The 144179-nt window shown below is 42.1% G+C and overlaps 7 protein-coding genes across 9 annotated transcripts in view; 4 read left to right on the forward strand and 3 right to left on the reverse strand.

Moving 5' to 3' along the window:
* Positions 1-24645: 24645 nt before the first annotated feature.
* On the forward strand, positions 24646-34117 carry popdc3 (popeye domain cAMP effector 3). Its single transcript, XM_003454868.5, has 3 exons — positions 24646-25252; positions 29070-29178; positions 32595-34117. Exons 1-3 carry the CDS (start codon positions 24747-24749, stop codon positions 32871-32873), a joined length of 894 nt encoding a protein of 297 aa, XP_003454916.1. The 5' UTR covers positions 24646-24746; the 3' UTR covers positions 32874-34117.
* A 126-nt stretch (positions 34118-34243) lies between these two features.
* popdc1 (popeye domain cAMP effector 1) lies at positions 34244-47468 on the forward strand. Its single transcript, XM_003454853.5, has 8 exons — positions 34244-34401; positions 38087-38338; positions 39395-39519; positions 40599-40786; positions 40938-41046; positions 42117-42284; positions 42419-42560; positions 44661-47468. The coding sequence occupies exons 2-8, from the start codon at positions 38110-38112 to the stop codon at positions 44783-44785; spliced, it is 1086 nt and encodes a 361-aa protein (XP_003454901.1). The 5' UTR covers positions 34244-34401; positions 38087-38109; the 3' UTR covers positions 44786-47468.
* An 8057-nt stretch (positions 47469-55525) lies between these two features.
* On the reverse strand, positions 55526-74890 carry cnot10 (CCR4-NOT transcription complex, subunit 10). The gene is made up of 19 exons (XM_019364712.2): positions 74645-74890; positions 68666-68757; positions 67897-68058; positions 67666-67816; positions 65178-65317; positions 64342-64410; positions 64160-64243; positions 63852-63969; positions 63579-63689; positions 60749-60996; positions 59859-59980; positions 59321-59500; positions 57426-57506; positions 57214-57327; positions 56905-57035; positions 56792-56824; positions 56533-56660; positions 56047-56122; positions 55526-55849 (listed from the first exon to the last, which is right to left on the reverse strand). Exons 1-19 carry the CDS (start codon positions 74658-74660, stop codon positions 55707-55709), a joined length of 2199 nt encoding a protein of 732 aa, XP_019220257.1. The 5' UTR covers positions 74661-74890; the 3' UTR covers positions 55526-55706.
* A 4448-nt stretch (positions 74891-79338) lies between these two features.
* On the forward strand, positions 79339-85134 carry calhm6 (calcium homeostasis modulator family member 6). Its single transcript, XM_003454866.5, has 2 exons — positions 79339-79939; positions 84274-85134. The coding sequence occupies exons 1-2, from the start codon at positions 79394-79396 to the stop codon at positions 84706-84708; spliced, it is 981 nt and encodes a 326-aa protein (XP_003454914.1). The 5' UTR covers positions 79339-79393; the 3' UTR covers positions 84709-85134.
* Positions 85135-95370: 10236 nt separating this feature from the next.
* Positions 95371-99791, forward strand: LOC100712575 (calcium homeostasis modulator protein 5). Its single transcript, XM_003454865.5, has 2 exons — positions 95371-96168; positions 96952-99791. Exons 1-2 carry the CDS (start codon positions 95626-95628, stop codon positions 97342-97344), a joined length of 936 nt encoding a protein of 311 aa, XP_003454913.1. The 5' UTR covers positions 95371-95625; the 3' UTR covers positions 97345-99791.
* Positions 99792-117679: 17888 nt separating this feature from the next.
* tcaim (T cell activation inhibitor, mitochondrial) lies at positions 117680-132004 on the reverse strand. 3 transcript variants are annotated; one of them, XM_005459388.4, is made up of 11 exons: positions 131846-132004; positions 131366-131535; positions 128827-128939; positions 128344-128494; positions 128000-128255; positions 127417-127539; positions 127179-127276; positions 120270-120361; positions 119955-120187; positions 119747-119878; positions 117680-118294 (listed from the first exon to the last, which is right to left on the reverse strand). In XM_005459388.4, exons 3-11 carry the CDS (start codon positions 128869-128871, stop codon positions 118069-118071), a joined length of 1356 nt encoding a protein of 451 aa, XP_005459445.1. In that variant the 5' UTR covers positions 128872-128939; positions 131366-131535; positions 131846-132004; the 3' UTR covers positions 117680-118068. The 3 variants fall into 3 exon arrangements, with proteins under 3 accessions (XP_005459445.1, XP_005459444.1, XP_025767349.1); XM_005459387.4 differs by having other exon boundaries at positions 128807-128939; XM_025911564.1 differs by lacking the exon at positions 131846-132004 and having other exon boundaries at positions 128807-128939; positions 131366-131821.
* A 4652-nt stretch (positions 132005-136656) lies between these two features.
* The window catches only part of LOC100708931 (glycerol-3-phosphate dehydrogenase 1 like), a 19881-nt gene continuing 12358 nt past the window's right edge, over positions 136657-144179 (reverse strand). The window contains exon 8 of the mRNA XM_003454852.5: positions 136657-137620. Coding sequence (XP_003454900.1) covers positions 137524-137620 — 97 coding nt within the window. The 3' untranslated portion in view covers positions 136657-137523. The remainder of the gene's footprint in view (positions 137621-144179) is intronic.

A 144179-nucleotide genomic window follows, 5' to 3' on the forward strand; every position in this document is an offset into this window, starting at 1 on the left:
ACGGGCAGCAGAAAGGATCATCGGTGCCCCCCTGCCCTCCATCCAGGATCTGTACCTCTCAAGAACCAGGAAACGGGCAGGGAAAATCATCACAGACCCCTCACACCCTGGACACAGACTTTTTGACCTGCTGCCCTCTGGCAGACGGTACAGAAGCCTGCAGACCAGGACCACCCGACATAGGAACAGTTTCTTTCCCCTCGCCATCTCCCTCCTAAACAGTTGACCTGTCACACTGCTCCCCACTGCCAGACTGCAACTGCACCTTATGTACATTCTGTAGTATTCATTCCACCTCATTTCATTTCTGTATTTTATGTACATAAGTTTAGTTATTTATAGTTGGTTTACACAGCTTTGTGTATGTATGTGTATGCATGTGTAATGTATATATAGACGTGTGTGTGTGTGTGTGTGTGTGTGTGTGTGTTTTAAATTGCTGTGCTTGATAGCCTCCATCTACCGGAACCAAATTCCTTGTATTTGTCTGCACATATACTTGGCCAATAAACACGATTCTGATTCTGATGTACTGTGTCCACCGAAAAACTGTTTAAACACCATGAAACAGTTTCACCCTATTAACAGCAAAGACCTGGAGGACATCTTAGGTCAACTGAACTCCTCCTCTTGCTGTTTAGATGTCCTGCCAACAAGTTTTTTCAAAAAGGTCTCAAAGACTTTGGAGTCAGACCTGTTACAGATCGTCAACCTTTCTTTAATGTCAGGTGAGTTTCCTGAACCACTAAAAACTGCTGTAATTAAACCTATACTGAAAAAGGACAATCTTGACAAGACACAAATGAACAACTACAGGCCGATCTCAAATCTCCCATTTTTAAGTAAGATCATTGAAAAAGCAGTTTCGCAACAGCTCAATTACTTCTTAAAACAGAATAACTGCTATGATGCCTTCCAGTCAGGTTTTAGACAGAACCACAGCACTGAAACCGCTCTGACCAAAGTGTTTAATGACATATGACTGAACACAGACAGTGGAAAAATGTCAGTCTTAGTCTTTGGTGCCAAAGAAAAACGATTACAGGTCACCAGAGAACTTCAATCTATACACCTAAAAACCACAAACCAGGCAAGAAATTTGGGTGTAATGATGGATGCAGACCTAAACTTAGAAAAACACATTAAGACATTAACAAAATCAGCTTATTATCACCTCAAGAATATATTCAAGGATAAAAGATCTGATGTCTCAACAGGACCTGGAAAAACTAGTCCATGCATTCATCTTTAGTAGGCTTGATTACTGTAACAGCATCTTTACAGGTCTACCTAAAAAATCAGTCAGACAACTACAGCTCATTCAGAACTCTGCTGCTCGAGTCCTCACTAAGACCAAAAACGTGGACCACATCCGTCCAGCTCTGAGGTCTTTACACTGGCTGCCTGTCCATCAGAGGATAGACTTTAAAGTTCTGATGCTGGTCTATAAAGCTCTGAATGGTTTAGGACCAAAATACATCAGTGACCTCCTGACCCCGTATGAACCTTCCAGATCCCTCAGGTCATCTGGATCCGGTCTTTTATCAGTTCCCAGAGTCAGAACCAGACACGGAGAAGCTGCATTCAGCTTTTATGCTCCTTATATCTGGAACAAACTCCCAGAAAGCCTCAGATCAGCTGAAACACTCTGTGAAAGATCTGCATTTTTATAACTGATAATGACCATTTCTGGAGAAATAATTAATAATGGCCACTGTTACTTTTTCTTAATAAATGCACACTTTATAAATAATCAAAACGCTCTGTGTATGAGCTCCATGTTTCAGTGTTCTCATCAAATGGGCCAATGCTACCTATTATCGTCGTCATTTCCTTTTCAACTAAATGATCAGACCTCGAACATGTAATACAGCTTCCTTTTATACTTGCCCTCCTGCACCGGGTAGCCTCCTTTTTCCAAAGCAACGGTGGATTACAAATTTCTGTCATCTTGGATTGCTATGTAGAGGAAGTTTTGGGAACTTTGTAAGGGGTTCTACCACCTCAAACAGGATTTCATCTTGCTTGAGGTCCTAACAGACATCTTTAACTCTTCCCTCACCCAGGCAGCTGTCCCCACCTGTATGAAGACTGCCACCATCATCCCCAAGAGTTCTACTGTGACAGGTCTAAATGACTATTGGCCAGTAGCCCTCATGCCGATCATCATGAAATGCTTTGAGAGGCTGATTATGGCCCACATCAAAGCCACCATCAGTGTCACTTCAGACCCACACCAGTACGCCTACCGGAAGAATCGATCCACAGAAGATGCCATCTCTTCTGTGGTTCACACCACCCTCACCCATCTGGAGCAGAAGAATTCCTACGTCCGTTTGCTCTTCGTGGACTTCAATACAATTATCCCGCAGACACTTGTTGACAAATTACTGACCCTGGGACTGAGCTCCTCTCTTTGTAACTGGGTCCTGGACTTCCTGACCAACAGACTGCAGTCTGTGAGATCCACAATGTCTTCTCATCTTCCAGAGTCCTCAGCACTAGCTCCCCTCAGGGCTGTGTGCTAAGTCCCCTCCTGTTCACGCTGCTTACATATGACTGCTCACCAAACCATCCAGGCTGACATATTGTAAAGTTTGCAGATGACACAGCTGTGGTTGGTTGCATCACAAACAACAATGAGACCGGCTACAGGAAGGAGGTGGAACACTTGGAGGACTGGTGCAGGCAAAACAATCTCTCCTTAAATGAGAAGAAGACTAAGGAGATGATTGTGGACTTCAGGAGAGGAAGACACACACACACCCCTGCATGTTGGAGGATCTGCAGTCGAAGTAGTACACAGCTACAGGTACCTGGGTACGTACCTGGATAGCAACCTCACCTGGAAAAACAACACTTCCAGCCTGATCAGGAAGGCTCACCAGAGGCTCTACTTCCTGAGGAAGTTGAAGCACGCGGAAATGGAGAGCTCAGTCCTCATCTCCTTCTACAGATGTGCGGTGGAGAGTGTTCTGTGCTCTGGCATCAACGTGTAGCACGGAAACTGCACTGAGGCAGAGAGGAAAGCTATACAGAGGGTGGTGAAGGCTGAGAGTTGTCGGAGGCAGCCTCCCACCAGTCACAGACATATACACCTCCAGATGCAGGAAGAGGGCCACCTGTATCATGAAGGACCCCACTCACCCAGCACACCTTCTCTTTGTCCCGCTCCCCTCAGGCAGGAGGCTGAGGAGCATTAAATGCAAAACGACCAGGCTGAGAAACAGCTTCATTCCGGAAGCTGTGAGACTTCTCAGTGCATAATGGACAAGAACTACTATTGTAGCACCTTAACCACTACTGACCGCTTGGCCAGCCTTCAATAACCTGTTGGGGCACTGTGTGTCAGGATGCGTTCAAAACCTGTTTCGGTGTGTAGTGTCTGTGCCGCACTCAGTGGTGATGTGGGGTTGTCCAACGCTGACTCTGGGGAGGAGGAGACAGCAGGGCCTTCTCGTGAGGCCCTGCCCCCTCCAGTTATTCACGTCATTGGAGATTTCCCACTAGAGAAGTCGCATGATTAAATTCAGTTCAAATCACAATTGAATCACAACAACAGTCGCCTCAAGCACTTTGGCAACAGTGGGAAGGAAAATCTCCCTTTTGACAGGAAACAGGAAACAAAACAAAGGTTCAGGTGAGCAGCCACGTCGCCAGGGGCGGCACCAGAACTGATCTGGAGGTCGGCTGTGAGGCCAGTGGCACCAGCGATGCTTCAGTGTGGACCAGCGGAGTCGATGGGACACCTCAGCCAGCTTGGCATGTAGCCAGCCACAGCGTAACTTCACTTAGACACAGCAGGTGTGGAAACCTCTGGCAGAAGCTGCGCGGAGCTTGCTGCAGGCTCTGGATGCTGCAGCTTTAACTCAGGTTGAGGACTGGGCCGTCTATCCCCTGGAACAGGTACAGGTGGTGGAACTGGCCAAACCCCAGCCGTCCCTAAACGAGGAACACGTATGGGTGCAGGGACAGGTTCGGTCCTGGCCGCCCTCACCTGAGGAGCAGTGACAGGTGCAGGAGCTAGCTAGACACCAGCCACTACCACCCAAGGAACAGGTCTCAGCTGCCCTCGCCCTGGGAGCAGGCACAAGAGCAGGTGACAGCTTGACAGTAGCTGGACCAACCCAAAGAACTGGAACGGGTCCAGGGAAAGACAGGATCCGAGCGGCCTTGGAGCAGAAACAGGAGCAGGGACCAGCTGGGCTCTAGCCACCCTCACCAGGGAAACTGGAACGGGTGTAGGGGAAGGCAGGGTCCATGCCGGCCTGTGAGCAGGAACAGGCTGAGACACAGGTGCTGACATGGAAAGAGGATGAGACAAATGATCAGAGTAGGAGTGTAAATGTCCTTAATGGGAGCCTGAGATGGCGGAACAGTTCTTATGGATGTAGGTTGGTAAGGACCAATCTTCTGATAGCCCAACATAGGTTTACAATAAACAGTCTTAGATTTTGCTGGGCTTTTGCTGTTGTGCTGAACAGGAGTCCTCGGGTTATGAGAAGGAAGAAAAAAATCTGTCTCACTCACCACCGGGCATTGCTCCGGTGGAGAAGAAGCCTGGTGGTGAGACCCTTGACTCCTCTTGGCGGAGACAGCAGACACACTGGATGACTGAGCCTCCAAAGAGCCAAGATGGAAGGTGGAGCTGCTGAGCCAGCGTCGAGGCGGAAGAGCAGGTGGACAAGCCAGGAGCGGAAAGACCAGAGAGTGAGCAGCTGAAGATCGGCGAGCTACGCCCACTCTTCGCTGCGCAGGGTTGCACGCAGTTGGAGCAGCCGGTAAAGGAGCAAGTCGCTTTCGAGGACCCCCCAGAGCAAGAAGAGTCCCTTTGAAGAAGTGCTCATACTCAGGGATGACTGCATCAGCTTCCTCTCCAGTAAAAAATGCAGCTAGTTTTTCAGCGTCACTCTGAGACAGGATGTTTCTAATTTTAGAGATGTTGCGCAAATGGAAGAAAGCAGTCTTACATATTTGTTTAATATGTGCGTTGAAGGACATGTCCAAGTCAAAAATGACTCCAAGGTTCCTCACAGTGTTACTGGAGGCCAAGGTAATGCCATCCAGAGTAAGAATCTGCTTAGATACCACATTTCTAAGATTTTCAGAAATACAATAACCTCAGTTTGATCTGAATTAAGAAGCAGAAAGTTAGCGGCCATCCAGGTCTTTATGTCTTTAAGACATTCCTGCAGTTTAACTAATTGGTGAGTGTTACCTGGCTTCATGGATAGATAGAGCTGCGTGTCATCTGCATAGCAGTGAAAATGTATGCTATGTCTTCTAATGATGCTGCCTAAGGGACGCATGTATAATGTAAACAGAATTGGTCCTAGCACTGAACCCTGTGGAACACCATAATTGACCTTAGTGTGTGAAGAGGACTCTCCATTTACATGTACAAATTGGAGTCTATTAGATAGATATGATACAAACCACTGCAGTGCAGTACCTGTAATACCTACAGCATGTTCTAATCGCTCTAATAGGATATTATGATCAACAGTATCAAACGCAGCACTGAGGTCTAGCAGGACAAGCACAGAGATGAGTCCACTGTCAGAGGCCATAAGAAGATCATTTGTAACCTTCACTAAAGCTGTTTCTGTGCTGTGATGAGCTCTGAAACCTGACTGAAACTCTTCAAATAAGCCATTCCTCTGCAGATGATCTGTTAGCTGTTTGACAACTACTCTTTCAAGGATGTTTGATATGAAAGGAAGGTTGGAGATTGGCCTATAATTAGCTAAGACTGCTGGGTCTAGAGATGCTTTTTGAGTAAAGGTTTAACTACAGCCAGCTTGAAGGCCTGTGGTACATAGCTGATTATTAGAGATAGGTTGATCATATTTAAGATTGAAGCATTAATTAATGGCAGGACTTCTTTGAGCAGTTTTGTAGGAATGGGGTCTAAAAGACACGTTTAATTAATTATTGAAGTTAACTCAGAAAGATCAATTGGAGAAAAAGAGTCTAACTTAACATCGATGGTACTGAAAGTAGCTGTAGATAATATTACATCTGTGGGATGATTATTGGTAATTTTTTCTCTAATGATAAGAATTTTATTTGTGAAGAAGTTCATGAAGTCATTACTAGTTAACGTTAAAGGGATGGTTGGCTCAGTAGAGCTCTGACTGTTTGTCAGCCTGGCTACAGTGCTGAAGAGAAACCTGGGGTTGTTCTTATTTTCTTCAATCAGTGACGAATAGTAAGATGTTCTGGCTTTGCGGAGGGCTTTCTTATAAAGCAGCAAACTATTTCTCCAGGCTAAATGATGATCCTCTAAATTTGTGACACGCCATTTCCTCTCCAGCTTACGAGTTATCTGCTTTAGGCTACGTGTTTGAGAATTATACCACGGAGTCAGGTACTTCTGATTTGAGGCCTTAGTTTTCACAGGAGCTACAGTATCCAGAGTCGTACGTAGTGAGGAGGTAAAATTATCAACAAGATAATCGACCTCTGTTGGAGTAGCGTTCAGGTAGCTGCTCTGCTCTATGTTGGTACAGGGCATTGAAGATGATAACAGTGGGTGGATTATATTCTTAAACTTAGTTACAGCGCTTTCAGAAAGACATCTACTGTGATAAAGTCTACTCTCCACTGCTGTGTAATCAATTATTGTAAATGTAAATGTTATCAGGAAATGATCAGACAGCAGAGGGTTTTCAGGAAACACTGTTAAATGTTCAATTTCTATGCCATATGTTAAAACAAGATCTAGAGTGTGATTAAAGTGGTGGGTGGGTTCTTTACATTTTGAGAGAAGCCAATTGAGTCTAATAACAGATTAAATGCCATGTTGAGGCTGTCATTTTTAGCGTCTACATGGATGTTAAAATCACCCACAATAATTATTTTATCTGAGCTGAGCACTAAATCAGATAAAAAGTCTGAGAAATCAGAGAGAAACTCTGTGTAAGGCCCAGGTGGACGATAGATGATAACAAGTAAGACTGGTTTCTGAGTTTTACAGCTGGGGTGGACGAGGCTAAGCATCAGGCTTTCAAATGAATTAAAAGTCTGTCTTGGTCTTTGGTTGATTAATAGGCTGGTGTGAAAAATTGCTGCCAGGTTTTTTGAAATGAGCGGAAGAAGTGTATAAATTGGAAATCGTTTTTTTGGACATGTCCATCCTGGTCCGAGTTTATTTTTAACATTAATTGCAATGTATGCTCAGAATTTGATACACTCCTTGTTAGAAGGATATGAGCACTAACCCCACAGTGTGAAGGGTAAACTAAGAGGCATAGAGTTGAGTGTTGAAGGTAAATTGCTCCACACTTACAGAACACTGCTTCAGATAGATAGAGGCTGCCTTGGCTTTGTGTGAGGGTATAACATGGTGTTCCAGTCAAAAATAATTGAAACTTGTGATTTTTCAGTTAAACTGGAAATAACATAGCTGGTAACAGCTGTAACGTAGGAAGGAGTTTTCTCACACATGAGAAGATCCCTGACTTGAGGTCAAAGACAGTTGCCATGTGGAAGGACTACGAGGAGAAAAAATCAGGGAGCATTGAGTCTAAAACAGGGAATCTCCACATCAACAGCCAATCACAAATGTTTCCTGTTTTCATGTGTCTAATATATGCTTTGAATTATGAATTGTACTTCACTTCTCTGTGAGCAGACGGCCTGACATAGAGAAGACCAACAGCTGTGCAAGCTGAATCTTTAACTGCCTGATGATAAAACAGTGTGAACTGCTAGATTGTCTCCTGAACTTCTCTCGGTAAAAAAGAACACCACAAGTCTGACATTGTTTTAGCAAAGTTACACACTGATTCAATAGTAATTTTAGCAGTGTTGGGACTAACGCGTTATTAAGTAACGCGTTACAGTAACTACGTTATTATTGTGGTAACGAGCACGGTAACTAGTTATTATGCCAAAACCAGGAACGCGTTACTCGTTACTGGGATTTAGATAGGCTCGTTACTCGTTACTTCGTGTGGTGGATATCGCGGCGCTTCCACAGATTCAGTAACATTAGCAAGTGGTGGAGGCCAGCAGGTGGATGAAGGAAAAGGGAGGCAAGAGGAGAGACTCGAAGCGGCCGCCGGTCCGCGTGTCAGGTGAACTGAACTTCAGGTAAGAAGTTATGACCTGCAGTCTATCAGTCAGATATAAACCAAGTTTAGGTGGAGTTTATTTTCGGTATGCTGACTTTTTCGTACTGCGTGCTAGCTAGCATGACGGAGTTTCTATACAGCTGTGTGGGTGCTATGTTACTGATGTTGAACTTTATTTTGTTCATACGGTTAATTATTAGAGTTGCCAACCGTCCCCTAAAAAACAGAATCGTCTGGTATTCAGAGAAAATATTACGCGTTTCGTACTGAGGTGAAAAGGAACAGTTTGTCCCGGACTTCAGCTACAATGAAAAAGACACAAAGCTGGAGCTGCACAGCTGCCTCTTCTTCTCTCATTCTCTCCTCTCCTGTTTCTACTTCAATCACGAAACTGATCAATGATCAGCTGATCGGCTTTTCTCTCTTGTTTATTTATCGCCCACTTTGCGCCAGAAAGAGGAAACCAGCGGATGTCGCGTTAAACAACAGCAGCACGTTTAAGCTTGATCAGCTGTTGTTAGAATTTATTTAATATTAATTTCTAGTATCAGCTGATGTTTGCTGGAGCCACAGCTGTAAAGCTGCTGGTCATGATATCGGTTTGGATATCTGGTGAGAGGGAAACATGCAGATGAAACCAGGAGATGTCCTTACTGAATCATCAGAGCTGAACAGGTGATGGAGAAACAGGTTTACCTTTTAGGTGACATGAATGAGTTGAAGGGAAGTTATGAACTGTTTCTGAGAGACAAATAACACCAGGATCCTTTTCTAAGTAGCTGACAGCTGGTAACTGTGCAGGGGCGGGTCTAGCAAAGTGATGCCAGGGGGCCAGGTAGGGCATTAACAGGGAAAGGGGGGGACAAGGAAATACTTTTCTTTATTATTCTCATTTAAAATGTCTCGCTTTAAAAAAAAATAATTATCTGAGTCTTACAACAAACAATTGATAGATTGATACATATATACCATCAGAACAGTGTACATCACTGTCACAACAGTGTTTATTTTCTTTCAAAGGCTTTATGATTTTTCCTATAATGGTGGGCCGGTCTCTAGTCAAAATGCCTGGGACGATTTTTTTGTCCCAGTCCAGCTCTGTATGCAGCTCATCTGCAGTCTGGTGTTACCTACATCTTCCTATTCAGAAGGCAGAATTTCCAAGTTCTGAGTACAATCAAAAGCACCACGACTGCAGTTTTTGTGTTGGATGTAAAAAGCAGGCTAGAATCATGGCGGCGGTCAACGACGGTCCAGGCGTGGGATTTCTCTCGTGGAAATGTGCGCATTATTTTTTCCTTTCTATTGGTAGGTGGCACAGTGCACTTGTGGCAAGTAAGCAAGCTAGAAGACTGGCAGTCTTGCTGGGTATCCAGTTATGGAAGCAACACATTAACAAGAGAATTCTGAGTAAAACCAAAGTTACTTTCCCTAGTAACTAGTTACTTTGAAAGTAACGAGTAACTTGAAGTAACTGAGTTACTTTTTTAGAGAAGTAACTAGTAATGTAACTAAGTTACTAATTTAAAGAAACTTACCCAACACTGAATTTTAGTTACCTCCAATTGATGTAACTTGTGTCATTAAAATTATAATTTTAATGAATTTATGTTTACCCTTAGCCAGCAGTTTTACATTGTCCTCAGCTGGCTGCTCTGGCACCTGGAAGGCAAACACACAGTAAGTGAATACTGCAACTACAATTGTAAATATAGTGAATGAAGTGTCACACCTTGGTGCTTATTCAATGCCTCGGTTTGACGAGCTCCTGGATTGGCTAGACACTGCTCACCTTTTCTCCAAACTGGATTTAACCAAGGACTACTACTACTACTACTACTACTACTACTTCAGATTGTCTCCAGAGTCTTATTGACTAATTGACTAATTAGGTGGATCTTGGGATTGGCTGGTTACTTCTTCTGGTTCATGCCTGGTTTTGCCGACCTGACCAGCCCCTTGACTGACCAAAAAAGTGCCTAGACCTGGTTCAGTGGATGGCATTTGTGCAAGAGTATAATATAATATGTATTTTTATTTTCTAAACAAAATGCAACAATGAAGTCTGAGCAAATCACAGTTTACAACTGCAAACCACTGGGGAGAGCTCCTAGACCACATACTATGGTGACTGTCATCTGTGACAACCTGAGACCTTCTGGAATGGAGCAATGCAAGTGCTACCCTGCCCAATGTGTTCTACTATGCATGGCTAAAAATAAAATAGTACTGGCCATAACATGGAGGCTCATGTTCAGAAAGAGATTAATTGCGCCACTCTGGGGATTGTGTTTGGGGGGAAGGTGGTGTTCGACTGGACACATCTGCTCCTCGACAGTAGCAATCACACAAACTTCTTTCTGCACACACACTAACAATAATTCTGTCCCTTTGTCATGTATGGCTATCTGAGCTCTCAGACTGATAACTGCTTTCCTATTCATGGACAGTCACCCACACATACACAGACTGTCCAGGCCTTAAAAATAGCTGGTGTTAGCTGTCTGGTGATATGTATGGAGATAAATACCAGCAAATGAGCCTCATGTGTGTTACCAAATATGTACGCAGACACACGCAGTACGTCCCAAAGACATAAACTCTCTAATCCTCCATAAATAGGTCACAAACTGGCACCTCATTTCTCTTCACTCCTCAGTGTCCTTCTCTGCTGTCCCAGATAGAGCAGCCACAATCACTTTCTCCCATCCAGCAAATGGTCCAGCTCACCTTGACCAGACAGAGAGGACATCTATGCTGCTCCACAAAAATCTCTCACAGCTCTATGTAGCTAATATTAAAGACAAATCATTTTGGTTGAAGTGAGCAAAATGATTTGCAAAAATGTAATTATCCTGTCTCTCTCTCACAACAGCATTCAGCTTGACAACTATGTTCACCCAGCCACTGTATGTTTCATTTTATTTGTGTTTATTTATGGGGGGGGGGGGGTTTCACTGCACTTCATGGCATTTACTATTTCACACTTTGTGTTTTATTGTTCTGTCAGGTCACACAGACAAAATGTTAGAAATATGTTCATTTGACTGTCAAAATAAAAAGGTTGATATTTATTAACAAAACGAGATCCTGATATCATAGAGTTCAATTAAATAGGTCAAATCTATCAGTATATTCAGTTCTAGTGTACTTAGAATAAGATTTTATTTTCTTCCTTTTTTACATTTTCTTTGGAATAAGACACTATTTAAAGCTGTGCTGTTGGTACAGTTCACCAACACATAAACACAATTAGTCAGCTAATGTGACCTCACTTTGTTCCTGAGGATAAGAATTACATGTATATTTACATATTGTATATTTCCTGGTGGGTGATGGGCTCCGCCAGGTCTGCCCTTTGACACCAATTCTGTTCATAATTTTTATGGACAGGATTTCTAGGCGCAGCCAAGTGGCAGAAGGCTTTCACTTGGATGGTGTCAGGATCTCATCTCTGCTTTTTGCGGATGATGTGGTTCCTTTGGCTTCATCGGGTGATGGCCTCCAGCTCACCTTGGAACGGTTCGCAGCCGAGTCTGAAGCGGTGGGAATGAGAATCAGCACCTCCAAATCTGAGGCCATGGTCCTCAGCCAAAAATGGGTGGAGTGCCCACTCCAGGTCAGGGACGAGACCCTGCCCCAAGTGGAGGAGTTTAAGTATCTCGGGGACTTGTTCACGAGTGACGGGAGAAGGGAGCGGGAGATCGACAGATGGATTGGTGCACCGGTCTGTGCCGGTCTGTTGTCGATCTACATCCCTACGCTCACCTATGGCACGAGCTGTGGGTAGTGACCGAAAGAACGAGATCACAGATACAAGCGCCAGAAATCATCTTCCTCCAAAGGGTGGATGGCCTCTCCCTTAGAGATAGAATGAGAAGTTCGGCCATCCATGAAAGGCTCAGAGTAGAGCCGCTGCTCCTCCACATTGAAAGGAGTCATTTGAGGTGGTTCGGGCATCTGACAAGGATGCCTCCTGTGCACCTCCTGGGTGAGGTTTTCCTCTGGGGCAGACCCAGGAGACGCTGGAGAGATTCTCTCTCTCGCCTGGCCTGGGAACGCCTTGGTGTTCCCCCGGATAAGCTGGAGGAGGTGGCTGGGAAGAGGGAGGTCTGGGCTTCTCTGCTTAGGCTGCTGCCCCCGCGACCTGGCCCCCGATAAGCGGGAGAAAATGGATGGATGGATTTGTAGCCGCTAAACTGGTGACCTAAATCTTCGCCACCACGTCTATATACATACAAGCATAAGGGGAGAGAGTGAATCAGCGCTCGGAGTACGGACACTGGGCCGGCTTTAAACACACCATTTATTTTTTAGAAGAAGAACAGCCAGAATCACAAGTAGGAGTTAAAATCCCCACTATACAATAAAAAATAAATGTTCACAACCCGCTAAAAGTCCTGCCGGCAGAGATTAAAATACAATTAAAAAAATCAAAGCTAAATGGATGTCCTTTTTATAGGATAAAACGTCCCCCCCCCAGAGTCCTCTATTTCCAGTGTCCAACCACACACACTCGGGCAAATGTTCCTTAGCTGAAAGAGACAGAAGGGGAGCTCCTCTTCCGGGATGGGGAAATCTCGCCAGCAGAAGGCCAGGGAGGAGGCTCCCATCCCCACCTGGCCGCGCATGGCCGTGCAGTCCAGCCGCTCTCCGCGTCCACACACGGCTTCCCTCATAGCCCGGCCCTGATACAGGCAGAGGCGTCCCCTCTGCCTTCTGTGAATTTCACACATCGCCTCCCGCTGTTACTATTCTGTCCGTCGGAACTGGATCGCCGGAAGTCTCGCGACGCCTCACAGGCAGGCCAGTCCTTCTATACATGTGCTCGTCTGCACCCCACGTTCGGTTTCCTGTTCTTCGCTGTTCATGTGTCTCTCTCCCGTCTTTGCGCTCACCATCTCCCTTAAGTCCGTTTGGCGGCCAATAGGTCACCTCGGGGGCACGCCCCCACCTCACAGGTGCACGCAATTATCTGTCCAATCCACAGTGGAATAAAAAAAGAATGCTATACAGCGACACATAACACAGTATAAATATGGGGATAAAATCATGCAATAAGAACATCAATAAACAATCATGCAATAGCACTATAACAATAAAACATGCAAATAAAATCACTATGTAGCAATACACAGTCTGATTCAAAACAAAATATAAAAACACAATTTTCCACTGTGTGACAGATTTACTAAGCAAAATTCTGAAAACAAAAATATTTATACAAAATTAAAGCATTACATTTATTGAAAGTAACATTTCCACACTATTTCCATTCATATCACCATGCCAACCAGAATGCTGTTCTCTGATTTGTCTCAAACAGATTTGTTTGAGTCCTTCTTTATATTTTCTTGTAGTTCCCACGGGCTCCTTAAGTTGACTCTTTATTTTTCTTCTACAACCAGATCAAGCTGGAGTGGACATAACTCACATACTTCTCCATGTGCCAGTTGTAATGATAGTTGCTATTGAGGAAACTACCCACAGGGTAGATTAACTTAACTTCCGGTTGCGCCGTAAGATGGCTGCACCGACGTGAGCTCCCAGTCATCTCAGCAAAAATGTTATTATTTATTTTGTACTGCTTTCTATTTCTGTGCGCACAGCGCGATCATACACTCGGTATGACAGACAAACGCTTCTGGAGCTACGTTTGTCAGCCAGTTCGGACTTTACAGCGGGTTTCAACTCCGTGGACGCTCTGCTGCCTGGGATCCTTTGTTTACTTGCGCGACGTTGAGGGAAAACAAAGAGGGGGAAACGCGCCGGAGTTTTGTGCCGAACGCGACAGAGAAACAGCAAGCCACCTCTCCCCAGCATCCTGCTCGCGAATCTCCAGTCTCTGGACAACAAACTTGACGAGCTGCGTGCACGGATTAAACACCAACAAGACATCAGGAACTGCTGCGTTCTGGCCTTCACAGAGACATGGCTGGAGCCCAGCGTCCCCGACTGCGCCATCACGCCGGATGGATTCACTGTTTACCGGGGAGACCGAACGAAGGACTCAGGCAAGAAAAGGGGAGGAGGGGTGTGCTTTATGGTTAACTCTTTGTGGGCTAGAGATGTGTGTATCTTAAAAACTTACTGCTCTCAGAGCCTCGAGCTACTGACCATTAAAGTCAGGCCTTTTTACCTCCCGAGGGAGTTCAGCTCAGTTCTCCTCTCAGCTGTTTACATTCCCCCACACGCTGATAAAGCTACGGCTATGGACGAACTGTATGACATCATTACTGGACTTGAGAACAAAAATCCAGAAGCTGTCTTTATTGTGCTGGGAGACTTCAACAGAGCCAATATGAAGAAGGTTCTCCCCAAATACTATCAGCACATCTCCTTCCCCACAAGAGGTGATCAAACATTGGACCATTGTTACACTCCATTCAAAGAGTGCTACAAACCCCTCCCCCGCCCAGCTTTTGGTAAGGCAGACCATTGTTCCATACTACTGCTGCCTGCATACAGACAAAGACTGAAACAGGTAAAACCAGTTTCCAGGGTTATTTACAAATGGGACAGTGAGGCTGAGGAGGTCCTGCAGGACTGCTTTGAGACAATTGACTGGCAGATATTTGTGGATGCAGCTGATGGCAACATCAATGGACTCACAGACTCTGTCATTGGATATATTGGAAAGTGCATGGATGATACCATCACAAAAACCACTGTCTGCATATATCCAAATCAGAAACCCTGGGTAAATAAAGACGTTCGGGCCAAGCTAAAAGTACGGGCCTCTGCCTTCAACTCCGGGGATGCTGATGCATATAACGCAGCCAGGTATGACCTCCGAAAGTCCATAAAAAAGGCCAGAAAGGACTACAGGGACAAAATGGAGTCCAGCTACTACAGCTTTGACACCAGGCGACTGTGGAATGGACTGCGCTGCATCACTGACTACAAGAAGGTCAACACAGTCAGTGTTCAGCCCACTGCATCTCTCGCAGACGAGCTTAACAACTTCTATGCTTGTTTTGACGCAGACAACAGAGAGCAGATCCTCTACCTTCAGGAGGACAGTGAGGCTGCAACTTTAACTCTGAAAACAGAAGCTGTGAGATGGACCTTTAAAAAGGTCAATCCTCACAAAGCTCCAGGACCGGACGGCATCCCAGGCCGGCTACTCAGAGTGTGTGCAGACGAGCTGGCAGAGGTGTTCACCAACATCTTCAACCTCTCCCTGAGGCAGTCAGTGGTCCCCACGTCCCTCAAAGCATCCACCATCATTCCCGTTCCCAAAAAATCAGTGGTCTCCTGTTCTTCATCGACTACAGCTCGGCATTTAACACCATCATCCCCTCAAAACTTGCCACGAAGCTCGTCGACCTTGGGCTGGGAACACCGATCTGCAGATGGATTCTAAACTTCCTCACAAACAGGCCCCAGGTGGTGAGAGTTGGTAAGCACACCTCCTCATCACTCATCCTAAACACAGGTACGCCACAGGGTTGTGTGCTTAGCCCCCTCCTATATTCACTGTTCACACACGATTGTGTTGCTAAACATGAGTCCAACATCATCATCAAGTTTGCGGATGACACAACCATCATAGGCCTCATCACAGACAATGATGAGACGACCTACAGAGAGGAGGTGATGGCGCTGTACGAGTGGTGTCTGGAAAATAACCTGACTCTCAACATCAGCAAAACCAGAGAAATGATAGTGGACTACTGGAAAAGACCAGCCAGGGAACACCAGCCCATCCACATCAATGGTGTCAAGGTTGAAAGGGTCAGCAGCTTCAAATTCCTTGGAGTCAACATCACCGAGGACTTCTCCTGGACCCTTCACACAGACACTGCAATCAGGAAAGCTCGCCAGCGGCTTTACTTCCTGAGGAGGCTGAGGAAGTTTGGCATGAACGCCAACATCACCTCAAATTTCTACAGGTGTGCAATCGAGAGCTTGCTGACGAGCTGCATTACAGTTTGGTACGGAAGCTGCTCTGCCAGCAGCCGTAAATCACTACAGAGGGTGGTGAAGGCAGCAGAGCACATCACTGGCATGAGGCTTCCTGCCATTCAGGACATTTATCACCAGCGATGCCTCCGTAAAGCACACAGCATCATCAAGGACCACAGCCACCCAGCACATCAGCTCTTCTCCTTGTTACCATCTGGCAGACGTTACAGGAGTCTGTCTGCTCGCACTACAAGACTTAAAAACAGTTTTTACCACCAAGCCATATGACACCTCAACCACAACACTTAAACACACAACACAGGACTCAGAAGCTACCCTGCAGCTTCACAAGTACTCTGATTAATCTGCACTGGTCACTCCACTTTATTGTTATTGATATTTATATTTAAAAGTGCAATACTGTAATTTTCTGCTGCTCATTCCTGTGCAATATCCCATCTGCCCCCCCCCCCCCCCGTCATATTTCTTCTCAAGATTTTCTTATTTAATCACTAGTGTACATATATTTATATTTATAGATACATATATATTTAGTCATCTTTACTCTTTACTATTTTTCTATTTATTTTTTTATTATTTTATTTTATTATATTTTCTTCTACTGTACCATGCTGCTGAGTGACTGCTGCTCGTCAAACACATTTCATTACAATGTTGACTCTGTGCTAACTTGCATATGACAAATAAAACTGAAAACTGAACTAAACTGAACTGAACTGAAAACAGGGGGCGCTCTAGAATCAATAAGATATATAGAATAGAAGAAGAAAGTGATCGCAAGAAAACAATAAACAGCTAGCTGAAGCTAGCACAAGGAGCAATTCTTGATGTTTTATTCATAGAGGAATAAGAACATTACACCAGTCTGGAGAACTGAGGAACGTATTATTGACATAGACGGTCAGGTACTCAGCTCAAACTAAGAATGAATCTTTGCTCCAAAACACAAATTCTGAATTGACCTCATTTGTACAGAAATCTGGACGTGACATATGTCATTATTTTCTTAGCTTATGTAATAGCTTTATTACACTGAACCTACTGGGAAACAGTGCAGTTCAAAGTGAAAAATGTTGAGATAGTCCTACCACAGCCCCGGAGAAGCGGAAGAAGATGGTGTGGCATAAATGACGGACCTTCCACATTTTTACGCTTTTAAACACTTTTCTTCCAGTTGTTGCAACTTTACACTCCTGGCTGCAGCTTTTCAGCCACCAGCCGCGCACATCAACAACAACACTTCAGGACCGGCTCACTCTGATATGCAGGGGAGGCGTGATGAGCTCAGGTGTGTCCGCATCCCCCGCAGCCGTGCCGCCGACCACGCCCTGCTACAGATGGATGGATGCATTGATCGTTTTAATGACTATAGTGTAATTAAAAAGTTAGGAAACGCACAGCCAAGCCAAAAGGGCCTATGACTACTCAAGAGCCCCACAGCCAACACTGATGTCTGGTCTGCCACAGAGCACACATGGACCTACCAAGCCAACCTCGTGCAGTGACCAAGGGGGCACAGACCATTTCCACACAATCAGGGACTCAACCAGAAAATGGACAACACTGGAGCCCCCAGGCCCCATATCCCAAGACTGCAGGGCAGCACCCTACCCAGCCCACTACCACCAACAACTGTGGCAGACACACAGATTCTCCATAACAGCAGCTGCAGCCCTCCAGCCCCCAGGAAGCTGCCAGACACCTACAGCCACCTGCAAGGGACACAGGAAGACGAAACTACAGCCGACCGCCCCCTACTAAGTAATGGAATTGATCCAGAGAAACCAGAGAGAAACAAATTCATCTAACTTTTTTTTGAGAAAGCAGACTTTCTCACCAAACATATGTGATCTAGAAGTAAATTTCTATATTGACTAATCAATTGTTTATTGATTTCCAATTCATGAAGATAGTTTTCTTAGCAATGCATAAGGTTGTAAGGATTATATGTGATGTATTTACTTCTATACTTAATTCACTTAGGTCACCTAAGATGCTCAGCTTGAGTGAGGTTGGTATATGGCAACTAGACCACACGCATAGATCCTCTGCTAGAACCTCTGAGCAGGCATGCAAGACTACATTGCATGAATATAATTCTCAGCTGAGTTACCTGTGCAGTGGGCCTTTTGATTCTCTAAGGCCCACTTCAAATATCCTTTGTCCTGTATACTGTGTTCTATTATAAGGTGTAAGTTGGGGCTGTTTAAGCATATTTGTGTTGAGTAGTTTTCATCTGGATTGATGGAAGATCTAGCTCCCACTTTGTGGTTTGGATGGGAATTGAATCATTCACTTTTAACAATAATTTATACATTTTTTAATAACAATTTGGTGCTACAGAAGTTCTGTTACCATGGTAATTCTGTTACCATGGTAATTCTGTTACCATGTAGGTATTTCTAAGTTCAGCTGATTGGGATTAAATCATTCCTGTATGATGGATTTCAGTTGCTGATATTCAAAAAAATAACTATTGCTAATTCCATATTGTGATACGAGTTCCTGAAATGAAATAAAGTTTCATTTATGAATGACATGTTTGTAAAATTAAGTATTTTTTAAATATTTCTTACACATATATGGATTGTTCCAAATGGTTTTACACGAGGAAAAACAAGATTTGGTTATTTTTTTAAAATTCCAGCAGGATGTCAGAGAAGTGTTTAAGGCTTTTAAATCAATTATGGGATTTTTACTTTTCCACAGGGCTTGTTCTAGAGTCACCCATGGAATGTGTAATGAGCTGGATTTTAAAACATAGAATAATCTTTTGGATAAGAAGTAGTGATGAAAGATTAGTAGTTCTAGACCGCCATTATGTTTGGGCTTTTTTAAGTTTTCAAAGTTTGTTTGTGATGCTTATTTTTCCATAAAAACTCGAGATGTTTGAGTTTTATTAGGGGTCAGTGAAAACAAGCTGGATCGGAGTGTAGGATCTGTATCTGGCCTAAAAGCAGACTAATGATGGCAGAGTTACAGCCTTATTCCAAAATGAATTAAATAAAATTTCACATCAAATTTCTACATCTTAATGACAAAGTGAAAAAGTTTGCTTCAAATTATTGGAAATGTGTTAAAAAATAGCAAAAAGAAAAATATTACATGAACATAAGTATTTGGTGGTTGCAGACTTCTATTTACAGATGACTGAGGCCACTCTGCTCACTGTGAACTTCAGTGCTGTAAGAAATCTTTCTTTACCCTTTCCTCACTTGACACTCTGATACAGTCCTGTCAGGGAGGTCAGACAGTTCTTTGGACTTCATGGCCTGGTCAAATACTTGACTGTGCATACTGTGTATGCAAAGAAAAATCATTAAGCCACACTGACTATGGCCAGGGTCATAACAAACCACAGTTTGTCCATAACCATTACCACGTTTGAGCATAAGGGTAAGCTAACGGCCATGTGGTCCCAGGATATATGGCCTTTTCCTTCTGTTGTCTTCTTTTTCTTATAATCTGTTGGGCTTTTTAAACCTTTTTTTCCCCTGAGCCACAGTGAGTGTCTCAGGGAAAATGATATTCAGCACTTTAAAGCCTAAATGTTGCTTTTTATTTATTTCTATTATAAATACATATCACCCCTGTGCAAAGCTGCACCTTTACTGGCTTCTTTGTTGGAACTCAGACACTATTATTCCATTTTCTGTACTTAGACTTTCTCCTTATTTTGTGCCTTAGAGGTGTAGGCTTTTCTCCCACAATATCATCTCTACTTTCAAGATTAGGCTTCAAACTTTCCTTTTTGCTAAAGCATATAGTTAGGGCTGGACCAGGTGACCCTGAATCCTCCCTTAGTTATGCTGCAATAGGTGTAGGCTGCTGGGGGATTCCCATGATGCACTGGGTGTTTCTTCTTCCAATCTCTGGGCCTTTCTCAATATGCGTACTTGTGCGTACTTGCGTTCTCGTGTACTCGTGATACGTCATCAGTCGGAGACCAAGTACTGTTCCAATTCGAAGTACGCATCAAACCGAGAACGCGAAAAAGTCCCGGATGTGTTCTCGCTCCGCCCGTTTTATCGAGCATGCATCGGTGGTGACTTGTGTGGACTTGGTACAGCTAAATATCCCAGAATGCATTTCGTCCGAAACTCAGACAAAGGCCATTTCTCAATTCTCAAGTACGCGAGTACGTACTCGCGTTCTCGGCGAGCGAGTACGTACTCACGTACTTGAGAATTGAGAAACGGCATCTGTCTCTCTTCCACAGCATGTCTTTATCCTGTCTTCCTTCTCTCACCCCAACCAATCACAGCAGATGGCCCCGCCCCTCCCTGAGCCTGGTTCTGCCGGAGGTTTCTTCCTGTTAAAAGGGAGTTTTTCCTTCCCACTGTCGCCAAAGTGCTTGCTCATAGGGGGTCATATGATTGTTGGGGTTTTCTCTGTATCTATTATTGTAGGGTCTACCTTACAATATAAAGCGCCTCGAGGCGACTGTTGTTGTGATTTGGTGCTGTATAAATAAAACTGAATTGAATTGAATTGAACTGAATTGACATTGTCAGACCAGAAGTGACCATATTTGGAGGGTTAGAGGGTGGAGTATTCGCCAGCAAGTTTAGGAAGAAGTATTCATATTCAAACTAGTAAAACATTATAATTTTACCCTTCGAAACTGGAGTACCTCTTGCCCTGTGGTAGCTGGGATAAGCAAGATGGCATGACTCTTAATCATGTCATTTTTAATAATCAGCTCTGCACAGGAGCTCAAGAAGAGTCCATCCTGTTGCTCTTGGAGTCTAAAATGACAGTGACGGCAACGTTAGTGACTGAGCAGACCTATTGAGACAGCGGAGAAGGAACAGTCAGTACAGAGCCTCCTAAAGGTCGGATTTCATTAGGGAAAAGGATCAAAAACTTTTTCTTTAAGGCTGTTTCACTTTTCTTCAAATACTGAAGAAACTTAACATCAACCCCCCCCCAACCGGTCGCAGCAGATGGCCGCCCCTTCCTGAGCCTGGTTCTGTCACAGGTTTCTTCCTGTTGAGTTTTTTAAACCCAATTATTTGTGTCAGTTTGCTGTAAGACAAAGTAGGACTCGAGTGCAGAACTCCTTCAAAACAGTGAATTTAATTTACACCGATAAGTGATAACAGCAGTCTCCAAAAATGTAAATCTACAGTAATGATGAATCCTGATCCCAGATGCCAGAGATTCTCCTTCCAGAGGCTGTGCTGCACTTCAGCTCACTTGGTATTTACAATTGCTCAACACATTCACCTCTGATCCACAGATACCTGCTATTTCTTCTGTACAGAAGAAATTGTTTGATAACAAGTTTCATAACACGTAGCAAAAGGAATCTCAGTCACCAGAGACTGTGACTGTAGTCATTCAACAATCTGATCAGCCACTCTTGAGTAGTGGCTCTTAACAGGGTCATCACAGGTAGGCTTGTGATTTCCAGCAGGTGTGCGGAGCAGAAAGGTGGGAAAATTCCACTGAGTCCTGCTGCTGCACAAAAACCAGCACACTCAGAAACAAACATACACACATATTAACACATGAAACAGAGGACTGAGGAAAAGAGTATGAGTAGGCAAGAGAGGCAGAAACTGACAGATCAGGACAGCAAGGACGGCGGGACGATGACAATTTGTCCTTAAAAACTTAATTGCGAAAAAAGAAATTCAAGTTGGTCTTCACTCTGTGTAGTTTATCAATTGAGATTTCAGCAGTGACTCTTTTTAAAGTTTATTTCTGAGAAAAACAGGACAGCATCTTAAAAAAAGATACATCCAGGAAAAGGACATAAACGACTTACAAACACAGACAGGAAAACAAACACTGAAACAAAGGGACAGAGGAGAGAGCGTAGTGCATAAATCCAGAATTGAATTCAAAATCCTGCTCCTCACATACAAGGTCTTAAATAATCAGGCCCCATCTTATCTTAATGACCTTGTAGTCATTACAGGGGGCAAGCATTTCTAATGAGAACTGGGTAGAAGAGGTTATAATTTAGATTTGTCTGGTTCTGAATCACAGCCCAGACCTTTGATAGGTATTATTCTTGTTTGGCTTCAGGGAAGAGGTGGAGCAGCAGGTTCAGGGTGTGACATCAGGAGAGGCTGGTTGTTCCAGCCGGCGAGCATCATCTATTTCAGCAGCCACCGGGGCAGGGGGAGGGAAGCAGCCAATCAGAGCAGCTGACAGAAGCAGAGTTGAAAGGGAGAAAAGTGCACAATAAAAACAAAAGTTCTGCAAGCAGCCATTTCTGGGTCGTGCCGGGTCCTGTTACAGTTTGTTGATGCAAAGACACAGAAAATGCTTACAGTTAGATTTTCTCCTCTCTCCACATGCACTGTTCTATCAAATTATGCTAAACTTAATATCTTTATTTAGCACTGGTAGAATTTGGCTTTTTAAAAACATCTTGATTGTGCCTGGGTTAAAGAAATAATCATAATGCAGTCGTTATCCTCACATGTATCCTATGGACTGAAGAACTGTAAATCTGTAAAACTGTAAAATAAATAAATAAATAAAAATGAATGAATGAAGAAAATTGAAGCAAAAGAAAATAAAAATGATAATTAAATGTCAGATTGATTAAATCTAACCTCATTCAATTAAAAAAATCAAATTATCTTATTACTTATTAATCTAAATAAGACAAATTATTCTAACTGTACTTGAATATTTATTGTATTAATCAGACCTCGAGAACAAATCTTATGATAACAGTAACCTAAGTATCTCTGCAGTGAGTCTCTGACACTCTGTCCTGACACGAGTCATGGACGATGGTGACATGTTGATAATTAACAGCAGGGCTGTGGTGTGATGGTACAGCTGGCTTTATTAGCTTTCACTGCGTCAGCTGGACACTGGATCATTAATCTCATTAATCACTTCTGCCTGCTAACCTTTCTCCTGCTTCTCTCTCTGTTTAACCCCAACTACACTGTGCAACAGCATTTTCAAAGAGTTCTTTTAATAGCTTAATCAAGCTATCAGAGGTGACGTCACTGTTCCCTTAAATTTTCTGTTTTTGTGTCAAAAAGGTTTGTTTTTCATTGTTTGTCATACCCATGGACCGCTCTGATCCCTCCTGTTGAAGATAGAGCGATTAAAGACAGGTCTGCACCTGTGAGTGAGCAGAGCCATCAGACTGGAGGGGACACCTGAGAGAAGGAGGAGGTGCAGGCAGAGTAATCTTTCCTGTGTCTTCTGCAGAATGATGCCATGTGGTAAATGGACTAGTTCTTATAAAGTGCCTTGCTGCTCTACTCCAGCACTCTGAGCACTCTATACAGCCTGTGTGTGTTTGTAATGTTTTATATCTAACATTCACACTCAGGTGAACACATCAGAAACAGCTCAGAGGTCAGAGGTCAGAGGTCAGGATCTTGCCCCTTCTAAAGTCCACTCTCTATACAGAGAAGCTTCCTGGTGCAAAACACTGTCTTCCGTTCTTATTTAATTCAGTTATCATAAGTAAAACTGCTTGTTTTTAATTACTATTAATATTATAATAATTATTATTGTTAGTATTTCTGTAAAACCTCTTAGTTGTAAAATGTATTAAATGTCTTGTTGGTGTCAGTCAGATCAGATTAACAGATTCATGAAGCTGTTTGAATAATTTACAAACCCCAGTTTTTAAGCAGTTTTATCTCCTCAGTGTCACGTCACAGCCTTGGTGTGTGTCTGCGTGTGTGTTCTGTTTGTTATTTCAAAGTGATGCCTCAGGTGTCAAGCAGTGATTAAAGGTGTTTTTTCTTAGTTTTTCCTTGTTAATAACTGTTTTCATGCTTTGATTTTTGTCAGTGAATGTAGGTTTGTAATTAAAATTGAATTCTTATCACCTACTTTTTTTTACCCTCTGTTCAGTGATATTTTTTCTACACTTAATTAGATTATCTACAAAATAATTCAATAAGGAGAGATTGTGTGGAAACACTGAACATGATTTATTAAAGACAAAAATAAAGTAAGCCATCTGGCAATTAACTTTAATGATCCATCATAGAAGAAAGAATCCCAGCAGTGAAAGGAGTTAGGAGACTGAGGAGGAGGTGGGTTGCATGACACAGTGTCTGAAAGACACAAACTAGCAGCGGAAGAGCGAGGAAGCCTTCAAATGGGTTTCTAAAGACTGTCCTAATTGCACTAATGTATAAGCTTAATTTTCTATATCATCAGAATATATCTGTATTACAGCTTTTTGTGTGTGACTTTGCATTAAAACTGGGATGTGTATGTGATTGTTGACATTCCAGACTCACAAAAACTAAAATAAACTAAAACTATCTTTTGAAAAATAGCTAAAACAGGACTGAACCAGCCCTGGAAACCTGTTTTAACATAAAAACAGCAAACACATAACCTATAATTAGGTGTGTGGTGTGTATCATCTCAAAAATGTAATGGCAGAGTTTATTCTGCATTACGGGCTGTAACACTGTATAATAATAATTTACAAATAAACAGGATAATCAAACAAAATCACAAAGCAACTGTTATCTACAGTAAGTACCAACTGGTCTTTATCCTTTAATAATGTGACACGAGCTTTGTCCGCACCTGGACTCGAACCCGCGCTCTGACGGTTCCGTAAAAACTCCGTCTTTTTTCATTGGATATAACGCTGCGATTTGATTGGCTGTTTCTGCGTTCCACCTATAAGTGATGGGCCGAGGTGTCAGCGTTTTTCTGCCCGCTCTGGTGACACGGAGCGAGGCTGGCTGTGGTGAATGTGCTGCTGGTTGATTCGCTTTATACATTATGGAGCCGCCCGACTTCGAAACCATGAATTTCACGGTGGCGCCGGAGGTGCCTGCCTACCCGGTGTGCAAAGAGTGGAAAGAGGGTGCGGAAGGATCGGTGTTCCATCTCGCCAACATCTTTCTGTTCCTTGGGTTCATGGGGGGCAGTGGCTTTTACGGACACTTCTACCTGTTCACCTTTCTCACTCTGGGCTTCTTCTGCTCCACTCTCTGGTCGTGGTCGGACTCCTGCACCACGGACTCTTTTCTGTGGAGTTTCGTGATCTTCGCGGTGTGTCTGGTACAAGTCCTGCATATGTCATACAGGCTGAGGAGCTTTTCGTTTGACAAGGACTTCCAGGAGCTGTATAGCTGCATGTTTAAAAGACTCGGAGTATCATTGTCCCATTTTGGGAAGATAGTGGCCTGCTGTGACGGGGAAGTGCAAACTTTAGAGAAGGACCACTGCTTCGCCGTAGAAGGAAAAACCGCTATTGACAAGCTGTCAGTGCTGCTCGCCGGAAGGTGATTGCACACACACGCTTGAACAGCTCAGTGTCAAACATGGTACACCCCAACATAGAGTTAAACACAGACATGTCCTTATTGATATTAAAACAAAGGGTGTGTTTTCTAGATACTCTTTGTCATGTAAAAGTCTTACTGACAGACTCCAAATGTTTAACTGGGTCAGGGTTAACTGGGATCAAGATTGGCTCATGAGCTAAAAGGCTTCATTTTTGTAATCTGTATTTCTAGTTCACTCTTTACCTGAGGAATCTTTGCAGCTTTGACCACAACGTTTTGTTTGTTTGTTTGTTTGGCCAGGCTTTAACCACAACAGCTCCATGTGTCTAAATTAGTGCAAGTAAAATGAGCACATGGTAAATTAGTATAGCTTTCAAGAGCCTAGATTTAAACATGCTTTTCATAGCCACATGTCCGTGGGGAGTAAAGGCTGAAAAGATTATACACAAATGGAGAAAACATGGAACAGTGATTAACCTTCCCAGGAGGGACCAGCTTTCCCAAAATTACTCGAGGAGCATGTTGAAGACTCATCCAGGAGGTCACAGAAGAACCCAGAACAGCATTAAAGAACCACAGGCTTCACATTTCTCAGTTAATGATTTAGAGACTGGGCAAAAATGGGATCCATGGGAGAGTTCACCAAAAGAAAACCATTGCTGACCGAAAAGAACACAAAGGCTTGTCTCACATTTGCCAAAACAAACATCTTGATGACCCCCAAGACATCTGTGAAAGTATTCTGTGGACTGATTCAACTATTTGGTGTGTTTGAGTACCGTTACATCTGCCGTAAAACTAACACAGCTTTTCAGAAGAGGAACAGTCCTCAGTTACTGAATGGTTTGAAGTGATGCAAATTATATAATGTGGGCTTTGTAGTTACCAGATCTTAAACTAAAAAAACACCATTATGAAATTAACCAACAGTAAAATATGGTGGTGGCAGTGTGATGATCTGGGGCTGTTTTGCTGCCTCAGGACCTGGAAGACTTGGAACCATGAATTTTTCTGTCTGCCAAAATATCCCGAAGGAGAATGTCCGGTTTGTGATCTCAAGCTGAAGCACACTTGGGTTCTGCAGCAGGAAAATGATCCAAAACACAACAGCAAGTCCACCTCTGGCTTAAGAAAAAGAAGATGAAGACTTTGGAGTGGACTAGTCAAAGTCCTGACCTGTTATTAATCTCTGTCTCTCTTCCACAACATGTCTTTATCCTGTCTTCCTTCTCTCACCCCAACCAATCACAGCAGATGGCCCCGCCCCTCCCTGAGCCTGGTTCTGCCGGAGGTTTCTTCCTGTTAAAAGGGAGTTTTTCCTTCCCACTGTCGCCAAAGTGCTTGCTCAATAGGGGGTCATATGATTGTTGGGTTTTTCTCTGTATCTATTATTGTAGGGTCTACCTTACAGTATAAAGCGCCTTGAGGTGACTGTTGTTGTGATTTGGCGCTATATAAATAGAACTGAAATTGAATCTGAGATACTGTGACATTTAAAAGGCCTTTTATGCTTGAAAAGCCTCCAGTAAAAGACTCATTGCCAGTTATCGCCAACGCTTGAGAGCAGTTGTTGCTGCTAAGGGTGGCCCAACCAGTTTTTAGATTTGTGAGTACTTTTTCACACAGAGCCAAACATACAAAAAATAGGAAATCAGGAAGGGGGCTGTATGCTCCAGGTCACTATTATTTTAAGCTGCCTGCATGCAAGTGACTTCTTATCTATATATGCCGCAGGGAATTTGTGAGTTTATAGCGCGGTGTAATAGTCAAAATGTTGATTTTGAGTTATTCACAAAACGTGTCGGTGGGGGGGAAAAAGGAAAGGAAAAATCTAATCTGTCGTGAAAATTGTTAAGAAATAGAATAAGAGATATATATATATATATATATATATATATATATATATATATATATATATATATATATATATATATATAGAATGTGTATATGAATATGAGCCGGAGCTAAAAATTGACTGTTGCCCGTTTCCTTTTCTCGCTGAAAGCAGACGCGGTTTATTGGGATATTTTAATGATTTTACAGCTCAGTGCGCCACTCTGCAGCAGGTACACCACCTGTCAAAACTGGGGCACCAAAGCCTCATTTAGTCGTGGTCACGTGATCTGGGTGTTTTTAACCACGTTTCAGAGCCGTGTTTTGAAACATCTGCACTCGGGAAGCTCGACACAGTGTCGAAATGTCGGTTTTGAACTTCCCATCCTTACCAGAAGGTCAAACTGTGATTTCACTTTTTTTTTCTGCTGCTCAACCCAAAGATGCATTTTCATTACAAATATGGCATAATTTAAGGGGAAATAAAGAGTATAAGATGTATTACTGAGAAGCATTATTACAACAAAGAAATACCAAATACAAATTTCCTTACGTTTTGTGCTAAGTTTAGAAATCGGAGAGGGAAAAGGTCAATTCAGAACTTGCTGGGGAATTATCAGAATTTTACATTTTCTTTCTTTTATTTATGAAAAACAGGATAACAAGTGAACAAGACATCTCCACAATAAGGACATAAGAGCAAAACAGCACAGACAGCAGGACAATCATCGGACCAGGGGGAAATAGGAATGGGTGTAAGGTGGAAAATGTCTAAGGAATTTTAATCTTTAGTGTCAAAATAAAGGAAAGAACAATATAAATGCTAGTTGTTACAATAATTGAACACACATCTGTTGGAGCCCAGTTTGTGTGCTCCGATTGCCACAAGGAACCACTGTTGCTTTCACCTTCTACCTCTTCTCTAGCTCCTCTCTCAGCCTTGCTATTTCTCCAGCTTCTCATCTTTTTTCTTCTTGATGCCACTATCACTTGATATAGCTACATCACTTCCTGTTCATCTGTCTGTATCTGGAAGTCCCACAGGATCTTCGCTTGGTCATTCTCAACCACCGTAGGGGCCGTACCCCATTTTGACCTTGGAATTTCCATGCTATACTTGGCACAGATATTTTTATATAATATACCAACCACTTGGTTATGGTGTACTCAGAGCTTGTTTCTGTGCTGCCATAATTAGTGCCGCTGTGCTGTCTTTCAGTCCAGCTTTGCCGTGCAGGGCCTGTCCTTCCATCATAGTTCCTCTTCTTTCTGTTGTCTTAGGTATTCACTAAACATACCATCAATTGTGGCCAGGCTATTACCCCAGCAGGGTATCTGATGCCCAGCAGGGCATAGGTGTTGATTGCTTGGATCAACGCCCATGCCCAGCTGACTCCTCTGGACTTGCCTTACTCTCTGCAGGTATTTGGTGGTTGCAGCTTTCGTAGTCCATGGTCCCATTTGCCTGTAGGATTCTGAGGTATTTGTAGCTGTCCTCCAATGTGGTCCTCTGGTTGTGCATTTAACTCAGTTCTTACTACCTTCCCTCTTTGTTACCATTTGACTACACTTTTCTAGTCTGAATGACATTCCCATGTTCTTGGCTTCAATAACAGTGGTGTGGATCAGTGAATTGATATCTTGTTTACTCCTGGCATACAGCTTGATGTCATCCATGTAGAGGAGGTGGCAAACGATTGGTCCATAGTTGTACCATTTTCATTGAAATTTCATAGCAAGTATTCCAAAAAAAAATGTCTATTTCTGATATTAAAATTTCCTAGGGGCATGTGGTTGCCTGAGCACCCTGTGTGATTAAAATTACACTCATGAAAAAAACATGTTGCACACTTGTGTAGTAGTACAACACTACCATTACAAAATGTTTTAGGTTGTTTTAGTTAATAATTCTTAACTTTATCTTTAGTGTCTGCTGTTGTGAACTTCTATTAAAATCAAGTCTTGTTCCATTGTCCAACAGAATCCGTGTGACAGTTAATGGAGAGTTTCTGCATTACATCTACCCTTTCCAGTTTCTGGATTCACCAGAATGGGACTCTCTGCAACCATCGGAGGAGGGCGTATTCCAGGTTCATTTTGTTGTAATCCAACACATTAAATACTGTGTGTGTGTCTGTGTGTGTGTCTGTGATGCACAAATCACATGTCCATGAATACATAAGGAAGATGGCTCCAACTGGCGTATCGCTACATCGATCACTACGGCCGTCTTCTTCTGTTTGTCTACCACCACTATGTCCGGTTGGTTAGCCACCACCATTTTGTCCGTCTGCATCTGGAAGTCCCACAGGATCTTAGCTCGGTCATTCTCCACCACCCTTGGGGGCGTCTCCCATTTTGACCTCGGGACTTCCAGGTCATACTCGGCACAGATGTTTCTGTATACTATGCCGGCCACTTGGTTATAGCTAGGGGTGGGTTTAAAAAATTGATTTTCTGATTAAAATGGATTTTAGCTTTAATAAAGTGATATCGATTCATTAAATCCTGAATCAATTTTTAAATATAAATGCATTTTACCAGAAATGCCAGAATCTCACAAAACTATTTTAACAACCACCAAACAGCTAAAACAGCAAATGAGAGCAGGCAAACGGATTCTGCAATAAGATGTAAACACAAAGCGTGTGTGGGTCACCCCACCTACACAGACACACCGTCGGGGCTGAAAGCCGACAGCTCACAGATTCTGGTGCTGCAGGTTTCGTCACTCTGACCAAAATTCACTGAACCAGCAGCAAAAGAAAAACCAAACTATGCTTAACAAACAAATATCTTCATTAATGTACTCTGACTTTGGCTGTTTTGCTTCCACATCGATTAAAATCACACTTCATGCACAGCTCTCTCTCTCTGTGTCCCATCTCAAATCTGTTTTCTGCATTATTTGCTTGCTTATTATGCAGCAGTCTACGTACAGTGCTGTCAGCCACTGTTTTTTTTTTTTTTTTTTTTTTTTAAAATGACCTCTGACAAGAAAGCCTCATTTCTGCTGTTCAATACAGAAGAAATGTTAACTTTTTAAAATGATGCCAAATTGCATAACGCTTGGCTGTGTCTCTAATAAAGCTTCTTTTATCTACTGCAGAATATTTTTAAGGTTATCTGCTATAAAAAGCCAGGCCGGGAAATTCTCCTTCACGTTTTTCTGTGTTTTATTCTCAGTTACTTTGACACTAAGGCACCTCTGATGAAGTCTCACCAGTGTCAGCTTTGTTTTTATACGTAGATATAAAAATATGCACATGTACTGATAAATGATAAAAGAATTATGTTTCTGACTGCCTGAGTAAAAATTGAATCGAATCAAATTGGGACCTTGTGAATCGGAGTCAAATTCATCCATCCATCTTCTTCGGCTTATCCGGCTCCAGCAGCAGCCTAAGCAGAGAAGCCCAGACCTCCCTGTCCCCAGCCACCTCCTGAGAGATATAATCTCTCCAGCGTGTCCTGGGTCTGCCCCGGGCCTTCTCCGGGCCGCCATCCCTCCCAGATGGCTGAACTCCTCACACTAGCTCTCTAAGGGAGAGGCCAGCCACTCTTCGGAGGAAGCTCATTTCTGCCGGTCACTACCCACAGCTCGTGACCATAGGTGAGGGTAGGGGCATAGATCGACCGGTAAATTGAGAGCTTCGCTTTTACGCTCAACTCTCTTCACCACGACGGACCGGTACAGCGTCTGCATCACTGCAGCCACTGCACCATCTGTCGATCTCCGGCTCCCTTTTCTCATCACTCGTGAACACGACCCTGAGATACTTAAACTCTTCCACTTGGGGCAGGAACTCGTCCCTGACTGGGAGTGGGCACTCCACCCTTTTCCAGCAGAGGACCATGGCCTCAGATTTAGAAGTGCTGATTCTCATTCCCACCGCTTCACATTTGGCTGCTAACTGTTCCAGTGCGAGCTGGAGGCCATCACCTGATGAAGCCAACAGAACCAAAACATCCACAGATAGCAGAGATGAGATCCTGAGAACACCCAGGTGAAAGCCTTCCGCCACTTGGCTACGCCTACAAATTCTGTCCGTAAAATTTATGAACAGAATCTGTGACAGAGGGCAGCCCTGGCGGAGCCCATCACCCACCAGGAACGAGTCTGACTTATTGCCAGCTATGGGGACCAAGCTCTTGCAATGGTTGTATAAGGATTGAATAGCCTGTAGCAATGGGCCAAACACCCCATACTCCCGGAGCCCCCCCCCCACGGAGAAAAGTTAGCCAACTGTCGGATATGGTTGCTTAACTTTTGCCAAGCTTAGAGTAAACAAACAAAAAAGCCAGCAAAACATAAAATACGGATGTTTATACTGAAGTTTCTAGATTGCACTAACATGGCTAGTATTGTGATTCTACAAGAGGACTTTTTAGGAGAGAGAGAGAGGGCTGTTTTGCAAATTTATTTCATACAGTATTTATTATGTTCTTATTCACCGGCACAGTATAATCACCATTGTCCTGCTTTAGCTACATATCATCCACTCATTCATTTATTCTGTAGCTGCTTCGAAGCTTGACAGTCTCCAACATTACCTGCTGTGGTGTAAAACAATAGCAGCCCATTGTGTGTGTGTGTGTGTGTGTGTGTGTGTGTGTGTGTGTGTGTGTGTGTGTGTGTGTGTGTGCGTGCGTGCGTGCAGTGGAGAAATAACTTTCTTGAAAATTCTGTGCTGGTGGCCTTTGAAACTTCATACACACAAGCACACAGAGAAAGTCAAATAAAATTGATCACAAACTATTGCTTTTGTTCCGTTGTGATGTCTATTTAAACGCCATGATAAATTCTTGTTCAACAGTTTATTCACTTTTATAGAAGTAGCTTGACAACACAGTAAGCCAGGAGTTGAATTGTTGTAACAAATCTAGCATTTTGATCACTCTAAGCCGGGCCGGGGGTGTCAAACTTACAGCTTACCGATGCAATTATATCCAGCCAGCGAAATAATTTCATATGTGGGAATCAAATCTTCAGCCCTGCCGTTTTTATTTTTAGCCATTTTCCATTGTGGAGGGCTGTAAACCTCATGTGTGTTCTCCTTACTAGTAATAAATGTAAAAAAAATGTGGCTTTTACACTGAATAAAAAATTGCTTCCTTGAAAAACAAAATGTAGAGTTCAGTATTGAATATCACGTAAACTATATACATAATGTCTTTGAATGGCAGCGATGCAGAAATGTCTGCATGTAGCACAGGCTCAGTGTCTAAATGAGTCTCACAGGCCTGAATGTGTTCTTAACGCCTTTTATGGTTCTTGTTTGATCTGCTGCTCACCACTAACAAGCACAAGCATACGTTTTGGACTTTTCTGTAAATTTGTACATTTATTTGTTACAATTTAATTCCAAAGACTTGTGATGGTACATTTCTTTCTTTGTCACAACAGCTTTTTCTTTATCAAGCAGAAAAACAACAAAAAAATTTGTATTGAGGTTAAACAAAGTTTATCTAAGTTTGAACTTGTTTTGTGGTTTATTCTCCTCAGGTGACGCTGCGTGCTGATAAGCCCTGCCGGTATGTGGCATGGAGGAGGAAAAAGCTCTACCTGCTCTTTGCTAAGCATCGCTACATAGCCAAGATCTTTGCCCTGGTTGTACGCAATGACATAGCAGAAAAGCTGTATTCACTCAGTGACAAGACTTTTGACAGATACGGACACCGCTACGATCTCCGCTTACCATGTTACCCTCACATGCCGGGGACTGAAATAGAAAGGGCTGATGACCATCTGCAAGTGCCGGTGCAGAGCAGGGGGTCGCCATAAACATACACACGTGCACATTCTTCATCTGCTGAACCGCAGTGCATGGAAGTCAGGCTGCAGACATGTTTGCAGACAGGCAGACCGTATACCTGAGCACAAAAACAATCTGTAGTGTTGCTACTCATAGGGCCATAATTTAGGGGGCAATGAAACTTTTGAAACTTGCCTCGGATTTTAAATCAAACGATCAAGATCTGTTAGAAGTGCAGAATTTATCTTTAATTCAAGGGGTTTAGCAAAATTATTGCATTATCTGACTTATAGACATTTTTATACAGTTACAGCGGCGCCAAAGAGAATGGACAGTAAATTTAGAGAAAATGTAGCAGATCTAAACTCTGGATTTGATTCTAAGTGTTCCAATGCAGAGAGACACAAATGAAGGATGACATCATCAGGCTGCAAAGCCAACAGAAGCCTGTCAGAGAGGAACAACTTTAAGAGTGGCAAATCAACAATCGTGGACATTTTTAAGAAGGATGCACTGGCCAGCTCAGCAGTAACTAAAGGCCTGGATAACAACTAAAATGAATAAATTCTTTCTGGGTTTTGGGGGGTTGTTGGGTGCTGGGGTCCTGATCTCACTCAAGCCAGGATGACCACCGTCTTGTGGGGTGGGCTACCCACTGCCTTCAGTCTTCAGTACTCTTGGTGCGTTATTGGGACTTTTCACTCTCATTTACATTAAGTACATTTGTGACGCACATACTCAGACAAAACACACAAAACACAAGATTGCTGGTTTGTGTGTCCATTTTTTTCTTTTAGGTGCTGCTTGTTTTTTATTGTTTTGTCTTACAGGTGCAGCAGTTGGAGACCCATTGTTCTTCTATCACATGGCAGCAGACGGCTTAAATTCATATGATATTGACAGATTAGATCAATATGTGTTGTCAGTGGTACAGTGAGCAAATGTGTGGACTGATGTTGTTCTGTGAAAATGATTTTACTGTGTAGATGCCAAACACAAACTGAATCACTTTTCTAAGTACATCAGTCTGGAGTTCATTTTGTCAAAATACTTGCAGGGTCAGTATGTTAGGAAGTCTAATGTATAAATATATTTTTTAGCCTTAATGCCTCTGAAAGTGAAATTACTGTGGGTTTGTCAACCAAACGCTTCAACGAATATCCACACACCCAGCAAAGTCATTCAGATGCTGTTGCAGTCACACTGCTTATGTTTGTAATGAGAATTTAAAAAGTTCAAATATAAGAGTATTAATAAAGTATGAATAACAGAGGGTCGTTTTGTGTGATTTGATCCATTGGCGAGAAGAGAAGGATGATCCGAGCAATTCTGACGAAGCAAATTTTCTTAAGAACTTCTGCTGAAAGATAACCTTTGATCTGTCGCCCCCTGTCGGAACTCTTGGGTACTGCTCTCACCTTGTTCCCATTTTAGCGTTTTCCTGTCAGCTGTGTGGAATGTGAGACGCAGACAGCATCAGAGGCTCCAGCCGATACGGCCGCTTTTCCCTCTCACTCTCACTGCTGTCCAGAGCTCCTCCGGCTGCTCCTCAGATCGGTAAGTGAAGAAGTCCTCACTTTTACGGGCTTTTAAGTTGAACCTAAGAAAATCCAGTGCAGCTGCGCAACTGGACCATATCTATTTTTACATGTGAGCTCTGCGAGTGCTACAGCTGTTGTACAGAAATACTCAGAGCGTAGGCGTCCACATTTACAGTCAGATGTTGATAAAAGAGCTTCGTTACCATGAGCTGTAACGTGTTGTGTAATCTGACTACTGCAGCATAGACTGTATGCGGCGTTAAAAAGACAGAAACATTAAGTCATTCATGATTGTAAATGTATAGCTGTGTATGTATGCGAGTCTTCTTACTCCGATGACAAACATGACGGAGCTCAGCTAGACCCGCCGTCTAGTCACTGTTGCATTCACTAACCCGTTTTGGAGGCACGAGGAGTGTTTCTGTCGTGAACTTTTGCGTTAGTTAATCTAAACTTAGAATCAGTAGAGTGACTTAATGTTGGGCAACTAGGTTTCAAACAAACCAAATTATAAAATAAATGTATGTGTGTATGTGTGTGTATGGGGGGGGGGGGGGGGGGGGTGGTGACAGAAGGATAGCAGGAAGAGGGAAGGCTCCAAAATAGAGTGAAACCTGCTCTGACGTATGGTGTGGATACTGTGGGACCAACTAAAACCACAGGAAGCTGAAGTGGCAGAGGGAAGATAAGATTTATTTTTTGGGAGGGACCAGAAAGGATAAAATTAGAAATGAGTATAGGACAGCATATATGAATAACTAGCAGAGAATAGTTTCACTTTAAAGCAGACTCTGGTCCACTCCACTCTTATTCACCTTTGTTGTCCTGGAGTGAAAATAGACGACAGTTAATTATGCAAGTATTTGAAACCATCTACTTTACTCTCAGATGAAATTTCGAGCTGGAGATTTTGGCAGGTCTTGACATCTAAAAGACCTTTCAGTTCATAGAAGTAATATAAGAATAAAAGCTGTTATTATTATCATTGTCTTTCCTCCTGGTCATTCCCACAGTTTCAATGAGTAACGTTCAAACTAACCTGTAAGAACACTGGTTTGGTTCAGCTCAAGATATTGTCCTCAAATTATTTTTGTAGGGCAAATGTCCACCAGTGTAACTGACATTCTCATTTGGTTTAATGCTACATGAACAATGTTTAGTGGAATGGGAGCAAAATGAGAAGTATTTTGTCTACATGGAGGAAAATGTTCTAGCATTAGTCTGCCTGTGAAGCGCAGCAAACCTCATATTGACGTGCCATCCTGGAGGAACAGGACTAGTGAAAACTATAGTCGGAATATATTTAAAGCCCTTCCTATTTTGGAGCTTGTCTCATTGTTGCCTGCTGTTAATTCCAATCAATAGCGGTTGTTTATAGGGGCGACATGGGCGGTTGCCCAGGGCGGCATCGTGGTGGGGGCGGCATCACGGGCATCTCCAGAAAAGTTGCTCGTACTCATGCTGCCCCGACTGCCAGTGCATATCGGGAATGGCATAGGCACCGATCGGTTTTCTATCGCCCGTTTGCTGGGAGTAAGGGCGCCTCCGTTTGCGAGGTGCGCCTGCTGCCTGCGGCACAGGGAGGAGAGGGTGGGGCGGCGGGGGATTCTCTGGCTGGCTGGAGCAGCATCTAATAACCAACCCGCAAAATAAAACAAAATAAAAACAAACCAACAAACACGAAAACACCAGACATCATGATACAGACTTATAATCTGCGCCGATGTTTTTTCAAAATTCTATAAAGGTGAGCGCGAGAGCCCTCGGTGCGCCTGCGCGCTGCTGAAGTCAAAGTAAACTGTCATCTCCGCTACATACAGTCCAGTATATAGAGAGACGAGACGACGAGGCTCCAGTTACAGCAGTGCAAGTAAACAAACAATAAATATAAGAAGAGTAAGAAAATAAATATACACTTTAGGACGAAGGGTAAAGGGATCAATAACAATTTAAAATTTATAATTCACAGTTTGATGATTTAAAGTCTCACACACAACCTGTCGAAAGGGGAGGGGGGGGGCTGCTTCCAAATAGAGCACATTTAATTCATAATGTTGTAAATCCAATCCCATTATGGATTCATGACTTGAATCCTGGGTTGTCCCAGAAATACACCCTGGACAAAGGAAATCTGTGAACTAAGGTGTAGGTCTGTTAGGTTATGTCGTGGTGATCCTCGGGTTGGGGGATGGGTGTTCAAAAGTGCAAAATTAAAACCAATGGAAGATGGACAAGAAAAGTTCAAAACCATCAGGTCCTCAGTTTAGAAAAAAGAGAAAAGAAGAGGAGGAGAAACGAGCAAAAGATACAGGTAAGCAGATGTGTCATTGGATAATGGCAGGTCATCCTGAACCAATCAGAATCAGAATCAGAATACTTTATTAATCCCTAAGGAAATTATGTGGGTTACAGTTGGTCCAAGAAGAAACTGTAAAACTAGTAACAGTAACAGACTAAACTCCAAACAATGCATTATGTTACAGATTTTACACATTTAAGAAAAAGCACTAATATATACAGATCACTCAATGATAAATATCAAGGATTAACAGAGGTGATTATAAATAAATATCAAGAAATTTGACAAGAATATTACAGATTAGAAAAGAGTGTAACTATAGCAGTGTTTACAGTGTGTTAGATGGAGTTGTACAGGGAGATGGCCACGGGCAGGAATGATTTCCTGTGTCGGTCAGTGGTGCATTGTGGGTAATCTCAGTCTCTCACTGAGCATGCTCCTGTGACTAGCCAGCATGTCATGGAGTGGAGGGGGGGTGTTATCCATGATTGTCCTTATCTTGGACAACATCCGCCTCAGACACCACCCTAACGGAGTCCAGCTCCATCCCCACAACATTACTGGCCTTGTGGATCAGTTTATTTAGTCTGTTGGCATCTGTGACCCTCAACCTGCTGCCCCAGCATGCAACAGCATAGAGGATCGCACTGACCACAACAGAGATACAACAAGATAACATTAATTAGTAGGGATAGTGAAAACTTCTGTTTACGTTTGCTAGCCACTTGGCTTTGATAGTAAACAGTAGACACTGATGTAGCTTACTGAATCTTTTGGACTGTGTTCAGCACAATGTTAATGAGTCATTGTCAATTGTTGATTTGTCCTGTTCTCATTGTCTGATGAATTATAATGGCTGCTTGTAAGCCATTTGCATACTATGCATACTCTCTCTCTCTTCATATATATATATGTGTATGTGTGTGTGTGTGTGTGTTTCTCTGGTTAAATTCAGTATGGTTCCAACAACAGTTTTTACAGTAAAATATGTTTTATATGTATGTACAATCCTTAATATACATATATACACATAAAATATACATATATTTTATGTTGGGGGTGGAGTGGAGGGTACCGGGGGGGGGGGGGGTGTTCGCCCAGGCCACCAAACAGGCTAGGACCGCCACTGATTCCAATAACACCAAAGCAGCTGAAGTTCATTAACAACCCACTTCACTCCCCAGATAAGTTTAGCAGAAGTTTAATTGACTCGATGCTGTACTCTGATTAAAAGTGTTCCTTACATTTTTTGAGAAGTATATTAACATATAAGTACCTTAAAATATTCGAAGCAAAGTACTTGAATAAGTATACATAGTTACTTTTCGTAGCTGTGTAGCATGTTACCTGTATGCTTTGAACAACCATCCTCCCACATTCACTTGTACTCGCTTTACTCCAGTGTCCAAGGTGCCTAGCCAAAGGATGTCCTCCACCCCAGATGTGCCCACCCTCCTGCTCACCACGCTGTCCTCCTTCCCTTCTTCCATCCCGGCCGTCACGTCTACAGATTTAAATGCCACCTCGTGCCAGGAGTGGGAGCGGACCCACCACCTGCTATTCCATGTGGGAAACTTGTCCTTGCTGTTGGGCCTGGCCATCCCGACTACCTTGGCTCTGCACATGATCATGCTGCGTCTCCTCCTGACAGCAGGTCAGTTCACAGCTCGTTCCCGTGATGGGATCCAGAAGTAATGTAGTGGGGAAGATTTAAGGAACATAAAGCTAACACATCGTATGCAGATGCCTATTCTGAGTAAAAGCTGCCCGTGCGTTAGTAAACTTCTACTAGCACAGGCTTATTGACTGTAACGCTGACATTTGAAAGATTTATTGGAAACTGTTCTGCACAAACAGGGGAGACCCTAAAAGGCTGTGACAGTGGAAGATAAAAGCAGGATGGAAAAAGCACTTCCAACATGTTTATCTTTTGCTTGGCAAGAGAATGGAGACAGGAAGCAGCAGGACTTATTGAGACTGTGGTTGTAATGTTGACAGCTCAGTTATTTATGCTGCTATTTTAGAGCAAGTCAAGTTTCAGTCTCTCAGAGACGGAGTAAAATAAGAGTGCTGAAATGTGTAAGGCAGCAGTTTTGGTGGTTTATTATCAAACTGGATCATTATGGTATTATGGTAATCATTATGTAACACTGTAAAACAAAACTGAGTAAATGCATTAATAAGACATTCATGTATCTATCCAGGTGTTATACAAATCAGAGAAGCACATTTCTAAATAGTTGTCATGATGTCTAAAATCAAAATATGTGAATGCAATGATTATGAATTTGTGAGCAATACAAAAGTAAAGTTTTGGACAATATTCCCATATATGAGCTTAAAAACAGATCACTGTGTGGGCTCAGCGTTGTCCCGTAAGTTTCCCATAGAGCGATTTATTTTAAATTTATTACATTATTTTTGGAACAATTAAACTTGTTTGTCTTACTGCCCAAAGCTTTATTGTTGCATTGCTGGTAAATTCAGATTCTGAAGTTCCAAATGTGCAAAAAATAAGTGAACAGAAGAAATTAATTGGGAGAAATTATAAATGAATGATGGGGTGGCTGAAGACTTTTGCACAGTAGTGTACATTAAAGTAATTCCTGATATTACAACCATACCAGATAATTTCTCCAAAATAAGATGAAGTGTTGCGTAAGCATGGTGTGTAATTACGTGCAGTGTGTAAGTCAGGTTGTCCTTGCAGGATGTGGTTTATTCATCGCGTGGGCCACGCTGTTCAGGTGCAACATGGATCTAATGGTTTGGAACGTGGTCTTCCTGGTGATCAACTTCGTACACCTTTTCTACCTTTTGTATAAACGCAGGCCGGTGAGTTCAGCATCAACATCACTCACATTATACAAGATCATTTCTATGTAGGCCGCCCCTGTGTGCTCATCAGAGGAGCAGTGTGTTTATCTTGGAGTTTCTAGCTAATAAATATGGGTTCAGTTCTGTTTCATGGTAACACAATCAGACTATGTCTGCAGCAGCACACACCTACACTTTGGAGAAACAGGAGGAGGAGCAATAAAGTGCAGCTGTAGTTGAGTCATGCTCTACTTTTCATCAGAGAATTAAAGCCTTTCATTCATTAAAGTTCAAAAAACATTTTTATAACTTTCATAAAAAACATTTTCTCTCAAGTTAGTTTGCTTGTCTTAATAAGCGACTTAACATAAAAGAACTATTTTTTATTTATTTCATCCTTTAATTAACCAGGAAAGTACGATTAGGAATAAAGCTATTTTCATAGTGTCAGCAGAATCAAGTCAGGAATTAGAGTTTTTCCTTTGGACAGAAGAGACGAGGCATTTCTCACTTCCCTCATTTGTGCCGCTAAAGTGTGTTTCTGAAATATATCTGGAGGACAAATTACAGCTGTTTTGGAAACTTGCCAGAGGTGTTTTTGTCTTCAGTGCAAAAGAGACACGACTGGAGTGTACTGACTGTGGCAGGAACAGAATCATCCTGTTTATTCAGACGCTGGTTCCATTTTCTTAAATGATTAAAATCTCTGTGTGTGAGGGTTTTTTAAACATACTTTTTTTTGTGACTATTTGCTCTTTATTCTCTTTATTTGTAGTACAAAAGTTTAAAAATGTATCCAAACAAAGTAGCTAAACAATGCCCCATTTAAGAACAATATGCATCATATTATTGGTTCATTAACTCGGTTATTGCTGCATCGTTTCAGCTACAGATGATATTCGATTTATGTACAGATGAGTATATGACTATTATATTTTGAATTCATATAATTCATATATACTTGTTATTTTCTATACTATAATTTAAAAATGGCTCATGTCATTGTCCAAACTAGGCCTGTGCTTCGGTACACTGGGCTACACTGACTGTGGATGAATGCTCACTTCAGAATAACCGTCTCCAACTGTTGCTATCAGATTAAGATTGACAGGGAGTTGCGGTCAGTCTACAAGAGGATGTTTGAGCCTCTGCATGTGCAGCAGGCTTTGTTCCAGCGACTCACGGGACAGTTCTGCACCATTCAGACGCTGAAGAAAGGCCAGGCCTACGCTGCTGAGGACAAGACGTCTGTAGACGAACGCCTCAGCATTCTGCTCAGAGGAAAGTATGTGCTGTTTGTTTCCCTAATGAAAGTCACATAGGTCTGACTAATACACACGGTTAAGGGAATTATTTTAACACCACAGGCTTCAACACTGTGCTTTTCTGATTTAGTTGGTCAGAATTTTGAATTTTAGTTTTTTTGTGTGTGATAGGATGAAAGTTTCATACCGAGGCCATTTTCTCCACAACATCTACACCAACTCATTCATTGACTCTCCAGAGTTCAGGTCCACTGAGATGCACCGAGGAGAGAAGTTTCAGGTAAATTCACTTGCATGAAAGCTTAGATCTGACATAAAAGATGGACATAGTTTGCAGGTCTGAAAGATACAGCCGATGCTACGTGTTTCAGTGGGTGCAGGGGAGGTCTGACTATGCAGATTCAAATAAAGATTTAAGGAGGTCAAATTTCTTTAAACACAGCTCTGGAATATCATAAAGTTTCACATGCATTGTAATTCACTGTAGTATATTTTTGAAGTACTTATAATAGCAATAAAAAATAATAATAATAATTGTATTATATGTCTGTATCTAGGCAACAAGTGGACGTCAGGCAGAATAATACTATATAGTAAAGTATTTCAGCAATGTTTGTTATTAATTTTCACAATGAATTGGAGGGTACTACTACTAATAATAATAGTAAAATAAATGTTCTTTTGCATTCAGAAATAACAAAGAGTTTTTGAGAAAGTTGTCTTAAAATAAAGCGCTTAATTCAAAAAGTTATGAAAAGATATAATTTGACTTTCCCTTCTTCTTTTTTCCTAACTACACGTCACATGTAAGCAGTCTCAACAAATCCATCCATTCGCTTCCACTTATCCTTTTCAGGGTCGCGGGGGGCGCTGGAGCCTATCCCAGCTGTCATGGGGCGAGAGGCGGGGTACACCCTGGACAGGTCGCCAGTCTGTCGCAGGGCCAACACTCAGAGACAGACAACCAGTCGCACTCACATTCACTCCCGCATTCACACCTATGGGCAATTTAGAGTTTCCAATTAACTGCATGTCTTTGGACGGTGGGAGGAAGCCAGAGTACCCGGGGAGAACATGCATGCCTGATGGTGGAATTGAACTCAGGACCTTTTTGCTTTAATATTTGCCCCTCGACTTTAAATCCTCTGAGGTCTCTGAGCGTTCCCTTATTCATCTCCTTACAGACTTCTGTTCATCTATAGACACGCAGAGACCGGCACAGTGTCTCAGTCAATCTGTAGATAGAAGACGAGAACAAACAGGCCCGAGAAAACCATGAAACAAAGCATATAAAAATATATATCCCTACCTTTTGACACCTTAACACTTGTTAATGTGTTTGATTGACAGGTGACCATCATGGCAGAAGAGAACTGTAAGTTCCTGTGTTGGTCTCGAGAGAGACTTACCTATTTCCTGGAGTCAGACACTTTCCTTAATGAGGTTTTCAGGTTCCTCATCGGCAAAGATATCACCAACAAACTGTACTCTCTGAATGATCCCACACTCAGTGACAAGGTGGGTCCCGCTGGTGTCGGTTTATTGGAGCACGAGCATCTTGTTTATTGTAACAGGCATTAACATCGTGCTTTATGACAGCTGTAAGAGTGCTCACTGTCCTGATGAGGATGTTGGTCATGGATATGTTTTAGGCTGTGAAGAAAATGGACCGACAGCCTAGCCTGTGCTCCCAGTTGTCTATGACGCAGATGAGAAACAGCATGGCGAGCACCAGCGACACCGATGATGTTCTCAACCAGATCCTACGAGGTGGATCTGCTGGATCATCACTCCGTGAGTCTTAATGGGATATTTACTCTGTCACTGCAGCATGTACTACACAGGGATCCACAGCTCTGCCAGTGTTCCCAGCAACTCAAACGAGTCAGAAATGTGGGGTTCTCTCAGTTCCTCCATAAATATTCAGTGATGTTGAGGTTTATCTTTGGGGGCGACCGTGGCACAGGGGATTGGGAAGTTCATCTGTAACCGGAAGGTTGCCGGTTCGATCCCCCTGCTCTCTCTGTCCTGGTTGTTGTGTCCTTGGGCAAGACACTTTACCCTACCATCAGAGGGGCCGATGGCAGCCTCGCTTCTGTCAGTCTGCCCCAGGGCAGCTGTGGCTCCAACTGTAGCTTGCCTCCACCAGTGTGTGAATGAATAGTGGAATTGTAAAGCGCTTTGGGTGCCTAGAAAAGCTATAGAAATGCAATCCATTATTATCTTTGAACTTCTGCATGTTGCCTCCTCGCAGGCTGTTCACACGCACACATTTATATTTCTAAAGGTGCTGCTGAGATGAAATTCTCACCAGATGTTGGTAACAATCCATTCAATCCACACGTGAAAATTAAAATATGTATAACAGTGAGAAACGACACAGGGAACATGTATTGAACACACGAACACAGTGAGGTGCAAATAGTCATGCCACCAGCTGAAATCTGAAATCCTGGCTCAGCTGCAGAGGAGGGCTGGTGCAGTGGATTTGAGGGGAGGCTATGGCCATCTTGGGTGGCATGCAGACCCTGGTCCACGAAACACTGGTTTGACTCGAGACGTTGTTGGACGCAGAGTGGATGGAAATTAAGTGCATGCATGGGGATAGTCACAAATATCCCACAGTGCCAGTGGAAATAACAGATGGGGTAAAACACATAGACTCGAGGCTGTGGGTGGCTCGCACCAGACACAGCCCCTAATTCTGGGAACAGACTGCCCCGTGTTCGACAAGTTAATGGGGCATTGTGAAGAGGTGCGCTCACAACCTGTAGGGACATGTGATGTTTGTGCTGCGCTCAGTGGTGATGCAAAATCGTCTAACACTGACTCTCATTATGCTGATTCTACTGGTAGGGCAGATTGTGTGCTAGTTTGAGCCATTAATGGGGGTCCTGTTTGAACACATTGGCATGGACCCCATCATGGCATCATGGCATGGCCATTTCAGTGCACAGGATATCGCTTTCATAAGTTCATTCATGAGGACGAATGGAATTGGGATAGCTGGCTGGAGCCTGTGTTGTTGGCACTTCAGGAGGTGCCCTAGGCATCCATGAGTTGCTGTTTAGCAGGAAGCTGTAGGGGCTGTTGGACCTTAAAGAAAACCGGGAGGAAGGTCCAAGCCCGGGTAAGAGTGAAACTCTGACGTTCCTGATGTTCCTTGTAGCACACCTGTGCATCAGCACACCTGAGGCAGGCGGGGCTCACAGCCAACCTGAAGAAGTATGCGGTTGGATGGAGGGAGGGAGGGACAGTATCTGGGGTCCCACTTGGGATGGTTGTTACCAACATCTGGTGAATTTTATGTCAATAACACCTTTAGAAATATATTTACTTCAAAAATTGGTGACATGTTCAAAACTTACTTTACTCGCTGTATATGATAAACAGTTCTTCTGTAGTGCTAGCTAAATGCTGTACACACCCTTAATTTAATTGATCTGTGCAGCATGAATGCATAAAGATGAGAAGGGGGAAAAGGATGCATTGTAGGATTGTAGGATGACATTAAGTAGCAAATATTATGCTGTTGGCTGGAAGCAACGCAAGGGAATAACATAACGGTGAAGGAAGGTACACACAGGTGGACTATCTTATGCAGCGAATGCAATCTGAAAGGTAAACTGCATGGTGGGGTCAGCAGAGAATTCATTTCATTCACTTTTGTCATATAGCACCAAATCACAACAACATTTGCCTCAATGCACTTTATATTGTAAGGTAACGACCAAGGAGGGGCGCCCAGCTGCAGTGGATGATACAGGACAAAGACACCCTGTGGAAGAGAGATTAATAATGACTAATGATCAAATACAGAGTGCTGTATATGCTCAGACTTCAGATTGTTTAGCCAGAATGTTTTCATATTTTTGTCATTTTGTGTTTTTTTAGAGATTTCACCCGGCACCAAAGCCTCCTCAAAAATGAAGCCTATAGAAGAAGGCATGGAGGATGATGTGTTTGAAGAATCTGCTTCGTCTGACCACATGCCCAACACTTCCACTGAGAATGTGTAGCCAGCAGTGGTCACAGGGGCATGCTATGAAGTCCAACACAGCGGACACAACTTTCCTTGTGTTAGCTTGAAGGACCCAGTCAGACATGATGGGTATTATGACGGTGGTTGTCAACTTTCTTATGTTTCCTCACATAAAAATGTGCATTTCATGTGTCATATGTCTTTTGCACAGAATCATCCCTGTGACCGCAACATACTAATTAGGAGATGTTATCAGAGAAGAATCTTTAAAAAGCTTCAAAAATAAAACTAAAATGTAATATCCTTGCAAATAGGACCAAAGTTAATGCTGCAAAAATCTTTAATACAGTGATTTAGCACAAAGTAAACATTTTTAATTGAGGTAATATATTTATTTTACCACTGAGTTTAAACATTAAAGGTTCAAAAGCCTAATAAAGGCTATGGGAGCAATTCAAGCAGTGTAAAGGAGACAAGTAAGTAAATCCCAAAAGGTTCATTCTGTTCTCACTGAAAATATCCAGATGGACAGAATCAACCTTTGAAGTATAAAAACATTTATATATTTTCTGCATCACCAACTGAATACATGCAATTTGCTGTGACAATGCACTGCTGTGGCAATTCATTTGTGATGTTAGTAAGGTACAACTTAACAAATTTCTCATATAAAATTTACTCTCCCAGCAAAGAATCATTTGAAAGAATCCTTTTAAGAATCAGTCAAACATGGTACTAATTTTAATCTGAAACTCTAAACCACAGAGTTTACAAAGAGAGCCACTGTCATGATGCAAACCTCTGTCTTTAAGCCCAACATAGCTCACCAACCCTTAATCTTGCTTCATAGTACATCACTCAGATCCATATTCTATAGATATGTTTAGCACACTAACTGGGTTAGCTGCAGCTCAGGAGGCGGAGCAGATGGTCTATAGTTGGCTGGTTTGATCCCTGGCTTATCTCCAGTCTGCACGCCGAAGTTTCCTTAGGCACGATACAAAACCCAGAGTTGCTCTCTGATGCACTCATCAGAATATGAATGTGTGAGATGTTAGATAGAAAGCACTTAGGCATAGAAGAAGGTCTTGCATGAATGGGTGTGAATACATGAATGAGGCATGTTGTATTGACTTTGAGTGCTCAAGTAGAAACGTGCTGTTCATTTACCATCAGTACACATTTTTCTATTTTCTATTGTCTCAGACCTGAACAAACAGCAACAAAGTTGATACATTATGCCATATTACACTATAATGTTCTTAGTTCTTACTACAAATGTTTGATTTGGAGTTCACCGTGTATTAAATGTATGTGATCACATGTATGAACAATGCATCCAGAAGGTATTCAGAGCATGTCACTAGTTCCATATCCTGTCATGTTACGGTGCTTTTTCACCCTAAAACCCTACACACAATACCCCACAGTGACAAAGGGGAAAATGTTTGCTTGAAAATGTATTTAAAAAAACAAAAACTAAATACTACATGTGCATAGGTTTTCATAGTTTTCACAGTCAGACCTGAGCTAAGGAGGATCCTGTTTCCGCTGAGTATCTGTCACATGTTTCTACAACTTTATTGACTGTCGTAAATTCAGTTTATTGGACATGATTTGAAAAGGTATGCACCTGTCTGTATGAGCTCCCCTAGTTGACAGTTTATATTAAAGCACAAACCAGTCCAGGAGTCTAAGAAGTTGCCTGTAGACTTCCAAGACAGGATTGTAATTGAGGCCCAGATCGGGCGAAGGGTACATTTCTGTAGCATTGAAGGTGCCATTGAACAAATGTCGGACCTTTTTTTTTATTTTAAATTCACTTGTTTTCTGTTTAGTCATGCATTTTTAAATTAAATACTCTGAGGATATCCACGCAAGCTCTGGTGTAGAAATGGCTGTAATAATACTGCAAAGATCCGTTCTCTGATTCACTGATAGTGAAGAAACACTCAGTGCATCATGGGAAGCAGCAGCCTATTGCAGTGACACTGAGGATTCAGGGTCACCTGATCCAGCCCTAACTGTGTCATCAAAAAGGAAAGTGTGCTTTAAGTCTGCTCTTTTGGGGTAATACGGTACTAAGAGTTCATTAAGATTTGATCCCTTTTTGAAATGATTAAACTATTTTCAGGATTTAAACCCTTTAAATGTCAGTTTAAACATTTGAGTTACTAAATAATTACTGAAAAAACTAACAGAAAACTGCTTTTTTCCATATAATAAATAGTATGGGGTGATTAGAGTCTTGGACATTTCAAAGATCAGCAACAAAACTGATTTTAATGCATTTTCTTTCTTTAGTATGTGTAGTGCCAGATACTCCCTAAAAAGTTCACCTCAACTAAAACCACATTTTTAATCTCTGTGCCATTGCAGTGTAAAACAGAAGTATTGATTCCTTACTGGAGGGATGGATTTTGTCATTTAAGTTATTTAAAAAGTTACAGAATTACTGAATCTAACACAGAGCATGAAGTTTATACAGTGGTTCAAACTTCATCCTGCTTTACGCCTCCTTGTTTGTAGCAGACTAAGTATATATGATGGATGAAAGTGGAGTTAAAGGCGGAGGATGAAGGAGATGTTGTGAGTTGATGATGATGATGACAAAATGTCAGTCTATTGGAAGTGCAAAATACTACAGACCCCTGGCCCCACCAAAACATTCAGCTTAAGTGGAAACCCTATACAGTGAAATAAATGCAGTTCAAAATACACATAATATGCTTGAATACAATTTTACCTTGTGCACTACATCCCTTTTCTTCAAGGCCAGTGTACGATGTACAGTTAGACCTCAATTAACCTTCAAATCCAAGTGTATACAGATGCTGTACTGACAGTACTGAAAAGAATTTTAAAAAACTGGGGTGAAGTTCATACAATGACTATCTAAGTTGCATGTAGTCTAAGGAGCCTGGAATGAAAAGCGTCTGGACTTCTTTAAGTTTCTTGAAGACGTTTCATCCAAGAAGCTTCTTCAGCGCTCAGAGCAACTGGTGGAGAATTCCAGATTTTAAGCCCTGTGGGAGTGTCAAGCAGCTTAAATCACATCAGATAAGATGCACAGAAAACACAGTCAGACACCAACACGGGAGACAAAGGGGACAATATTGTCATTCCTCATGAAGCAGGTTTATCAGAGAAGTCTTCTCCAAGCACAACATCCCAGTGTACCCAGCCAAACACTCAGACTGGTTCATCCCAAAGACAAACAGTGTGGCTCAGACCTCTACGTTGGACCAAACAGCCACTTCATAAACGCATGGCAGAACATAGAAGAGCCACCTCCACGGGACAAGACTCAGCAGTCCATCTGCATCTAAAGGTCAAAGGTCACTCTTTCAAGGATGCCAGTGTTCACATGTTGGACAGAGAGGACAGATGGTTTGAAAGAGGATTGAAAGAAGCCATCTATGTCCACTGTGAACGACCATCTTTGAACAGAGGGCGGGGCTTACCACACCAACTGTCTGCCATCTATAATCCAGTTTTGAGATCAATAGATACTCAACATTTGATTGTTCAGCATTTAGATTATGCTTCATAACCAGATGACTGACTGTCCTCGGGAAGAGCATCCAGTGTAAAAATCTTCCAAATCAAGCACGCGGCGCAATCCCTCGTCACCAGGGAGAAACTAAAAGCTGTCTGATTTTTCTCTTTTTGGTCTTCTTCCCCAGAGGCAGCACTGCTCTGTATGCAGGGCATGGAGGTTTTCAAGCTGCGGTACAGCATTATATTTATTTGCAAAGATAATCAAGGATATACTGACCAGCAACACTGATGACAGGATCCAAGTTAAAGCCGTTCAGGGTGATCTTTACCATCTGTTCCTCTTTAATCTTTTTTTTTCTACTCAAGTTCAAACTATCCTGTAAATGACAACTGACTGCTGCCATGGGGTGGCTGTGGCTCAGGTGGTCGAGCAGATCAGCTACTGATTGGAAGGTTGGTGATTCGATTCCTGGCTCCCCCAGTCTGCATGCCAAATATCCTTGGGCAAGATATTAACCCCTAATTGCCCTCCGATGCGTTCATCGGAGTGTGACTGTGTGTGAGTGTTTATTAGTTGTGCTTGTATGAATGATGCATGTTGTATAGAGCGCTTTGAGTACTCTGGGAGAGCACACATTTACCATGTGATGTCACAGTGCAAGTACTTTGTAAAAGGCCTTACACTGATGTGGATGCAGAAATATGAATCTAGTTTATTAACAATCAACTGATGACTTTTGATTATTGATGTACTTGCGTTTACTGCATAATTACAAATATTTGTAATCAGATTTCCACAATATGCTGCTGGTTTTTAGCGTGTTTCAGATTAGCAAAATAAAAGCAGGGCTGTGAAAATTTGGTCACTTATGCAAGAATTGAAGAAAAAAGAAGTTTGAATCTAATATAATCCAAATTTCTTTTGTTAGCCTGTTAAAAATGTTTGTCTTTAATATTTTTAGACTGGCTTTTATTCAAACATTGATAAATAACAAGGAAATAAGCTGTCTTCTGTTCCTTTCACCGTTTTTGAGTACTATGATTAAATGTGTAGTCACCTGTAAAAGGAATAATCACGAAGTTTAAGTGTTAAATCTGCACAGTCTGCAAAGATAAAGAGAATAATTAAGAAGAGACGGTAACTCACCATTCTCCTGGCCTGCAGTGCTGTTAAAAAGACCATTTCAGACCTGTTAAATGATACCACATTTTTTAGATCATCAGGACAATTGGACTTCACACAAAAAATGAACATGCCATGATCCTCCTACCTTTGGCTTCAGGTGAGGGAGGGCAACAGCTGTTTCTCATTTGTTCGAGGTTGGGCCCACTGCAGGTGAAACCCTCAGTCATGGGTCTCATCGTGTCATTACATATAAAGTGGCTGCGTTGTGTCCAGCTGTCTCTGGCTCAGTGATTAAACAAATACAAAAAGTTGACATTTTTTTGTCTAAAAAGTGACTTTTTTGTTCAAAGTGACAACAACACAGAATTATGAATTACTGTTCCATATGTCTGAAACAACTAATAATCATATTATTGTTAATTAACCCTCTGGGTTTGTTCAAAATCACCACCCTTTCAGCTTGTTGGTGGCCAAAAGTGGCCACCAACAGATTGGGTCTGTAATTTTTATTATTTTTATGTTTTTTGTGTTTTTTTCTGCATAAAGCTTTTAACTAACTTCAGTTCTTTTCATAAATATAAAATAGTTATTACTTTTTAAATTTTTAACCCTTTAAACACCAGTTTGTTTGTCCACTGCACTAGCTGGAAGACAACCTCAAATCACACAATTTTATATATTTGCAGTGCTACTGGAATTTCTTGTATTATTAATAGTAGAGTCAGGGACATGTAATTGATTCACATCAACATTGATTAGTGATGGGTCCTGCAACACTGACGCACCGAGGCATGTATCAAGCTCACAGAGCGAAGCCTGTATCGGTGCGTGTGTCGCTTTAAGAAAAAGTCACGTGATCGATCCAGCTGCTGTATGGCTCATTGCCAACGCGCCAAACTGTGTTTAAAAGGTACCGCATCCGCACCTGTCAACGGAATGAGTCGCCACCAAAAAAAACAAATTACTCTCGCAAAGATAAAAAAAAAAAAAAAATACACATCTCTCCATAACAAAATGGAGCCCAAAAGAAAAGTTTCTGCTGTGTGGGATCATTTCGATCTTTTAACTGCAAATAATGTAACTGTTTGTCTGTCTTTGTTTCAGTGTGATCTATCAGAATAGGAAAAACAGCAATGTGACCTGCAGTGTAAATTATTTATTTCATTTTATGCAGGTTAAATGTCGCATCTGTTCTGCTTTCTTACACAAACAAAAGCACCTCCTCAGTGTTTAGGCATTACAGAGCCAAACATGAAAATGAGGAGACAAACACACCGAGAATGAACACAGGTCAGCCTATATAGACACTGAGCAGCATTATCATCATTTTTTTTCATTAATATGTGTTTTATTATTTTGAAATCAAGCATCTAGGAAAACTGTTCTGGACCAGACAGTCCTGATTTTTTTTTTATAAAGGATTAACAACCCCTTAGTATTGTGGAGAGTGTCGGAGAGAAACATTCCAAGATCAGAGGATCCTTTAACGTACTGGGGGAATAGGAAGACATCTTATCCCAACCTTTTCCACCTGGCTTTACAGTTTTTGTGTACCCCAGCTTCATCTGTGCCTGTGAGCGTGTTTTCCAAAGCTGAGGAAATGGTGTCAAAACAACGCAATGGACTGAATGCAAAAACATTGGATAAACTTATTTTTCTGAATAGAAATGTATAATAAACTCTGAGTCAATTACATTTAAATGGGTAATGTTACATTCACAATACCTTCATTTTAATTTTCACTTAATGTCATTCACACTATATTTTAAAGATGTCTACAATATTTGGCAATGTAAACAATGTAAAATGATTCCATGGAAAGTACAATATCTTACAGTGTATACAAGTACGACTAGGTCATTGAATCAGTGTCTGTTGTGAGTCTCAAGTAAGTTGCCTGCAATGATATTTAAGGTCCAGCAGGTGACAGGATGGAGCAAAACAGCAACACTGTGTTGACACAGTATCGATACAGTTTGGGGAATGTGCTGAAACGCCTCACGAGGCCTCATCTACCCATCAATAACATTGATTATAATGCATTGTTATTTTTGTGCAGGGAGAGCAAAAACATAAAAACTCCCTCTCAGCTTGTTCGTGGCCAAAAATGGCCACCCCCTGTTTACTTTTACAAAATGCTATAAAATTAACATACATTAAAAAAAACTTCCACTTTCATTGACTTTATTTTTTAAATTGGCATCAGTGCTGTTCATAACATTCAAAATTTCATTCAAATTCAGAATTTTAACCCTTTAAATACCAGTTAGATCACATAATTTTAATGATTTACAAAGGGATAAAAGCATAAAATCTCTATTTTTTTTCTAAATAATACATGCAAACTGATTTATTTTCTAACCATGATGGAGGTTAGATGCATAGCAATAATTAAAAGTATCAATGAGTTTTATGCATCTTTGTTTTTTTGTGCAGTGACAGAAAAACAAAAAAACTCCCTCTCAGCTTGTTCGTGGCCAAAAATGGCCACCCCCTGTTTACGCTTACAAAATGCTATAAAATTCATATATATTAAAACATTTTTCTACTTTCATTGACTTGACTCGTTAAATTAGCACCAGTCCTAGTCATGAAAACCAAAATATAATTCAAATTCAGAAATTATACGCTTTGAATACAGTCAGATTACGTATTATTACTAAATTTTTTTGGGAAAAGAGCAATAAAGTTCACATTTTTTCAGCATATGAATTCAATTCAATTCAATTCAATTTTATTTATATAGCGCCAAATCACAACAAAAGTCGCCTCAAGGCGCTTTATATTGTAAAGTAGATCGCACAATAATAAATACAGAGAAAAACCCAACAATCATATGACCCCTTATGAGCAAGCACTTTGGCGACAGTGAGAAGGAAAAACTCCCTTTTAACAGGAAGAAACCTCCAGCAGAACCAGGCTCAGGGAGGGGCGGGGCCATCTGCTGTGATTGGTTGGGGTGAGAGAAGGAAAACAGGATAAAGACATGCTGTGGAAGAGAGACAGAGATTAATAACAGATATGATTCGATGCAGAGAGGTCTATTAACACATAGGGAGTGAGAAAGGTGACTGGAAAGGAAAAACTCAATGCATCATGGGAATCCCCGGCAGCCTACGTCTATTGCAGCATAACTAAGGGAGGATTCAGGGTCACCTGGTCCAGTCCTAACTATATGCTTTAGCAAAAAGGAAAGTTTGAAGCCTAATCTTGAAAGTAGAGATAGTGTCTGTCTCCTGAATCCAAACTGGAAGCTGGTTCCACAGAAGAGGGGCCTGAAAACTGAAGGCTCTGCCTCCCATTCTACTTTTAAATACTCTAGGAACAACAAGTAGGCCTGCAGTGCGAGAGCGAAGTGCTCTAATAGGGTGATATGGTACTACAAGGTCATTAAGATAAGATGGGGCCTGATTATTTAAGACCTTGTATGTGAGGAGCAGGATTTTGAATTCAATTCTGGATTTAACAGGAAGCCAATGAAGGGAAGCCAAAACAGGAGAAATCTGCTCTCTCTTTCTAGTCCCTGTCAGGACTCTTGCTGCAGCATTTTGGATTAGCTGAAGACTTTTCAGGGAGTTTTTAGGACATCCTGATAATAAAGAATTACAGTAGTCCAGCCTGGAAGTAATAAATGCATGAACTAGTTTTTCAGCGTCACTCTGAGACAGGATATTTCTAACTTTAGAGATGTTGCACAAATGGAAGAAAGCAGTCTTACATATTTGTTTAATATGTGCATTGAAGGACATGTCCTGGTCAAAAATGACTCCAAGGTTCCTCACAGTGTTACTGGAGGCCAAGGTAATGCCATCCAGAGTAAGAATCTGCTTAGATACCATATTTCTAAGATTTTCAGGGCCGAGTACAATAACCTCAGTTTGATCTGAATTAAGAAGCAGAAAGTTAGCGGCCATCCAGGTCTTTATGTCTTTAAGACATTCCTGCAGTTTAACTAATTGGTGTGTGTTACCTGGCTTCATGGATAGATAGAGCTGGGTGTCATCTGCATAGCAGTGAAAATGTATGCTATGTCTTCTAATGATGCTGCCTAAGGGAAGCATGTATAATGTAAACAGAATTGGTCCTAGCACTGAACCCTGTGGAACTCCATAATTGACCTTAGTGTGTGAAGAGGACTCTCCATTTACATGTACAAATTGGAGTCTATTAGATAGATATGATACAAACCACTGCAGTGCAGTACCTGTAATACCTACAGCATGTTCTAATCGCTCTAATAGGATATTATGGTCAACAGTATCGAACGCTGCACTGAGGTCTAGCAGGACAAGCACAGAGATGAGTCCACTGTCAGAGGCCATAAGAAGATCATTTGTAACCTTCACTAAAGCTGTTTCTGTGCTGTGATGAGCTCTGAAACCTGACTGAAACTCTTCAAATAAGCCATTCCTCTGCAGATGATCTGTTAGCTGTTTGACAACTACTCTTTCAAGGATGTTTGATATGAAAGGAAGGTTGGAGATTGGCCTATAATTAGCTAAGACAGCTGGGTCTAGAGATGCTTTTTAAGTAAAGGTTTAACTACAGCCAGCTTGAAGGCCTGTGGTACATAGCCGATTATTAGAGATAGGTTGATCATATTTAAGATTGAAGAATTAATTAATGGCAGGACTTCTTTGAGCAGTTTTGTAGGAATGGGGTCTAAAAGACACGTTGATGGTTTGGAGGAAGTAATTATTGAAGTTAACTCAGAAAGATCAATTGGAGAAAAAGAGTCTAACTTAACATCAATGGTACTAAAAGTAGCTGTAGATAATATTACATCTGTGGGATGATTATTGATAATTTTTTCTCTAATGATAAGAATTTTATTTGTGAAGAAGTTCATGAAGTCATTACTAGTTAACGTTAAAGGGATTGTTGGCTCAGTAGAGCTCTGACTGTTTGTCAGCCTGGCTACAGTGCTGAAGAGAAACCTGGGGTTGTTCTTATTTTCTTCAATCAGTGATGAATAGTAAGATGTTCTGGCTTTGCGGAGGGCTTTCTTATAAAGCAGCAAACTATTTCTCCAGGCTAAATGATGATCCTCTAAATTTGTGACACGCCATTTCCTCTCCAGCTTACGAGTTATCTGCTTTAGGCTACGTGTTTGAGAATTATACCACGGAGTCAGGGACTTTGGATTTGAGGCCTTAGTTTTCACAGGAGCTACAGTATCCAGAGTCGTACGTAGTGAGGAGGTAAAATTATTAACAAGATAATCGACCTCTGTTGGAGTAGCGTTCAGATAGCTGCTCTGCTCTATGTTGGTACAGGGCATTGAAGATGATAACAGTGGGTTGTTGATGAAACGTATTTTTTTAATCATCATTGCAGGTCAGTACCTGTAACAATGATTTATTTTTACTTTGCTTTATTTTATTTCATCCGTCACTCCACACAGTACCGCCATACCTGTCAATGCTCTTGTCACATCTCATTTAGATTGCTGTAATTCTCTTCTCTATGGTCTGCCTCATAAATCTCTCCATAAACTGCAGTTAGTTCAAGCTGCTCGTATTATTTCCAGAATTAGATCCACCAAACATATAACACTTGTTCTTAAACAGCTCCATTGGCTTCCAGTTCACCTGTGTGTCAATTTCAAAGCGCTTCATAACCTCGCTCCTCCATATTGATCTGATCTTCTCCACCTGCTCGCCTCACTCAGACTCGGGGCCTTTAGTCGTTCTGCCCGAGACTTTGGACACAGTTCCACCAGATCTCCGGACTACAAACTGTCTCTCCACATTTAAATCACGTCTCAAAGCTCATCTATTCAGAATTGCTTACACTTCATTATGATTCTAAGTCTATTTTTACCTTGTTTAGCTTTTATACTTTAATATTGTTTTTTATTTTTCCTTTACCTCATGTTTTTATTTTGTTGTACTAATGTGAGGTGACCTATAAACAAAATGTATTATCATTATTATAATTAATTACACCTTAAAGACTACAGATGGACGGGCTAACCATTGAAGACCAGCTACACCTCCACAGTCATTTACAAACGTTGTTTTACACACACACAGTATGTTTTGTTGCAGACTGCAGTAAAGAGCTGACAGAAGTCACTGAATAGACACCATGATTCTTCTCGCTGTCCTCTTCCACATCCTTCCAGGCAAACATAAACCGAGCCACGTGTGATTCAGTAAATAAAATTTATTTTCATTCTTCACACACAAATTCCTCATACAGTGAAAATAAAAAAGGCCGCTCTTCTCGGTCATTTGACACCAACGCAGATGGTGTCAAAAGTCTCCTCAGTTCATACAGCTTCATAAATATCAAGGTTCAGCCAGGATGCGTGGTCTGGTGAGGTGGCTCATTTCCTCTGGATCTGTGTAAAAGAGGAGGGCAACTGGAGCGGCTGGATGGGTTTCTTGCGGAAGTCCGGGGAGACCCTCTGTTGCGTGGTAGGCAGCAGCTGGTTGCGTTTGATGATCTGCAGAGCCAGCTGAGTGTTTCCTGAGGACCAAACATAACATTCAAGGATCAGGTTCAAGTTTAAAATGCCCTCACAAACACAACAGCTCAGCCTGTTTCCACTGTTTGCAAAGCCAATAAGACGCTTTGAGATGTGGAGTACGAGTGTGACAATAACACCAAACCAGGGCGTCTCAAAAAAATCTGAAAAACATGTTACAACAGAGTAGCTCACTGACCATTCTGCAGCTCCAGGTACACTCCCAGCAGGATGGCTTCAGGCGGGATCTCCTTGCTGTTCATCATCGATGCAGCCTGATGGTGACAACACAAATTAAATTATTACTGAACTGTCAGGATCCTTACTGCTGTAAGCCTCCTGATGAAAATGTTAGTGGGTTACACACATAATTACAGCATTAAAGAAAGAAACGGGGCTAATCAGATGCTTTTGAACAGTTTTCAAAATGAATTTTAAAGAGGTTTTAATACATTTTTCTACCATAAAATGCAGCAAAAATAATCAGCAACCAGTTGAATCAACTAAACATCTTCACTGAAAAGTGATTGTTCCAGATTCTTAAACGTTTATTAGTTTCACTTTTCTCCCCATAAAAACATTTCTTCGAACCACTGCAACAATAATGTAACATGTCTTATTCGAGAGTAACTAGATTTTGATTGGCCGGTTGTGAACATGAGTTGCATGAAGTAGCCATGGTTACCTGAGTCAGGCACTTGCGGGCCTTGTCGTACTCACTCCTTAAACAATAGGCACTGCCCAGGTTAAAGAGCATCATAGCTCGAGCTGATGTCACACTGCTGGGATAACACAGTGGAGTCTGCTTCCCTGCTGCAACACACACACACACACACACACACACACACACACACACACACAGAGTAGCATTGTTATTTTCATTGTTATGCTGTATATAAGATTTTGGAATGAAAAGCATACACGTTGCTTAAAAACAAACCCACAAGATTCAACAGGCTCATCTCCTTTGTCCGACCCTGCTGACAGAGAGGAAATTATTCAGTGAAAACAAGACTGCAGCAAATGTTTAGCTGAGGAATGATTTCAGCCCACACACCCTGGTCTTGTTCGTTCATCAACATGCCCACTGACACATCACTGACATTCTCTGGATTAAGGTGAGCGATAGCATCGGAAATCCTGTCCAATGAGATGAGGGCTTCAGCAGCATAGAGGTGACCGAGGAACCTGAACAGAGAACAGTAACTGACTCAAGTACAGGAAGACCCTGCAGATCGTATAATAAGAGGTTTCTTTTCTGTGTCCTTCTTTCTCAGACTTTATATCCTTTTCACAGACTTTTTGATTTTTAAAATAATTTCAGAAGGATTCTGTAAGCTTCTCCCCGCCTCGTGTAACCACTTACTTGAGCGATCCGGACAGCTTGGTTTGATGGAGCAGCTTCTCAGCGTGGTTTAGGGCTATCAGGTTGTCTCCCAGCGCCAATGCTACATAACTGCTGCAGGCCAGGATGGAGCACCTACTCACACAGCGAGAATCAACGAGTGGCATTTTGGTCCGAATGACATGAACCGTCAGAAAGTGTGAATGAGCAGAGAATACGAAACGCATCATTACCTGAGGTTTTCTACCTCCTGTTTTCTAAGAGGAGAAGAGGGAGCAGCAGACAAAAATTTATCAGCATCCTGACCTTTTCCACTGCAAAGAAACACCAGACCCTCCATCAGAGCACATATCAACTCTGAGGCCACTACAATTCAGCCATCACTGTTTCTCAGTCCTGCATCAGAAAAGATTCTGAGATAAAGTTCTCCTTGCAACTCCACCCTTCAGTCCAGATCATCTCCCCCTGTAATGGATCTGGAATGACATTCCAGATCTTTTCACTGTAGATCCTGGTGAGTTGGATCAGTTGTTTAGTTTTGCTTACTCCTGGTGTTTAGCTTCACTCATGGATCTACAGCTGTGTCTGCTCTTTGTGGTGAGCTGGCTGGATACGCAGTATCCATCAGTGTGGCACTGAGTTACAGGCTTTCTTGTAGTGGACCCAGGCAGTGGTCAGGCTGCTCTGTCTGGTGTGTACGCTTCTTGACCAGCAGCTTATATTTTGACCCCATTTCGACGTTCAGAATGACGAGCTTTGTTTGCAGTTTGTATTCATGACTTCTATGATGATTGAGTGGATCCAACTTGTCATGTAGAGGTAATCTGCCAACAGCTGAAGGCATCACTGTAAGGATGCTTCATGTTGTTGCTGTTAGGCCAGTCTGGGTGACGACCTGTTTTTAGCAGCCCACTAACTGGTGTAACCAGGCATCCATAGTGTGCTGTTAACTGAGGCTCTGGTTGGGTTTGTCTTTGTGGCATCATTTCATTGAAGCTGCAAGTACAGCCTGAATGGATCTTGGGAGAATAGGCAATCTTTTTCTGTGTATCTTGTTGCCAGAGAGATATAGCCAGATATGAACCTTAGGCTACGTCCACACTAATGCGTTTTCGTTTGAAAACGCATTGTTTTCTCTCCGTTTTGGCCTCCCGTCCACACTGAGACGGCGTTTTCCTCAAGGAAAAACGCAGCGATTTGGAACCGCTCTCGAAAACGCATACATTTCAAAACGGAGCTGTCCCGTCGCAGTCTGGACGCTCGAAAACACAGACTTTCTAAAACGATGACGCATTTCAGTCATGTGATGCATGTGACCAATTAAACAAAGATAGCGGAGGGCATTATACAGCAGTTTCTCATTTTTGACAGCCCTAAAAACGATTAATATCAGTTTGTACGTGCTCCAGATGGCTTTTCTTCAAACTCTTTAATTCTCACTCGCTTTTGCGCATGGACAGGACTGGAACGTAAGCGTTTTGGGCCGTTTCAATGTGGACGCACAACTCTGTGAAAACGACTGAAAACGCTAGTGTGGACGCGGAGCGCTTTCAGACCAAAACGCCGTTTTCAAATCTATCCGGGCTCGTGTGGACGTAGCCTGAATGTAGTAGTTTTAGAGCCTCAGTTTATGTAAACATCGCCCATCTCTATATATCATTTTGCATTGGGTAGGATTGGGAATCTAGCCTGATGATCCTCAATATCGGATACTACATTACTTTATGCATACAAAAAAAATCCAGAAAATGCATTTTAAAGATTATGTACAATGTTACTAAGATCTATTCTTTGTTTTTCCATTCTAGTTATATAATGCACTGAAAGTTACAGACTTACAGGGTACCAATGAGTGTATATTTCATTATGACGGATAGAGTCGTATTCAGTATGCAGCAGAAGAGCGTGCATTTTAAATTCAGCAGTAAATACAAATTTAGACATTATGTGATTATGTGAGCTTTCCTTTGTACAGTTTCTGAACATAATTACCGGAGAGATGTGTTGGGAATACAGAACAAACAGGAACACTTTATGGAAAAACAGAAATATAGTTTGGAACCAGCGAGTTAAGAAGGCATTACTGTCTTTCTGTAACAGGTAAGTGGAGCGGACAGATGTGTCTGACCTGCAGGCGTCGCTGTTCTCGCTGCCACTCTCAGTGCTTCCTGACTGACTCGAGTTCTTGGAGCTGTTCTCTGTCTTGAGTTCTTGCTGCTGGTGTTCAGGCAGCAGCAGCAGCGCATTCCTCAGGCAGATAGCTGCAAACTCCATGCTGGCCACTGGAATAGCTGCTGACTGGCCCTCACTATGCAAAGACAACACTATGAGGTCAGTCTACCTCACATTAAACTGCAGTAAGATTAAATATAAATTGGATGTTAAAATGTATACATGAAATGTATGGACAACCTGTAAAATGTGATAATTTCATGACATGATAATGCAAACATAATAACCAGAATGTCAGTGATGTAGCACAACAAATATTAACTTATGTAATCATTGTATGTGGGCTGAGATGCTAATAAAACAGCTTTTGCTAACCACTTCCTGTTTAATACTGTGGATAGTTTAAACCAAACTGGCAGAACTCTTTTATCGAGGAGCTTTGTGTGTAATTTATTGGCTCCCGTGTGGATTTCTGGGGAGTAGTGAGCACTGACCTGTACATGGTGTTCTGCATGGACTGGGACGCCAGGATGATCTTGCGATGGTAGCCCTGGCCAACAACAGACTGAACAATACCTTTTTTACAAGGCAAACCTTTGCTTTCCTGCTCTGAACCCTTGAAATGAGAAAATAAAGATGAAATAATTTTAGATTTTACCCCCATACATTCATATATCCATTCAAAGATGCAAAGAAATTAGACTGAAGTAGTGAAGTAGTGTGGCTTTGTCCATGGTAGAAAAGAAGTTGGAAAGGAAAAGCATTACAGGAGGACGTCCTTACGCATCCGTGAGCCACCAAATGGGCATCAAAAATAATAAACGAGAAAATATGTACATATGTGAAAACAATTTGATCTGATCTCCATCAACGATTAAACCCAACCACGGTGTCATCAGCATACTTGATGACAACATTGGTTGGGTTGGTGGGGGTTGGGGGGGCTTTGCTGCGGACCAGTAACTCCACTGAGACGTAAGGAAGTATTATTAAACAATACTGGTTGTAGCCAGTGGTACCCTCAGCTACCTACTAGCTACACATACGGTATCGATTTGAAAATTTGACGTCACTTTGTTCTCAAGATATGAACTCGTCCAAGGTTTTCAATGGATGCACCTATGGCATGAATTTCAAAGTCTTTCTTCTTGGGTTATCATATTCATAAGATTTTGAGAAAACTTGACCTTTGACCTTGAAGTCAAGGTCAGAGATTTAACCTTGTCCAAGACTTTTTGCATTCACAAACTTGGGTGCCATCACTGCCGGCCTAGCAGGGTGACAACAATATCCCATTAGCCTTTTACGGCTGAGGGGTAAAAATGACAAAGAACAAACAGGTAAAATCGAAATGCTCGAAAACATGCACATCATACATACATACCCCTTTGTTAGTAGAGATGCAGCACTCTGCAAGCCGCAGCCACAGCCGAGGGTTGAAGTGGTAAACCTGCACCGCCTCCATCAGACATTCAAATGCTGCCAGAGGTCTGCCAATATGCAGAAGCTGAATACCGCAGTTATACAACAGCTCGTAACGTTTGTTGGCTAGTAAAGCACACATCGGGATACCTGTGAATTTTTTAGCTGAAAACAGAAGAAAAGGACTTTTTGTTACTGAGGAACACATAACTTACAAAATATATACCAATATAAAACATTTATACTGTGTCACAGCTGATCAAGTCCTACACAAGACAAGAACAACCAAAAGGGGATAAAAAAAAAAAACAAAAAAAACAAATTACTTTTGTGAATTTTAAATCCTACATCATCTCGTTCTTGAGTTATCGCCCTCACGAACACAGGTGTCCACGCCCCCCACCCAACTTCTAGGGCGAAGGCAATAACCCATCAGCCTTTTACGGCTGAGGGGTAAAAACAAAGATCAGCAGGGTGACAGACACTGGATGTTTTAAAGTGAAAAAATGATAACTATATAAACCACTCACAAGGCTCAGGGTGGAAATACACAGATTCAAACTGACATACTTGGGAGTATATAGCACAGTGCCAGTTTAGCTCAGCACGTTGGGCGCCCACATGCCATATGGCTGAGAGCGGCCGGCCCGGGTTCGAGTCCGACCCACGGCCCGTATGTCTTCCCCACTTGTCTCTCTGCCCCTGCTTTCCTGTCGTTTCTTCACTGAATCTATCAAATAAAGCTGAAAAAGCCCCCCAAAATATTTAAAATTGTACATAGCACTGGAAAATTTGAAAGCGAGCAGTGAAGCACACAAATGAGAAAAAGAGGCTGGAGGGAGGTTATCGATTCAGGTTTGGGAGGTGGAGCCAATCATTATCACATCTTTCAGGAATGTCTCTAAATTGTTCCATACTGGCAGGAGTTGAAGAATTGTATAGAAAAGGTTTTAAAAGTGTAGTTCCATTTTCATTCGACTTCCTTTACATGGGAACAAACGTGTACAAAGTTAATGTTTAGGATCATGTTAGTGACTAGTAAAAAATCCATTACTAGGAATTGGCTGAAGACCGAGGCCCCTAAGAAGGAAGTCTGGACTGAAGTGATGCATAATATGTTTATGATGGAAATGTTGACCTTGACTGGCAGACTAGAGCTGGGCAAATTTACGTTTTTCTGGAAAAACTGGGTGGATTTTGTTTCAGCACTGAGATCAGATTTGGTAGAGTAATAGTATCTGGTTCTATGAAGCCCTCGGTTTAGTGCGACAGACTGTTGGCTAACAGTAATTTTTAGGGTATAATAATTTGTTTGTCTTATTTGATTCTGCTACATGGTTTATGTCAGAAGAGATCAAAGACAAAGAAAAGTGGAAAGAAGAAACTATGAAATGTATTTTCTGGTTGGGAAGTTAACGTGGTTATTAACGTGTGTAAATGACAATCAGGGTGTCTAAAATGTCCCAGTACAGTATTCTGGTGAGGTTGTCATTTGCAGAGGTTCACAAAAATAGAGAACGGGAAAAAAAAACTTAAGGAAGTCCAGTCGCTTTCTTTCCAAGCTTCACTGGCTTTCTCAGATCTGAACCAGTTTTTCCATAATAACTGGTGAACGAGGTATGCTGTGTTCTTTGTGATCGTTTCTTTTCCTACCAGGTGAAAAGTGACATTCTCAGACTTTAAAGTATTACAGACTAAATATGTTATTTATTTAACACACTGTTCACCAAGGTTAAAACAAAAGCCAAAAAATTAAATAAATAAAAAATAACCCAACAACAAACAAGGTTGGCCAGATTCAGGTTCATCTTTTTGCTTACAGTACGCAGCAGTGAAACTTGTTTTGCTACTGGAAAGTTTTTTTTCCCACCCTTCCTAAAATAAAAAACCAAATCAAAACCACGGGCCACATTTAATGCTGGCTTTCACAACTGTCTCACTGACTTCATAATACCAACTATGTGCACATATCTTAAAGTTTTTAACAGCAGAGGAACTGATGTATACGTGAAAGGATACAAACAGCACTAACAGGATAGTCACAGTAATACTAAATACAAACTACTAGCACTCGGTAGCTGATGGGAAAAGCAAAGCAAACAATCCCTGTTATGCTAGCTAAAGTCTGTGTTATTACTGGTATCCAAAGCTTTGTTGCTTATAAATGTGAATGCTGAGAAAGAGAAGACAATGGGAAAATCTTCAAATTCTCTTCAAACCCAAATACTTTTTATTTTGAGTATGGGCACAACTGTGGGAAACAGTAATGTGTATATCTTTAACTTGGTTACCCAAGCTGCCCCTTCCTGAGCCTGGCTCTGCCGGAGGTTTGTCCCTGCTAAGAGGCAGCTTTTCCCTTCCCACTGTCACCAAGTGCTCACTCAGAGGAAGTCGTTTGATTGCTATGGTTTTCTCTGCATTTTTGCCGGTTCTTTACATTATAAAGTGCCTTGAGGCACCTGTGGTTCTGAATTTGTGTTATATAAATAAAATTGAATAGAATATAAGTAAACTGGGGCAGCATACTGGTGGAGTGGTTAGCACTGTTGGTCCTGAGTTTGACTCCACCTTCTGGCTTCTTTATGAAGTTTGCATTTTCTGTTTGTGTGGTTACTCTCGGGGTACTCAGCCTTCGCATTTCATGGGGTTAGGTCAACTGATTATTCTAAATTGTTCGTGGTGTGAATGTGTCAGATTGGTGACTTGTCCACTTGTCCACCCCGCATCTTCCTATTTGGCGTGATAGCCAGCTGGTCTGAAGTGAATAGATACTACACTGTGACATCTCCAACATGTGGCATTCTTGAGAGCCTTCTTGAAATAGAAAATGCCAAGGTTGTGTTTCCCCATTGCAAAATGAATGCAGCCCAGGTTGTTCCAGAACATACATCGAACACATTCACCTAAATGAAAACAACACACGTGCAATTAGCAAATCATGAAAGCCAGTTACCCACTAATGACGTCAACATCTGTAAATGCAATTATCCAACAAAATCTGAGGAAGACAAAGTAAACAGCAGGATTATAACAGAAAGCCAAATGATCGTGCGAGCAGCCGTTACCCGTCTTGATGGGTCCAGCATGTTCTGCAATATTGGAGCTGTTCAACAGCTTCACTGCTTTCCGGTAGTTTCCTCTCAAATACTCAAAATTACTCTTGAGGAATAGTGAAGGTGCAGACTGATGATGGAGGACAGGGAACAAGAGAGAGCGTGGAAGCAAAGTCAATTTCCAATGAACTGCAGCACGCAAAGAAATATTTATGAGACAAATTTTAAATGACATTATAAGCCAATCGCATAAGGCATCGTGACCTGAGCAGAACACTGTACCCTCTCCCCTTTACATTAGCACTAACAAGCAGACTTACATTCCCTGCTGTGTTCATCACTGACTTGATCTCCCTTTTACAGGCCTTGGAGGATTTCATCTGAATGTACGCTCTCACTTTGTACTGCAGAAAGGACAACATCAGTTAGAACATGCAGACCAAGGCTGAAGCACAGAAGCAGTTAAAGAGTGAACATAAACATGGGTGAACTGAGCTCTCACCTGGTGAATTTTTGATTTGGCTGCTTCAATCATAGCTGCTAACTCGGCCTTCTGGTTTCCTCCATCTTTCTGAAATAAAGCACAGAACTTAGTCAGCCTCTAAATCTGCTTCATTTCACAGACTTAAACTTGTGAAGTCGGTGACCTAAGAAACAGCTTCATGACTAAAATCCTTGAAGTTTAATCATTTAAAGAGGCAAAGCTCAGCTATTCATTGACTCTTTGATGTTAGTTCTATTTGTGGTTGAAAGATTCATTCGCAACATTTGTTTCGATAGAAACACTTTCTGTAAGAGAGTACACTGTTCTTCTTTAAACACTGACCACTGCAAACTGAATTCAGCTCACTGCAGTAAGAAATATCACAACTGTGACTCTTCAAAGTTACCTTTTAAGCTGCAGCTGCAAAGCTCTCAGTACTGTTATGTTTTTAGATGCCTTAACTTAAATAAATTGGGAAGGTGGTGAGCGATGACTGTGTAGCTCAAAAAGTGACTTTTTTCACTGCATTGTGCTTCCAACAATTCAGGCCATTTCACATGAAAAACTCCTGATGGACAGTCTGAGCTGTGAAGACACATTGTTGATGCATAACACCATGGATGTTGGAAAAAGATTTGTGGGCACAGCCAGAGATTTAAAGAAAACTGGAATAAAATCTCTGGCTACAACATACGATGATGTGGAAGTCTGTCAGTATTCTATAAGTAGCAGCACCAGATGTTTTGCAGTGCTGCCCGAGGAGACGATCTTGAATGTGCACACTAATGGGTTTGATTTTGTTGTGGGCAGAGTCCCGTTTTTATGATGGCAACACATATCATATCTTTGTCTACCTCTCCTTTGCCGTTCTTGTTGCTTCCTTGCACAGAGAGTTTGTCCAGCACAGTCAGCAGGTGGAGGGCCTTCTCTGGCTGGAAGGTGAGCAGGTAGAGATCCACCAACAGGAAGCACACAGACTGTGCAAACTTTTCTTCTAGGGGAAATAACACAAAATATCAACAACAACAACAACAACAAGTACAAAAACAATAACTATTATTATTATTATTAGCAGTACAAAACTGTGCAAAAGTCCTGAGCCAAACTCCTTCGTACTTTGGTCCCGAGGGGCCAGACTTTGTTTTTAACCTGGTCTTGAGTTGGCTCTCCCAGCTTTTCAAAGTCTTTGAATATCATCGACTCAACTAGTCATCTGCAGAAGAGTGGTTTGATTGAAGAGTTTCAATCAGGTTTCACACGTCACCACAGTACAGAAAAAGTACTGGGAAGGTTACCAATAGCCTTTATACGGCCTCTGACACTGGACTCGTCTCTTGTCCTGCTATCAGTGCAGCGTTACAGTTGTCCATAATATTAATTACAGATTAGAGCGTACGTAGGTATGAAACAGTTTACTGCTGATTCATCTGTCCAATGCACTCCAATTTTTCCATGTAAATCCACAGGGTTCCAATGATAGGACCAGTGCTATTAACATTACACATGCTTCCCTTGGGCAGTAACATTAAAAGACATAGCATACATTTTCACTGCTTTATTATTATTATTATTATCATTATTATTATTCCATGAAGCCAGATAAGATCACTCATTCACCTTAGTTAAACTGTAGGAATGTGTTAAAGACACAAGATTACCTCAAATTTCCTGCTTTTAAATTTAGATAAACCTGAGGTTATCGTGTGTGTCATCTGGCTTCACTGACGATGCAGCAGGGAATCATCTGCATAGCAGTGAAACTCTGTGGTAAGCCTTCAAATGATGCTGCCTAAGGGAAGGATGTATAATGGAAACAGAAGTGGCCCTTAGACTGAAACCTGTGGAACTCCATAATTAACCTGTGTGTTAAGAGGACTCTGCAGCACTGCAGTGTTGTACTTTTAATTCCAATAGTATGCTCTAATCACTGTAATAAAATAAGAAAATCAGGTCAACAGTATGAAACACTGCACTGAGGTTTGGCCGGGCAAACAGAGATGAGTCCACTGTCAATTATTTATTTTTTTAATATAACAATAAATAACAACAGTTGGTTGTCTGTTAAAGGTTGTCCAAGGAGCTTGGAAAGAAAAGCGTCTGCACTTCTTTAAGTTGCTTGAAGACGTTTCACCTCTCATCCGAGAAGCTTCTTCAGTTCTAGGACTTAGACTACGATGACCTGGATGACTGAGAACCTTCACAGACATATCTGTTAAAGGTTGTTTAGATTTGATCATTTGTAACCTTCACTAACACAGTTTCTGTACTTTGTTGAATTCTGAAGTCTGACTAAAACTCTTCAAATAAAGCATTCCTCTGCAGACAACCAGTTAGCTGTTCTACAACCACTAATTCAAGAATTTCTCGGAGATTTCATGAAGGTTGCAGATTGTCTTATAATTAGCACAGATAGCTGGTTCAGGTGATGACTTTTAAGTAATGTTACTGCCACTTTAAAGGCCTGTGGTACGCAGCTCATTGATAGATATCGATCATGAAGCATTAATTAATGAAGGACTTCTCTGAGCAGTCTTGAAGGAATGGGATCTCACAGACATGTTGATGGTTTTGATTACCAAAGTTAACTCAGATCAATCAGAGTCTCTATATACATATCAGTACTACTAAACTATTAATCTCTATGAGATGGTTGTGAGTAATTTTTCTCTAATTATTTAAATTTTATTAGTGAAGAAAATCATGAATTCTTTACTTCTTAAGGTTATCTTTACTCTGATGCTTAAATGCCTTATTGTTGATTCAACCACAGTTTCTATAGTGAAGTATTTGTTTGACAGGATGAAAGAAAAGAAAATGTATTCTTTGAAACGGGGAAAGAGCCCAACTTGTTTCAAAGTCACTCGCTCTGCAGCCATTTAAAGCTCCATCTTCTTGTACAGCTTATTGGTCAAATTGTTGTGCGAGCAAAACTGTGACAGTATTACTGCTGCTGCTGATACAACTACAGGTAAGGTCTCAGACAAACCCTACTCTGCACTACCTGATTATTTTTGTCATTTCATGTATTCAAAGTATCGTCACCATCAGTGTAATACACAATACAGACAAAAATAAATAAATAGAAGTCATTATAAAAACTGTTGCGTGCTGCACTTGAACTTATCACCTTAAACATACATAAGAGGGGACCGGCTCTCCATTCAAAGTAGGTAAGATATTTCAGAAAGAGCGCACAACTGAGCCGTTCGTTTTGCTCTGTCAACAGTGTGAAACTGGTTAGCCTTACGAAGAAGAAAAATGGCAGCCGACAACATCACATCCTGGAGCTGATGCTTTGCAACAATCCTGCCAATTAAATCCATGGAAGTTAGCACAACATACCGAACGGTTCCAGAAACTGGTAGAGCTTTTCTCCGATGCAGATTGCCTCAGAGAACTGCCGCATGTAATAGTGGATGATAGCTTGATTGTAGTAAAGCAAACTATTTTCAACATCATCCAAACCATCAACATCCTCTGCTGACGTGTGAACCTGAAACACAAAAAGTAAGCGAGGCTCTGAGTTTACTGCAAACGAGGATTAAAACCATGAAAAGAACTCGGTTTAATGACCTGGTTCTTCATTGACATCAGGGTCTGCTTCAGCAGCCCTGTGGTGGTCTGACCGCTTTTGTAAAACTCAACAACAGCTTTATTCATTGCAATCTTGTAGTCCTCTTTGTTGAGCTCTTGCAGGCCTTCAAGGTGTCTGAGTGCCTCGTCACATCTCCCAGCCTAGAAGAAAAAACAATGTTTCACAATGTTTGGATTTCTTCTCACAATTAGTGAAACTGACAACAAATAACAAGAAAAAGAACAGCTGATCACGGCAGCTTTTTGGAACGAGGAGTTTGCTCGTTTGGACTTTGGTTAGTGTAACTCACTCGTCATAATGATGCACTCAAAAAGACAATCTAAAATACCTAGAAGACCCCCTCCACATGCAGTGCAACGGTTAACATAATATACTCTGACACTGCCTCCACTCTATCCAGTTAACCTCTTGAGCCCCAGCACTCCTGTACTGGGGGCAAAATGGGGCAGATCAGCTGTAACATAAGTCCCAGCATGTGTGGTATCCACAGAAACCTCTAGATCTCAGCTAAAAGCTCATATAAACCATTTCTACAACCACCAAACACAGCGAAACAACATAAAAGTGACAGTTGCTCTGCTCCAAGTACTCTGTACTGAACGTGTTCATATTCACACCTCTCTTACTTCTCAAAGGAAGAAGAAATGAGAACCACTTGCGGTATTTTTTTTTTTTTTTTTTAATATATATACACACATTCATTGTCAGAAAACATTGTGGGTTAAGTTGAAATGTTTGATTATTTACCGTAAATGCTTCATATGCGCTGGCTGCCATCTCCTTCTCCTGGTCTGTCATCGCCGGGGACGGTGAGCCGTCATGCTTTGCCTCATTTTGCTCTGATTTAAAAATAAATAATAATATTAAGTATAAGCTGAAACACAAATTTGTGAATACCCATAAATAATATATATTTTTATTTGTTGGTTACAAACAAAATTTCAACATCCCTGGTAGCCCTTCGGGCAGGCACTCTTTAGTTTTTGGTAGCCCAAAATAAATTTAAGTAGCCCGAATAAAAAAAGATTACAATATTATACAATAAAAATAAAGGAAACAAAACATCAATCAAAAAATTGTTCAAACACAAATTACAACAACTGTATAAACATTACAATCAACTCAAATATCTGGTTCTAATTAAACAGAAATTTCTGTGAACTTGTTAGAACTGTGTAGAACATGAATTAGTCTGTGTCAGATCCTGAATCTGAAATTTCCACTGAAGTCTCGGATGAGAAAATGCCACTCGACGTTGAGGGCATAGCATCTCCTTTATCAGCTTTCTCTTCCTGTGCATTGCCCTCCATTTCACTGCTCTTTGTTCTTGTCGGGGTTTTATGATCCAGGTGTCTTGAACCTTTTCCAGAAAACATCCAGAAACGAATCGACTTGTCAGGGCAAAAAGATTCAACTGTTTCCCCATTTATGGAGAGTTGCATGCAGTCATTCAGTGTTTCAGGGTGTAGAGAGGTACGATGTGTTGTCTTCACTCGGTTCATGCAAGAAAATCCTCTCTCACAGATGGCTGTTGATGGACTGTCTCAGCATTAATTTCACCAGCAACAAGATATGAGAGAGGTGTTCTGGATTCTCAGAGAGGAGATCTCTGTACAAGCAATCTACTTTGCGACCCCGGCGTTCTGCAAGCCACACTTTTAGATCCATCCATTCTTGTGGAATTTTCTCTTTCTCGTCTGCATCTAGCAAACAGGCAAAATGTGTGACAAGATAATCCACCTCTTCATCCCCATAATTTGCTAGTTCTTCTCTGGGGTAGGGAAGAGTGCAAGGGTCAAAAACCTTGAAACAAGAGAGAGGCTTTTCATGGAGATTTTTAAATCTGTTGTACTTGTACTTGACTGTGTTGTCAATAATCTTCTGGATCTCTGCACCAAAGGTGTCTTGGTCTGTTCCCTCACCTCTTCTAGCAGGTCGCTGACTTTTTGTTAGCTGAGTTCCACAGTAGCAAATGCTACCATCCTGGTTCGCTGTGAACTTTGTGTCCAAGGTTTTCTGATATTCTCCTGGTTTTGTTTTTAGGCTGAGTAAGCGTGATGTTGTGCTCTCAACTAACTGATTTGTTCGTGTGATGTTTAGGTTATCATGCTGAAAATCAGTACAGCACTTGGATAAGATGGTACTGTAGTCCAACATGAAATGCAGGAAGCGAACAAATTTCTCAGTCTTCATCTCCTGCACCACCCCCTTAGCCTTGGCTGCATCCTCGGCTTTGACATCACTTCCTTCTGCCATGTTCTCCATATGAACAACAGTGGGAGTAATTTTTTTCCACAGCCTTTAGACATCTCAGCCGGCTTGGAAGCCACCGTGTGCTCTTCAGGCCACTGAAATGTGCCATCTTCTCATTTAGCAGTTCACTTATTTCTGTCAGCTCTCTTCGCTTCTTTGGGGAATAGTAGTACATCTTAAAGATGGTTTTCAGTGTATCTTCAAATTTCACCAGGTACTCACAGCCTTTCACGCTATCCAGCACGGCTAGCTCTAGTTTGTGTGCCACACAGTGGATTGTTATGATGTGAGGTATCCTCTGTTTCAGTCTCCCAGCTACTCCTTTTTTCTCACCCATCATCACTGCAGCACCATCAAAATTTGCACACACTACTTTCTTTTTCCATGTGTCTTCTCTGATACCCATGGTGTTCACTGCTTCATCAATAGCCTCTAAAATACCTGCAGCATTTGCACTCTTGACTGGCTGACATTTGATCATGTATGTGGATATGTCACCATTATCCCTCACATACCTGACGTGAACCAACTCCTGTTCTATTATACCAGTGTCTGTACTGCCATCTGCAAGAATGGATAAAAACCTGCTTTCTTGAATTTCCTTTTCAATCTGGTCTCTTGAAGTTTGTGCTATTGCTCCAATAAACTCTCTGCAAGCATGGTCATTGAGGTAAGTGGAACCAAGATCGAGGCCATTTGCTTTCTGAAGTTTGCAAAGACTGCTAAATTTTGCCAGTGGTAGTTCACTCTTTGCAACATAGTACGTTGCTCTAAACAGCTTTTTCAGGACTTCTTGTTGTGCTTGGTTTATTTTTAGTATGGTTTTTGCAATTGGTGTTTGTTCTGGGACAGATGCTGCAGACTGAGCACCAATGCATTTCTTGTGATGCAGAGATTTCTCATGAGTTCTGATGGGGTCTTTCCTAAAATTACTGGTCCCAGTAACAAAGGCGCTTGTCGACTCAGAAATCGAGGGAAACTCCCGACACACCCGGCAGAACATGATGTTATTTAGCTCGTCATATTCCAGCCACAGAAATTCTTTTGTCCATGAAACCAAAAAACTGCACTTTCTTTTTGCCTCGTAGTCTGATTTGTCGTAACTTTTCCGCTTTGTGGTCGGCCTTTCTTTGCCTGTCCCTTCTTCATCCTGACCTGTCTTTTTTGGCTCAGCAGAACTAAAATACCTGCGTAAATCCATCTGTCTTTACACATGCCAGCGATTTTTTTTTTTTTTATTCTCTGCGCAATCAACCTCTAGCACGTTTAAGCTTGCTGCGGGAGATTTCACTTGCCACGTTTGAAGAGTAAGCTAGTAAGTGATGTTGTGTCCTGTCTGACTATACCATATTGCACCACTAGAGGGTGGTGTCGTGAAATAATAGGAAAGTGCAGTCGGGAGACTGTAGAGTTAGCCGTCTTAACTATATTCTAACTGATAACTCGATGCGTCTCCGTTACCTCTACGATGTAAAGTTATGTGCTGCATTCATTAAAGAGCACTGTTCTTTGATGAGGACTGGTTTATTACCTGTCGCTGCTACAAATGATAACAGGATTGCCGAGGAATTGGTGCGCAATTAATCGTCACTCACCAATCAATACTGCCACTCTCTATACACAGTTTGCGCGATCGCAAAGTGAAACTGAAGGTAAAAAACAAGCGCAAATTCAAACGCGATTTCAATACGGCACATATTGACAGAGGCTCATCGATGCCAATGACATAATTACTCAGCTACATTTGCGAAAGAAAGCAAAGGCATTGACATATATTTTCCCTTCCTATGATAGCCCGACGGGCAGGGCTGATTTTGGTAGCCCGACTGGAAATATCGCTAGCCCCGGGACGTCGGGCTAGCGATTTTGCGAGCCCTGAAATTTGTGAGTATTTTTCTTTTAGAAACTGCTTTGCAGCCAAAGTTAAAATGAAGCAAAGTGGACTCACACAGATGTCACAGCTGATGTGAAGAAAATATTTGCTGAACTTCCATTAAGGGGGTGTACCTAATAAAGTGCCACTGAGTATAATAAGCATAAAAATATACAAACAAACCATCCATCCATCCATCCATCCATCCGCTTATCCTTTCCAGGGTCGCGGGGGGCGCTGGAGCCTATCCCAGCTGTCATAGGGCGAGAGGCGGGGTACACCCTGGACAGGTCGCCAGTCTGTCACAGGGCCAACACACAGGGACAGACAACCATTCACGCTCACATTCACTCACACATTCACACCTAGTGACAATTTGGTTTATCCAATTAACCTATCCCCTCAAACTGCATGTCTTTGGACGGTGGGAGGAAGCCGGAGTACCCGGAGGGAACCCACGCAAACACGGGGAGAACATGCAAACTCCACACAGAAAGACCCCGGCCTGATGGTGGAATTGAACTCAGGACCTTCTTGCTGTGCGGCAACAGTGCTAACCACCGTGCACCTCTTTCATTGTGGGTGTGATTTATCCATATAAAACTAGGGCTGTGCGATATGACCAAAATCTCATATCCCGATATTAAGACATCTATCGTCCGATAACGATATAAATCACAAAAATGTAACATTTTCTGTAAATTCTGTGATTGTCGGGCAGCTCGACTTGTGTGAAGTGTTTCCAGCTGGGCGTCGCGTACCTGGAGTCGAGTGTTTTAACTGATGCATGAAACGATACATTTTTAGACATAGGTTGTAACGGCCGCCGTTTTCTTTGCGAGTATTTATTACACGGCGTGCTGCGGGGAAAAGCCTGTTCTAACGTTTGAGTCTAAGGTTTATTTTTTAGCACCTGACGGCTCTTTTTTGCTTCTCATCCGTAAATACTCTGCATCTTTCACGTGATTCAGTTTATTTTGAAGAGTCTCAACAGGATCTTGAGCTTTATTGTGAAAGGTTTATGTGGAAAATAAACAAGCGGACACGAGGTGGTTTTACCGTTGTTGTTGCTAACGACAATGCTTAAAAATAAGCGCTTGTCCGTCTGTAGTGTGGTTATATTAAATATAAGAGAAAGAGAGAACTTTAGGAAATTAATATAGCCACTACAGTGACCATCAAAATAATGAAAAAATATTGCCGTAAACAGTTTATTTTGCGACACCACGAAACAAACGATAGCGTAAAATGAAACGATAGACGTTTTTCTATCGTCATCCGATATATATCGTTATATCGAACAGCCCTATATAAAACCAACCTGTTCAGAGCATTCACCAAACAGGGTGAGTGTCTGGAGGCCAGGAGCAGCTCCTCCTGTCACAGGTGAGCCCTCACACCTCGCCCCCACCTGTTTGATCTTGGCTTAAAAACAGCTTCTTCCCCGGAGCCTTTCGGACCGGTGTTGTGCCAAATAGTGATCGCCTGCCAAAAACTGATTTCAATGTTTGCGTGGTTTTTTTGTGTGTAATATTTTTATGCATGTGGGTAAACAAACCTCAGTGAACAGGGTTTACAAAGGGGTTATATATAAAATTTAAAAATTACCTGTTTTTCAAGTATCTTCATAACTCTGTGTTATTGTACTTACATTATAACCAATCCGGTCCCTTTTCTCCACTTAAAATATGTTTACAGAACTATTGTAATATTTGTTGGAATTTCTGCTGTCCGCTTGGCCAGATTACTCTTACAAAAGACATTTTTAATCTTAACGAGACTTTCTTAAATATAAAAGTCACTGCCAAAAACTGATTGTTGCTTGTACCTTGTTACAGGAATGTTGTTTGTAACTCAAGATGACTTGACATCATTCATGATACATTTGACATGTTTCACATATTACAGACCAACAAGTTACTTATAGCAGTTTAAATACGAGCAATCAGTTTCTTGCAGACATATTTTTTTTGGCACAACACCGGTATCGAACACGATCCCACCCACGGTCTGTGTAACGCTCATCACTCACACAGACTATTCAGACCAAGTCCTTTACAACCTGTTCTGTACTGTGCGCCTTTCTCTTGTTTTGTATATATCCCTGCTGTCTTACTATTTATACTTTATACCTACACAGTTGGCGTGGACAGTGTTGTACGTGTGCAACGATAATAAAGGGCTACTGTGTTCTGAACTGGTGATGCATTAGCTGCTAGCTGCTAGCGGTTGATTGTTTTTGAAAGGGCACGAGGGCTTACGGTTTTACTACCGAGGTTTTACTATTGGGTGGATTAAATGTACCACAAAGCTCATGCTGTAAACGAGCGAGGACTAAAATTCTATTGATTCATCTTAGTTTAGCCCAAACCAAGGCAGAGAGGGAAAAAGCGCCTGCTGCAGCACACAAACCGTCTAAGTTAACCGAGAGAAGTCACTTGGATCCAGAACACATCAATAAAGACTGAAAGACCAAGACACGAGTAAATCCCAGTGAAATACATGGGCGGGTTTTAATAAGAGACAAATGGGTCCGTTTAATGGGTTAAAGCTAGCTTATATCAACCACAGCGAGCTACTTGGCTACTTTTCACACTCACCTGTATTTTCTGCCATTTCTGAGGGCTTCTTAAGAGAAAATTAAAAGTAGATCAGACCGGGTTACTGCGATAAGCAAAAACAACAGCAGTATAACGGATAAATGCGTAAACTTTTTCAAACAGAGGTTAGCCTAGCCGAAATCTATCCAATTATCACGGCAATGTTTCTTCTTTGCTGTTTGGCGATAGCTTCAAACATCGCATGATAAGGCAGTCCCGCCCCCTGTCGATGTCCGCGCGTAAGGAAAATCTTCTTCCTTCCTTTATTGGCGGTTGGCAAACAGCAAAACGGTGCAATACCGCCACCTTCTGGTGTGGAGTGTGGACAACGTCAAAAAACAACAACCAAAAAACACTCAAATCGTCCCAAACAAATAAATCTGCCTTAAAAAACAGAGTAATGCCTGATAACTTTCACTTCTTGAGTTCTTATGAAATAAATCAATCAACTCCAGTTTCACTGTCATATCACCAAGCTTTTTGATAATTATCTTCTTTCAGCATAAACAACGTGCTATTCAAACCAGTGAGTCGAGATAGAACCGTCTCCCCTCTCCTGTTTCTTCCTGTGCTTCTCATTTCTCCAGTTTTCTTTTGGATTTTGTAAAACCAATCGCCCTTTCCTTTCTTCCTCCCACTCCTGTCAGGAAAATCAGTTGAGGTTCCTGGAATTCAAAGATTCACTCACCGGGCCTAGTTTGTTAGTCTTTTACTTCTTCTTCTGATGATGTTAGTTTCCCTTCATGTCCATTCTGTCCTGGTTTCATCTATGTTTTTGTCTCATGTCTGAAGTCTTTTCTCTGTGTTCATTTACCTTTGTGTTAGGTTCGAGTCTTTGTCTCAGTGTTAATTCCAGTTTTATCTTCATAATGTCTTCTGTCTTGTGCTTTGTATTTTGTTCTACTTTCCTTGTCTCATCTATGTTGTGTCAGCTGTATATATATATGCAGTGTTGGGTAAGTTACTTTAAATTAGTAACTTAGTTACATTACTAGTTACTTCTCTAAAAAAGTAACTCAGTTACTTCAAGTTACTCGTTACTTTCAAAGTAACTAGTTACTAGGGAAAGTAACTTTGGTTTTACTCAGAATTCTCTTGTTAATGTGTTGCTTCCATAACTGGATACCCAGCAAGATTGTCAGTCTTCTAGCTTGCTTACTTGCCACAAGTGCACTGTGCCACCTACCGACAGAAAGGAAAAAATAATGTGCACATTTCCATGAGAGAAATCCCACGCCTGGACCATCGTTGACCGCCGCATGATTCTAGCCTGCTTTTTACATCCAACACAAAAACTGCAGTCGTGGTGCTTTTGATTGTACTCAGAACTTGGAAATTCTGCCTTCTGAATAGGAAGATGTAGGTAACACCAGACTGCAGATGAGCTGCATACAGAGCTGGACTGGGACAAAAAAATCGTCCCGGGCATTTTGACTAGAGACCGGCCCACCATTATAGGAAAAATCATAAAGCCTTTGAATGAAAATAAACACTGTTGTGACAGTGATGTACACTGTTCTGATGGTATATATGTATCAATCTATCAATCGTTTGTTGTAAGACTCAGATAATTATTTTTTTTTTAAAGCGAGACATTTTAAATGAGAATAATAAAGAAAAGTATTTCTTTGTCCCCCCCTTTCCCTGTTAATGCCCTACCTGCCCCCCTGGCAACACTTTGCTAGACCCGCCCCTGCACAGTTACCAGCTGTCAGCTACGTAGAAAAGGATCCTGGTGTTATTTGTCTCTCAGAAACAGTTCATAACTTCAACTCATTCATGTCACCTAAAAGGTAAACCTGTTTCTACATCACCTGTTCAGCTCTGATGATTCAGTAAGGACATCTCCTGGTTTCATCTTCATGTTTCCCTCTCACCAGATAACCAAACCGATATCATGACCAGTGTAACCGGTGTGTTTCTGCGTTGTGTCTGATAAAAACGGTAAAAGAAAGAAAGACCTCCAAATAAATAGCTTGCCCACTCCAGCTCCTCTCCCACAGGGGAATTGTAGAAAAGGGCTGGCATTTATTATTACATTAAACATAAAATATGCATTTACACGTAACATATTTGATAAAACAAAAACAACAACATGAAATCCGACATACCTGATAAAAACGGTAAAAGAAAGAAAGACCTCCAAATAAATAGCTTGCCCACTCCAGCTCCTATGACCAAACACAAACAGTGGGGAAGAGGGTTAGCTTAACCCACCACAACTTCCAAGCTAGCAAGAATTATCTATTCATGCTAGTGTTCACGTTCCCTAGAACACACATATGGCACACACATACTACACATTTGTAACATCTAACAAAAAACAGGCTTAATAATGACAATAATTGAACTAAAATCACAATCAGAAACATCCAGGTGGCTAAATATGCATTATATGAGTGTTTTACAGTGTTGGGAAAGAAATTACACCAACCTCTCCCACAGGGGAATTGTAGAAAAGGGGAGAGGCAAAAGGGGTACACTGTATTTATATGGTTGCACCAAAGAAGAAGAAGAAAAGAATGAGGAGGGGCTCTAACTGATAATGAACATAACTACAGGCTTGGAGGTCCTAAAAGTCAGGTATAGAGGGAAGAGTTTGGGGGTTTAGAACACATTTTGTGTAATTATAACAATGTGATTTATGACCCTGTTACACCAGCAGCTTTACAGCTGTGGCTCCAGCAAACATCAGCTGATACTAGAAATTAATATTAAATAAATTCTAACAACAGCTGATCAAGCTTAAACTTGCTGCTGTTGTTTAACGCGACATCCGCTGGTTTCCTCTTTCTGGCGCAAAGTGGGCGATAAATAAACAAGAGAGAAAAGCCGATCAGCTGATCATTGATCAGTTTCATGATTGAAGTAGAAACAGGAGAGAATGAGAGAAGAAGAGGCAGCTGTGCAGCTTCAGCTTTGTGTCTTTTTCATTGTAGCTGAAGTCCGGGACAAACTGTGTTCCTTTTCACCTCAGTACGAAACGCATAATATTTTCTCTGAATACCAGACGATTCTGTTTTTTACGGGACGGTTGGCAACTCTAATAATTAACCGTATGAACAAAATAAAGTTCAACATCAGTAACATAGCACCCACCCAGCTGTATAGAAACTCCGTCATGCTAGCTAGCACGCAGTACGAAAATGTCAGCATACCGAAAATAAACTCCACCTAAACTTGGTTTATATCTGACTGATAGACTGCAGGTCATAACTTCTTACCTGAAGTTCAGTTCACCTGACACGCGGACCGGCGGCCGCTTCGGGTCTCTCCTCTTGCCTCCCTTTTCCTTCATCCACCTGCTGGCCTCCACCACTTGCTAATGTTACTGAATCTGTGGAAGCTCCGCGATATCCACCACACGGAGTAACGAGTAACGAGCCTATCTAAATCCCAGTAACGAGTAACGCGTTCCTGGTTTTGGCATAATAACTAGTTACCGTGCTCGTTACCACAATAATAACGTAGTTACTGTAACGCGTTACTTAATAACGCGTTAGTCCCAACACTGTATATATGTAGCCTAATTTAAGAAAAATGATTCGGATTCTGCTCAGCTCGTCACACAGCTGTTTCCTGGCAGGAGTAGTTTCACCAACCCCGAGTTAACAAGTCAAGTAGGTGGCTGTGAATATAAACAATAGTAAGATTGTTGAACATTTAATCTGTATTGTCACTGTTGTGAATATGTGAATTGCTAAACGAGCCATACTCACCAGGCCCGATCCGTTGTTGTGCTGCAGCTGTGTTTTTTGTATTATGATATGATAGATGAATGTGTCTACCTTGCTAAGAAGCAAAAAAAGAAAATATTGTTTTTCCAAATTTACTGGAATTCATATTAAACAAATACGTAGGACTGCTTTCTTCCATTTGCATAATATCTCTAAAATTCAAAACTAGTTCATGCATTTGTTACTTGTAGGCTAGACTGTTGTAATTCGTTATTATCAAGATGTCCTAAAAATTTAGGACAATTGAGCTAAAATGCTGTAACAAAAGTACTGACAGGCAGAGAGCAGATTTCTCCTGTTTTGGCTTCCCTTCATTGGCTTCCTGTTAAATCCAGAATTGAATTCAAAATCCTGCTCCTCACATACAAGGTCTTAAATAATCAGGCCCCATCTTATCATAATGACCTTGTAGTACCATATCACCCTATTAGAGCACTTCGCTCTCACACTGCAGGCTTGTAGTTCCTAGAGTATTTAAAAGAGCCTCCAGCTTTCAGGCCACTCTTCTGTGGAACCAGCTTCCAGTTTGGATTCGGGATTAAAATGAAAAAGTTTGGATTGCATCCATCCATTCTCTTCTGCTTATCCTTGTCAGGGGCGCGGGGCGCTGGAGCCTCTCTCAAGTTTGGATTAAAATAACACATTCAAAAAGAACAGAACATCAACTTGTTCTTTATTACTCTCTGCAAAGTTTGTTGGAAATTGAACTGCTGTTTAGTAGACTCTCATATGCTGACTGGGATTTCCTTTTAACCAAAAGCAACGTTTGACATTTATGCCGTTACAGCAGCGCCTGATCTTACAGAGCCTGCTTTGTTTTCACTTTATGTGGTGAAATCTGCTTTATGCAGGTGTAAGGTGCCCTATAATGCAGGAAGAGCAGTCACTGTCATCTCGCATGCTGTTTTTCAAAGAGGAAGTGGTAGAGGACTCAGCGGTACAGCTGACGTTGAAGCTGGAAGTGAAACTGACATTGTTTCTCAGCAATCGCTCATTTACGCAGCAGTTGAAGATGGACAAGTTTAAGACTGTTCTGAACATTGCAGGCAAACAGACCAACCTTGGTTTTGGCCTGATAGCTCTGTTGACAGCGGGAGGAGAGCAGATATTCTCTACAGTGGTATTTAAGTGTCCCTGCAACGAGCTGAACTTTGTCTATGGAATGGTGTTTCTGCTGGTGCCAGCTCTGGCTCTGCTGCTGCTGGGTTACATCCTGAGTAAGAAAACGTGGAAGCTGCTGACGGGTCTGTGCCAGCATAGGGACAAGTCGTTGTGCTGCAAGAAGCTGGTTGCCGCTGGTGTGGTCCTCTTTCAGATCGGCACCTCTGCGCTTGTTGCGCCTTCTACTTGGATAGCTGTAGCTTTACTCAATGGAAACTACTACGAGTGCGCCATGACGGGGACCAATGTGAGCATTTACAACAAACACGTGTGCAGAGATGGGAACTCTGAGGTCCAGTGTGAGAAGGAGCTGCACAGGTTCCCCTGTGGGAAAGGCATTAGTGTATCGCAGGCTGTCAGAGAAGATGTTCTGCTTAATCTCCGAGCTGAGTCTCAGGTACGTAAAATGCTCTGCTGCTTTTCACACTCAACAGTTCTTTAGATCTGTTTGTTTTTTTTATCTAAAAATTATCAGCAAACTGAAAGTTATTTTTTCAATAGAACAGCTAAAGATGCCTGTGGGATAAATGCTTTTATTTTCATTGGTATTGTTTATCATATTTTTAATGTTATTATTTGTGTTAGTTAATTCTGCAGTGGTTCCCAGTTGTGTTCAGGAGTCAGTTTATGTTCTCTCAGAGTTTTAGTTTACACCCCTGTTTATCCAATCGATCTGCTTTACCATCAAACATCATTGGACCCAGTGTTTTGTTTTGTTTTGGGGTTTTTTTCTAGTCTTTATTTCGCAATTTTATTCCCGGTTTGGTTGGTGTTTTGTGTGTGTGTGTATGTGTGTGCGTGTATGTTAGGGTAAGCAGCTAGGGAAGTATTATGTCAATGAGTTGTCCCCACAAGGATATAAATACACACGTGTGTGTGTGTGTGTGTGTGTGCGTGTGTGCGCGCGTGTGTATTTGTCTAGATTTCACTTCTCAGTTTTCTCAGCATTATAAACGGCTCATTTTTCGTTGGACGCACCCTGGCACGTCTACATTTGGGTTTCCACACTAACACTAGGTCTGCATGACTGTGACACTTGCTCACTTGGGTTTAATGGAGAGTTACATGCAGTCATTCAGTGTTTCAGGGTGTAGAGAGGTACGATGTGTTGTCTTCACTCGGTTCATGCAAGAAAATCCTCTCTCACAGATGGCTGTTGATGGACTGTGTCAGCATTAATTTCACCAGCAACAAGATATGAGAGAGGTGTTCTGGATTCTCAGAGAGGAGATCTCTGTACAAGCAATCTACTTTGCGACCCCGGCGTTCTGCAAGCCACACTTTTAGATCCATCCATTCTTGTGGAATTTTCTCTTTCTCGTCTGCATCTAGCAAACAGGCAAAATGTGTGACAAGATAATCCACCTCTTCATCCCCATAATTTGCTAGTTCTTCTCTGGGGTAGGGAAGAGTGCAAGGGTCAAAAACCTTGAAACAAGAGAGAGGCTTTTCATGGAGATTTTTAAATCTGTTGTACTTGTACTTGACTGTGTTGTCAATAATCTTCTGGATCTCTGCACCAAAGGTGTCTTGGTCTGTTCCCTCACCTCTTCTAGCAGGTCGCTGACTTTTTGTTAGCTGAGTTCCACAGTAGCAAATGCTACCATCCTGGTTCGCTGTGAACTTTGTGTCCAAGGTTTTCTGATATTCTCCTGGTTTTGTTTTTAGGCTGAGTAAGCGTGATGTTGTGCTCTCAACTAACTGATTTGTTCGTGTGATGTTTAGGTTATCATGCTGAAAATCAGTACAGCACTTGGATAAGATGGTACTGTAGTCCAACATGAAATGCAGGAAGCGAACAAATTTCTCAGTCTTCATCTCCTGCACCACCCCCTTAGCCTTGGCTGCATCCTCGGCTTTGACATCACTTCCTTCTGCCATGTTCTCCATATGAACAACAGTGGGAGTGTAATTTTTTTCCATTTTTTAGTATGGTTTTTGCAATTGGTGTTTGTTCTGGGACAGATGCTGCAGACTGAGCACCAATGCATTTCTTGTGATGCAGAGATTTCTCATGAGTTCTGATGGGGTCTTTCCTAAAATTACTGGTCCCAGTAACAAAGGCGCTTGTCGACTCAGAAATCGAGGGAAACTCCCGACACACCCGGCAGAACATGATGTTATTTAGCTCGTCATATTCCAGCCACAGAAATTCTTTTGTCCATGAAACCAAAAAACTGCACTTTCTTTTTGCCTCGTAGTCTGATTTGTCGTAACTTTTCCGCTTTGTGGTCGGCCTTTCTTTGCCTGTCCCTTCTTCATCCTGACCTGTCTTTTTTGGCTCAGCAGAACTAAAATACCTGCGTAAATCCATCTGTCTTTACACATGCCAGCGATTTTTTTTTTTTATTCTCTGCGCAATCAACCTCTAGCACGTTTAAGCTTGCTGCGGGAGATTTCACTTGCCACGTTTGAAGAGTAAGCTAGTAAGTGATGTTGTGTCCTGTCTGACTATACCATATTGCACCACTAGAGGGTGGTGTCGTGAAATAAGAGGAAAGTGCAGTCGGGAGACTGTAGAGTTAGCCGTCTTAACTATATTCTAACTAGTGATGGTAAATTCGATTCTTTTTACTGAATCGAGTTTTAATGAGTCACTCACCAAAGTTAATCAGGTTTCTTGAGTCATTTGAGTCACTGAGTCAGTTGACCAGAGAGTGCAAAAATGTATATTTTCACTCAAACTTAATTTGTTTCTCTTTTAATGTAAATCCTACTGCTAAGATGAATGATTGTAAAAGAAAACAACTATTTTTTAGAGCAAAAAAGAGCAAAAAAAAGTCTAAAGGGAACATTTATTTATTTTTATTTTATTTTATTGGTATTTTCCTTAAATGTGTCAAATATATCTCATCTAAATGTCCACTGAGCTATGAGCCAGGGGGCAGTAAAGTGCCTTAACATTGGTTGCCAACAGTGTTGCCAACTCCTCAGTAAGGAAAATCGCTATCGGCTGTCCTAAAAGTCGCCAGAAGTCGCCAAATGACATCATCGCCTAATTTGCATAATTGGTCATGGTAATATAATTGTAACCTACGTTGTTGGAGAGAGAAATAACATTGTGGAAGAGACATAAAGTGAGTAAAAAACGTCCTAAATGCATTTAGAATTTATTTAGAACTACAAATTAAATTTATTTTAGCAATTATTGTTTTTTTTAAAGTCAGAATTCCAACCCTGCTCCTTTATCCGTGCTTGGACCGGCAAAAAAGACCCGAAATAGGCACTCTGGTGGAGTTACTTTGTGTGTGTGTGTGTTTATAAGTAGTTTTAAACCTCGTGATCCACCAAACAGCATAAGAGTAAAAGAAGAACTGACTGCGTTACAGTCAGTGCGGGAGCAGCGGCTTCGCTCATGCGCGATTCATTTGCAGTTCGGACGCATAGGTGTGAACATCGTCTGCCCTGATAGCAGCTGGGGGAGGACTATCCTCCGCCTGTGAGCGCTTTGGTACGGGCGAGGTGCCCACGGCAGCACCCGCTGCTTGTTGAGAGTAAAAGCGATACCCACTTTCACGTCAAAAAGTCGTCATAAATAAATCTCCAATAACACCAGAAAAAGTCGCCAGATTTGTCGCTAGTCGCTTTTTAGAAAAAAAGTCGCTAAGGGGGTCTGAAAACTCGCTAAATATAGCGACAAAGTCGCTAAGTTGGCAACACTGGTTGCCAACCAAGAAGAAGAAGAAGAAGCTATGAGCCAGGAGGGAGGGGGTGAGTGAGTGAGTGATTCGCTTATGCTATGATTCAGCACAGCAAGGGAGGGGGTGAGTAACTCAAATGTGCTGTTAGCATGCTAGCTGAGCGATGCTACTGTGAACTGAGGAGCTATTGTCTTGATGCGAGCTTCTACTCAGGGTTTTTTCTTCCAGTTCAGAGCAGAAATGTTTTTGTTAAGAAACTGGCTGTTGTTTTTTTCCCCACAATTTTAATTATAAGCTAGATATATTTCTACTAATGGAATTAGTTTTCTAACAGCAACAGGGATGAGTCAGTGAGTCAGTTGCACTTGTGAATCATGATTCACGAGTCAGTAAAGTGATTCTCGAGTACTGACCGATTCATTCACGAATCGAACATCACTAATTCTAACTGATAACTCGATGCGTCTCCCTGTTACCTCTACGATGTAAAGTTATGTGCTGCATTCATTAAAGAGCACTGTTCTTTGATGAGGACTGGTTTATTACCTGTCGCTGCTACAAATGATAACAGGATTGCCGAGGAATTGGTGCGCAATTAATCGTCACTCACCATTCAATACTGCCACTCTCTATACACAGTTTGCGCGATCACAAAGTGAAACTGAAGGTAAAAAACAAGCGCAAATTCAAACGCGATTTCAATACGGCACATATTGACAGAGGCTCATCGATGCCAATGACATAATTACTCAGCTACATTTGCGAAAGAAAGCAAAGGCATTGTCATATATTTTCCCTTCCTATGATAGCCCGACGGGCAGGGCTGAGATAGATTTTGGTAGCCCGACTGGAAATATCGCTAGCCCCGGGACGTCGGGCTAGCGATTTTGCGAGCCCTGCACTGATATACAATTACAAAATGTACCAGTGTTCTGTTGTCATTTGTAGCCGTTAACTTAAAGAATTTTAGAAACCTTTTTCCCTTGTTATTTTTTATTTTGCTTTAATTTCCTTGTGTGTGACTAAACGGTAAAACTGCTTTTATTATCTCTATTACCTGTTTACTATTTACTATAAATACTGTCCGTAGATCCTCGGTTGGCTGCTCATCACTCTCATCATGTTGACAAACCTGCTGCTCACCTGTGTGGCTCGGTGTTCCTCCCCTATTAGCTACCTGCAGCTGCAGTTCTGGAAGGCGTATGTGCACGAGGAGAGCAATCTACTTGATTCCTATACAGCTAAGCACGCCAAAGTGTTTGCTGAGAGAAACCTAAAGAGCTTCTTTGAAAAGACACCACCTGAAAATTTCATCACACCATCCAACCGAGACTGGGAGAAGATCTCCTCTCTCTACAAGTTTACCACCAAAGATAACTACTACAGCACTTTGCACCGATATGTGGAGAACTCCCAGGAGACTGACAACGGGACGATGAGGCTGACTTCAATCAAGTCAAACGAGTCTGTAGAAGATAACCCAGCTGTTCTTAGTTTTGTAGATGATGGGAGAATGCCACTGTGAGTCACAGACTACCCACATTCAACTGTGAAAAGGTGTGAAGTAAAGAAGGACCTCTATAAATGCTGTTAACTTTGTAATTTTGAACAGTGTATGAAATATGCATGAAATAATGATTTGTATGCTTAATATTGTAGTTGCATAAAGTGGGGCAGTGAAAGGATAGTGTGCAGCAACTTTGGTATCTTTAGATTATTATGTATTTCCTTTGTCATGTGAGTCTTTAGTTTTTAATTCCATGTTCTGTTTGCAGACTCGGGAGAATCTGTCTGATCCTCCCGAGTCTTTCATCCTGTGTGTAGCTTGTGTGTCTGCATTTACCTGCTGCGCTCCCACAGTTAGGGATGGGTATCGAAAACCGGTTCTTGCTGAGAACCGGTTCCCACTGTTTCAATTCCTTGGAATCGTTTGCCATTTTTGCAAACGATTCCCTTATCGATTCCAGTCGCCCCGAATGACGTCACCACGTTGCGGAGCGTCGGAGCGTACCTGGCAGGAAACACGGCGCCTAAGCGGCTCAAACGCTCAAAAGTTTGGTTATACTTTACCAGAACGGATGACAACAGGGCAACTTGCAATACTTGCAAAGTAGATATTTCATTAAGGGAGGAAACACTACGAATATGCAAAAGCATTTGCTCACAAAACACGCGATGAACTTAAATGAATGTCGTGTTTTTAATTCCGCTCCGGACTCGTGAATCTCAACCCAGCAGCAGTGGTAACGTTTGCACGTCCTCTCCCGTTAATGCGGCAGGTAAATAATCAACTAACAGTGCATATTATGTTAGCGCGATCTGCTTTATTACAAAACCTGCCATTACTGTGCATTTAGGTGACCATGATGAGACAGACAGACAGAGTCTGGCTGGCGCTCGCTGGCAGTTGTCGCTGCAGTCTACCGTTAGCGTCTCTTTTCAGGCCCGAATGTCACCGAGCAGTGATTAAGTTTGTGGTCAAAACCTTGCAGCCATTTGCCACAGCAGATGGTAAGTGAATGTGTTTAATTGTAGGCAGGGACATTACTGGATATTCTTGTGTAATTGCTACAGAATAATTTATGTTATACTTTGTTATTGCTACAGAAGAATATTTATTTTATTATTTTACATTTACAATTTTCCCCGGGGACCCTGTGACACCCCATTGAAGAGCCGTAGGCTGTGGATCTCTTAAGATCTCACTGTTGGGTTTATAAGGCCATGTTACTCCTAAATTTCTATCTTGTTCAGAGAGAAGATATAAAACAAAATTCTAAGCTAATCGACCTTAGTGTTCTCCTTTTTAAAAATAAGAATCGATAAGAGAATCGATAAAGAATCGAATCGTTAAACAGAATCGAAAATGGAATCGGAATCGTTAAAATCTTATCAATACCCATCCCTACCCACAGTACCTCCTATATTCTATTAATAACCTCTTTTCTAACCTTTTAAAAAAAACAAGCGCGTCCATGCTCACAGGTGTACACACGGGTGGTCACACACACAAACTACACCCTTTTTGGCTCTTACCTCAAAGCACACTGTGCGCTGTCGATCTTACGTGCTGCACAATAATGTCTAACATTTAGTATTTACTGTCATATTCCCATAGATCATTGTGATGTTGTTTATTACTCTCGTTTTCTTCTGCTTGCTTTCTTCTTTCTTTCTCAACAGGTGATCCAGGTGATCGATATATGTATTTTTTGTCTGCTTATTCTGTTGGTTTTTGGTTTTTTGCCCTTTTTCCCCGTCCCTCTTCCCCGCTGTTTTTCTTTCCCTCTTTCTTTCTCCCCTTTCCTTCCCCCAGTCAAGTCTGTCCCGTATTCAGCAAGTGAAAATAAAATAAACAATAAAAGGTGAATCAAATGGACCATTACGGCAAGGCTGGGATGGTCAATTTGGTAAAGTAAATCCGTTGGGCATCTTTCTTCGCCTTTAGACAATAATTCTGATGGCAAAAGAACCAAACGGGACAGGTTAAAAAGAAAAAAAAAAAACCTCTTTTCTTTGACCGTCCTGCAGAAGTGTAAAGAAAAGAAAAAGCACATATAGATGAAATCTATTCTAACATTTTGTATCACTGTAAACATAAAAGCATGGATGTTAAGACCTTTTAAGTCCCGCAGGAGTCTAAATTTAGACTTGTGCAAGAAATGTATGTCCTAACTTAGGTAGTAACCAGAAACTTCTGCAACCTTCCATGCCGTTCAAGTTGTTGTGGTATGCATCGAGCAGACGTGTAGTTAAATTTCTCGGGAGGTGTACGTATGGTGACGTATGGTGTTAGTTATAATGTAGATCTGACACAGAAGTTGAATTAATGTGTTACGCTCGTCTCTCCTTAACAACGTGACATCAGATCTCCGTCACATTAAAACTACAACTACACTGTGGCCATGAAACCTTCATCTTTCATGGCCACAGTGTGTTTTATAGAAGTCGTATGAACGAGAACAGGCAAAGGTTTCCATTTCACTGATTATTTTGTTGAGAAATGTGGGGCTGAAAGTTTACCTCTGATTACAATGATGAGAGAGTAAAAGGTCTGAACATCCAGCCTCTTAGTGTTGTGTGTGTTGGGGTTCGTTGTACCAGTGAGAATTTATCTGAGGGCTGTAGTGCTTGGTCAGAATGACCAAGCAAATATTCAGAGACAGTATTTTAATATATGATTTAATAAAAGAAATTAAACTGAGTATATTATGACTTAAAAAACAAGTTCTGAAGACAAAAAGTGAGTGAAAATGTAACTGAAGTAAAACAGTATTAACTGAGTGAAACATGAAGAATTCATTTGTGACTGAATGTTCATATGTGATGGAATTAATAATAAAATATGTTAAGTGCAACACAGAAGAGGAGGAAATGTAATAAAGTGATTATAAAGCTTAAACTTTGTTTTAAATCCTATATTTGAAAAGGTCAGAGAAACGAGGATGGTTGATGGACATCAGGTGAGTTTTCCCCTGTGAAGAAAACACCTTGAACTTTGTATTTTGTAAATATTGGAGTCCTGGAGACACAACTCACACTTCCTTATGTTTTCACTGTTTGTACGTTGTTTCACTGTAAATAAACAAACTGTCTCGGTGCCCATCCCGAGTCCTGCATTTGGACTCCACCAGAAAATCAGACATCATGACACACGGTTTTTCGAAAATAAATGGTGAATGGACTGGTTCTCTACTCTTCCTGTGCACTCAAAGTGCTTTTTACAATTTGCCTTCTCCCATTTCTATAAACATATTTTGTCTAAGTACGTACTTTCTATCTAAACTTCACAAACATTCACACTCGGATTGAAGAGAAATGTGGGGTTAGTATCTTGCTCATGGATATTTGGCATACAGATCAGAGCAGCCGGGATTCAAACCACTAACCTTCCCACTGGTAGATGACCTGCTCTATCTCCTGAGCTACAGCCACCCCACAATTATAACTAGTACTGTTACTATTAATAGTAATAATAAGAAGAATAATATTCGTCATCCACTAGTGTGTGTGTGGAAACGTGCCTCCCTGCATGCCTTCTGGCTGTTGTAGTTGCCAAGTGTTTGCTCATAGGTGGTCGACTGTCTGTGAGGGTTTCTCTCTATTTTTGTAGAGACTTTGCTTCACAATATAAAGTGTTGTGAGGTGACGGTGCTATATATAAAAACTGAATAGAATACTATCCACAAAATGCACGCGACCCAGCTAACTGAAACTGTGATTTATTTCCTGTTGTTGTCAAAGCACAAAGGGTAGTGGCTTTATTTGCAGAAGTTCATGTTTTTACAGGCGCTGAAGGACCCAGTATTGGTTAGTTTGCTACTGAGTGACTGAGCACCAAGCCAGGCTTAATGTGTTTATGATGTCACGCAGCATCAATTAGCGGCTGCTGGTCACCAGAAGGATCATAACCCGTTTGTTTCATGATGCACCTTTGCAGACTGACCTCTGATTTACAATAATGCCCAAGGTCAGTAAAGATCCAGTATATATGGAGCTTTTATTAGGCACTGAGAGCATCAGGGTGAAGGGGCTGTCTGTACCAATACCCCCATGAATGTCAGGGGAACAATTTTAAAAAACGGGGTTCACCCTGCTCTTGAGAGAAAATACCATGCTCCAATTAGGTGGTACTCCCTCTACTTTGACATATACAACAAACCAATATATACATGTACACATACTTGCATTTACATGTACAAATCTGAATATATATGTATGTACATACACACACGGATGTGCTCAGACAAAAACAAAACAAAAAAATTTAAATAATAAACAGAATCTAAATTACATGAAATGACAATCATTAGGTCTGAAATGGAGTAGGATGAACTTATACATACTTATGAATCCCTGCCCCACGCTCAACACTCGATTGACTCACCATATTCAGTGTTACTCCTCATCACTTACCCCACATAATAAAGACAGACTGAAGGACATGCATAAACATAGCTACAGTGATACATATAATTCAGATACAATTTAGCATAGTTATATATACTATCGGTTATCAAATTTATCAGTTTCATATTCCACCAGAAGCACTTTTTGAAACCTCTATGTACTGAGTAATGCTTGAACATTGCTGTAGGTCCACAGGAAAACTGTTCCACAGTTTTACTCCACAAAACGTTTTAACCCTTGTCCGTGCTTTAAAAGTCTTCAAATTTAATTTTCCCCTCAAATCATAGCCCCCTTCTCTGTCAAAAAACATCCTTTGTACATTTCCTGGTAACATATTATATCTATTTGTACATCATTTTTGCAGTTTTTACATTTTATAAGATCCATAAACTTCAGGATTTATAATTCTAAGAAGATAATGTTAGTGTGGTCTCTAAATTCTGCTTTAGTAATCATCCTGATTGCTTTATTCTGAATTTTACATAATGGTTGAAGTGAAGTTTTGTATGTATTTCCCCAGATTTCCACACAGCACTCAGAATATGGCAAGCTTTGAAACATTGTTTGAAAGAAGATGAATTCAGCAGCAGCTAAAAGAGAAATCTTTTAGATGGATGTTCGGACTCACTATACTCACAAACATCCTGTGCAACCTTCTCTGAATAAAGCTGAAAATAAGCATGAAACTTAAAGTGGAACTGAATAAAAATCATAAAAGATAAGAAAACAGATGAATACAGGTTCAATAGTTCAATGTTTTGGGAACATTTTAAAGTTTGAATAGTTCCTGCAGCTGAAAGTGTGTGGAAGTAGTTAGAGTTGGAGGTCGAATAGGACAGATGTGGCTTTAAACATTCTTTTGTTTTAATAGGTTCAATATTTTAGCAAACTTCTAAATAAGGAGCTGAATGATGGTTTTTCTGGAGTTCGCTATATTACCAGATATATTTGCTCGTCCTCTTTCACATGCATATGAATCCATGGGTTTAATATGATGTCGTCCCACTCTCTGCAGCTGTAACAGCTGCAACTCTTCTGGGAAGGCTTCACACAAGGTGTAGGAGTGTGTCTATGGGAATTTTTCACCGTCTTCCCGAACTGCATTTGTGAAGTCAAATACTGATGTTGGATGAGGCTGTGTGGCTCGTAGTCTCTACTCTGATTCATCCCAAAGGTATTCCAAAGTGTTGAGGCCAGAACTCTGAGCAGGCCAGTCAACTTCTTCCACACCAGGCTTGCTCATTCATGTCTTTAACAGGCAACAGGAGGGGGATATTCCCAGACTTTCCCAGTTTTGCGGGAACTTTGTGTGAAATTGTCCAAAGTTTCTTGGTATGCTGAACCGTTAGGAGTTCCTTTCATTGCAGCTAAGGGGCTGCACCCAAATCCTGAAGACGTCCCCACATCATAATTCACCCTGCACCAGAGGCGGAGGCAGACAATCGAAACACCCGGGGCTTAGCCCTAAAGGGTAGTATGCATGTGGGATTTTTTTTTTGTTTGTTTGTTTTTTTGTTTTTGTTTTTTTTGGGGGGGGGTGACTGAAAGATTAATAGGCTCTGTTTTGAGTTTTGTTCAAAAAAGAATGACTTTATATAGGAAAATATATATCACATCTGCAGGACACCTTAAACTACTTTTTTTAATTAAGCAGCAAGGCAGAACAAAGTCGGGGCTGTATCAAGACACGCGGACTAAACCCCAATTCAACCAGACCCAGAACTGATCTGGAATTAAAACAGGACTACAACAGTTCAAAATCAGGACTACTTAGGATTTAACCAAAACAGAACCAGAATCAGAACTAGATGATAGTAGCACTAAAAATCATCATAGACCTGCACTACACTTATTTTTTAATTCTACCAAAGTCCACTATTTAGATTCAGAAAAGTTTATATAATTATTTAGCCTTGTTGTGCAAACAAGCCTGCATAACTTAATAAATATAGAATTTGAAAAATAACAAACCTAAAAAGAAACACTAGATACGAGATACATGAGTACCTATGATACGGTCAATGTTCCCTCTAAGCTGCGCACGTGCGCAATTGCGCACTGCTGGCACGGTCTCTGCGCACAGAAAATCTGCGTTGCACACAAAAAAATCTAACCTGAATTGAAATTAAAACTTTAACAATTCTGTTTTGCAGTGTTAGTCAGTGAGTGACTGGCTGCTCCTGTATGGGATTAGAACGATGCCACCTTATCCTGTAGTCCAGCCAATAATGCGATTCACATTCGTATATACGCAGCCAATCAACGTCGTTAACAGGCTATGACAGCGTCCTTATGTGCCGACACCGGTGTTTAGCTGGCAAAGCGGCGAGGCTGATGTGCAGTGAAGCCACGTTAATGACAACGTGTCCAACCATTGGAGATGTGAGCAGGACAGACGGAACAACTGACGGAAAAAGTGTGGACTTTATACCAGTTTTTAAATTGTGTTGATCGGCCACGTAAAACCAGAGTTATGATAAAAATATCTGCAATGTTTGGTTTTCTTCCTGAATACTGTCGTTGTTTATATTTACTGCGGGAAGAAACGGTAAAAACGGCGTTTTATAAGGAAAACGCTCGAAAGCACTCTCCACCTGTGAGCAAAAACAAAACCAAAAAACCCCCACCCTTTCCTATTGGTCGAAAAAAGTACCGTGTCGACCAATCAAAAAATGATATGGCAACGTGGCATCTAGTTGTTAAGAAACGGGGGGAAGTTTTAGGAGTGACGGCGGTGTTCTGAGATGTGAGAGATTTGAGACGTTTAGCGCAAATCTTGTGTAGTTAGTGTGTAGTTAGTGTGTAGTTAGTGTGTAGTGTAGTCAATAGTTTTGTTGTGTGTGTCAGAACAATGAGGCGGCTGCTGAATGTTACAGGTGTTACAGCAGTGATACATCTCCTGTTGTCAGGCCTGCAGGTATCAGGCTGTTGTTCTCCTTTATCTCATAGTGGACAGAAATTATTTTTTGGAGTGGCACAAATAATTTGTGTGGCATCAGATTTGATGCAGAACAGCTGATTGTTCTGTAAATAGTTTGAAATGTTTATTTAAGAACGCCTTGGCTGCATTAAAAAAAAAAATAGCTGCAAAAAAACTTTGTTGTTTGCCAAACTGAGTTTGGAGTTAATGTTATTTTTACTTCCAATAGTGTTAACATACTACACAGGTCATGAACAAGATTTTTTTTTAAAATTTTCATTGTAAGTGGGCTAAAGTAGTTTAAAAGTAGTCTAACATAAATGTAAATGCTGTAATTTGATTATTTTAATAAACCATGTAACTTGGATGGATTAGATGCTGGCGTGACCACAGTGCACACGTCTGATGTCCCTCACAGTGGTCCGAGGGACGCTCAGGGAGTTTGTGTGTTCGCTCAGACACATGAAAAATTAGAGGGAACATTGGATACGGTGATACTTTTGGTAAACAACCATTTGACTAACATGTGTGTCTCACCTGCTCTTGTTCCATCTCTGTTCCTCTCTCCCTCTTTGTGCTGACAATCATCAAATATACAGTTGAAACCAGATATTTATAAACTCTTCAGATCAAAACACAAACACGTTTTTAATTGTAACATCAAATCAGACTAAATGTTAATTTTTTTTAGGTTGATAAATATAAAAATCATATTGTTAACTTTAAGAGTAAAGAGAGAAATTGTCTATTTCTTAATTGTAAATGGCACCAAATTGTATTCAAAATTGAGCCACACTTATGGAGCTCCACAGTTCTTTTCCTGGTGTTTTGCCTTATATGCATCCACAGGTGTGCCACCAATTTACTCACATGGACTCTACTAACCTATCAGAAGCTTCTTCAGCTCAGAATGGAATCGTCTGGAGTGTTTTTATTAATGAACAATAAACTTAGTGTATATGTACTCCTAAATATGATGAAAGTGATAGACAGCTCTGTCTCTCTTTATTCTGACATTTAACTAATTCAAAAGATATTTCAATATTTATTTATCCAGAACAAAACAAGTTTACTCTAAATTGATGTTGTACAGTAAAAAAAATATTCTTGTGTTTTCCATAAAGTGTATGTAAATATCTGGTTTAAACTGTGAATATACTGCTGTGTATTGAAATTCCTCTTGTTTTGCAGAGAAATATACTGAACAACATACAAAACATATAAAATAACATCTACCAGAGTTTTTTCTTTGAAAGAAGCTCCTTATGTCCATTCTTGTATATCAGTACATTACTGAAACACTATTTAGCCATGGAGGGTAACAACTGAAAATATGAAATAAACACACATGTGAGCTAAGACTCTCTAAAGAAACAGCGTTGTTGTTGTTCGGCTTTTCATTTCGCCATTTGTTGATTCACTCGAAGAGCAAGTAACGTAATATGGGTCAAGTGATCAGTTTATATCAATCTTTCGTGATACACCGTCATATTTATATCATCTGTACAGTACGAATGATTTGCTTTGGTACTTGGTCAAACTTCAGTTCTCCTCTGTCTGCCTGGCTGCGCTTCTCCAACAGCGCACTCGAGGCAGCAGCTGCCCCGCCCCTCGCTCAGTCGCTTAGTGTCTGAGCTCGGATCATACCAATATTAGGGGGGATTTACGCACAGTCGTAAATTCCCACAGTGTGCAATATGTGCTTCGGATATTGTGTGTAGTTTTTGTTTTATACAGTTGTCAGCCAGGCATCTAACTATGAAAAAATTACACTCCAAAAGACCCCGGGCTTCTAAAAAACAACCCGGGCTTAAGCCCAGTAAGCCACCCCCCCGCTCCGCCACTGCCCTGCACCAAACTTTACACTGGTGGCACAATGAAGTCAGACAAGTGGCAGCTCCCTAACCCAGACACGGATTGGATTAGTCTGATTTGTCACTCTACAAAACTTCCACTGCTCTAGAGTTAAGTGACGGCATGCTTTACACCGCTCCGTCCTGTGCATCGCATTATTGGTGATGTGGTTCAGCTCAGCCATGCAAACCTTTTCCATCAAGCGCTCATCAAGCCACATGAGGTTTGGAGGTCTGTAGGGACTGACTGCACACTATGGGTGTCACCATCCACTGAACCCCACTCTGTGATGTTACGTGGCCGAACCTTTGTGGCTGCCTTGCCGAGGTGCTTGATTTTATACATCTGTGTATAAAAGTGATTAGAACACCTGAATTCACTGATTTGGATGGGTGACCAATATAATGTATATAATATATGTGAATGCTGAAAGGTTTTGCTCACACTGGGTGCTGCCTGCAATCTCAAAATAGGGTGGATCTGAAGGTTCTGTTATTTCAGTTGCCCAAAAAATGAATGAAAAGCTAAATATTTTAAAAACTACAGTCAGGGAAATAATTATGTGAACTCTGCTGATTTTGTGAGTTTGCACACGAACAAAGAAACGATCAGCCTGTAACTTCAGTGGTAGATTTATTTGAACAGTGGAAGATGGAACAATAAGCAAAAAAATCCAGAAAATAAGTTATAAATTAATTCACATTTTCATGAATTATATCTTTTAAAACAAGCAAAATAGAATAGAATGAGACGGCACTTTATAGCTTGACTAAAACAGATCAGTGATATAAATTAAACCTGATGAAAAACCTGCACTGGACTAATGTTTGTATGCAGAATGCCTACAGTCTGCCAACAGATCACCCCACCACCTGATACCACATTTCCTGTCCACACAGACAGATCATGCCTTGGTTTACTTGATGGGTTTCATGTTTAATTTACATCACTGACAAAGATGTAGGCATTCTGCATACAAACATCAGTCCAGTGCAAGTTTTTCATTTGACACTTAGTTAACACTCATTTTCTAAACAAAAATGCGAGCTGTAGGAATTGTTGATGTGTTTTATACATGAACAGATTTCTCAGTGTGCAGCATTAATGCACTGCAAGCTTCAGTCCTGTGGGACAGGAACAGAAAAACCACATAGATGTTTGCAATTCCCCCGCACGCTTAAGTGCTGACTGTCTCTCTACTACAGACGCCGCTGGTGTGTGCTCTAATAATGTGCTCTTGTGTTGCTGTTGTGTACCGTGTGTCTTCCCACTTTGCATGTTCTGTCATGTTTTTGCTCCTCAGATAGTTTCAGGTTACAGTCTGGATTGCATAATAGTTAAAAGACAACCAGAGTAACTGAACTAACAGGATTTTTCTAAAAGACTGACTCAACTATGCTGGTGCTAGGGTGGGGTGGGGTGGGGGAGGGGGAGGGGGTGGGGGTGGGCAGTAAAGATGGATGGTAAAAGAAAAGAAAGCAGAGTTTAACTTTTTCACCTTTCTTTTTAGTATCGACTCTTCTCTGGAGATGGAATCGATATGGTAATAAAAGAGGAAGTGGGAGAGAGGAAGTGCAGCCTCACTGAAGGAGGGGCCTGCAGAGAAGATAGAACGCCAAAGGGAGGGGCACATACGGGCTTGGCAGATGAGTTTGGTCTGGCTGTGGAAAACAGCACAAAGGAACTGACTCCACACTCACACTTGGCTCTTTCACTTGCAGCTCTCTGCTGTTTCACTCGGATTTATTGGCCGACATCATGGATAACTTCCAGGGTATCTTGCGTTTCCTCATGAACCAGAAAACCACAATTGGCTACAGTTTCATGGCTCTGCTGACTATAGGCGGGGAACGAATTTTCTCCATGGTCTCCTTTCAGTGTCCCTGCAACCACGACCAGAACTTTGCTTATGGCGTGACATTTCTGCTGGGACCAGCTGCAGTGCTGCTGATCTTTGGTATTTTCTCCAGTACCCGCTTTTGGAGGCTCTACACTGGGTGCTGCCTCAATCCCATGAAGCTTTGCCCCCGTGGGAACTGTTTCGGCTGCCTCAGGGTGTTCATGAGTATTTTCACCGGGGCCTGTGTGGCTCCTCTGATGTGGCTCTGTGTGGCTCTGCTCAATGGAACCTTTTATGAGTGTGCTGTTAGTGGTCTTGATGATAATCTGGTGGTCGATCTCTTCTGCAAAAACAAGACACTGAAGTGTCGTGAGGAGCTGGCCCGGGTGCCCTGCGACCGCTCTAAACTGTCTAGCGAGGAGCGCATGGAGCTGCTGCTGATGTTCAGGGCTCAGTCTCAGGTAAGATTTCATAGTGATGTCGGGAGGGGGATCATCCTAAGATCCAACATTACAGACTTGAAATATGGGGTTCGATTGATTAGTATTTTGCTGTTTGCTTGTTATGGTTATTATGAATGTAGTGGGGTTTCTAATTTAGTTTAAACAGCAGGCCATCATTGAAAACTGTCAAGTAATGGCACAAAGACTGATCATTTGTGTTAGACCATTATGTTAACAATGAACAACTCAGGTAACTCAGGTGTAGGCAACTCCAGGCCTCAGGTTTTAGATCTCACCTTGGGTCAGCACACCTGAATCACATGATTATTTCATTAGCAGGCCTCTGGAGAACTAGCTGCCAGAAACTTTTAGTAATTCAATATTGGTCATTTATGGAAGTGCAGTCCTGAATTGCTGCACTGGCTCTTCACGTTGCATGTCTAAATAATGAAATCAAGTTCATAAATTTTACTTCCAGCTTTTTCATATTTGCATGCTCTGACTGCCAAATGCTTCAGGCTGTTCTCTTTGTGTTTAAAGGAAGTACGAAGAACATAACTCTCTGAATACTGCATCACTGCCAAAAACAAACAAAAAATTGGGGCGTTCTTAGAAATCTGTAAAAGAAACTAAATTACTCTAGTAATTGAGGTTTGTGCTTCCAGGTATCTCAGTGTGATGTATTCAATTGTTAGTCTGACGGTGTCTGTTGTCCCCCAACTGTCCTTTCCACCTTATAAATTCTCTGCTGTCCACTCCCTAAAGACAGTCTGAAATTGACAGCATCATTTGTGTCTGCAGATTCTGGGCTGGTGCATTATCATTATTGGTGCTTTTGTAGGCCTTCTGGGTACCTGCTACAAAAACTGTCGCTCCCAAGTCAGCTACCTGCAGCTTAAATTTTGGAAAAGCTACGTAGACAAAGAAAAGGAGCGGTTTGATGCCCTTGCTTTAGAGTATGCCACCAAACTGGCTGAGAGAAACCTGCAGAGTTTCTTTGAGAACAAGGCACCCGATCCATTCCCGTTTCCCAACCACAAAGCCTGGGAAGAGATCTCTGCATACTACACGTTTTCCAGGAGCGAGCAGTATTACAGCACCCTGCAGAGGTATGTGGAGAAAGCAGAAAACATGAACCTTCCACCAGAAAAGAGACCCGTCATGGACGTGGAGGATGGAATAGAGATGAACTAAACGGGATTTTATCTGGAAAAAAGTCATTCAGATATTCAGGGAAGTGATAAATAACCAACACACTGCATCGTGATTGTTGCTATTCAGCACTGATTTTACTGAATGTGCAAGTGTGACTCAGGAAAAAGCCTCCACAGCTGCCTCTTTATGACAATGCTGCCCCCAGTGGTCTAACCAAAGACTAGTATGAGCACATGAAGAGCATAACCACTTTAAAACCAAACAAACCCACTGATGCTGCCTACCTCTTTTACACTTCATGCTTTTGAGACCTTTTATGAATAATACTGCTGGGTAAAATGTCTTACTTTACATTTTCACTTGATTTAAACACAAAAAACAGCCGTGTGCCATTTGAACACTAACAGTAACAGCTGTAAATATAGTGTATTGTTATAACAGAGGGTGATCTGTAAGAGTGAGAGGAAAAGAAGAGGGCCAGAGGAGGTTTTTGGGGAAGGGTTCCTGTTATAGAAGAGGGTGCAGGCTGTAGGCAGACCAACCCTAACAAGAGCTGCTGAACGAAGAATTGCACTAAACTGCAACAACAGCCCTCTGAAGACACTTGCACTGCAAAGATCCTAGTCTGCGGTGTCCCCAGCTTCAGTGTTGCTCTCCCAGACCACAGCAGTGCTCTGTGCTCCACAGACAATCTCCATCATGGATCTCAGCTTCCCCAGGAAATAGATCCTGCTCATGCCTCTGTTGGTCTCATAGTTCAGCTTGTTGTCAGTGTGGATGCACAGGTACGTGTTCTCTGCCAGCACATCAACATCCATGATAGACGTGGACCTTTCACCGTCATCCACGAGCGCTCTGTAAGCCTCCTCCTTCTCCTCGGTGACACACTTTTTGTTTTATTCAGTTTATGTTGATCATGTAACCAATAACCCAACAAATTTCCCACGTGTGGGACAAGTAAAGGTTTACCTTATCTTATCAATATACAGAAGCTCTTGTATGAAAAATGAGAAAAAAATAAAATAAAACAATAAACTACAAAATAAAAAACTGTACAAAATAAAGCAAAATAACATATGCACCTTTTCTGATTGAGTTTACATACCCAAACATGAGTGGGAAAAAGTGCATGCTTATTTAATCATCACTAATTATTTATCCAGCTTCCATGTTGTTATAAACTTAAGTAATAACAACAAACATTCTCCTGATTGCACAGAATATAGTTCGCACATTAGCTTGTTCCTACAAGTCATTCACAAAACAGATGTTGATGAAAAATTCTGAATATACATAGAAACTAAATAAACGAGACATTTACTGAAATTCAGCATCTTTATGTCACATGAAGACTCTATTTTAAACTGCTTCAGCTGTTCCACAGTTTCACTCCAAGCACTGAAACACAAACATTTTTCCAAATAGAAACATTTAACATGCAGATGCATAAAAAAGAAAACTTAATTTATAACTTTGTACTTTCAGACAGAAAAAATACTTATACTTATTTTTCGTTCTGAATTACATTTGTGCTGTCTGGAATTTCACTAAATCTGCACATTTCACAATTTCAGGCTGGAAAAAGAGTAAATCTGAGGGAATCTGTATAACCTGCATTGTAATGATTATAAATTTTGTCTTTCACAAAATTGTCCTTTACAGATTGATCACGCTTGTCTTTTTAGCATTGGCCTTTCTGAAGAGCGTCCTTTACCTTTGCTCAGGTGTTAAAAGAGTCCTCATTGGCCTCTGTTACTCTGTTACATTCTCAAAAGAAATAATGTACTAGACTTGACACCACCAAGAGCCTGGAAGATCATACAAACAACTAAAGTGTCAACACGTTCTCATCCCAAGGCGCAACATGCCAACAATTCTGTTGGATTCAACTGAGAACCCGAGCGTCTCATAAGGACGCCAAAGGTTACCTTTTGCGTTACAGTGAGACGCCTCGGGCTGTGACAAATGGTCAGTATGTTACGCGTTTGGAATGAGAATGCTCTGGAATGGTACTCATGGCCATTGATCAGTAGTCGTTGATCATCACTACACACAACCATGAATAACAGAACAAAGCTCAGCGGTAAACTGATTCAAAGAGGGAGATGTTGCAACTGTTTGAACACTGCCTCTCTCTTCCCACTCCCACACCCACCCACACATGGAGGCATTCCCCTGCCCCCGTCCATCTGTGCCTCACATCCACATCCTACACATCCACATTACTCACACTCTCATAACACATACAGGTAAAGGTGATAACTTGCTCTAGAACTGTTTTTGTGAACACTATCCTTAGTGTTTTATTCTTTTAAAGATTTGATGTTACACGTATATATGAGAGATTGCCATAAAACTTTTTATTAGTATGTTATGCTTTGAAAATCTGTTTTTCTTACAGTGTGTAATTTTTTTAAATAAAAACTTTGTTCATTGTGTTTGTGCCTGATCATGTATCGTTGATAAATAAAATATTTAATCTGGTATTTGTGTACTTTGTGGATAATGATTAAAAAATAGTCACATGACACTGATGAGCAGAGGAGACCTGACCTGAGTCTGCATGTAAAACAGGAAATTCCACAGCAGTGGCACTCCTCTGTCACAGCAGCATTTATTCTTTGTTGTGTTACTGATCCAATGAAACAAGAAGAGCTCATGTTACAGCACATTTCTGCCATCCTGTGATCTCATTTGGTATATTCTCCTAATAACTCAGAGTTATTTAATACCTAACAAAGTTTATTTTAGATCATGTTTTTAAATCAGGTTGTGATCTTAGAAACACCTTCATAGCACGAATTTTAGAGTCATGTGTAAATATTGTAAAGTCCTGTAAAATCGAATTAGTTCCCAGAACTCAAAAAACTAAGTAAAGCTTTCCTAAGATGCCTGTTAGGACAACTTATTCATTGCAGGTATGCAGACCTAAGAATAACTTGATGTTTCAGACTGTGCAGTACTAATGGTTTACCCACTGACAAACATTAAAGTTCTACTAAATCAAAAAACTTGTGGTAAAAATTTGTGGTAACTTACTTTTTAAAAATCACATTATGCTTTATCATCCTTGACATTTCTAGTACAACACTTATAACTAACAATAATAATAATGATAATAATAATAATAATAATAATAACAATAATAATAATAATAATAATAATAATAATAATAATAACACTGAATGCATGATGTGTATGATTCTTACTTTAACAACACTTTTTGTAATGATGTTAAAATCAGCCCAACTTTTATTTTCAAACACAACAAAGTATAACTGCCAACATACTGGACACTGTTCTGCTGAACAACAAACAATTATATTGCCATCACTGTTATAATCTTACAATGAAACAAAGTCTCAGATTAAATTATTCTGAAAATAAGTTTCGGTTTACCGCAACTTTGTTTTGTACTTACATTACTTATATAATCAAAATAAAATATTTATTGTTCTGTCACAAGTGCAGCCTCTAATTTAAACAACACATTTGTTTTCCATTCCAACACAGCAGCTGGAATGTTGTATTATTTTAAGGATGCTTGTTTCCAGTCCAGGCATTACTGCCTGAATGACTGTCATGGATCGAGGTGATCCAAATGTAGGTGCAGAAGAAAGTCTTTAACTTCCCTTAAGTACAGTGGCAGTGGATGTGGGTTGGAGATGCAATGAGCTTGAACCTGCAGGCGACCATCTTCACTGACCACACCATCTGTGACGGAGGACTCGTCTCTCCTGGTGTCCTGCAAGCAAACAATCATATTTTTTGGAACATGAACTTAATTGCTTTCTTAAAACATTTTTTTCTGCATTTGGTATAGAACAGACTCCACTTTAGACGATCTCAGGCCCCCTCCCCACCGGAGAGGTGACATTCAATGTCCCAATTGTCAGTCTGGATAGCCCTGACCACCACCCAACACACAATAATGTCATGAAAGCATCATTTTAAAAAAGGGCTATGCAAACATGGTCAATAACTTTCATTCTAATGATGTGCAAAATGATTTTGGCACAAAACAGATTTCACTTTCAGAAACTTGCAGACTTCAGTATATAAGTCTGTGGGATATGATCTTTGCAGACCAAACTGTTGTTGTTTGTTTACTTACACAGCATGTCTTGTAGAATTAACTGTGGTCACCAGCAACAGCATAGTGCAGTCATATCTCAAGTCTAATAACAGAAGACAGGAAAAGATCAGTAAAGAAACAACTTCCCCAAACCAAAGCACAAATAAAACAATAAGTAAAACAGGCTGATCTAAAGTATGATTAAAGTTCAGCCTGATTAATATAAATGTTACTGACAATAAATGTTTAAATGTAATTAAACAGAAATGATCGTTAAATGTAAAAGCAGTTTGCTTATGTTGTAACATAAGAGTTTTCAGTCCCTCCAGGCCTCTGGTTACTGAGCCATCTGGTGCAGTGCTGTTAGGCATGAAAGTACAACACACAGGTCCAGCAAGACCAGAGAAAAGACTGATGTGAGATACTCAGGATCAGATCCCAGCAACCATGTCTGAGATGAGCAGCCGGTCACAGGAGAGTGACATTAACTGTGAGGCTGCAAAACACCCTCCAGAGTGAGGAAAACACCTGGATAGTTAAGTGAATATGTTACTGAGAAGGAGGATTGTGATCAAATACTCACTAACATGGATTATTGTTACAGAGCAATGTGTAACATACCAAACATTCAAGGAAGCAATGACTTATCTAACTCAGAGAAATGGGTCAGTGCAATGAATGAGGAGATGCAATCACTAAGAGAAAACAACACATTTACTTTAACCACTCTGCCTGAGGGTAAGAAGACAGTGGGGGAAGGGGGGGGGTAGATGGGTGTATGCAGTCATAAACAATGTTGACAGATCAGAAAAATACAAGACACGATATGTTGCTAAAGGATCCAGTAAGACGATGGACGGAGATTATGAAGAAACATTTTCCCCTCCTGCTAACCTGACTAGTATCAGAGCGTTGGTGCAAAAGGCAGCACAACAAACATGCTTTTACATCAGATGGATGTTAAAGCTGCCCACCTACACGCACCGATAGACTGTGAGGTATTCATGGAACAATCAGAGGGTTATGACGTGAAATCTGACACAAATGAAAAATGGTGTATATATTTTGAAAAAGTCGCTGAAACAATCAGGCAGAAATTGGAACATGGATATCTGAGTGAGAACAACTTTGTGCAGAATCCTGCTGACCACTGTGTTTACACAAAGATGACAGAAAAGAAGAAGGTGAAGGTTTTCATAATATGGGTAGATGACCTGATCATAGCTGCCAGCGACAAAACTAACTGTTGAGAAGAAAATGCTCACAGCAAAATTCATAATGAAGGATTTGGATAAACTGAGACTTTTCATTGGAATAGATTTTGACCAGAGTGATAACTGTGTGAAAATGTCACAGAATATGTGGAAGAAATACTCGAAAGGTTCAACATGCAGGATTGCAAAGAGACACTGACAACTTGTGAGCAAAAACTGAACTATGCTGATGGTGCAGAAAGATGAGTGATGTCAAAAGACACAGAGAGGCGGTGGATAGTCTGATCTATGTGGCCACATGCACTTGAGTTTTATAGTCAGTAAACTGTCACAGTGTTCAGCTAACTGAAGACCAATGGACTGCAGTAAAACATGCACTAAGATATTTGAAAGGGGAATCTGAGAAAGACCTGTGTTACAGGAAATGTGAGAATGAGGAACTGAGGTTGTGGGCATACAGTGACGCTGATTGGGCAGCTGATGTAACAGACAGACGTAGTACAACTGGTTATTGTATAAGTATGGCTGTGAATGGTCATTGATTACATGGAAAACCAAAAAACAACCTACTGTTGCATTATCTACCCGTGAAGCTGAGCACATGGCTTTAGCGGCAAACCTACAGGAGTGTTAGGAGGTAGGGACAGAAGCGTGCGCTGCCAAAGGTTTATGAAGATAACCAGGGTGCGATTGCACTGTCTAAGAATCCTGTAACTAGACAGAGATGTAAACATGTTGACAGGATCACTTTGTGAGGTCAACTGTGAGTGAAGGAAAAATAACTTTGGATTATTGTCCAACAGATGAGATGTTGGCAGATGTAATGACAAAACCTGCAACAAAAGTTAAGTTGTTTAATTTATAAAATGTGCGTTTGGACATTAACCCGGTAAATGAATGTGTCCACAGTACTGGATGAGATGCAGAGAGATGTCTAAACATATAGTGACTGAAGGAGAAACACCCAGTGCATCATGGGAATCCCCCAGCAGCCTACACCTATTGCAGCATAACTAAGGGAGGATTCAGGGTCACCTGGTCCAGCCCTAACTATATGCTTTAGCAAAAAGGAAAGTTTGAAGCCTAATCTTGAAAGTAGAGATAGTGTCTGTCTCCTGAATCCAAACTGGAAGCTGGTTCCACAGAAGAGGGGCCTGAAAACTGAAGGCTCTGCCTCCCATTCTACTTTTAAATACTCTAGGAACAACAAGTAGGCCTGCAGAGCGAGAGCGAAGTGCTCTAATAGGGTGATATGGTACTACAAGGTCATTAAGATAAGATGGGGCCTGATTATTTAAGACCTTGTATGTGAGGAGCAGGATTTTGAATTCTGGATTTAACAGGAAGCCAATGAAGGGAAGCCAAAACAGGAGGAATTACTACTGATATTTTATTTCTGCACAGTTGGCGTTGGGCACCTACAAATTCATTGTACACTCACCACTAGAAACGTTTTATACAGCCTCGTTTGACAGAAATGAAGGTGAAAATCTTTTTCTTTTACTTTCACTGAGATCATTGGTATGTGATATATCTGATGCTGAGACACCACAGAACTGTAAGAACAGGATTGTTAGGCTGCATCTCCTTACCCAACAGTAATTTTGAAATTAGCTAGTAACAGCTAGCTAATGTACTTCCTGAGACTAGAGTCTATCACACTTTGGTAATAAAGTAAATATAATATTGTAGCGGGCCAGGGCTGTTCAGGGATTTGTTGTTGACATTTATGTTCTGTCTTACAGTTATGTTTGTTTATGTTGCCATGGTTACGGGTGACGCTCCCTCTGCGACTGTAGCTGTGTCCCAAAATGTCGGCTGCATCCTCCGGAGGCCGCATTTGAAGGCCGATTACGTCACAGCCCGGCGACGAAGGCTGTCCCAATTCGTCGACTCCTTCAAATGCGTCCGACAAATGCGTCCTTCATTTCCCCGAATTTGAAGGATGGGTTGGGTGTGTCCTTCGTGGCCCACCATATCCCAGAATTCATAGCGCGGTCCAGCCAAATTTCAGCTGCCAACAATGGCGGCTGCTACTAAGTTTTAAAATTAGTCTTATTAATCTTTCTGGGTCACAAAATAAACTTTTAACATATTTTCAGGCGAGAAAGTGGCGGTGTAAATTTCAAATATCTGCTCGGTTTATCAAGACATCGCATATTTGCAAAGGTGCGCCGACGTTTTCGGAGATGTCTGTTACCCAACCGCTCGATAGCAAACCGGGGGATTCAATTGGTCGCCCCGAGCCGGCGAGAGCAGCGGACTCCTGGCTTCATCGTTTTCAGACCCCCGCTCTTTCGCTACTCAGGTTAAACATGATGTATAAGTCACTCGGATAACTTAAAAATGTAATTGTTTGTCTTATTTCGGTGTTTTATTTATTCGTGAGTAAATCGGGTTGGCTGAGATCAAAGTTATTAGATTATTAGATTAAATAAAACTTTATTAATCCATCGGGTGGGTTCCTCCGGGATTTTCACACAGCTGAATAAACGTCAAACAGAAAACTGATTAAACAGAAGTGTGAGATGTTTGAGAATTTACGCCAGTGTCCTGTTATATTTTAGATAGCAAGGAGCAGACGGCTGAGTTTATTAAACTCCACCGACACAGCGGTGACGCAAATCTGAAGGCTAGACCGTCCCATTTCACAGCCTCACACTTCCGGCCTTCTCGGTCTTCGAAGGACCCGGCCCACGTAGACCGCGAAGGCCGGGTCCTCCGAAGGATGCAGCCGACGTTTTGGGACACAGCTTGTGTGTTTCCGGGTGAGAGAGCGTCATTTTGTGTTTTTTATGTTGTTGCCGCGCTGAGGAGGGAGGTAGCGGCAGTGTTCGGGGCCGGTTATAAAATAAACGGGTGCTCCCAAAGAAACCTTTGTCTCCTCCGTGACTGAGCTCGCCACATTGGTGTCAGAAGTGGGATAGCTCACCCTCGCCGGAATGGAGAGATACACTCAGAGGCTGGAGCAAGCGAGCGGCCATGTAAGTCCCCCGACGGGTCCCGACGGTGCAAGCGCACCGCGGCAGCGGTCCGTGGCGACCGACGCTAGGACAATGCTTCATGGGCTGCTTTTGTCGACCGACATGCCGGGCCCCCGACAGCGAGCAGTGATGCCTGCAACGCCAGCTAAGGTACCGAAATACAACGGGCTAACCCCGCTAGAGCCCTACCTCTCACAAGTACGGCTAGCTGCGAGGCATAATGGCTGGAGCGACGAAGAGGCTGCTACACACCTAGCGCTAGCATTGGAAGGAGATGCACTGCAGGTACTCCATGACCTAGCCCCATCAGAGCAGCATGAGCTCCAGGCCCTCACCATAGCACTCGAGAGGCGATTTGGGCAGCGGCACTCCACTGAGCAGAGCAGGGAGCAGCTGACCAACCGGAGCCGTAGGCCGGGGGAGAGCCTGGGCACCTTTGCAGCGGATGTGTTGCTGTATGCTCGTCGTGGCTACCCAGAGTTCCCAGCAGCAGCCCGTGAGGAGCTTAGCCTGCATGCTTTCCTGCGAGGACTTTTTCCAGAGCGACTACGCCAACACGTCCGCCTGGCCATGCCTCAAACTCTCCGTGAGGCGCTCCTTGGGGCTGAAAGGGCCGAGCTAGTGCTCACCTCACCACCTAACCAGCAGGTGCCCCCCCCAAACTACCCTCAAATCAGAGCCGCAGACTACGACAGGGAGGGGGAGGTCCCGGAGGTATGCCAGCTGCAGCCCTCGGAGCCCTGGAGGCGTCCCCGTCGACCGGCCGACCGCTGCTACCGGTGCGATGAGCCTGGCCACGTGGCGCGCGACTGCCTGACGTCCGCCCCAAAGGCCAGAACTATGTGGCCTCAGGGGGATGAGAGGGGGAGCGGTACAGCAAGGGGACCACCGCTCCAGCTTCCTGCCCCCCTCCAAGAACGATGCACGGTGGCGGGCCTAGTCGGGCACCTCAAGGGACTCTACCTGAGCTGCTGTGTTGAGGACCAGCCCTGCCAGGCCCTGGTGGACACGGGGTCCACCATTTCCCTAATACGACCTGGTGTGTTTCCTGGAACATCCGGGCCGCTTGCGATGGGTTGGTCGCCCACCGACACCCAGCTGATGACAGTGACGGGGGAGAGAACTGACATGCGGGGTAAGAAACCGTTGCGGATCCGAGTGAAGGATCAGGAGCTGGTGCACGACTTCTGGCTTGCTGACATCCAAGAACAGTGCATCATCGGCCTTGATCTGCTGACCCGCTGGAGGGCCTGCGTTGACACCGCGAAGCTGGCTATCACTCTTGGTACAGAGACTCTGGCCCTCCAGCGCGGTCAAAAGCAGGGAACCGGAGACTGCAGGCAGACGCGGCTGGTTCAGCACGCCATCAACACCGGCTCTGCTCAACCCATCTGTCTGCGCCCACTCCAGCTGCCCCTCTCGAAACGGCGGGGAGAGCGGGCCCAGGAGGCACGGGGCGTGGCTACTGCTCGGGCCACAGCCGACGGAGGGGGATGGCTCTCGTTGACCATGCAGCAGCTGAAGCAGGAGCAGGAGGCTGATGCGACGTTGGTTCAGGTGGGGGCCTGGCTGGAGGCAGCACGATGCCCAGACTGGACAGGGGTGTCAGGACAGGGGCCCGAAGTGAAGGCCTACTACTCCCAGTACAACAATCTGGAGACCCACGACGGCCTCCTGTACCGGAGATGGCGGGCCCCGAACAGGGCAAGGATCTCCCGCAGCTGTTGGTGCCTCGGTCGCTGCGGTCGCAGGTGCTCGAGCTTGTCCACGGCTCGGTGGGGGCCAGCCACTATGGGAATGCTAAAACTCTCCGCCGTCTCAGGGGGCAGTTCTACTGGCCTGGTTGTCGACGGGATGTGGAACTTCATGTGCACTGCTGTGACACCTGTACGGCACGGAAGGGCCCCACTCAACGCCCCACTGCTCCCCTGCAGCAGCATCGGGTGGGGGCCCCGATGGAGAGAGTGGGAGGAGACGTCCTAGGGCCTTTCCCCGTCCCCAAGGCAGGGAACCGGCGCGTGTTGGTGGCCAGGGACTGCTACAGGAGGCTGAGGGAGCGGCCGCGAGTGGTTCATGACTACACCCGCCAGGTCCAGGTCAGCGCCAGAGTACGACAGAAAAGAGCCTGCGACACCAGGTGCCGAGGGGGAGCTTTCGTGCCTGGCGACAAGGTTTGGGTGTACTGCCCGGTTCGCAAGAGAGGGGTGTCTCCCAGGCTGTGCGGTCACTGGCAAGGGCCGGCGGAAGTCGTGGGGCGGCTAACAGAAGTGGTGTACCGGATCCGCATGCCGGGCCCAGGGCACATGGCGGTGTTGCACCAGGAGAGGCTCTCACCGTACCGCCCGCCCGCTCCAGCAGCCGCTGGGGCAGGGGATGCTGGTGGCACCCAGGTTCTCATCCAAGTGACTCTTCCCCTGCTGGTTGAGATCAGCCTGCGCGCCGAAGGAAGACACATGGACATTTGCAGGACTTTGTGTTGGGTAATGGGGTTGTCGGGGACGACTGACCCCTTAGGTGGGGGCTATGTAGTGGGCCAGGGCTGTTCGGGGATTTGTTGTTGACATTTATGTTCTGTCTTACAGTTATGTTTGTTTATGTTGCCATGGTTACGGGTGACGCTCCCTCTGCGACTGTGTGTTTCCGGGTGAGAGAGCGCCATTTTGTGTTTTTTATGTTGTTGCCACGCTGAGGAGGGAGGTAGCGGCAGTGTTCGGGGCCGGTTATAAAATAAACGGGTGCTCCCAAAGAAACCTTTGTCTCCTCCGTGACTGAGCTCGCCACAATATGTTCAACACTAAATTGATTGTATTCCTGATGAGCAGTAAATGAAAGTCTGGCACAGGTTAGTCCAAATAAAAGGTTTTTTATTTAACCCAACAAAACCAAACTTGGTTAAATTATATCTAAATTTTGGGTCCATAAAAGAGGTCTAAGTAACACAACTCTACTCAAAAGTTGGTAACAAACAACACTAACACAAACAAACTTTTGAAAGGAGACTAAGGGGAAACTTAAATAATGGCTGATCAGCCTACAAAGACACAAAAAGATTAGATCACACAAAAACCTAACTGAAACTAACATAACAAAATCCATTTACCCCTCATTATCCAGAGTAGTGGTATAATCCAGGCTAGACGCCTTCGTTTGGTAATATCGATACACGAGCTGCCTCATGTTGCTTCCAGGTTGGGAAAGAATGAAAAGATAAACCCTTTTCAAGCTTATTCTCTTGCTGGTCGTGCGATCACACATTGCAGCCGACCACACAGCAAATACGAACCATGGCTGTGGTGTGTGCCTTCGCTCCCTTTTCACTTGCGCTAGACCCCCAAAATGGCGGATCGGGCCAAAATCCTTTCCACGCCCACCCCCGTGACATCACGCTCCAAAGCCCTATTTGCAGGGCTCCATATAGCCTTGCTCCGCCCCCTTTTCCACCTCTTAGCTCATCAACCAAGGGACTGGAACAGCTGCCACTGGTAACTCAGAAAACAAAGAAAGATTAAATCATATAAATAACAGTGTAAACTAACGTGTTTTACAGTACAGTGTGATTGTATAAATTAATTAATTCTAAACCAAAACCAGTTCTTTATTACCCTGTAAATTATATCCTATATTGATGGGTAGATGAGGCCTCGTGAGGCGTTTCAGCACATTCCCCAAACTGTATCGATACTGTGTCGACACAGTGTTGCTGTTTTGCTCCATCCTGTCACCTGCTGGACCTTAAATATCATTGCAGGCAACTTACTTGAGACTCACAACAGACACTGATTCAATGACCTAGTCGTACTTGTATACACTGTAAGATATTGTACTTTCCATGGAATCATTTTATATTGTTTACATTGCCAAATATTGTAGACATCTTTAAAATATAGTGTGAATGACATTAAGTGAAAATTAAAATGAAGGTATTGTGAATGTAACATTACCCATTTAAATGTAATTGACTCAGAGTTTATTATACATTTCTATTCAGAAAAATAAGTTTATCCAATGTTTTTGCATTCAGTCCATTGCGTTGTTTTGACACCATTTCCTCAGCTTTGGAAAACACGCTCACAGGGCACAGATGAAGCTGGGGTACACAAAAACTGTAAAGCCAGGTGGAAAAGGTTGGGATAAGATGTCTTCCTATTCCCCCAGTACGTTAAAGGATCCTCTGATCTTGGAATGTTTCTCTCCGACACTCTCCACAATACTAAGGGGTTGTTAATCCTTTATAAAAAAAAAATCAGGACTGTCTGGTCCAGAACAGTTTTCCTAGATGCTTGATTTCAAAATAATAAAACACATATTAATGAAAAAAAATGATGATAATGCTGCTCAGTGTCTATATAGGCTGACCTGTGTTCATTCTCGGAGCAGCTCTCATTTCTAGAAATATGGACCAATTTATTAAACCCCCCAAAATATGACTATCCAGAGTTGGGACCAGGAAGCAGAGTTGCAGTCTTACACGCCTCTCTGCAGCTTCTCTCCTCCTGCTACCCCCCAAAACCCATCTCCATTGAGACTGTGTCAGCTCCCAAACAGACAAAAACAAACTAAAAACCAGCAACAAACAACTTAAACATAAAAAATCACAAAGAAAGAACAATACAGTATCCACATCTGAACCAAAGAGTAAAACAGTGAAATGTGGATTATTAAATATTAGGTCTCTCTCCTCCAAGTCTCTGTTAGTACATGACTTAATAATTGATCAACAAATCGATTTACTCTGCCTTACAGAAACCTGGTTGCAGCAGGATGAGTATGTTAGTTTAAATGAATCAACACCCCCGAGTCATTCTAACTACCAGAAATCCCGAAGCACAGGCCGAGGGGCGGTGTGGCAGCAATTTTTCACACCAGTCTATTAATTAACGAAAGACCAAGACAGACTTTTAATTCATTTGAAAGCCTGATGCTTAGCCTCGTCCACCCCAGCTGTAAAACTCAGAAACCAGTCTTACTTGTTATCATCTATCGTCCACCTGGGCCTTACACAGAGTTTCTCTCTGATTTCTCAGACTTTTTATCTGATTTAGTGCTCAGCTCAGATAAAATAATTATTGTGGGTGATTTTAACATCCATGTAGATGCTAAAAATGACAGCCTCAACATCGCATTTAATCTGTTATTAGACTCAATTGGCTTCTCTCAAAATGTAAAAGAACCCACCCACCACTTTAATCACACTCTAGATCTTGTTTTAACATATGGCATAGAAACTGAACATTTAACAGTGTTTCCTGAAAACCCTCTGCTGTCTGATCATTTCCTGATAACATTTACATTTACAATAATTGATTACACAGCAGTGGAGAGTAGACTTTATCAAAGTAGATGTCTTTCTGAAAGTGCTGTAACTAAGTTTAAGAATATAATCCACCCACTGTTATCATCTTCAATGCCCTGTACCAACATAGAGCAGAGCAGCTATCTGAACGCTACTCCAACAGAGGTCGATTATCTTGTTAATAATTTTACCTCCTCTCTACGTACGACTCTGGATACTGTAGCTCCGGTGAAAACTAAAGCCTCAAATCCGAAGTACCTGACTCCGTGGTATAATTCTCAAACACGTAGCCTAAAGCAGATAACTCGTAAGCTGGAGAGGAAATGGCGTGTCACAAATTTAGAGGATCATCATTTAGCCTGGAGAAATAGTTTGCTGCTTTATAAGAAAGCCCTCCGCAAAGCCAGAACATCTTACTATTCGTCACTGATTGAAGAAAATAAGAACAACCCCAGGTTTCTCTTCAGCACTGTAGCCAGACTGACAAAAAGTCAGAGCTCTACTGAGCCAACAATCCCTTTAACGTTAACTAGTAATGACTTCATGAACTTCTTCACAAATAAAATTTTTATCATTAGAGAAAAAATTACCAATAATCATCCCACAGATGTAATATTATCTACAGCTACTCTTAGTACCATCGGTGTTAAGTTAGACTCTTTTTCTCCAATTGATCTTTCTGAGTTAACTTCAATAATTACTTCCTCCAAACCATCAGCGTGTCTTTTAGACCCCATTCCTACAAAACTGCTCAAAGAAGTCCTGCCATTAATTAATTCTTCGATCTTAAATATGATCAACCTATCTCTAATAATCGGCTATGTACCACAGGCCTTCAAGGTGGCTGTAGTTAAACCTTTACTTAAAAAGCATCTCTAGACCCAGCTGTCTTAGCTAATTATAGGCCAATCTCCAACCTTCCTTTCATATCAAAAATCCTTGAAAGAGTAGTTGTCAAACAGCTAACAGATCATCTGCAGAGGAATGGCTTATTTGAAGAGTTTCAGTCAGGTTTCAGAGCTCATCACAGCACAGAAACAGCTTTAGTGAAGGTTACAAATGATCTTCTTATGGCCTCTGACAGTGGACTCATCTCTGTGCTTGTCCTGCTAGACCTCAGTGCTGCGTTTGATACTGTCGACCATAATATCCTATTAGAGCGATTAGAACATGCTGTAGGTATTACAGGTACTGCACTGCAGTGGTTTGTATCATATCTATCTAATAGACTCCAATTTGTTCAAGTAAATGGAGAGTCCTCTTCACACACTAAGGTTAAATATGGTGTTCCACAGGGTTCAGTGCTAGGACCAATTCTGTTTACATTATACATGCTTCCCTTAGGCAGCATCATTAGAAGACATAGCATAAATTTTCACTGCTATGCAGATGACACACAGCTCTATCTATCCATGAAGCCAGGTAACACACACCAATTAGTGAAACTGCAGGAATGTCTTAAAGACATAAAGACCTGGATGGCCGCTAACTTTCTGCTTCTTAATTCAGATAAAACTGAGGTTATTGTACTCGGCCCTGAAAATCTTAGAAATATGGTATCTAAGCAGATTCTTACTCTGGATGGCATTACCTCGGCCTCCAGTAACACTGTGAGAAACCTTGGAGTCATTTTTGACCAGGACATGTCCTTCAATGCACATATTAAACAAATATGTAAGACTGCTTTCTTCCATTTGCGCAACATCTCTAAAATTAGAAATATCCTGTCTCAGAGTGATGCTGAAAAACTAGTTCATGCATTTATTACTTCCAGGCTGGACTACTGTAATTCTTTATTATCAGGATGTCCTAAAAACTCACTGAAAAGCCTTCAGCTGATCCAAAATGCTGCAGCAAGGGTACTGACAGGGACTAGAAAGAGAGAGCATATTTCTCCTGTTTTGGCTTCCCTTCATTGGCTTCCTGTTAAATCCAGAATTGAATTCAAAATCCTGCTCCTCACATACAAAGTCTTAAATAATCAGGCCCCATCTTATCTTAATGACCTTGTAGTACCATATCACCCCATTAGAGCACTTCGCTCTCGCTCTGCAGGCTTACTTGTTGTTCCTAGAGTATTTAAAAGTAGAATGGGAGGCAGAGCCTTCAGTTTTCAGGCCCCTCTTCTGTGGAACCAGCTTCCAGTTTGGATTCGGGAGACAGACACTATCTCTACTTTCAAGATTAGGCTTAAAACTTTCCTTTTTGCTAAAGCATATAGTTAGGGCTGGACCAGGTGACCCTGAATCCTCCCTTAGTTATGCTGCAATAGACGTAGGCTGCCGGGGATTCCCATGATGCATTGAGTTTTTCCCTTCCACTCACCTTTCTCACTCACTATGTGTTAATAGACCTCTCTGCATCGAATCATATCTGTTATTAATCTCTGTCTCTCTTCCACAGCATGTCTTTATCCTGTTTTCCTTCTTCACCCCAACCGGTCGCAGCAGATGGCCGCCCCTCCCTGAGCCTGGTTCTGCCGGAGGTTTCTTCCTGTTAAAAGGGAGTTTTTCCTTCCCACTGTCGCCAAAGTGCTTGCTCATAGGGGGTCATATGATTGTTGGGCTTTTCTCTGTATTTATTATTGTGCTATCTACTGTACAATATAAAGCGCCTTGAGGCGACTTTTGTTGTGATTTGGCGCTATATAAATAAAATTGAATTGAATTGAAAATTGAATTGTTTGTCTCCTCATTTTCATGTTTGGCTCTGTAATGCCTAAACACTGAGGAGGTGCTTTTGTTTGTGTAAGAAAGCTCCGCAGAACAGATGCGACATTTAACCTGCATAAAATGAAATAAATAATTTACACTGCAGGTCACATTGCTGTTTTTCCTATTCTGATAGATCACACTGAAACAAAGACAGACAAACAGTTACATTATTTGCAGTTAAAAGATCGAAATGATCCCACACAGCAGAAACTTTTCTTTTGGGTTCCATTTTGTTATGGAGAGATGTGTATTTTTTTTTTTTTTTTTTATCTTTGCGAGAGTAATTTGTTTTTTTTGGTGGCGACTCATTCCGTTGACAGGTGCGGATGCGGTACCTTTTAAACACAGTTTGGCGCGTTGGCAATGAGCGATACAGCAGCTGGATCGATCACGTGACTTTTTCTTAAAGCGACACACGCACCGATACAGGCTTCGCTCTGTGAGCTTGATACATGCGTCGGTGCGTCAGTGTTGCTGGACCCATCACTACCTATATCTAAAGAAAGAAAAATAAAAGTGTAGTGTGATGCATACGTCTCTCCACTGTGAGGCTGGTAGTTGCAGGGTCCTGATTATTCCAGAGAGTGATGGGAGTCAAAGAGGAGGTCCTGGTCTGTGTGTGTGGGCTTCCTGTGAACTTCAGTGTTGAGGTCTCCATTCTCCTCAGTGTGCACGGCACCGTCCAGAAACTGCAAACTATTATCTTGTATCTTTCCTTTGTGTTTCTGCACTGAGTTGATGTGATGTGCGCAGTGAAGGAACATGCTTCGTGCTTTTAATTTTGACCCAGGTGTCATCCACCTGTACCAGTGGTTAGGTGCTTTCCCTCTAACAGAGACAAGAGCTTTATTTTCCACTTCTTCCATGTAAAGGTTGCTGTTGATGTTTGTGTCCATAGAAACCCTCATATTTAAAATAGTGTGCAAATCTGATCGGGGGTAAAGCTGTTTCTGTCTTGTAGTCGTTTTCTGACAGTCTCCACCTACACGGACTATGGTTGTAGGTATCCACGTGAAAAGGGAGACCGCATCAGAGGACGCTATAGTTTCATCTTTATTCAGTGAAAGCTTTTGGACCTAGTTGGTGAGGACAGTAGAGTTTTTGATGTGATGGGGTGTGTTCCCCACAAGGGGGAGCTAGGATGGTGCTGAGATGGGTCTGAGTGGAATTACTACTTTGTGGATCTTTGGTAGTCCATTGGCTTTATCACAAACTGTCTGCCGCCTACAAAGCAGCTTTGACATCCCTTCCAAGGCCCCCCCTCCCCCCACTCACATCTTGCAACGAATGATCTCAGCGGGTCACATATCGAACATCTTTTTTCACAACTTGGCTCATGTGGTGAGGCACACGATGAGGGACAAATCCCACCAGATTAAAAACCTGGGACTCTCCACTCTCAGTTGTAGAATTGAAAAAGCTTGAGAGGTGAAACGTCTTCAACAAACTTCAAGAAGTCCAGTCAGTTTCTTTCCAAGCTCCTTGGAATACCATGATGTGGATGACTGAGAACACACACAGACTCAGTGGGGTTAGGTTAACTAAAAGGCTGGTGCCTCTTGTCCTGTGTCAGCTGGGATAGGCTCCAGCTGGCAACATTAATGAAGATACTTTCAAAGTGAAACTGTGAGGAGATGCTACACTGATATTATTTTATAGTCATGAAGTGTTCCGATTGGCTTTAAGGTTGTCAAACTGTAGCTCTTTCTCATTCCCAATCCCAGTGCATTGGTTCCATTGCAGTGCAAATTTCTGACAAAGTCATCACACTCCACCAATTTAACCCAGCTTATATGCTCAAGTGTCACACAGTATAATCTTTTTTCCTCAGATATATTCATTTAATCCCATTTTTTTAGAAGCCCAGATATTTAGATATTTGTTGTTGTAGTTTTCACGTTCACATTGTTTCCCACTCTGTGTGGGTGTTTGTAATTTACATAATATATACAAGTCCTGTCACTGGTTGTGTTTAAATGATTACTTTATGCATCTACACAGTGCAAACACTTTGCGTGGCTCACAGGAGGATCAAACTGAGATGGAAACGCTGTTAAATAGTAACGAATGAGACTTAAAACAGTATCATTGAATGTATTATATTATGTATGAAGTTCTCTTTCCATTAAGTTTAACAGCATGCATTGAACAGAGAACCAAAATGACGTTTTCACTCACTATTGTTCCATCATTGTTGCTACACTTACATCCTGAACTGTGGACCATATCCAGTCCAATGCTTTGCCACCAAAAGTTTGAATTATCAGAATTTCTGATTAATCATAAAAGGTGGTCTGATCTTCATCTAAGTTACAAGTACAAACAGAATCTGACTAAAGTAATAACCCACAATCATTTATCCTCATTGATCACGCTCCACTTTAAGATTATGACATTTAGAGCTCTGCATGGACAGACACCAACATACATCAGAGATCTCTGACATCCATACATCCCCAGCAGGTCCCTGAGGTCATGTGATCAGGGCTTGCTGGTTGTCCATCATATGAGGCTGAAAACGAAACGTGACAGAGCTTTTGTAACTGTGGCCCCCAGACTCTGAAACTCTCTCCCTTTGAGCCTGAGATCTGTGGACTCAAAAACAGCTAAAAACTTTTAAAACTTCCTTTTGGTTGATTTTTGAATGATCCAAAGCATGCAAGCCAACCAACAGTGTGGTTAAGAAAAACACACTGGCAGCTGCCAGCACCATTCAGCCTCATGCTTTCATAGAATAAATTTGAAAATTCAAGGCGATTTTCGGAAAACTTGACCTCTGACCTTGAGGTCAACAGAATTTAAACTTGTCCTAAACTTTTAATAGCTGCACTTGTGGTATGAATTTTAAAATCCTATGCCACCTCATTCTTGAGTTATCACATGCACCATCATGGGTGTCTATGCCACCCACCTGTCGAGGGCTACAAAGAAGAAAACTGAAGTTTTCAGATTGCTGTCCTGACCTGCAGAGGTCCCTCCATGTCCTCACAAATTCCTCCTCATCGTTGTGGATCATTTATAGTCACATTGCTGCTAAGGAAAGTTCAAGAGTTCCAAAACTCAAGAATTTACCTAATTTTGTTCTGTGCTATGAGGTACAGCTCAGTGGGTTCAATAAAGGCATGAAAAGTCCAACAGTTTGTGTTCAGAATTTTGACAAGAAGACAAATTTTATGAAAAAATGAAGAAACACCAATTCTAAAGGGTTAACTAACTTTTTTTGTCAATATCATTGTCATATATACGAGTCAGAATTAAAATTCCAACATGAAATCTTTTTGTTTGAAAAAAGGTCAATTTAAATTAGAATGATGCGAGTACTGCGATTCCAGTAACCGTCTTTATAGCTTCATACGTCCGAAACGTCCAACAGTTCCCCAACAGCTCCATCCACCCAGTTCCACTTACTACTCTGTATGTGCCACACAACACAGAAGGTTCTGAACTGAGCTGATTCCCTGTTTCTCATTATAGTGAATGAGGGTTATCCATCCATTCTCTTCCACTTATCCTTATCAGGGTTGCAGGGAGACCGGAGCCTATCCCAGCTACCACAGGGCAACATGCACTGTACACAGCCCTCCTCAGGCTGTCAATCTGACCCAGGGCTAACACAGACAGTCAACCAATCACACTCACATTCAGACCTGTGGGCAATTTGGAATCACCAAATAACCTAACCCCACTAACTGAATGAAGACAAAAGTTTGCCCCATGATTCAAGCTTGTAGAGCCACCTTCATCAGCAAGTCATTTTCTCTATGACTGAGTCACTGCAACACCTTAGCTCTTGTTTATGCCATTTTTTGGATTTGTTCTGTGCTTGGGATCATCATCCTACTGAATGACCCACTTTCAGATGCCCAGGTCCATCACTGTGCTGACAGTCGGTATAAGGCAGGGGTGTCCAACTCCAGGCCTCGAGGGCCGGTGTCCTGCAGGTTTGTGTGTCAAGATGCAATTTCACAAACCTAAATTAGGTTGTTTTTTTGTTGTTGTTTTTTTTTTTTTAAACAGAGAAGAGGTTTTTCCCTCCACACTTGCTGATGATTGATGCGTTTGATTAGCAGCACCTTAATTCCTATAGAAGCAGGGTGGATGTACAGAGGTTTTTATTGGACTCCCGTGAAAATTTTTTCACACTGACTGTAAATTTCTACAAAGTGAAAAATCACTTTTCATACTCATTGCAATAAATAGTTACAACTTTGAAAATTCTTTGCTTTAAGCCATGTCTACACAACAAGTCATACGTTTGTCACACATCACTTTGAAGTGTATGCTGGTCGTGTGTGAACATTCCAGGCTGTACAGGTATCCTTCACTTGTGCTCTTAAAGTTCTCTAAACATTTCCTTGAGAAAGCATTTGCAGAAAAACGTCTGTGTGATGTCCTGGTAAATGTGTTTATTTTCTGCTGAACAGTATCAATCTCTAAAAGTAGTTCTCACACATGGACTGACAAAAACGTGTAAATCTGGAGGTCAGCTCTTACAGTCCCAGGGGACACACAGGTCTCCATCTTGCATGACAGAGTAGAAGTGAGAAACACAGATCTGGAGGCCTTGCATGTGGGGGGAGCGCTGCTCCAACAGTCTTTCACAGCATTGAATCATCTGGGCAGGGCTGACACTGGGCTCCTTAGACAAGCTCCTCAGAGACAGAGTCTCAAGACACAGCTTCACCACAGCCTCCTCCTCTGCCTGCAGTCTGCACACAAACAGGCAAGTAACAAAGTCAATGTACAGAACAAACAGGATTCTTAATAAGCACCAGATATCAAAACTCTTAGTCTCTTTTATGCTCATGTTGTTGTATTAGTGTTACCATGATTGAGTTCCTATAATGAACTCTACTAGAGCTGCTTCAGCAGTTACCTGTGACTGATCACTGCCTTCACATATTAATTCTCTGGAAACGTCCTGGATTGTTGATTACCTGACAGGAAGACCACAATATGTGCGTCTCCCACAGTGTGTGTCTGACAAGGTAACCAGCAACACAGGGGCACCACAAGGGACCGTCCTCTCCCCCTTCCTCCTCACCCTCTACACCACAGACTTCAGCCACTGCACAGAGACCTCCATCTTCAGAAGTTTTCTGATGACTCCGCGGTGGTTGGATGCATCAGCAGGGGTGATGAAACAGAGTACCGGGCTGTGGTCGACTCCTTTGTCATGTGATGTGAGCAGAATCATCTGCAGCTCAACGTGGCAAAGACTAAGGAGTTGATTGAGGACTTTAGGGAGGACAGGAAACACTTGACCCCTGTTTCAATCCAGGGGGTCAGTGTTGACATTGTGGAGGACTATAAATACCTCGGAGTATACACTGACAATATACTGGACTGGGCTAAAAACACCACAGCACTTTACAGGAAGGGCCAGAGTCGTCTTTATTTTCTGAGGCGGCTGAGGTCCTTCAACATCTGTCGGACAATGCTGAGGATTTTCTATGAGTCTGTTGTGGCCAGTGCAATCCTCTACGCCGCTGCATGCTGGGGCAGCAGGCTGAGGGCCACAGATGCCAACAGACTCAATAAACTGATCCATAAGGCCAGCAATGTTGTGGGGATGGAGCTGGACTCCCTTAGGGTGGTGTCGGAGAGGCGGATGTTGCCCAAAATAAAGACAATGTTGGACAACACCTCCCACCCACTCCATGACATGACGTGCCGGCTAGTCACAGGAGCACGTTCAGTGAGAGACTGAGATTACCGAAAAGCACCACTGAACGACTGTGGCCGACTCCCTGTACAACTCCTCCACCTCACTCACTGTTTACTGCAACAGCTACACACGCTCTTTTCTACTCTGGAATATTGCCGTCAATTTCTTGATAATTATTTATACCACATCTGTTAGTCCTTGATATTTATTACTTGGTGACTTGGATATATTGTATATATTGTGCTATTCCTCTTATCTTAACATATTGTGTTGATAAATAGTCTAGTTTGTTTTTGTTAATGCTACTGTACTGGAGCAACTGTAACCCACATAATTTCCCTAGAGATTAATAAAGTATTCTGGTTCTGATTGATTAAGCAAATTGACAAAAAGATCTCACATTCTAATAGTAAACACAGTGACTGAATATACTAAAAATAAAAACTAGTCATTTCAATCAGCAAACAGGCTGCAAAGTCTACATCACACTCACTGGTTTTTGCGTTGGATGCGCCGTCGGGCTTCAGGGGCATGGTTCTGAAGGAAGACCTGTAGTGTAGGAAGATCACATTTGATGGGAATAATGAAGTGTCCCATCTCATGAAGACTGGGGTTAGAGCGGTCACTGGAGGAGACACAAACATTACCACTAAGTAAACTGCACGTGCTTGTGATGGTCAGTAGTTACAAGGGTTTCGTACTTTTCCAGCAACATGGTGAGGCCCTGCAGACTCCTGGGGTGTAGACGAAGGTGGTGGGACATCAAGCGTTTGTGGAAGGTGTTTAGGGAACTGTAGTGCTCAGCTATGGGCTGAACTGGTCCCAGTCTGTCCATGTGCACCACTTGGGTCCCACCCAGGAGGAGGCTGATCCTCTCCTTCAGCCAGTGCGTCTGTTGCTGCAGGCTGTGATAACCGGGCAGCTGCTCAAAAAGCTGGAGGCACACAGCAGGGGTCAGAAAGCAAAAGGCAGCACAGAGATTATGCATGACAGCAGGAGAGCCGCAGCTGCATTACTTTTGTCCACTGATGATGAACATCCATGGTTCCCAGCATGACGTGTCCAGAGGCATCCATCCCTGACTGGTCAGCAAACACAACCGTATGTCCTGGTAAGACGACGGAGGAGTACGTTAAAACTGTTCTACACATCTACACTTGGACGCAATGGTAATGCTCCCAAAATGATGAGATACCCACTCTTTCCACAGAAACAGGTCTCTAAGATATGAAACTGATCACTGTCTGAAAACACATCAGACGTCAATAAGAAAACCTCATGCTGGACGTCTATACGGACGAGAGGACGTGACATCGTTTGGTGAGAACAGTGTTAGATTGAAATAATCGTGCTAAAACAAGAGTTTACATGTTCTTTAACATCTTTAATAACCAAAAATATAAATCAAAGTCTTATTGATATGCTGAATGAGTAACGCAGTTTGAGTATGATTCGACCCTGGCAGATCAGGCTGGCTGCAGGAACGTGTCTCCAGCCCATCGTTATGGTTAAGTTGTATTTGCTCAACACAGAATCACAATATAAATGTGATTTTGGTAAAAGTTAATAATAATGCTTAACTGCTTAGAAACTGATCAGAATATAATCAGGTATAAGTTTAACCATTACAACTAATAAGAAAAGATAATCTATGACATGATTCTGATAAAAAGGATCTCACTGAGATTTCGTACAGAGTGGCCTGTTCGGGCAAAGATGGCCTTGGCAGCTGTGTGTGTGTGTGTGTGTGTGTGTGTGTGTGTGTGTGAGAGAGAGAGAGGATGGGAGGGGGGAGTGAGTGACACACTAAGAAGCCATGCATCATTTTAAAACAAGTTATAGTGTGATTAACAAACCACAAGCCAGTTTTGGAGGCTGTGGACTGGAGGGCCAGGCCCACTGCCTGCCACCCAATCAACTAAGCACCAAATCCCTACGGCCCCTCCTGTGGATGGTGAGCCCACAGGAGGAGGGAACCATGTCGCTATTCCCAGATGTGCCCAGCCAAGAGACCCCTGAATTATTCCCCTTCAGGTAAGGGACTTGTTCCCGAGTTAGGGATGAGTGGAGCACAAGATTGACAGACAGTTCCTACCGTCGATCACAAGCTCTAAAAGAATGAGGCTGATATAAGATATAAGCGTCAGAAATGAGTCTCCTTTGAAGAGTGGCTGGGCTGTGGCTTAGAGACAGAGGGAGGAGCTCGCTCATTGGACAGGAGCTAAGAGTCGCTGTTCCTGCAGATGGAGCCCGTTGAGGTGGTTCGGCCACCTGAGATGCCTCCTAGCTGAGGTTGTCAAACACACTGTTATAAAAAGAAGAAGTGAGGAAAAGTGTTGTTATGTAATGAGTTAAAACGAGATCATGTTGGAATCAAAACTAAATATCATGACTCCTTGTGACTCCTTTGTGTTCAATCAGTTTGCCTACCAGCCTGGCATTAGAGCGGATGATGCCATCATTCACCTCCTACATCGTTCCCTCGCTCACCTGGAGACCGCTGGGAGCACTGTGAGAATCATGTTCTTTGATTTCTCCAGTGCCTTCAACACTATTCTTCCCTCGGTTCTGAAGGACAAGCTGGAGAACTCTGGAGTGGACCATCACCTCACTACCTGGATTTTGGACTACCTCACCGACCGACCACAGTATGTGAGGACTCAGGGCTGTGTGTCGGACAGGGTCGTCTGCAGTACGGGGGCCCCACAGGGAACGGTTCTGGCTCCGTTCCTCTTCACCATCTATACTGCAGACTTCTCCCACAACTCCACCCAGTGCTTCCTGGAGAAGTTCTCTGATGACTCTGCAATAGTCGGCCTCATCACTGATGGGGACGACAAGGAGTACAGAGGACTGACTCAAGACTTTGTGGACTGGTGCCAGCTGAACTACCTCCAGATCAACGCCAGTAAAACCAAGGAGCTGGTGGTAGACTTCCGCAGGCACAAACATCCTCCACTGCAACCACTGAACATCCAAGGTATGGACATCAAGGCTGTGGACAGCTACAGGTACCTTGGTGTTCATCTGAACAACAAACTGGACTGGACTCATAACTCAGACGCCCTCTACAGGAAAGGGCAGAGCAGGCTGTACCTGCTTCGGAGACTCAGGTCGTTTGGAGTGGAGGGCCCACTCCTGAAGACCTTCTATGACTCTGTGGTGGCCTCAGCCATCTTTTATGGTGTGGTCTGCTGGGGCGGCAACATCTCTGCTGGGGACAGGAAGAGACTGAACAGGCTGATCCGAAGGGCCAGCTCTGTTCTAGGATGCCCTCTGGACCCAGTGGAGGTGGTGAGTGACAGGAGAATGGTGGCTAAGCTGTCATCCCTGTTGGACAACATCTCCCACCCCATGCAGGAGACTGTGACAGCACTGAGCAGCTCCTTCAGTGGGAGACTGCGGCACCCACGGTGTGGGACGGAGAGATTTCGCAGGTCTTTCCTCCCCACTGCTGTCAGACTCCACAACAAAGACTTTAACTGATCAAACACACACATCCACACATGTGCAATAAGACTGCTATATGTGCAATTCTTCTTCTGACGAAGTTGTTTTTGTATTTTCCTACTCAGTTGTATATAGTATTTGTATTTCTATTTTATTCTATTGTATATAGTATTTTATTTTATTTTATTGTATTTTATTGCATTCCAGTGTTTTCTAATTTCTGCTACATAACTTTGCACTTTTGCTGTAACAAAACAAATTTCCCACCTGTGGGACTAATAAAGGCCATCTTATCTTATCTTATCTTATCTTATCTTATCTTATTTATTTCGATCATGTGAATGATCTACAGTCCAAAGTTCATGTGAGTGAGGTAATGATAAACACTGTTGAAGTAAAGCAGCATTAACTGAATGAGCATGAAGTATAACATGTTTGTTTTAATGTATGATGGAATTAATGATAAATACGGTTGAAGTAAAATGGTTCTTATATAGAGCTTTTCTATTTTATTTGGACACTTAAAGCACTTTATACAACTGGTGTCAGTCATCCATTCACACAGGCATTTTTTTCCAATGTAAGTTTTCTTTCTATCATTCACACACATTCATACTCTGATGGATGCATCAGAGAGCAACTTGGGATCAACAGCCAGGTATCGAACCACCAACCTTCGGACCTACCCCACCTTCTGAGGTACAACGTAGAATAGAAGAAAACGTAATGAAGTCCTTTTAAAGTTTCAATTTTGTTTTAAATCATGGTGATGTATGGTGACGGGGGCGTGGGGGGTGGCTGGAGATCAGGTGATTTAATGTCGTAACGGGGGAGGCCAGATGTCATCTCAGAAGGTGTGACGTCCAGGAAGAGCAGGAAGAGGACTGAGAACGAAGAGATAAGTGAGATCCTGCTTTCCTGGTAGACGATTATTATCAACAGAAACAGAGATAAGCCCACTTCAGGCCTGGATGTGCCCGTTTTCTCCTCAATCTCTCTCCTCTCAAGATCAGGGCAAAATCAGCCTTAGCTCAGAGTAGGTAATTTAGATCATTCAAGTATTTGATTCTGTCCCAAAAGGTTGATTCTGTTCATCTGGATGTTTTCAGTGGGAGAAACATTTCATTCGATGACTCTTTCAGTCTCAGCTGACTGTAGGTCTCCAACCTTATAAACAGCCATTCCCCAAATCTTTGTGAAGTGTACTCATGACCATTGATCAGTGGTTGTTGATCAATGGACATGAGAATTTGCATATCAGTGATCAAGGAGCTGACCTCCCAGCCCATTGTTCCTTCAGTGGTGCTGGTTTCACTCATTGTACAAATGTCCTGTTTATAAGGTTGTAGACCTGCAGTCAGCTGAGACTGAAGACGTCACCTGGTGATGATGAAACGTTTCTCCCACTGAAAACGTCCAGATGACCAGAATCAACCTTCTGGGATTTACTTACCTGGATGACTGAGCATGCATCAAGATATTTGATTCTGTGTATATTATTACTTGCTTTGGCTTTTGCTTTGGTCCAGCGAATAAAATTTCCCGTATTTAAAAGCTTGAAATGTGGACATTCATTTTGTGAAACAGTAAAGGTAAAAACCTGCATATTATTATAATATCACTCAAAGGGTTCTTATAGGTTACTATCCTTAGAAATCAACAGACCCTTGGAGCCTAATTTTACGAGCCAGGACATTTAACCCAGTTAGTTACCAAGTGCACAGATTTAGAGGAGAGCTGCTTATAGAAGCCTGAATTCAAAGACACCCTCAAAATCAATGAGGTGGAAGGTTAGTCCAATTTTGCCCCCTTATGTTCCTGTATGCATGCCTGAATGTCAGGGCACGCTCCTAATGAGATGTCCTGGGGATCTCCTCCTAGATGTGGACCAGGACATCACTGAGTTCCTGCACAACTGGTGGTGTCGTACTCTCACCACTGATGCTGACACCTGTTGTGCACCAGGAGGAACCCAGAACCACTGCACCAGTGTAGGGTCTAACAATGGGTCCAAGGATTTCATCCTTATACCGAATGACAGTCAGGCTGCTGTTGTACAGCCTGTAGAGGTCTGTTTGGTCAGAGACACTAACAATGGAGTACATCACAATAGCTAGAATCAATTGAACCTGTTGGAGACCATAGAGAATATGGAAAACACTGCTGTGCTTCTTTCTTCTTATGGTTAAGGGATCTCAAGATTTTGAGGGCATTTCCACTGCACTACATACATGTATGGACAGTTACACAGTTGTTGTCCTTTTGCCTCTGTACACAACCAAATTATAATTTAAATCAAATCAAATCAAAATATCACTTAAGTGTAGACTTTCCACTTCAATTTAAAGGCTTGGTTTATGTAAAGGTTTTATATTAATGGCTAATATAATTATTTAGTATTTACAGCAAGTTTTATCCATGGTCGCCCACTTTCAAAGGTTCAAAAGCACCTGGACACTGCACTTCCTGTTTATACCCCATCTCTGTCTGACCAACCTATCCACATTATAAGAGCCAATCACAGCACAGGATCCCTGTAGGAGGTCCAACAGGATCAGCACCTGTAAGCTGTCACTCATGATAAACTCTGTACAACGATGTGTGGTAGCTAGCTTAAACGCTGTAACAATAGGCATGCCTGTTAAAGCCACAGGGAATCTCTTGATGCTTCTAAAACATTTATTGTTGCTAGCTAGGGTTGCCTTTCAGATAAAGACTGACTCAGTGACTCACAAAGTTCTCGCTCTCCCTCACACATCTACAGTGGTATGCAAAAGTTTGGGCACCCCTGATAATTTTCATGATTTTTCTTCATAAATCATTGTTTGTTTGGATCAGCAATTTCATGTAAATATATCATATAGCAGACGTTTATAGGATTTACAGAAAGTGTGTAATAGTTACTTAAACTAAATTAGGCAGGTGCATAAATTTGGTCATGAAGCTGACTGAGAGAAGGCCGAGGGTTTGCAGAGCAAAGTGTGGCTACTTTCAGGAATCTAAGATATAAAACATATATATTATGTGAAGACATAAGGTAATTCCACACATCGTGTTTCATATATTTGATGTCTTCATCATGTGTCTACAATCGAGAAAGTACTAGAAATAAAGAAAAACGATTAAATGAGGAGGTGTGTCCAAACTTTGACATCACATGGATAGTCAGGTGCATGTGCATCGTTTACCTGGAGAACACCTGGTAGCAGAATGCACTATGGGAAAAAGCCAGTGAAGGCAGTGTGATGCTACTGTACTGGGAAACCTTTTGTTTCGCCATCCATGTGGCAGTTACTTTGGCATTTATCCCCTACCCTAATCACTGTTGCAGACCATGTGCACCCTTTCCTGGAACAGTATTCCCTGGTAGCTGTGAGCGCAACAACACGTTTGAGGTACTGACTTGGCCTGCAGCTCAGCAGGGCTCATTCCAACCAAGCATCTGTGCTGTGCTGCACACAAGTCAGATACATTAAGGCCTGACTTCACAATTTACAGCACTTAAAGGATCTGTTGCTAACGTGTTGGTCACACACAGTCCAGGCCTTGATGGGTCGGGGCTGTTAGCAGGTGGTCATAAATGTTATGCCTGATCATTGTATGTGTGTCTGAGTATTTAAAGAAGATGACACTTAGAGATTTAATTTACAGTGATATATTCCTTGATCACAGTGTGTTACCTGTATTAATGAAATCTACTGGACATTTGAAAACACTACAGAGAAAAAATAAAAAGCAGAAAAATACACTGCAGTAACAAAAACAGTGGTACCAAGTCATCAGTACTCAGCTTAAACACTCTGCTGTATTTGGGGTTTTTTGCATTACATAAGAACATTTTAAATCGGTTGTCTTTTGTAGACTTTGCTGTTTTGTCGCTGTATTTTTTGCACATTAGAAAACTTAAAACTAGTTTAGTTATCAAGGTTATTTTTTGTACTGTTCAAATCTTTGAAAAAATAAAATAAAATAAGCCTCTATATTTATTTCACCCATGGTATTAAAATGGTATTAAGTGTTTTCTTTGTTATCTGTATCAAATTCTATCATCATAGCAACCCTGTGAGCCCTATGGCATCTCAAAGAAGAAAACAGAGCACTGTCGTGGTGTCAGGCAGGAAAACTGTGAAAATAATTTTTTTATCCCGGTACTGAAACAAACCGTATCATACTTATGTTAGTTTGTCCAATTACTTTTGAGCTTCCAGAGGTACTACAGATAAACAATGAATGCAGTACTTTTATTAAACCCTTGAAGTGAAGCTGAAAGTCTCCATTTCAGTCACATTTTGACGGCTTAATTAAAAATCCACTGTGTTGGAGTAAAGGCCTGTATCACACATAACAGGTACGTGACAGAGGACTGACAGCGGTAACAGCCATGAACCTTTTTACCAGATGGACAGACAACAGTTCAGAGATCTGTGTTACTAATGAACACAGCTTGCTTGTAATCTCTCAGTGAGATTATTTACCTTGCAGGTTGATCAGAGCCTCGGGGTTCTGGTGAGACAGGCGGCTCAGACTCTGAAGCTGACAGTACCTGTGGGAGACTCCCCAGCTGCGCTGCCATCTGCACCACACAGCTGATCTCATCATTCAGTAACAGTAACATGTACACAGCTTCTTACAGTTTAACGCACAGAATAAAAGCCTCTGTGCCCTCAGGAACAACAGGACGGGCAACCTCTGAAACAGTAAAGACGGCTGTACCTGATATCTGTCAGATTAAATCTGCGACACAGCTCCCTCTTCAGTCTATTCAGTTCTTCTCTCCGAGGAAGACTTGCATCGTGTTTCTTTGTGGCTTCAGGTTCGTTGTTTCTCAACCACACACTGACAAAAAAGACAAAGAGGTTTTTCCCTTTAAATCATGTACAAGTCATTACATATAATTGCTGTAGTTATGAAAAACTGTCATCACCATCTTAGTAAAATGTATTTATGTTGTTATATATGTCACATTATTCTGAAGTCTCCCTCTCTAGAACTGTGTGAACTATAAATAAACTCAAATTCTCACAAAGTACTTTCACATTATTTCATTTAAATATAAGAGACCATGTATGCACACATTAGCATTAGCATGAACCCTTGCTAACCACTAAATAAAAATAAAATCCACAGCAAACACAGCACTGTGTCTACATGATCACAAACAGCAGTTTCTGGGTTTAGAAGGTTTAAACACTTCCTACAGTTGAGATGTGACAACCACAACCAGAGCGTAGGCTACCTGAGCGTAGGCTACCTGAGCGTAGGCTACCTGAGCGTAGGCTACCTGAGCGTAGGCTACCTGAGTGTAGGCTCGGCTCTCTGGGCCTGCTGCAGCTCCTGCTCGGGGTCTTTGAAGCCCGTGAAGGTGTAATAGCTTTTATCCCATTTGATGGTTCTGTAGAAAGGCTTCCCCGTCTCAGTCGGACTTTTACTTGCTGCTTTACTCGCCGTTAGTCCTTTCATGTGCTCCATGGGCAGGCTGCAGCTCGTCAAAACATCCATCACTGTGCTCAAAACATCGTTTGTGTGCAGAGTAAAGCTGACTGAGCGGAAGCCTGAGAAGCAAACAGGAGCAATTTTACGTTAAAAAAACAACAACAAAAACACTCACTGGTACTTTGAGCATTTTTAAAAGAAATGCACCTGAGCTGAGGAGTTCTGGCTGCACCTTACTGCTGTACTTTGTGTTCCTTAGATAAAAGGTGAGCTTCATGGGTTGAACTGAACGTGAGCCAGGCTTCTGCAAGTTCTCCAGATAGCCATTCAGCCTCTTTAGCGAGTTCTCATTCACCTCCTGTAACACAGAGGTACCAGAACTTACATCATGGCAGCTCGTACCAACAAACGTCTGACACAGTGTTGTATGTACACAGATTATAAAGTCATATTTAATGATAATATCACATCATATTACTTTATATTGTATATGGATCACAGAGCACATAGATGATAAGTATACTGAACACAGTGGATTGTCTGCTGTGCCTATAAGGCGTCACACACATGTAAACCTGACAGTTAAGACAGTTTTTGAACTGTTACTTTACGATCATATGTTGCCAATAACACATATTTGGATTTATGTCATGACAGATATGAGACCTACCCGTTCTTTGGGATATTTACCGAAGAAGTCTGGGTGGACTGCAAAATAAAAGGGCCTGAGAGCATTTACAGCCTCTGCCCCTGACAGAGCTCTCTGTTGTACAGCATGTGTGGCAACATGCTTCCGCTGCAGCCTGCACAGAGAAAGACAGACGTTACAGAAAAGAGGCTAATTTACATCATTAAACCCTGCTCTCAATAACTGACATAGACGTAACTCCAGCTGGCTGCAACAATGGGCTTTTTGTTCAAACTGAGTAAATACTGTCGCCCACTTTCACTGTTATCTATGATACTCCCTAACTAGAAGTTATCCAAGTTTACTTCAGTTAACCAAGTCAGACAGTTGTAATGAAAACATAAACACAGTGCCAGCTGTTTATCAGCAGCTTATGCAGTAACCATGGTAACCACGGACATTGAGTGGCTGGATCAACGCAGGCCAGACTTTGGGAAGTACCCCTCATGTCTCTTTGAAACTAAAAGACAGTCATTTATCAGCCGTGTGGTCAGTATTACAGCAGGGTCCTGCTGAAAAACTGCAAAACAAACGAAACGTGTTGATGATGAAAATAGCAGGTCTGCCTCTAAAGTGTTTCCTGATGGGAATCAGTAACAAAGTCATAGACACAAGTTTATATTTCTCATGTTGGATAAAAACAATTGCACATTTATGATGTTGAAACAGGACACAGACACTGTAACTGCTGACCTCATATCAAACGTAGACTGAGCCCATGTTTGATGTTTTTATATCCAACCTTTACTCTCAAACCTTTAAACAGCAGCGAGTCTCAGCTGAGAGAATAAGTGTTCATATGATGGGGGAATATGATTTATGAGCAGCGTGCAGTCTGCTGTACTGAAATCACTGAATGAAGAGCAAACAGTGTGTCGCACTGTCACGGGAAGATGCGTGTATAAATCTGGTGATTTATTAAATGTATAAATGTTATTATACTTCATTCTAATCTGCTGCTGAGTCTTTTACGCTGATGGAAGTACAGATAACAGAGCACACACAGCATGAACACCTGTTCAACCAATCACATTTATTTCACTTTGACCAGCCATGAAATGAAGCGTTCATCTCTTCCTCTTTTTATAACAGTGTTGCATTTGACTGGTATATTTTTATGTTCTTGTTTTGTTTTGTTTGCTGCAAACAGAAACAAAAAGTCAAGGAAAAAAGAAATTACACGCTATTAAAAAACCTGTTCACACACAGAGGTCTGAGCCATTTTCTAGAGAACTGATTGGTCAGAAGTTGGCAAATTCATACCTGCTGATTTCTTGATTTCTTACCTACTCTAGACTGTTACCATGGTGATTTACCTGGAGAAAAGTTTACCACCTTTGCAGTACAGAAAACCCTGGGTTAACCCTGAAGTTACCCAGATAAACCAAAACCTGCTTCACATGATAGGCATCAGCTCTCTGCCACAGCAAACTAAGGGTAAGAGAAATCAGAGTAATGTCTTTAACAAAGGACAGACCCACCCAGAGTCATCACAATATCACAAAAGAGAGAGATAATGGCATGGAGTCGGACAGCAGTACCTGACTAGACAGACAGATCGATAATGCAGCGACAGAAAAAGAGTTCTAAATAATATTAATGTTGTTAATGTTATTATTTTCAAAGTTCGAAATAAATTTAGTTTTAAAATATTTGAGAGTAGATTAGAATGTTTTCTGGTCCTAAACATGAAGTGTCAGAATTTCCCCAGCAATGTTACTGGGGAATAATCGGCTGGGGAATGCTGGGGGCGCTACTCGACCTGCAGAGACCAGAGATGACCATGTGACTGTCTTTAAGCTTGTTTTGCCCTGGTGTGTGTGTCTGTATCCAGACTGTAAAATACATTCAGCTCTCCTCAAACGTGTCATTGTCACTGCTCACCCCCCCATCCCGCTTCTCTATGTGACACATCCGTACGCTATTCTCACCTTAATATAAATAAAAAAAATTATTTTGAGTGCACTGTTTGTCAACAATGCATTCTTACAGGGGGTACATCATGTGTAATAAGAGAATGACACAGGGGAAAGTACTGAACACGTGCATGGAAAGTAGAGACAGCAGCTGAACTCAGTGATCAGAAAGCAGCTCTGCAATTTGCAGAGAACCTACTTTTAATGTTAAACTTTTTGCACTAAATTATATGAAAGACTGCATTAAATGTAAGTTATTACAGATATGTCGATCCCAACAAAGGAAAATGAAACCCAAAAAGCCTTTTTAGGAACCTGATGTCTTTCGGAGTGCAGGTTACGAGACGATCATGAACGGAGACCCATATTGTACCGTACATAACGATGTAGGTGCGCATTTTCAAACGCAGATGGGTGACCGCAGGAACACATCAAAGTAAAGATTCTGTTACATTTTCTGTCCATTGTTGAAAAACCAAAAGTCAAACTCAAAGTCATTTTGACACTTACGTTTCTATATGCCTTCAACATGCGCATATTAGACTTTTTAAAAGGAGTTTTAAAACTGTCATTATGCTCCAGCCTGCACGTTATCATGTGATCGTACGTGTTGGGACAGTTTTACCTGATGGTGCATCGCAGAAGGGGGATTGCAGACATTGCTGACGCTGCTGGTCCAGAGATCAGCCTGTAATCACGGCCTTTTCAGTCGGTCCATCTGCATTTCCTTTATCAAAGTACTTCCATGGTTTGTTGCACTGGATCTGGCAGCAGCCTGGTACAGCTCAGCAGGGACTAAATCAGAGTAACTTCAGTTCGTCAAAAGAAAATCAACAGAAACAGATACCTAACGGTGTTAGCTAACTCTAATTTGTATTTACTCCTTTGAATCCCATGCTATCAAGTTATCTAAAAATATTAACAAATAGCAAACATTTGAAAACAGAACAACCCCAGATTAAAATGTCTCTGTAGTTTCCTTTGTGATTTCTAATCAATGACAGCAACAAAACATGGTTCCACTTTGCTAGCCAGGCTAGCACATAAAGTTAGCATTGCTATGAGGTGGTGCTACGCCGCAAACAAAATCCAATAAACGACTTACAGTGTGGTTGGTTGTTAAATTGTGACTGACAACAAAGTGACCTGTAACATCCCTGCCGTTAAGGTAGGACCGTTTTAGTTAGCGGCTGTGTGTTCTTCTTCTGTGATTGCTGGTACCAGCCAGCCGCACTATTGCGCCACCAGGCGGACTGGAGTGTCAGGTTAGGTTGAAGCAACCAGAGTTTTCTACTTCTGGCTCCACATGTTTGGAAAGGAAAACCATCCAAGCAATCTTTGAATGGTGAATGTTTTGTTCATGTATTTTTGTATTATGGTTTAATATAAAAATGTCTGTATTATTACTTGAACAATTTCTGTGAGATTAAAGATTGATGAATAAATACCAACAAGGTCCAGAGTAATTAGGTGAGTCAGCATGATTTTACTGTTAGGCCTATATAGTTTTTTTTTTAATTTTTTCCAGTCTTTGAAGATTAGATACCTAGGTATATGTCAGATACTTATAATACAATCTTGAGATCCTTTCCTAGGGGATTCAACTCCCACTCAATCTTGATCCAAGTGACCTCATTAATTCACAGGATGGCAGACAGGATCGCTCTCTTGCTACAAGTGTCATCCACTCAATCGCACACACGTTCAAACAGCACTTCATGCACTATGATTGACATTTACTGGTTTGTTTCCTATTATTGTCCTGCTGCATAATCTGAATGCACTTAAGCTTCAGGGCATGAAATGATAGCTGGACATTCTCCTGTAGAGAACAGAATCCATGGTTTCGTGTATTACAGAAAGTCTCCCAGATCCCAAAGCAGCAAAGTAGCCCTAGAACGCCACACTACCACTGCCAAATCTTGCAACAAGTTCAACTTTTGTGTCATGGGTGCACAGAATATCTTCCCAAAATTGCTGTTTTTGGTTGGCACTGGTTTTCACCTTGAACTCTCCAGTGGATGCCATTTGTGCCCAGTCTCTTTCTTAGGTTTACCCCTGTTTTCTCCATTGGTGCATAATGGCTGACAGCGTGGTTCACTGGAGTAAAATGGCTTTAAAACCTTTTTTATACTCATAGATGTCAGTGGCTTTGTTTCTCATCTCTTCTTGAGTTTCTTTAAAGAGTCTGACAGCCACCAACATTCTCCATGTGTGGCAGCCTGTCATTCATTGGCTTTAACTTATCCTTACAGGCCATTAGATCTTGGTAGGAGAATAATTGTGGTAAAAACTAATATTTTGCTCAGACTGTTTGTTCCATTCTTTGCCTCTTCAGATCTGATAAACAGTTTTGTGAATGGGCCAAAGTGATATATTTATCTAGAATGGTACATTCCCTAGAGTGAAATATGAAACTCTGCGGTTACCAAGAGACAAGGGAGGGATGGGTTCACCCAGCATTAAAGACTACTATAGGGTGGGCCATTTATATGGATACACCGTAATAACATGGGAATGGTTGGTGATATTAAAGTCCTGTTTGTGGCACATTAGTATATGTGAGGGGGCAAACTCCCCAAGATGGGTGGTGACCATGGTGGCCATTTAGAAGTCGGCCATCTTGGATACAACTTTTGTTTTTTCAATAGGAAGAGGGCCATGTGACACATCAAACTTATTGGTAATGTCAAAAGAAAAACAATGGTGTGCTTGGTTTCAACGTAACTTTATTCTTTCATGAGTTATTTACAAGTTTCTGACCACTTATAAAATGTGTTCAATGTGCTGCCCATTGTGTTGGATTGTCAATGCAACCCTCTTCTCCCACTCTTCACACACTGATAGCAACACCGCAGGAGAAATGCCAGCACAGGCATCCGGTATCCGTAGTTTCAGGTGCTGCACATCTCGTATCTTCACACCATAGACAATTGCCTTCAGATGACCCCAAAGATAAAAGTCTAAGGGGGTCAGATCGGGAGACCTTGGGGGCCATTCAACTGGCCCACGACGACCAATCCACTTTCCAGGAAACTGTTCATCTAGGAATGCTCGGACCTGGCACCCATAATGTGGTGGTGCACCATCTTGCTGGAAAAACTCAGGGAACGTGCCAGCTTCAGTGCATAAAGAGGGAAACACATCATCATGTAGCAGTTTCAAATATCCAGTGGCCTTGAGGTTTCCATTGATGAAGAATGGACCCACTATCGTTGTACCCCACATACCACACCAAACCATCACTTTTGTTGTTCCAACAGTCTTGGAGGGATCCATCCAATGTGGGTTAGTGTCAGACCAATAGCAGTGGTTTTGTTTGTTAACTTCACCATTCACATAAAAGTTTGCCTCATCACTGAACAAAATCTTCAGCGTGAACTGAGGGTCCTGTTCCAATTTTTGTTTTACCCCTTCTGCAAATTCTGTGCGCCGATCTGGGTCATCCTCGTTGAGATGCTGCAGTAGCTGGAGTTTGTAAGGGTGCCATTTGTGAGTAGCTAATATCCGCCGAAGGGATGTTCGACTAATGCCACTCTCCAGTGACATGCAGCGAGTGCTATGCTATGGGCTCTTGCTGAATGAAGCGAGGACAGCCACTGATGTTTCTTCATTAGTGACAGTTTTCTTGCGTCCACATTTTGGCAAATCCAACACTGAACCAGTTTCACGAAACTTAGCAAGCAGTTTGCTAACTGTAGCATGGGAGATGGGTGGTCTCGTAGGGTGTCTTGCATTGAAATCTGCTGCAATGACCCGGTTACTGCGTTCACCAGATATCAACACAATTTCGATCCGCTCCTCACGGGGCGATCGTGGCTCAAGAGTTGGGAGTTCGCCTTGTAATCGGAGCCCCCGGCTCGGACAGTCTCGGTCGTTGTGTCCTTGGGCAAGACACTTCACCCGTTGCCTACTGGTGGTGGTCAGAGGGCCCGATGGCGCCAGTGTCCGGTAGCCTCGCCTCTGTCAGTGCGCCCGAAGTGGCTACAGTTGCATACCTGTGGTGTGAAGGTGGATGACTGGTGTGAAAGCGCTTTGGGGTCCTTAGGGACTAGTAAAAGCGCTATATAAATACAGGCCATTTACCATTTACGTGGTCTTCGACATGTCAATGTCTGTGAACAAAGAGAAACTTGTAAATAACTCATGAAAGAATAAAGTTACGTTGAAACCAAGCACACCATTGTTTTTCTTGTGACATTACCAATAAGTTTGATGTGTCACATGGCCCTCTTCCTATTGAAAAAACAAAAGTTGTATCCAAGATATGGCCGACTTCTAAATGGCCACCATGGTCACCACCCATCTTGAGGAGTTTGCCCCCTCACATATACTAATGTGCCACAAACAGGACTTTAATATCTCCAACCATTCCCATTTTATTACGGTGTATCCATATAAATGGCCCACCTTGTATTTAGCAGCACAAATAAAACCACGTATACTTTGGTGTAATCAGGATTATGAAGCAAAGTGGAAAGCCATAGTGTTGGCTTTAATAACATGGCAAAGTTTGTTGGATTGCCAAACAATGTCCAGAGCCAGCGGGCTGGGTTTTCTATAGATATGTGGTCTGGACCAGTGAAACAGCTTATACTTTCAAAACATAGTACAAATGTAACCCCTGGCCTACTTACTTCTTCAAATCCAACAAAAGTGGTGTCAAATGTTTGTGCTGCACTCATTTTAAAAATATTAATAAAAGAAAATTTCTAAAGAAATTTAAAAGCCCCCCCCCCCCACACACACACACTTCTTTCAATGTTACATAAAATAGACTTAACACTTTAGTGTAGTTTCTAATATTTTATTTCAGAATGGCAACAAAAATGTAACTGTAATGTTTCCACAGTGGGTAGCTTCCTGCTGCAACACTAAAGGTGTTGTGGACAGTTTACCTGATAAGAATGCCTTTGACAAAACCAGCATTATCTAACATACTTTAAGTTTAGTCTTTAGTCTTTTAGTTCGTCTGTTAATGCAAAATCAATTTAAGAGGCAAAGGTTTGCTAGTGCTAGATGTGTCAAGCAAAATTAATTATTTGTTTCACTTCCATTCATTACATTTACCTGAACGAACACAAGCAAAGTGAAGTTGAAACGATATTGAAAAGCACAGACATTTTCTCCTTGACTGAGGTGCATCACCCTTTGCTGTGCTTGTAATAGATGTAGTGAAAAGTGACCATGCTGGTGGCCACTGACAGGCAAGGTAGCAATTTTAATAAGCACACAACAACTGCTTATTGATATGTGACAAATCTGATAAATCACTGATAGAAACCTAAGGAGGTTGGAAAGAAAAGCGTCTGGACTTCTTAAAGTTGCTTGAAGACGTTTCATCTCTCATCCGAGAAGCTTCTTCAGTTCTAGGGTCAAATGGTGGAGAGTCCCAGATTTAAGCCCTGTGGGAGTGTCCCCAAGAGGGTCATGGACCCCCTATTGATCCTCTACCTAATCACATGAGCCAAGGTGTGAAAACGGGTGGTCACAATCAGCCAGGGTTTCGGGTGAGCTCACTGTGAAACCTGGCCCCACCCTATCATGTGATTTCCTGAGGTCAGATGGCCCAGAATGTAAGTGGGCGTTAAGGCGTCTGGGAAGGATCTCAAAACTGGATTATAGATGGCAGACAGTTGGTGTCGTAAGCCCCGCCCTCTGTTCAAAGATGGTCGTTCACAGTGGACATAGATGCTTCTTTCACTCCTCTTTCAAACCATCTGTCCTCTCTGTCCAAAATGTGAACATTGGCATCCTCGAAAGAGTGACCTTTGTCCTTTAGATGCAGATGGACTGCTGAGTCTTGTCCCGTCTTGTCAGAAGTCCATCTGCATCTAAAGCACAAAGGTCTCTGTAATCTATTGTCCATCTCATGACATGATTCAAGATTAACAATGAAAACTTTTAGATAAAACATTGAGAAATCAGTCTGAGTGGCATTTATTCCAACACATTAACAGCAGAATTCTGAGAAGGTTGCAATATGAGCACACTGAAGTATCACAGCTCAAGACACACAAGCTGTCAGTGGTTTACTGGGTTGTTGTAGTTTTTTTTTAACCACAAGATGGGGCTCATTATCTATTCATCCATTTCCCAGCCGACTCCTATCACAAGGCTCGCACACAAACACATACTTCTACCCAGAGCCAATCTGTTGAGGTTTAAGTCTAAGGAGCACCGTGGGCAGCTTAGTAATTAACCTGCCTAGAAAAATGTGAAGTTGGTCGTGTAGGTAACAAAAATACCCGAAACAAAAACAAATATAGTTGCCACAAAAGATCCATGCTAAAACAAAACTTCACTTATATAGATGTTATTAGGTGATTTGAAAAAGTTCCATGGTTAGACAAAGCCATCAGACTCGAGGCATCTGGCACAACATAGCTTCTGCAGTCAGTCTACCTCTGATTTTTAAAGCTCAGATTATACCTCGTTTTCACATCTGATAGTGGTTAAAGGGGGATTACTCCACACAAGGAGCTGGCATGGATAAACACTCTAAGTGGGAGAGACAGTCAGTCTTTGTTATGTTTTAACACTGGGATTTATTTTTCATCCTACACTGTTGGAAGCCAGGAATAACTTTTTTTGGAGGTTTGTACAAATTGAAATGATAAAGGACTTTGTTATAATTCACTCCAGATTTGATGGGTGTTCTAAATAAAGCTGTTGTGGATTGTTGTTTTTTAACAGAATAAGAACCTAATGCAAACTTCATCTTAGAATGGAAATGATCAATGGAAAATTCAATTAAACAGCTTCCTGAGACCCATCAGTCGATCACATATCTTCTGGGTGGCTTTGCAGGCAGGAAATCATTTCTTGGACTGGCCTCTTCTCAAAACAAATCTGATAAACTGCTGTAAACAAAGGGAACCTGGAGAGAGTAAGGACAGAGTTAGTCAAGAAACAAGAGAAGCTTGGCGAAGTAGAAAAGAGAAAATACAAGTTATTAATTTCACATGTAATGAACGAATATAGAATAGGTAAACAACAACAATACAATGATGAATATGATGAGCCAAAGTATGACGATCTCAAAACGACCCAGTAACATATTTCAGTTTTGTTTCAGCATAGAATCCTAGGGTGGTTAATTACAGTAACTTGAATGAGTTTAGGGAGAGTTTGTTCTTTATTATCAATTTCTGTGTTTAAAAATAGTTCAAATCCTTCCAAAGTCTGTAGTTGTAGTAATAATAATAACAATAATAATAATAATAACTAGAAAGCGAAAATTTCAGAAGAAATTTTATGTGTGCCTATGCCGCTGCTAATCACTGTAGTTTGCCATTCATACGGCTACAGAGAGCAAAACTCAGAAGAGCAGCCATTCTCCACCATGAACTATGGTAAAAACAAACACCGCTCACGCTTCACAGATGACAGCTTACAGTTTTGTGTAAAGATGAAGTTACTTCGTACAGCGCCGATTTGCAGACGCTGTGCACACAGGTTCATGAGCAGAAGTCCCATTGTACCACGGCAGACCCGACAATGTTTGCATGAACACACTTTGAAGCATTACATTATAGACCACTTTTCACACATGCATTCACTTTTTGTTTTTTGTTATTTTTACACAGTGTTCTGAATTATGAACAATGGTCTACAGCCAATCCTGTGTATTATTATACAAACTTTGGTTGTGAGATTCAGATAACTATTTAATAAAAGCTAAATATTTTATATGAGAGTAAGGCTACGTCCACACGTACACGGGTATTTTTGAAAACGGAGATTTTCCGTTTTCGTTTTTAAAAATAATCCCGTCCACACGTAAACGCAGAAATGAAGGAAAACGCTGCTAGGAACATGCCAAAGCAGCAGGTGGCGATATATTCCTAACCGTGTAGAAATGTTGGCCAATCAGAAGTCTAGGAGCCTCGGTGGGAAATAGTAAACAAAGATGGGGCATAGAAGCAGAACCGAGTCGTATGTGTGGAGGGACAGTAACTGTGTGTGTATATATGTAAGCATTTAAACACTGCAGAGAGTACGATTAACGGTAACAGTATTGTAGAAATTAATTTCACCGAAACAATAACGTGGCGCACAGTGTGACGTCAAAAAAGGCGCACACCTATGACGCTGCGTTTTCTCCGTTTTCCTCGTCCACACGTAAATGCAAAAACGGAGTTTTCGAAAATATCCACCCTGGCAGGCGTTTTTAGAAATCTCCGTTTTCAGTGACCGAAAACGCCGTTTACGTGTGGACGAGAGGTGCAAACGCATAGAAAAATCTGCGTTTTCAAAAATACCCGGGTACGTGTGGACGTAGCCTAAGAAAGAAAAGTATATCTTTGTGTCCACCTTTCTCTGTTAATGCCCTAGCTCCCCCCCCCCCCCCCCTAAAAGCTTTGCTAGATCCGCCCCTGCACAGTTACCAGCTGTCAGCTACACAAAAAAGGAGCTTGGTCTTTGTCTCTCAGAAACAACTCATAACTTCCCTTCAACTCATTCATGTCACCTAAGGGTAAACCTGTTTCTCCATCACCAGTTCAGCTCTGATGATTCAGTAAGGACATCTCCTGATTTCATCTTCATGCTCCAGCAAACATCAGCTGATACTAGAAATTAAAATCAAAAGAATTCTAACAACAGCTGATCAAGCTTAAACGTGCTGCTGTTGTTTAGCGCGATAAACAAACAAGAGAGAAAAGCCGATCATTGATCAGTTTCATGACTGAAGTTTCAACAGGCGAGAGAATGACAGGGGAGGCTGTCATAAAGTTCAACATCGGTAACATCGGTAACTTAGCGCGCACACAGCTGTATACAAACTCCGTAGTGCTAGCTAGCACGCAGTACGAGTTATTGTAAGTGATTGAAAAAGTCAGCACAACGAAAATAAACTACACCTAAACTCGGTTTATATCTGACCCAAATAGAGTGCAGGTCATAACTTCTTACCTGAAATTCAGTTCACCTCACGCTCCTGCCTTCGCTTTCCCTGATCCACGATTGACCTCCGCATTAGCAAACACCGGTCGATCGGCGGTAGCCTCACCGCCTTGTATGTCTCGTTCGCGGCATGTCCTTTCTGTCACACACCGGTGGATAGCTGCCCTCTGTTGTAGCTCCACCACCAAACAACTCAGTTATTTTTTCCACATCGACCAGCATCATCAGCCCATATAAACGAAAAATAAGTCCAGCTAAGACACAGACCCTTGCCGAGCGATCGGGCGATTAAACAAATTTTAGCCACCTCACTATCAGCCAAGCCTGGGTGGTTTTTCACGAAGGGTCGCTAGCCGCGCTAGCTAGCTAAGCTAGCGGCGCTAGCTAGCTAGCCAGCCGGCTATCAGCAACACGTAAGAGAACTGTTGCTAAATAAACTACACCTAAACTCGGTTTATATCTGACCCAAATAGAGTGCAGGTCATAACTTCTTACCTGAAATTCAGTTCACCTCACGCTCCTGCCTTCGCTTTCCCTGATCCACGATTGACCTCCGCGTTAGCAAACACCGGTCGATCGGCGGTAGCCTCACCGCCTTGTATGTCTCGTTCGCGGCATGTCCTTTCTGTCACACACCGGTGGATAGCTGCCCTCTGTTGTAGCTCCACCACCAAACAACTCAGTTATTTTTTCCACATCGACCAGCATCATCAGCCCATATAAACGAAAAATAAGTCCAGCTAAGACACAGACCCTTGCCGAGCGATCGGGCGATTAAACAAATTTTAGCCACCTCACTATCAGCCAAGCCTGGGTGGTTTTTCACGAAGGGTCGCTAGCCGCGCTAGCTAGCTAAGCTAGCAGCGCTAGCTAGCTAAGCTAGCAGCGCTAGCTAGCTAGCCAGCCGGCTATCAGCAACACGTAAGAGAACTGTTGCTAAATAAACTACACCTAAACTCGGTTTATATCTGACCCAAATAGAGTGCAGGTCATAACTTCTTACCTGAAATTCAGTTCACCTCACGCTCCTGCCTTCGGTTTCCCTGATCCACGATTGACCTCCGCGTTAGCCTCACCGCCTTGTATGTCTCGTTCGCGGCATGTCCTTTCTGTCACACACCGGTGGATAGCTGCCCTCTGTTGTAGCTCCACCACCAAACAACTCAGTTATTTTTTCCACATCGACCAGCATCATCGGCCCATATAAACGAAAAATAAGTCCAGCTAAGACACAGACCCTTGCCGAGCGATCGGGCGATTAAACAAATTTTAGCCACCTCACTATCAGCCAAGCCTGGGTGGTTTTTCACGAAGGGGCGCTAGCTAGCTAGCTAGCTAGCCGGCTATCAGCAACACTTAAGAGAATTGTCGCTAATATGGGATGTCTTGATAAAACGAGCAGATATTTGAAGTTTACACACCTACATTCTCGCCTGAAAATATCTTAAAAGTGTATTTTGTGACCTAGAAACACGAATAAAAGACATATAAAACGAAGTGGTGTCCGCCATTGTTTGACTCGGTAGAGGCATGCTATGAATTGTGGGATATGTAGTTTTCACCAAGCATGGCACTCTTTAGGCCGTACTACTCCCGGTATACCACTAGAGAGAGCCAACACACCACAAATGAAGTCTGTTTCTATGGTGCCAAAAGCAGAATCTTTCTCAGGAGCCTAGAAATTGGCCTAAATTTGCACTAAAATCTAAATATTTCAAAAACTATAAAAGTTATAAACACCAAAAGTCACACCATACTAGCCCAGCTCCAGCCGCACAAAATGATGTAACATATGTACCCCTATTGTCAAAACTGTTTGGCAGAGGAGCGCGGGAAAATTTTCACTAAAATATTAATATTTAAAAAACTATAATAGTCATAAACACCAAAAGTCATAGCACACCATTCCAGATCCAGCCGCACAAAATGAGGTAACATATATGAAGCTTTTCTCAAAACTGCGGGGCGTGATACGTGCCGAAATTTAGGCGGAAGATGGAGAATAATAATAATAATAATAAGAATAATAAATCCGACGAATAGTAATATGTGTGCCTCTTGGCATAGGCACACATAATAATAATAATAATGATAACAACAATAGGATGTGGCTGAGAGGTGGCTTGTGGTAGCCATAGAACCACATGGTGGACAAATGGAGCTGTCATATTTCAAGGATCTTCTCAATCCCACTGACATGACCTCCATACAGGAAGCAGATTCTGGGAGGAAAGGGATGACCTGCCCATCACCAAGGGCAAGGTCACTTAGGCACTTAAACCACTCTTTGGTAAGAAGGAGGACTTAAGGGTGTGCTCCAGTTATGGAGAGAACACAGTCCTCAACCTCCCCAGGAAAGTCCAGGTGAGGGCACTGGAAAGGAGAATCCATCCATTAGTTGAACGTCAGATTCAGGAAGACCAATGTCGTTTTTGTCCTGGACAGGGGAATGCTGGACCAGCTCTTTATCAAGTCAAGGACATTCAAGTGCACATGGAAGTTTGCCCAACCAGTCTACATGTGTTTCGTGGACTCGACACATTCAACACATTCCTTAAGGGATTCAGTGGGAGGTGCTTAGGGACTATGGGGTGTCTGGTCTATTGTTACAAGTCATTTGTTTCCTGTACAACCACAGTGAGAGTTTGGACTAAACTGCTGGCAGTAAGTCAGGCTTGTCCCCCTGGGTGTTGGACTTTGCTAGGGTTTGTTACTGATTCTGTTCATACTTTTTAGGGCCAGAATTTCTTGGCTGCCCAAATTATTGGAAGTCTTCCTGGTTCTTCCTGGACATGGTTCTGTTGGCTTCATCTGGTGGTGGGCTCCAGCTCACAGTGGTCTGCAGCCCACCACTCAGGAATGAAAATCAGCACCTTCAACTCCAAGACCATGGTTGTCACCAAAAAGGGCAGGGGATGGTGCCCCAAGTGGAGGAACTTAAGTATCTTGGGGTCTTGTTAACGAGTGAGGGGAGGAGTGGACTGGGAGATTGACAGACAGGCTGGCGTCGTCCATGGTGGTGAAGAAAGATCTCAAGATAAAAGTGAAGCTGTTGATTTACTAGTTTATTTATATCCCTATGGTCACGCACTCTGGGTTAAGATCTATCTTAAATTCTTAATAAATCTCCAACAACATCGCCTGCTATAATGCCTGACAGCAGCTTCCATGTTGTGCTGAAGCAGGTTATTGGTTGGTAGTTGGATGGGGGCCAGTCCCTTCTGGGGGGTCCTTGGGGATCAGGACTCTCTGACCTTTGGTTAGCCTGGTTCTTGTGCTGCCAGGCGCTCATAGAGTACAGTTAGCTTCTTTAGCCAGTAGGTGTGAATCATATCAGGGACTGGTAACTGGTGAAGTAGTCTGCTTTTAGATCATGTCCACAGGATGTACACATAGTGAACGCAGGTTTGAGCGCAGAGTCAAGGAGGCCATTTACGTGAAAAGGCAAAGACCGCCTCTGAATCGAGGAGGGGGGCCTAAGGGTACATCTGTCACCATCTTATGTATATGTGTATTTTTGAGGCATTTCCCCACTGCTCCCAATTATATGTAAAGCTAAACTAAAATCTAAATCCCTAATTCAAGCTCTTTACTTGTATACACTACCAGTCAAAAGTTTGCACACATCTTCTCATTTTGATGGTTCTTTGTTATTTTCATGACTATTTACATTGTAGATTCTCACTGAATGCATCAAACTATGAATGAACACATGTGGAATTATGTAGTAAACAAAAAAAAAAAGTGAAATAACTCAGAACATGTTTTATAATTTAGATTCTTCCAAATATCTGCCCTTTGCTTTGATTACTGCTTCGCACACTCTTGTCATTCTCTCCATGAGCTTCATGAGGTCGTCACCTGAAATGGTTTCCAACAGTCTTGAAGGAGTTCCCAGAGATGCTGAGCACTTGTTGGTCCTTTTGGCTTCACTCTGTGGTCCATCTCATCCCAAACCATCTCCATTCTGTTTAGGTCAGGTGACTGTGTTTCGGGTCATTGTCATGTTCAAAAAAATAAATGATGGTGTAAGTAAAAGCAAACCGGATGGGATGGCATGTGGCTGCAGGATGCTGTGGTAGCCATGCTGGGTCAGTGTGTCTTCAGTTTTAAATAAATCTCCATCAGTGTCACCAGCAAAGCTTCCCCACACCATCACACCTCCTCCTCCATGCTTCACAGTGGGAACCATGCATGTAGAGACCATCCATTCACCTTTTCTGTGTCGCACAAAGACACGGCGGGAGGAACCAAAGATCTCAAACTTGGACTCATCAGACCAAAGCACAGACGTCCACTGGTCTAATGTCCACTCCTTGTGTTTCTTGGCCCAAACAAATCTCTTCTGCTTGTTGCTTTTCCTCAGTCGTGGTTTCTTAGCAGCTATTTGACATAAAGGCCTGATTCACACAGTCTCCACTGAACATGTAGAGATGTGTCTGCTACTGGAGCTCTGTGTGGCATCTATCTGGGCTCTAATCTGAGCTGCTGTTAACTTGGGATTTCTGAGGCTGGTGACTTGGATGAATTTA

The sequence above is a fragment of the Oreochromis niloticus genome, linkage group LG11 (genome assembly GCF_001858045.2).
Source record: "Oreochromis niloticus isolate F11D_XX linkage group LG11, O_niloticus_UMD_NMBU, whole genome shotgun sequence".
In the NCBI taxonomy this organism is placed as follows: Eukaryota; Metazoa; Chordata; class Actinopteri; order Cichliformes; family Cichlidae; genus Oreochromis; species Oreochromis niloticus.

Bases quoted from the DNA above. Each gene is read 5' to 3' on its own strand.
- cnot10 (XM_019364712.2), bottom strand. The intron at 68,059-68,665 runs GTAAATAATCAA...TTTTTCTTCTAG, and splicing joins GCGCATATGAAGCATTTACG to GCTGGGAGATGTGACGAGGC. The intron at 64,411-65,177 runs GTAGACAAAGAT...GCTTTATTTCAG, and splicing joins ACAAGAACGGCAAAGGAGAG to AAAGATGGAGGAAACCAGAA.
- calhm6 (XM_003454866.5), top strand. From the start codon at position 79,394: ATGGACAAGTTTAAGACTGTTCTGAACATTGCAGGCAAACAGACCAAC. The intron at 79,940-84,273 runs GTACGTAAAATG...TACTGTCCGTAG, and splicing joins ATCTCCGAGCTGAGTCTCAG to ATCCTCGGTTGGCTGCTCAT.
- popdc3 (XM_003454868.5), top strand. From the start codon at position 24,747: ATGGAGCCGCCCGACTTCGAAACCATGAATTTCACGGTGGCGCCGGAG. The intron at 25,253-29,069 runs GTGATTGCACAC...ATTGTCCAACAG, and splicing joins TCAGTGCTGCTCGCCGGAAG to AATCCGTGTGACAGTTAATG. The intron at 29,179-32,594 runs GTTCATTTTGTT...TATTCTCCTCAG, and splicing joins CGGAGGAGGGCGTATTCCAG to GTGACGCTGCGTGCTGATAA.
- LOC100712575 (XM_003454865.5), top strand. From the start codon at position 95,626: ATGGATAACTTCCAGGGTATCTTGCGTTTCCTCATGAACCAGAAAACC. The intron at 96,169-96,951 runs GTAAGATTTCAT...TTGTGTCTGCAG, and splicing joins TGTTCAGGGCTCAGTCTCAG to ATTCTGGGCTGGTGCATTAT.
- tcaim (XM_005459387.4), bottom strand. From the start codon at position 131,400: ATGTCTGCAATCCCCCTTCTGCGATGCACCATCAG. The intron at 127,277-127,416 runs GTACAGCCGTCT...TGTGTGGTGCAG, and splicing joins TTTAATCTGACAGATATCAG to ATGGCAGCGCAGCTGGGGAG. The intron at 118,295-119,746 runs GTGAGTGTGATG...GTTTGTGTGCAG, and splicing joins CGCATCCAACGCAAAAACCA to ACTGCAGGCAGAGGAGGAGG.
- popdc1 (XM_003454853.5), top strand. From the start codon at position 38,110: ATGTCCTCCACCCCAGATGTGCCCACCCTCCTGCTCACCACGCTGTCC. The intron at 38,339-39,394 runs GTCAGTTCACAG...TTGTCCTTGCAG, and splicing joins GCGTCTCCTCCTGACAGCAG to GATGTGGTTTATTCATCGCG. The intron at 41,047-42,116 runs GTAAATTCACTT...TTTGATTGACAG, and splicing joins ACCGAGGAGAGAAGTTTCAG to GTGACCATCATGGCAGAAGA.